The 144,179-nt window shown below is 37.6% G+C and overlaps 1 protein-coding gene across 1 annotated transcript; it reads left to right on the top strand.

Moving 5' to 3' along the window:
* Positions 1-31,891: 31,891 nt before the first annotated feature.
* On the top strand, positions 31,892-130,346 carry cntn3b (contactin 3b). The gene is made up of 22 exons (XM_020935816.2): positions 31,892-31,967; positions 41,273-41,408; positions 68,333-68,508; positions 78,865-78,963; positions 83,875-84,078; positions 86,706-86,808; positions 89,088-89,272; positions 89,783-89,919; positions 102,096-102,225; positions 104,015-104,165; positions 106,855-106,982; positions 111,019-111,194; positions 115,622-115,739; positions 117,489-117,647; positions 118,239-118,388; positions 119,126-119,196; positions 120,248-120,482; positions 121,854-121,963; positions 124,108-124,294; positions 126,724-126,836; positions 127,424-127,589; positions 130,255-130,346. Exons 1-22 carry the CDS (start codon positions 31,892-31,894, stop codon positions 130,344-130,346), a joined length of 3,102 nt encoding a protein of 1,033 aa, XP_020791475.1.
* Positions 130,347-144,179: the final 13,833 nt, after the last annotated feature.

The raw sequence follows: 144,179 nt of genomic DNA, 5'->3' as shown, positions 1-144,179 counted from the left end.
ATTAACAGATATCAGTCTTTTCTCACCAAAAAGCACAGTTAACTTATTACAAAATGGACCCAATTGTGTTATTTATCCTACAAGAAACTACTGAACAGCATTGTATGAATTAAAGTTCAGACACTAACGTCTCAGACCTACATCAGTCAGTAATTCCTAGTATTGATGCAGTATATTTCATGATTGTGATTGTGTACTGAATGGAATCTGAATGTTCTATAGTCAGACACAAATGTCTCCATAAGCACACAATGTTTCAGATATAACCAGTGTTGGGGAGTAACAGATTACATGTACTGGAGTTATGTAATCAGAGTACAAATTATGAGTAACTGTATTCAGTTACAGTTACTGTTTCAGTGAGTGGTAATTAGATTACAGTTACTTTGTTGAAATAAATGGATTACAGGGCGGTATTTTCCTGTTTTCACATTTTGGGCTACATCCCCCCCTTTTTTTTTTTTTTTTTTTCTCAGTAATTCCACTCATTGCTGGAAACTAAACCAGGTCTAAACTAGATCTAAACCAGGACTAAACCAGGAATAAACCAGGGCTAAACCAGGTCTAAATCAGGACTAAAAAGACTAAACCAGGTCTAAACCAGGACTAAACCAGGTCTAAACTAGATCCAAACCAGGTCTAAACCAGGGCTAAACCAGGTCTAAATCAGGACTAAACCAAGTCTAAATTAGAGCTAAAACTGGATCTAAACCAGGTCTAAACCAGGATTAAAACAGGACTAAATCATGCCGTGTGGATGTGTCTCCTCTTCTTCTATCAATAATATTTTTAAGTTGGTTCAGGAAAGTCTGGGCTTTTTATTTTCTTTTATCAGACAAAACATCTTAGGTTACGATTTCCTCGTTTTTGCTTCTCTACAGAAAATCAAGTAATCCAAAGTATTCAGATTACGTTTCTCACTTTAAGTCATTTAATGGATTACGTTACAAACCACATTTTGAGGTATGTAATCTGTAATCTGTAGGGGAATACATTTTAAAAGTCACCTTCCCAACACTGGATATAACTATATGGACGTCCTATATTATACCCAGAGTTGTGTTTTCTTTCATTCACTCACGTTCAATGCGCAAATCCTACATATTTAAGCTACAGGCCAACCCCTAGGAGTCGAGCAGGTGGCTCCAGTTACATAGTTCACATAGTTCACATAATTAATCTAAAGATCAATTTCTTGTTAAAAAGTCTAAGACCAACTGCTTCTTCTCAATTTGCATTAACACCTAAATTGGCTCCCAGGGGCTGCCGGCCTCACAGAGAATAGTATTAGTTTTCCTCACCACATGCTCCAATAAACATACTGGCTGTGTGTGCAATGTCCCAATCTGTTACTGAAGACCTCCGCCAACAACACATCTAGCGTAAGTTAAAACTCATTTGTCATCGCCTCAGTCGATTAAAACAATGGGGACAGAATTAAGATGTTATTAAATATCTTTTTTATTATAAAACCTGGAAGGGGTGTTGATTGGAACAGATTTTGTAAGATGTGTTAAACTGACAAAGATACTGACTTAAAGTTTGCTAGACAACTGTATCACTGCTTTATGTTTTATGAAGCTGAGCTATGTGGTCCATGCATGTTACTAAACTTAGACTTAAACAAACATTCCACATCCACAAGGGAAATTATTAGCTCACAATCCAATATAATATAATATAATAACAAAGAATAAACATATAAATGGTAATAATAACTTCAAAATAAGCAGCAAAAATAGCAAGAGACAGGTGTCAGATAAGGCATAACTGTAAACATGTATATGTACAAGTAAAAATTAAATATATAGAAATGTAGTACAGCAATATTAAATATATCTGGGCTATATACAAGAGGTGGGTAAGAGAGACAGTGCAAAGATGAAACAGTGATTGACATGACATTGGGACCTATGTAACAGATAACCTATCATAGGTTAGTATAAGGGTGAGTTGTTGTACAGTTGTATGGAGGATGGTATGAATGTAGTCCTGTATCTCTCACAGTTTGAGCAGAGCTGTAGGTGCTTGTTTGACAATGAGCTAAATATAAAAATCTTCTCTTCTGAAAGTGCGCAGTATTTTTAACTTTCCATGTTCCTTCCAGTTTATCTCGTTTTGAGAGGGCAACTCCAGTAAATGTGATGTAGGTTTATATAAAACTTGTGTACCACTGTGCCCTATGATCCACCCGGGTTGGATTAAAATTGTATGACCATGTTCTTGCTGAGTGTGGGCACATGTTGGTTCTATTGCCATACATAATTAATGACAATTAAGATGTTTGGTGTCATTTCACAGGTTTGTCTAACCTCATAATGGACTTTCTGAAGCTCTTTTAGGGTACCAGTAATGGGACTGTGTATTCCCAGTCCCAATCTGATGGTCAGTGAACAGATGGAGGTTCTACATCCCAGCAGCTTTCCTGCACAGCTGTGAAGGCACACACTATTTACTTTTGCCGCTTAGGCATTTAACTCTGGTTTAGTCTCCCAGAGTTCCAGTCCTGAAATTTAACATCCACAATGTACTAAACCATTTTTTATGAGATGTGACTTTCTAGTTTAAACTTTTTTGGACCTTTACCCATTCAGATACTATACTATATCCTTTTTTATTGAATTTCCTAATTGCTAGTGTGACTGAGGACTATTGCCAAAGTTTAAAACCTAGGAATACTTTTCATAATGCTTTTTTATTTTTTATCAGGCATGCAAAGTTGTTATTATATACTGCTCCTGTAGTAACAAACTAAAATCCAGCCACACAAGACAAAGCAATAGTACACATTCCCCAGTGATTTAATATACAACCTAAAGCAGGCTTCTTGTTTGCTTCCAGAGTTAATATAACACAGCTAGTGCACCCTTCACCTGCTGAATGGCTCCACTGTAAAGTGCACATCTCCTGAACTCAAGAATTGCATCACTTTTTACAGCCAAGATGAAGGATAACCTCATTGCAATGTGAAATAACCCATTTGTATAAATTTAACTGTAATCTGAACCGAGCCCATCTTTAGGGAGATTGACTAAGTTATCTGCATAGGAATAAATCACTTAAGAATCAAGTCAGAATCATGTATTTTCTTGTCTCAAGCTTTTTGACCATTGACACTGCTCACAAAATAGTTTCCCGATTGGTTCTCTCCCTGCAGTCCGGACCAAAGGGGCGCCAATAAAAGAGAGTACTATTTTGGCCAGTGGATGTTGTTCTGCGAGCTGTACATTTGGAGAACTGGCAGTAACAACAATCGAAACAGCGCTGTGTAAACTGGTAAGCCTCAAGCCTCAACAGCACTGGCTCCTCGCTCACTCAAAGCTCACTGACAGACTGCGCGGCGCTACTCTGAGTTTCTGATAAAATTCCACTGTCTTATAACCACACACAAAAATACAGAACCTTTTTCATACAACGTCATTTTTTTTGGTTGAATAAGTACATGGTTAGCCCCACTAATCACTCACATCATGTTTTACCAATAGTTCTAGATCATCCTTTTCTTACATATTTTTCTGGGGCAACATTTATTTCTATCGTGCACAGTGGCAGAGCATTGAGTTCTTTGCAGTTTTGTCCAGACAGTCCAGGCATGACTCCATACTGTATTGGATTGTTCACACAGAAACAGCCACTGCTGGGTTAATGCTGTATTTTCAATATTGTGCTGTATGTGTTCACTGATTGGAATGTCTATAATCTGTTTTGAGTGTCTTGTCCAACACAAATGCCTCCATAAGGACACCATATTTCTAATGTAATGTACAGAAAAGGACAAAACACAACTCCAGGTCTGTTTTTGAGGAGGTAACAACATTCTAACACGACTTAAAGCTCACAAAAGTCAGATTTGTGTAATATAGGACCTAAGTCATAGTCACGTATTGGACATAAAAATTCTGTAGCCTTAGATCTTTTCTCTACTGTTTTAAGTTATTATTTATCCTGATTTTGATTACATATTCCTATTCTCCCACTGTTCTTGGATTTTGCGGGACAAATACAGGTTCTCTTATCTCACAAACAGTAGTAGGGTGAATGAATCAGTATACATTATGAAACTTTCTTTCTTCTGACCAATTTTGAAATTATATATTTAGATATATTATGTGATCTATAATCTGTTTTGTGTGTCTTGTCCAACACAAATGCCTCCTTAACCACACAATCTTTCTAATGTCCGAGCACCAAAGTACATCTGTGACATGTTAGTGTCATATGAACCATCTCACACTCTGAGGAGCTCAGGGATCGGCCTCCTGCTGGTGTCCAGAGTCACGACTAAACATGGAGAGTCAGAGTTTCAGATTCATGCAGCTAAAACCTGGAACAGTCTGAACATGTGAGACAGACTCTTCTGTGACGCTGTTTAAATCCAGACTCAAAACATTTCTGTTTAACTGTGCAAATAACTGAAAGGTTTTCATTCCGCACTCTTCTCTCTAATTTATGTCTCTCTTTTTTAATTTTAATCTTTATGATTATTTATGTTTTGATTTGTTTTTATTATGATTTTAATGTATTTCTTATTCTGTAAAGCACTTTGAATTACTTTGTGTACGAATTGTGTTATACAAATAAACTTGCCTTGCCTAATGTAATGTACAGAAAAGGACAAAACACAACTCCAGGTCTGTTTTTGAGGAGGTAATAACATTCTTACTTAAAGCTCACAAGAAACAGATTTGTGTAATATAGGACCTTATTTATTTATTTATTTATTTATTTATTTATTATTTATTTATTTATTTATTTATTTATTTATTTATTTATTTATTTATTGGATCCCCATTAGTCTTTACTCAGGTAAAGACGATTCTTCCTGGGGTCCAAGTTGGCATAATTTACAATAAAATGTTCCATAATAATAACAAAAGTTCACACATAAGTTCATACAGTCCTGTTCCACAGTATACTGCACTACACAACACTACTACAATTAGAATATATCCAATAAATTACAATGCATGACTAGTGACTAGATATAATTCTGTACAATTTCCAATATATTTTTTTACATTTTCTTAAAATGTGATTCATGCTTGTGAAAATTTAAGGTTTGGGGGAGCATGTTCCAAAGCAATATCGCTCTGTACAGAACTGTTCTTTTTTTTTTTCTTTTTTTTTTTTTAGTCCTGGGCAGTGGAAGTATGTACTGTCCCCGTGAAGCTTGTCTTGTGATAACCATAAAGATTCCTTTGTCAGCTAGTCATAACCACATATTGTACATAATAGTTCTGTAGACTTACATCTTTTCTCTACTGTCTTAAGTTATTTATCCTGATTTTGATCACATATTCCTATTCTCCCACTGTTCTTGGATTTTGTGGGACAAGTTATATTTAGATATATTATGTGTTCACTGATTGGAATGTCTATAATCTGTTTTGTGTGTCTTGTCCAACACAAATGAGAGACAGGAGAGAGCAGAGGAGAACAGAATATTTCTAATGTAATGCACTGAAAAGGACTCAGATTATAAAGTTGTGTTTTCTTTCACTCAAACAAATCCTGCATATTTCAGCTGAGTTCTTTTCTCCAACAGAAAACACTCTGTTCCACCTTGTGATTACACATGAGTAAAACAGAAAGTACTCCACTGTGCTTTTAATTCCCATACAATTTTGCCAGAATAATTTGAACATTTTCAGCACTGGAATCGACAAACTCTACTGAACAAATGGTAAACGGTAGTAGCTGTTTACTTAAAAACTACCGCTTCATGTCATCACAAGGTGGAACAGAGCATGTTGAGCTTTGGAAATGTAACAGAGCAATAATAAAGGATTACTCAAACATGTATGAATGTAACAAAACACAACTCCAAGTATGCATATTCCTATTCTCCCACTGTTCTTGAGTTTTGACAAATGCAGGATTTCTTATCTAACAAACAGAAGTAGGGTGAATGAATCAGAAAACATTAGGAAACTTTCGTAATTTTATTTCATACTGTAGCTCTTTCCCCCTCAGTAACACAATCTAATGTCTATTAAAGGGATAGTTTGGGATTTTTGACATAAATCTGTATGTCATCCCCGTGAGCAGTGTCGTGCATCCACACTGACTTACCCCCCGACAGCGTCCGGTGAGCCGAGATACTGGCTGTTTTCGGTGCTGATGAAAGTAGTCCGGCAAGTTGACTGGGGACTGTATAATAAAGTGTTTTTCTTCTCTAAACAACATGTGTTCAAAAGAGTGATACATCTGCATCACAAAACCATCAACCTCAAAAAAGTCAGACCTCATAATTGCTTGGCACTATTTTCTTTCTGTTTGTATCACTACGCGCTGCCGCCAGGTGACAGCCACGCACGGATCCATCACTTTGTTCAGTTGTTCTGCAGTGTTTACATGCGCAGACCACCGCGACGCGAGAGAGCTAACGTGAGAGCTAGAGCCATAAGTATGTAAGCTTGTATAAGATACATAAGAATATATCTAAAAAATGGTGTGAACTCTTGATTATCCAGGCTGTAACAAGAAAAATCTGGCTGAATCTCCACACACATGTCACCGTTTTCCTGTCACAGACTTTGCGCTGAGGAAACTTTGGCTTCTTGCCTTAAGCTTCAACGTGGAAACCAAACCAGGTAAGAACGAAGAAATGCCGCTATGTTTACAAGAGAACAGACTCAAGAATCAGCTGTAACTCTGTGGGCAGTAAATCACTCAGTGTCATATCACCAGTGAAGCTTCTACAAAACCTAACTTTATAAGTCGACTGTTATTACTATTGTAAATGTCTCGTACACTGTTGGCAGCAGCTACGTGGACGTGTGGATGATTCCATGTTTCTATTAGTCGTCCATGCTTCAGTCACAGTGTAGACTCTATGTTCACTGTATACGAGTTTGTAAATGACGTGATGGTGATTGTCGCTCACTCGGTCTCTCACGGCTCCAGCTTCAACTTGTACCACTTCTCTGTCTCTTTTCTCTTCTCTCTCTGCCCGTTCTAACTCCATCTGGTGAATTTCAGCATCAGTATATTCGGGGTCATAAAGATCTCCCTTTGGCTTTGTGGTAAAGGCAAAGTCTTTATTGTCGGTGTCGTAATCAGACATGTTGTCACTAACATTCCAAGCAGTAAACAAAGTGAACCAGGTGCAGCTGTCACCTGGCGGCAGCGCGCAGTGATACGATGAGGTCTGACTTTTTTGAGGTTGATGGTTTTGTGATGCAAATGTATCACTCTTTTGAACACATGTTGTTTTGAGAAGAAAAACACTTTATTATACAGTCCCCAGCCAACTTGCCGGACTACTTTCATCAGCACCGAAAAAGGCCAGTATCTAGGCTCACCGGACGCTGTCGGGGGTAAGTCAGTGTGGATGCACGACACTGCTCACGGGGATGACATACAGATTTATGTCAAAAATCCCAAACTATCCTTTTAAGGCTGACCAATTGTGAAACTATAATAGTATAATTGGTATAGAAAATGGAAAAAGGTAAACATTTCAAATATTTTTCCACTGTGGAGTCGAGATTAGTGGTGGTCATCTGTCATTGGCTTTTGAATTTATTTTAGTTTGCATGTTTAACCCAACATATGGTCATATTTGAAACAACATCTGATTTCACTTCCAACTGCTACAATGTAAGCAGTGAGGCTGGCTGCATTTACATTCTCCAGTTCCCGTTCTTCAAATACATATTATATTCTAGTGGATTGGGGTCATGCTTGGCTTCTGCTTACAGTAAACATCTGCGCAGTAATGGAACACTATAGGGCAATGTTTGGAGGAGGCTAATAAAGAAGAATTTACTACCCACTCATTTGCATTTGGCTGTGTTCTCTTTAGGTAATTGCTAATTGCGTGCTGAGTCTGTTACTTGTTTGTTCTCAAAAGTGAAAGTGGTTCAAAAAAAAATAAGCATGCCAATCTGGTTTATGACATTTCCAAGCAATGCTTTCAAACCCAGCTGGCAAAACATTTAATAAGATTTTTTCAAACGTTCATGAGTGTTGACAGCTTCAAATTGTAAGTTTATGAATTGGGCAAGATAATGAGGGCCATTGAGGCTTGGGGTTGAATTCCCTTCCGTGGCTTGGAGCTAATAACAACTAACGAACACTTCCTGATTACAATAAAAACAATACCCTTATTTTACAATACACAATACAATTAAAATACCCTATTTGGTATGCTTATGTCTTATTGCAATGTGATGAAGTTATGTTACCGAGCTATAACACTTACTCATTGTCCACATTTGTAAATAGGTCATGTACTTTAATGTAGAAGAGGGGTGTGATTCAAACTTTTCTTCTTCCCACTCCTTTCTAGGCAATTATTGATTTATTGATTTTTTGTGGTTCTTTCTATTATTATGATTTCAATAATGTTACATGTTACATTGTATACGAATGTAAATTTCTTGCCCAAAATAAATACATCGGTAACACTTTAGAATAACTACACCTTATTTAGCCTTAATAAAGCATGAACAAAGACTTAATTAATAATGATTCACGCTTAGTAACTACTTAATTACTACCTGAATTAGCACTTAACTTGCACTTAATTCACCTGTGCTGTAAATAATTACTCAATACTTCTTAATTACTCATGAACTAACCATTTGCATGTTTACAAATGCATATTTAAGTTCACATTTGAACATTTATTAATGATTAGTAAGTTATGAGAGAATGATTTACTAACAATGCAATGCAATGATCATTCAGGCAGCTGTTTTCTGTTAGTTAAGTCTTTCTGAGAGTTTTTCTAAAGTGAAGACTAATTATGTTTTATTAAGCATTTGTTAAGGTTGGTCAAATTCCAGAGAAACAATAATGCATTACTAGTAAATCATTCTCTCATGGCTTATTAATCATTATGAGTAACTATTTACAGCACAGGCGAATTAAGTGCAAGTTAAGTGCTAATTCAGGTAGTAATTAAGTAGTTACTAAGCGTGAATCATTATTAATTAAGTCTTTGTTCATGCTTTATTAAGGCTAAATAAGGTGTAGTTAAAAAATAAAATAAATAAAATAAAATCCTTTCTATTTTGATGCAACTGACTTATTTTGCTCAAATACATGGGAACAAATTGGGTTACAGAACCTTTAAGAGACTGACATTTATTTTATTGATTTATTTATGTGACAGGGACAGTGCAGTCATACATAGTCACAGGCAGAGCAGCTGATGCGACACATAGAGTGTGTAGCTACTGCTCATTTTCATCTCCTGTTACCGACTGGGCTTTTACTACACTAAACAGATTAAAACAGTTTAAAAATACGATATTTAAACAACAATGTTTACATTCTACAGTGGGAATGATTGCTTTTTCAATGTCATTTATCAAAAGTAAAGGAATGTATAGTTAATTCTGCCTAGTTCCAAACAGAGGATCATCATCATAAAAAGTCTAGTTTATAGAGCACGCTCCATCTGGTCCATGTCTATCTCCCTCCTGTCTTATTTTCCATCTGTGCTCTACTTCTATACCACTTCATATTTGCTACATAATCCACAGCTGGTAGCCACTAATGACGGTGTAGATTGAGAAAATGATAAGTATCTCATTCATAGCATGTACACACATACCAACAAACATCAGTATCAATGGAGGCATAAAGGACACTGACTAACAAACTTCCATTTGCTCATGAAATGAAATTAAGTTTTAATGAACTGCTTCTGGTGTGTCTTTCACATAAACATCTGATATAGTGAGAGTATACAAACCCCACACATTGAATTGTTACATCAACAAAATCTGAGACATGAGTTGTTGTGATGGTGTTTCTATGACATAGCTCTTTAATGCAGGAAGAAAAGGTTTAAATAAGAAAACAGTTCAATGTTCATGAATATGAGAACCTGTATAATTTTTATGGAGCCATCTCTGAAACACATGATGTTGTACACAAGCAAAAGCTGGAATGATTCATAGATTTATTCACAATATGTTCTGTTCATGTTCAATTCAATTATGTCATAATTTCAGATAGAAAGAAGGAGTCTATTAACCAGGCTGATGCCACCTAGTTCCTCCGCTCAATTTCATTTCTCTCCAGCGACTAGGTCAGGAATCAGAATACACTACATGGTTTGAAAGAAGTTTCCCTGGAAGTTGTAGACCATGCACTGACCAGTCAGCGAAGAGCTGAGTCAACCCAAGTTGTGATAACAGACTGCGTACACTACTCCTTTGTCAAATACAAACTTCTCATTTTTTTTATTGCACCTTTAATTTGCAAGTTCACCTCGCAGAAACACCTATGATCGCTGACAGACATGTTCACTCTCTGCTTTGTTTGCTGTTGTGGTGCAATGACTTGGACACCACTGAGTGTTCCGGCGCATTACATACGTTACGACCAAGTTGCAGCGATTGGTTAAATAAAAAAAGTACCCACCTACAACCAAATCCTAATGCTGCAAGGTCAGACTGTTTCCACTAAGTGAAACTGGCTGATGAATCAGGCTAGGAGTCTGTAAAACTCTATAGGGGATTCATTTCTTGCATGAAATATCCAAATTCTACAAAAGCTCCACTCATTTGTCATAGCGATCATGGAATAAATTGCTTTCAAGTGACCAGATTCACGTCATTGGAGTTAATACTGGCAAGCTATTGTGGAAAAAAAAAAAAAAAAGGATTATTATTTATGCTTACAGGGAAGAGCCAATACCAGATAATACCACAGAATTGTAACCTATCCTCTACTAGGTCATTTATTTGTCTGAAATGTGCATGTTCTGTCTATGTTTGTGTAGATTTCCACATGATGCTCGGGTTTTCTCCTACAACAAAACATGGACAATAGGGCCAGGAACTGACTGTGCTTTATGTAGTGTCTATGCATGATGTCTGAAAGTTGACGATTCAAATCTCACTCTCTACATGCTCATCATTGGTAGAGCAAGAACCACTGTCCCAGGTTGATGCTGCGACACCAGCTCCCACAGATGAATGCCGTTATCATGTCCTTGGGCAAGACACTTAACCCACCTTGCCTCCACTGTCTGCTTACACATGTGAAGGAATGTGCTTGTGAATGTGTTGAGTGGTAGCTTGATGTAAAGTGCGTTGAGTGCCTTAAAGGTAGAAAAGCCCTATGTACACTACCATTTAAAAGTTTGGGGTCACCCAGACAATTTTGTGTTTTCCATGAAAAGTCAAACTTATTTACCACCATGAGTTGTAAAATGAATAGAAAATATAGTCAAGACATTGACAAGGTTAGAAATAATGATTTGTATTTGAAATAATACATTTTTCCATCAAACTTTGCTTTTGTTAAAGAATCCTCCATTTGCAGCATTTTCAGCATTACAGACTTTTGCCATTCTGGCTGTTCATTTGTTGAGGTAATCAGGAGAAATTTCTCCCCATGCTTCTAGAAGCCCATCCCACAAGTTGGATTGGCTGGATGGGCACTTCCTCCGTACCGTACGGTCAAGCTGCTCCCACAACAGCTCAATGGGGTTTAGATGTGGTGACTGCGCTGGCCACTTCATTACAGATAGAACACCACCTGCCTGCTTCTTCTCTACATTGTTCTTGCACAATTTGGAGGTGAGCTTTGGGTCATTGTCCTGTTGTAGGATGAAATTGGCTCCAATCAAGCTCTGTTCACAGGGTATGGCATGGCGTTGCAAAATGGAGTGATACCCTTCTTTATTCAAAATCCCCTTTTGCCCTGAACAAATCTCCCACCTCACCAGCACCAAAGCAAAGACCATCACGTTACCCCCACCATGTTTGACAGATGGAGTCAGACACTCTTCCAGCATCTTTTCAGTTGTTCTGCATCTCACAAATGTTCTTCTGTTGTGATCCAAACACCTCAAACTTCGATTTGTCCGTCCTTAACACTTTTTTCCAATTTTCCTCTGTCCAATGTCTGTGTTCTTTTCTCCATATTAATCTTTTTCTTGTATTGGTCAGTCTCAGATATGGGTTTTTCTTTGCCACTTTGCCAGCATCCCTGAGTCGCCTCTTCACTGTAGATGTTGACACTGGCATTTTGCAGGTACTATTTAATAAAGCTGCCAGTTGAGGACCTGTGAGGTGTCTATTTCTCAAACTATGGACTATAAATGTACTTATCTTTCTGCTTAGTTGTGCAGCGGGGCCTTCCGCTTCTCTTTCTACTCTGGTTAGAGCCTTTTTGTGCTGTTCTATGAAGGGAGTAGTACACACCGTTGTAGAAAATCTTCAGTTTCTTGGTAGTTTCTCACATGGAATAACCTTCATTTCTAATAACAAGAATAGACTGTTGAGTTTCACATGAAAGTTCTCTTTTTCTGGCCATTTTGAGCATTTAATCGACCCCACAAATGTGATGCTCCAGATACTCAACCCACTCAAAGGAAGGTGAGTTTTGTAGTTTTTTTAACCAGCTAAACTGTTTTCACCTGTCCTAACATGATTGCACAAGGGTTTTCTAGTCATCCATTAGCCTTCTGACGCAATGAGCAAACACATTGTACCATTAGAACACTGGAGTTGTTCTTCACACCATTTATGTCATGGAAAAACTGACATTTAATATGAGACTTGACTTTGACAAATTTGACAATTACTGGAAAACTTGGAGAATGTTTGTTGCCCCATTTAGATCCGGACTCGATGAAACCATTGTATTTTTATTTCTAACCGTGTATGTGTATATATGTGCGTATATGTATATATATCTATATATATGTATGTATGTATGTGTTTATATATGTGTCTGGGTGTATGTATGTATATATGCATATATATATTATTTTGTTTTATTATTATTATTATTTTATTTTTTTCTTGTTTTGTTATTATTAGTTTTAATATTACTAAGCTTTCTTCCTTTAGTTCAAGCTTGATAATTTCTATAATATAAATACAGTGACTGTTACTTTTAGAAAAGGAGAAAGGGGACTATAATTGAAATGCTGTGTCAATGTACGATATATATTGATCCTTTGTTTCTAATAAACTTTAATGAAAAAAAAAAAAAAGAACACTGGAGTGACAGTTGCTGGAAATGGTCCTCTATACACCTGTGTAGATATTGCAACAAAAAACAGACATTTGCAGCTAGAATAGTCATTTACCACATTAGGAATGTATAGAGTGTATTCCTGATTAGTTTAAAGTTATCTTCATTGAAAAAAAACAGTGCTTTTCTTTCAAAAATAAGGACATTTCTATGTGACCCCAAACTTTTGAACGGTAGTGTAAGTACATTTGCCATTTACAGTTATTACATGTTCTTTGCACTATATAATTTCACACAACTCTATTTTTTTTGTGAGTTTATACAATAAAAGTATCCTACAAAGAATTAAGTCAGAATATAATGCCCTCAGTCACAGATTTACTTTTGGTGGTGCATGAAAAACTCGATTGAGGAGACCTGCTGTAAAATTGATGAGATGCTGTGGATGCAAAACTGCCACCCTCTTCCTCATTTGACTGCACGGGTTGTAGCTAATGCAGCTCGTCATCTTCAGTGGCCCTGTGCGTGATAAGCTCATATCTCCACTGACCTTCATCTGTCATTTTAGTCCACACAACTCCCTCACCGGCGCGTCAGTCGCCCGTACCAACCCGCGTGACCTTAATTAATAGTTTCACCCCATCTGTATGTTCTATCAGTCATTCCAAAAAGCTCTTCTCCTGTGCCCACAAACATTAAATATTCATATCTCCTTTGTACCAGATAAAACTAACACCAATTACACATGAGGAGATAGGCAGATTTATATAGCGTGATGAGTGACAGTTGGTGAAACACTGGGCTGTCACAAAGCGTCCAAGCCTGTATAGCTATTTTTAATTTATTTTTTTAACAGTACAATGCTTCTTTCAAGGCTTCCCTAAACTTGAAAGAGAATAGATGGCACGTCACTTTTCAACAAGATCTATCTGCTAAGAACAAAATGTGACAATGGCCTCTTGACAACATGAGCGCTACAAACTGCTGGTGTGCATCACTCTGACACTTCTGCACTTCCACTTTTATAACATTTTTTTGACAAACAAAGAAATGTCTGTTCATCAAACCACCAATTATTAAGTAAGTAAGTAAGTTTTTATTTATATTAAGGTTTTGCATCTACATCACAAAAGCATGTGACTTGCTGTTTATGCCGCCATATTGGAGGTCAAACTATCTATCTGGACCAATGTGTAGTATTTGTATGCGATAAAATTAGAAGGGTATGCTGTACGTTTTTCACTTTCACGGGCATGAAATCTCCCTCTCAATTTCTACCGCTCAGGACAGCTATAGTTCTGATTTTGATCCTCATTCTACTTACCCAGGCTGTTATCAGGAACAGATGTAATGACTTGGTGATCACCAAAGATCTTACACATCCCACTACAAAATATTTATAAGCCTCTAACCCCTTGTACCTCTACAGTTCTCGGTTGGTGTAGGACGATGTAGAATGAATTAAGTAGTTATAAATATCTGGATATTGGAGGTTGGGCACAGAGCGAGCAGTAAGTAAGTCTTTATTTATATAACACTTCTTTTTTCTGTCCCCAAAGACACTTTACAGAGCATTATTCAGCATTATTCATTCATTCTGGTGATGGTAAACTACTATTGTAACCACAGCTGCCCTGGGGCACACTGACAGAAGCACGGCTGCCATGCCAATCAGCACCATCGGTCCTTCTGACCACCACCATCACTCACACACACACACCACTTTCATACTAGGCAATGTAGGTGAAGTGTCTTGCCTAAGGACACACAATGATTGAATTGATTGTATTTAATTGACCTTGACTATCAACTGTTCATGGACCTGGAGCATGTTTTGGGTTGATGGGGGAAACCGGAGCACCCAGAGGAAACCCATCCAGACACAGGGAGAAACATGTAAACTCCACACAGAAAGGCCCAGGGGACCGAACCCAGAACCTTCTTGCTGTGAGGCATGAGTGCTGGCCACTCAGCCACCGTGCCGCCTCACAATTAGGGATTAGGGATTAGTGTCGGAATTAGGGATCAGTTCCACAATCCAGAAGGACGACTTTAGCATTATATGTTTCTAATGACGACTGATCTAACGAGCTGGACATTTCTGACAGTTTTATGTTGTTTGCGCTCTTTAAAGTAGCCACAATTATATTGTAGTAACTGAATAACAACTTCCAGATCAACCCCAACCTTTACATCCAGTATGGCTGCCGAAATTTTAAGTCATGTGACTGCCACGTCACACGCAAATCCTTACTAGCACTTTTCACAGACATGTCACAAAGACGCTTTACAGATCATGATTCAAACGTATTCAGAGATTATTAAGACTTTTGTTTTTTAATATAACTAATTGATCTTAGGGTGAATGCAGTTCAGTTAGAATATACGGTTGTCTACATTCCCTAATTGCATTTTGTTTTGCATGGACCAGTACTCTACAACAAATTAATCAAACAACTTTAAATAGCCCATTATTCTACCCACTTTTAGTTTTTGTGCAATTGTATTTTTATAGTTAGTGGGAAAAAAAACTTAAAAACTGAAAAATAGACCAAATTAATCACAGGTTATTTTTGTGAGAGACCTGGTGAGCTGAGAAACCTGGTAAGCCAACACCAATGCGTCATTCTTCAACCATTCAACCGTATTTGGCAAAGACTTTAATGAAATGTAAGAAAATTCTTGCCGTGCTTCATCTTTTTTCCCCACAAACTGTTACGAGATTGAACATTGCACTTTGAACTTTAATCTTTGTAGCTTATTTATTTTACATTGTCACATGTTGTCTGTAATGATTGTCACTTAGAGCTTTTTGCACGTTTTTATTTATTTTTTCTCAATTTGTGTGTGTGTGTGTTCTGTTTAAACTACAAATGGCAAATAAACTAACCTAACCTAAAGGAATGCAGTATCCTCCAGTTAAAATACAGCCTACAGCCTTAAGACAGCTGTATAGCCTACTTTTGAGAATATAGGATTAAAGGTGGTAGAGAGGAATTTTTAAGGGAAAAGAAATACAGTGACAGTCCTTCCACCTTCCTCCTCCACAGCTCCTCAGTAGAAACATCTCCTCCCGCCTCTTCACTCTAGAAATCACATTTGTTTACATCCAGTGTGTGTTCAGAAGTACTGTTGAAGTGACCTGTCTAGAAATATTTTAGTGACCGACACGTCCGTTTTTAGACCCTTTGTCTGCTTCGTCGCCCCATCGCTGGAAGGAATCTTCAAGAATCACCTCAGTTTGTCTTCACTCCTTTTCTCCTTCTCTTCTTCTTTCGGCGACCTCAAAAACGGACTTTCTTTTACGGCGAACTGGTCGTGGATTCTCGTCCGCCGTCACGACAAACTTTGTGTGAATTGCGAGGAAGCTACAGCTTGAAAAAGCCTCTAAGAACTGCTGCATAAACCACGTAATCCCCACGCGCCGATGAGTCAGTTACACTAGAAACGTAGGGAGTTTGATTGACAACAAGAGGGGCCCGGTCAAGCAGAAGTAAACAACAAGGCCAAAAATTCAAGTTAATGCATCTGATATAAAAATGTATTGAACAGATACATATGTACTCTAGTTTATGAAACTGTTGACCTTTTTTCTGTACCATTTTTGGTTCTAAAGTTCCATACGTTTTAAACAGACCATGTATGAAACATGGAACAAAAATTATTTCCCAAATTTCAAAGACCTGCAAATCATGTCAATAAATGGATGTATTTCATCATATCTTGTGTTATTCCATCTTTGAACTGTTGATGAAGGTACATGATTCCCCCCCCCCCAAAAAAAGTATTTAAAATGATAAAAATTTGCTTGGAAGGACTGACATATTTTATAGAAATAGTTTCCTTTCATTTTGAAGTAATATTAAAGTATTGGGAAGAAAAAAGCGACAAATTATGTAAAATCCTGCACCTTCTACTTGTTTGTACAATTTTCCCTCCTGTTACTTTTCCCTCCGTTACCATGACCTTTCTTAATAAAAAATCTCATGAGTCAAAAAGTAAGAGGTTTTTCAAACCTAATCTTGTACCATTTGGTAGAAAACTATATGAAGCAAATATTCAAACCAGTTTGTTAAGGATATGTAAGTGAGAACCACTAGTTATCACTGTTTGGATTTATTGCCCAAAAAGTGCTGCATATTTCATTCCCTCCGTTACCGACATGAGTTTTTAAATTTTTTGTCAACAACTTGAAAGAATATCACAGGTTTAACTTGACCCTGTTGGAGTGTAACTCTTTCCTACATTCTGATACTTTACTTATTTCAATAGTCCCTCTAGTTTCTGAATAAGAAAAAAAAAATCTGCCCCTATTTCCCTCCGTTACCACTTGACTGGACCCAGAGGGAGCCTCGTTTTCTATTGGCTGATGTTTATTTGGCCTCACTACGTCCACAGTTGATAGATTTTCTTTCTTTTTTTTTTTTTTTTTTTTTTTTGGTCATCATAATAACAAGGCTGCTGCGTCTCTGTAATGGTATTTTAAACTTTCATTGACAATTGTAAACAAAAAAAAAAAAAAAAAAAAAAAAAAAAAAAAAAAAAAAATCCTCCATACAACCTTTAACGCGAGGCTCGCGTAAAACCAAAATACTTCAAATACAACTGATAATAACTTCATTCTTTTCAATCTTTCAATATTTCCACAAAAGTGTGAGACACGTACACGGATCCAAAAAGCTCAGTGAGTTGTGGTGAGCAGGTGCCTATAGGCTGGTGGCGCATTACACAGTGCGTGCACACGTCACCAGTGGGCGCTTGTGCCTTCTCTCCTCTCCCTCTCTCTGCAGCGCACAAAGCGAGCCCAGCAGCCGGAGGGATGTGCACTATGTGACTCTCCTCTCTCTCTCTCCCGCTCGTTTCCTACATCCTCTCCTTCTCTTTTTTGGCCGCGTCTCCCGGAGCGTACAACAGGAGCATCGCGTTACTCCAACTACGCGATAGTGGGATTTATTCGCTGAGGTTTTCTTTTTCTTGATCCCGTTTTGCACTTCTAGAATCACGGAAAAGACAAAGTAAAGAAGTGGATCACGCTAAACCTTTCCCTCGTGGTACTGAAGATGATTTCTGGACACTACTAGCTGCAGCGGCAACACGTCTCGTTCGTAACAGGATTACACTCAAGGCAGTTTGATGAAGAGGAAAAAACTGAACGAAACAAGTAAGTGTCCTAACCAACCACTTTTCATTATTTCATTCCATCTTCCATGCACCACGTTGCTAAACTTCAGCTTCATCCAAAGGGGTGGGGGGGTGGGGTGGGGGATATTAATCGCACACTGCACCGTTAACCTTGTCTCTTTTCTCTTACCGTAGTATTTCCCCAAACTGCTGGAACAGAATAGTATGTACTGTCCTGTACCGAGATGGGAACGACATGTGCACACGTTACTGATATAATGCATGAAAAAAAAAAAAGTCAAGATTTATTTTGATAACAATCACGTTTATCCTTATTATATTTTTCAGAAGACAGGATCTGTATTATGGCACGGTTCAATTCCATTTGTTCAACCCGAGATGCGCAAAAGTTACTCTCTAATTTGCAGGATGTAGTAACCCAATACGATGATTCAGTGCACTGCCCTGTGGAGAGGATGTGCGTATTTGCCCGTAGCCCTTGTTAAAACTGAACAGAGAGCGCGCAGAGCCGCCACTGCTGCTGATGACTGCGATTCCACAAACGCTTGAGATAGTCCTAGTGGGATTTCTACTGTTGGGGCTCATTTCCCTCTCATCTTGGGCGAACTCCATATGGTGCCGTTCCTCTGCGCAATCACACAGAGGGAGAAAGATGGATAGAGCGATAGAACGAGGAAGAAAAGTACTTTAGGAAGTTGTGCCCATTTGAATATCGTAGCTGCTCAATTAGTATTTGCATTTCTATCCCGGACTCTTTAGAGACATTGGAAAAAAAAAAAAAAAAAAACACTGAAGAAAAATAAACTGCCCCATCTTCAAAGCAGCGCCGTAGTCAGTTGGGATTGTCTCACTTTTCTCTTCTAGTCATGTTTATTTATAGGAAATGAGAGGTGAAACGTCTTTGAAGCGCGGAGGAACATTATAAAACAAGGCGAGCTCCTCTAGCTTGGACGAGTTTGCGTGTAGCACCGTTTTGCTTTTTGGAACACGCCTTTTGATTGAACCCTATAGTGGCAATTACTGCGCGTATAGAGGCGGGCTCGATTTTTTTTTGTTGTTTTTTTTTTTTTTTGCATTTGCTCGTGAAACGGTTTGAAGAGCGTAAAGAAACGGCGTCTCCAGTCCAGGCAGATCCAGTCCTTTGACCTCTAGGCGTGCGTCTGGGATGGTAAAAGCGACTCCGGAGGGCATAGCGTCTAGATGTTGATAGATAGTGTTGGGAAGGTTCCTTTTAAAATGTATTCCCCTACAGATTACAGATTACATACCCCATAATGTAGTTTGTAACGGAATCCATTAAATTACTTAAAGTGAGTAACGTAATCTGAATACTTTGGATTACTTGATATGTTCATGCTTTTTAAAACGACATGAATGTAGCGACCACATCCTGAAAGACAAATGATTTTTATATGAGATCACTGCTGCCTTCAATTATGTCCATCTACTGTTAGTGTCATATTGTTTAGACCTGGTTTAGTCCTGGTTTAGTGATGGTTTTAGACCTGGTTTTAGACTTGGTTTTAGTCCTAGTTTAGTTTTAGTTTAGTCCTGGTTTAGTCCTGCTTTTTAGACCTGGTTTAATCCTGGTTTAGTCTTGGTTTAGTCCTGGTTTAATCCTGGTTTTAGTCCTGGTTTAGTCCTGGTTTTAGATTTGGTTTAGTCCTGATTTAGCCCAAAATGTGAAAACAGGAAAATACTGCTCTGTAATCCATTTATTTCAACAAAGTAACTGTAATCCAATTACCTCTCACTGAAACAGTAACTGTAACTGAATACAGTTACTCATAATTTGTACTCTGATTACGTAACGGTGGTACATGTAATCTGTTACTCCCCAACACTGTTGATAGGAGACTCGCTGAAGCCCCTTTCTTTTTAAGTGCACTCACTCTTTTGCCCCGTATTAAGGACGCAGATATGTACACGGGCCGTTCTGCTCTTCTGGGGATTTACTTTTATGGTGGCTGAAAATACACAGAAAGCTGAGGCCAGATGTGGCAGGGAATTATCAGCTGTTATCAGTGCTGGGGAGAAACAGATTACATGTACCGGCATTATGTAATCAGAGTACAAATTATGAGTAATTGTATTCAGTTACAGTTACTGTTTCAGTGAGTGGTAATTCGGATTACAGTTATTTTGTTGAAATAAATGGATTACAGGGTGGTATTTTCCTGTTTTCACATTTTGGGCTAAACCAGGACTAAACCAGGTTTTAACCAGGACTAAACCAGGACTAAACAATATGAAACAGTAGGTGGACATAATTAAAGGTGATCTCATAGGAATAATTTCTCTATCAATAATATTTTTAATCTGGTTAAGGAGAGACTGGTCTTTTTATTGTCTTTAAACAAACAAAACATCTTAGTCTTTGTTTCTCTACAGTAAACAAAAGTCTGTTCATGGAGATTTGGGCTCAACAGACAATTTAAAGAGAACAAACAAGAATTTTCAGGATGTGTTATTACATTCATGTCGTTTTAAAAAGCATGACAACATCAAGTAATCCAAAGTATTCAGATTATGTTACTCACTTTAAGTAATTTAATTCATTCCATTACAAACTACATTTTGGTGTATGTAATCTGTAATCTGTAGGGGAATACATTTGAAAAGTCACCTTCCCAACACTGGCTGTTATCCCCGCTTGAACCTTACATTTTAAGCTACTTTTATGTATTTAACAAAAAAACAAACAATTGTGGTTGTGATTATGCTGTGATATAATACAAGTTATATATAAATGACTGAAATAAGATGCAATATCAAAGAATGTTCCAGTAAGGCATTGAAACTCATCTATCCTTATAGAGACAATTACGCCATTACGTCAAGTTAGTCAGCTCTATGGAGAGGTGACCCTACTGACCATAATTATTAATGTATGTACGATGAATTTAAAGCAATAAAACACTGGTAAAAAGAAAGAAATAAAAGAAAGAAAGATAGATAGATTAGTCTGAAATATTCCACAGTATGACATTTAACTTAGTCAATTATGGGTGTTTTAGCTGCTAGAAAAATATCCTGAAAACATTCATTCGTACAGGGTCAGGGTCTCCTCTTTATAGACCTGACCTGTAACTTGGCCCGGTGGTGTTAGTTGCTTGCTCCCATAATGATGTATAATTTTAATGACATACTGATGAATATTTCCCGCAAAGCAATACAATTTCCACGAAAGAGCGCAGGACCATTCACCGGAAAAGTTGTATGGCGCACCTTTAATGCGCAGTGTTGGGAAGGTGACTTTTAAAATGTATTCCCCGACAGATTACAGATTACATACCCCAAAATGTAGTTTGTAACGTAATCCATTAAATTACTTAAAGTGAGTAATGTAATCTGAATACTTTGGATTACTTGATTTACTGTAGAGAAGCAAAGAGGAGGAAATCATAACGTAAGATGTTTTGTCTGATAAAAGAAAATAAAAAGCCCAGACTTTACTGAACCAAATTAAAAATATTATTGATAGAAGACGAGGAGACATGGTCCACACAGCAGGATTTAGTCCTGTTAAATCCTGTTTGAGACATAGTTTAGACCTGGTTTTAGTCCTGGTTCAGTCTCGGTTTAGTCCTGGTTTAGTCCTGATTCAGTCTTGGTTTTGTCCTGATTTAGACCTGGTTTAGTCCTGATTTAGACCAGGTTTAGAACTGGTTTGGATCTGGTTTAGACCTGGTTAAGACCTGGTTTTAGTGTACGGCAATGAGTGGAATTACCGGAAGAAAAAAAAAAAAAAAAAAGGGGTATTGCCCAAAATGTGCAAACAGTAAAATACCTCTATGTAATCCATTTATTTCAACCAAGTAACTGTAATCCAATTACCACTCATTGAAACAGTAACTGTAACTGAATACAGTTACTCATAATTTGTACTCTGATTACGTAACTTGGGTACATGTAATCTGTTACTCCCCAACACTATTAATGCGTGATTGATACTAGTGATAATTGCATTGTACAGTATTTGTGTGGCTTAAAGATGCACTGCGTAACTTTTCTAGCGGAGGGTCGGCCGCCTGCTTGTCTCCACGGAAAAGTTATTGCTTTGTCTAAAATGTTGCGCAGTATAAATTAAACCATGAGGGAGAAAAGCAGGTTACAGCGCTACACTACAATACAGTTCAGATCTGTGGAGAGTCGCCCCTTTTCACATAAGGAATTATTGTATTTTTGAGCAAGCTTTAAAGTAAAAACAATACAAAGCTCGGGAAGTAACAAATAATATTCTTTCAAAGCCGCAGTGACCCGGTTATTAGAAATGTCAGCAACACATATCTCAATTTAATCACTGCTTCCCCTCTCTCCTGGGCACCGCCGTGATAAAGACGGACTTTTATGTAGGAAACATCAGCTGTTGAATGAAAAGCATTTTGACTTTATCACATCAGAGTGCCTGGCTGCTTATCATATTTCCCTATGCAATATCTGTTCAGTCTTATCCACCCAACATGACATGCCACTCATACCTGGGAAGTGGATGCCTTTATTATATTTCCACTGATATTGGAAAAAAATAAAAAATCCCAAGAGAATGTGACGTTTGAGCAGCTATTTCATGAATGCTAATGTAACAGCTGTTGGAAGTGACTTCAGCGAGTGTCTGTATGTCACTTTTTTGAACGGACAGCGCTTTATAGAAATTAGACATATTTGTTCTCCTTGAAATTGCTATTGGCGTCTGAGAATTATCGCTTCATTTTTTTGTATTATTATTATTATTATTATTATAATACTGCCTAATCACACTGCAATAAAAAAAGGGACAATAGACAGAGATAAAAGCTTTAAACCAGCTTAGGTTGTACGGCAAAGTAAAACTGAAGCACAATCACTTCCCATGTTAGTGCTTTATCAAAAACATATTCGAGAGCACTGCAGTGTTAGACTTTGGAATCTGGCCAGTGCCTCCATTATAATATTAATCGTATCCACGCTGTTCCCGTGTGTGTAACTAGAATAGATAGCACTCGGATATGCACTTTGGTTGTATTGTGTTAATTTAATGACAAGTCACGTACCAAATGTTCAGTTTACATGAATAATATAGTTTATTATACTAAACTTAAAGGTGCACTTGTCGTCACTTCTATAGTAGGACATTAAACTCATCTCATCGTGATTAGTACAATGTCGAATGTAGAATGTGTGTGTGTGGAAATGTTGGGCCTTGATACAGGGTGAAAGGGGTGCATGTGGCTGCGTGTCTGGTGCATGTTGTTTTTTAGAGTAGTATTTCAACACTATAACCCTAAGTAATATCTGTTTTAAATGATTTTTGGTCAGTTTATCTCCATACACTGAATCTGAATTTTAGTATTTCCCCCAGCCTGCTCTGGGATTACAGGTGTAAAGTAGCTTCCATGCTGTAACCTGGCACCAGCATCTTTCCTGTGACTTGTGTCTTGGTTAATGTAAGGCAAGGCAAGGCAAGTTTATTTGTATAGCACAATTCGTACACAAAGTAATTCAAAGTGCTTTACAGAATAAGAAATACATTAAAATCATAAAAAAAAACAAATCAAAACATAAATAATCATGAAGATTAAAATTAAAAAAGAGAAACATAAATTGGAGAGAAGCGTGCAGAATGAAAACCTTTCAGTTATATGCACAGTTAAACAGAAAGGTTTTGAGCCTGTAACAATGTAGTGTTGTGCATATAAAAAGCATTCCATACTGTACCGCATATCTCCAAGGAGACAAGCATGTGACGCCACCAAGGCAATTTTCAGGTCAGACACGTAGAGAAGAGGCCCCAAGCTAGAATGGATGTTTTTAAGTGCAATAAAAGCAGTAATTGTATACATACAGTATATACATGTTAAATGTTGTAAAGTTGAACATTCAAGGCAAAGCTATAACATCTCCATGAAGACAAGCAGGTGAGCAACTCCACTCTCCAGTGCAACTTTGAATTGTCTCTCTTCAGTTTCGATTTTTGGTGCAGGTTCTGTCATCCTCTTGTGTCCTTGGAAATGTTCATTTAATGTTAATAATAGACGTTTATACTACCCAAAAATGCCTTAACCCTCTCAGGCTCAAATTAATTTTTAGTATCAGGAAAAATCTTGAAAAAATTTGAAAATAAAAAAAATAAAAATAAAAAATTAATATTACAATCCTGACTTTTTTATCCTTTGTAAACAACAAAAGTACTTTGCACTTCTAGCAGGCAGTTTGTGTGTAGACATTCTTGCACAGTCTGCATCGTCCACGTTTATCAGCATGGATGGAAAAAAGGCTCCTGAGTAAAAAAAAAGCTCATAAAATATGGATTTGGAGTAAGTAGGTAATTGGAATTTAGCTGTTGCAAATCTGCAACGCCTGCCTGGAGAGGGTTAAAAGATATGTATTTTTATAGTGAAGGGGTCACCTCTCCATAGATCTAACCTGAAATTGATCATCAGTTCCAGTCACCATGGAGATAGATACATTTAGAACAGTTTATCTAGGGGTAGGACCAGAACACAAAGCATTTTCTGACTGGAAAAGACAAGGCCATGATTTGTAACTATAAGACATTAATATGGGTAATACTTTCATTCTGCTTCTGACTAAATCACACCACAGTTATAGGTGATAAACAAGGGTTACAGATAACACATTTGCTGGCACGGAGCATCTGCACATATTCAGATTGAGTTATTCCCTGGTGGCGAATTGTCAGTCTCTTCGCCTCTCATGAACACACTAGAAGATAGCAGCCATAAAGACAATAACACAGTAGAATTGCCCGTGACCCGCTCCTTCTGAATACATAATCACTGTGCTACTGCTGTCCTGTTTCGATAACATTCTCCCATCTGCATAAGGACATGTACGGACACCCATGTGAATCCACCTGGCTTTCACGTCCACACTTATATTAGATTTTGCAATTACTGTGCCCTCAGAGGGGAAATAGATGCATTTAACCACATCTCCAATCAATTATATGCCAAACAACGATGGCGCTAACCAAGAAGCCATCTCATTTAGCATGGGACCCGTTTAGCTGACGACTCCCATTAGCCACGGCGGAGGTGAGAGCGTGATGCCTCATTACATTTGGCACAGCAATCTCTCGCCGGTCGTCTCGCCAGGAAAAAGCCCAGAAGGAAACAGCCACCTATACCTTCAGAGAATTCATGTTTTTCAGTTGGTTTAACTGTGGCTTCAGTATGAATGATTTAAAGTTTACTGGCTGGGATGTGTAATTTGAAGACACAGATTTTAGATACATAGATATATAGATTATACTCTAAAAACACATAGAACGAGATATAAACCCCCAGCATACAGTATTCATCAACAGTGAGCAGTGAACAGCATGGGATAAAAGAGCTCTTAAAGTGCTCCATCCCACATTGAACAGAGAGGACATGGTAATGTCTGATGCTTCTCTGAGTAGCCAGAGTCACACGCAGGATCTTGGGCTATTCAGGACTTGCTGCTGTATGCGCAGTGAAATTTTAACCAATTTGAAGTGTAGAATTGCTCTCTAATTGGAGGCTAATTGTTTTCTAACTGTGAAACGGGGGCTTCTTCTGTGTTTCTTGGGGTCCTTTGCTATTTCAGTGATTGTTTATATAATCTAGATATGATTGTGAGTTATGGTATACTGCCTGAAAGCTGGGGATTGTGCTGTCGTCTTTACTTAGATCCAGTTTAGTCATAATTTAGTAAAAATATACAACCATATTTCAGTCTCGGTTAAGATTTGGTTTGGTCCAAATGTAGTTGTGAATTAGATCAAAGCAGGTGTATTAGGGCAGGACAATTTGACAATAAAAGTCTATTTTTTAACAGGTCCCTGTGAACATCTGCTGTTGTCATATTGTTATTCAGTAATTCTCTGTTTAACACAGCTCTAAAGATCAAACAGTTGCATCTTTCCACAACTCCTATCCATTTTTTTTTTTTTACGTTAAACCCACCATACTCCCAAAATTCCTATTGTGAAGTTTGTTCACTGACAAGGCAAGGATACTTATTCTGATTGTAATTCTACCACTCAGCCTCTGTCATGCTGTCTGTAAGTGATTGACAGATGGATTTAACCAATCACGAGAGCTGTCGACAGGGCATAATTTTGAGTGGAATCGTGACAAATTTTAATTTGCAATCTAAGTTCTGTCAAATCATAATATGAATTTACAGGCATACCGCCCACCCCTCACTGGTTTGCACACTGGGGCAACCTTTTTGAAAGCCAAATTATTTAAACTTTTTGTGCCACATTTCAAAGAAAGAATGGATCGGATAATATCTACAAAGTCAAGTCCAATTATAATATGGAGCATAACATATAACAACCCTGCATCCGATCTGTGTGTTCCCAATTATCTTTTTCAGAACAAAGCATCACGTCCTTTTACCCTCTAATCAGCAGCCCAACTTACCAACCTGCCATATGTGGGTGGATGTCAAAGACTTGGCTGGTAATGTTAATGCCACCAGCTAATGCAGGAGCAGATGCCAGCGCTTTTTGTGAACTGAAATATGTTCAGGTGCCTGTACAAAGAAACAAACAAGTTTATTTCTGTCTCCAAAATAACAGCAAGCGCACATCTCTGAGAACTAAAATTTACACACAAAAAAATGCATTTATTGTCTTGATGTGTGACTGGTGGAAGGGTCTTAACATGGGTCAGGACAGCCTAAGATTCAGACAGTACAGACAGTACACTGTATTGCTTTTATCCACTATTATGCCCAGATAGTATAACCTATACTGTCTGGCCTGGGAGATATGCCTCCAAGTTCTAATTACTTTTTTTTTTGTGCCTAGGTTGCAATTTTGATCATATCATGAGGAATCAAATTGATTATTTGCCCAAGTTCAGAAAAGAAGTAACTACACCCCTGAAGCATATAAAACAGTGAGACTATAGCTTTTCGATTATAAGGTTAGCACAGTTATAGAGTGTTGAGTCTTGGCCAAGAACCTGCAGCCCATCTCGAAAGCGCTTTTATTAAATTGTCAGACCTTCAGAAGAGGATTTGTTATGCTACTCCATGTGAAGCCTACAACTTTTAAATGTGTTTTGTGTACAGAGAAGGTGTGGAATTGAGTTGTCACTTTGATGTCCAGAAAAGCTCCAACTTTACACCCCACCTTCAGTGCTTTAAGATTATGGAATGCATGCAATGTTTTCCTTTTGAAATATTTGAAAGCATGTAATTAAATGTGATGGGTTTCTCACATGAGTATAAAAACTTCACTGCTAACTCTTTAATGACTATTGGCACTGGAAAAAATCTATAGGCGACATCAGTTCACACATATTCTCCCAAGTCTGTTTTTAGCTTACTTCTGTGACCATTCCCTTTCAAAGGAAAATGATCCACTACAAATGTTTTTGTTATTTCAAAGTAATTATTGTGGTACCTTACTTTATTTTTGTAAATGGGTACATTTACGTTTTTCTCCCATATATTATGTTGTAAAAGCAGCACTTTGTGACCACTGTGTGCATTCAGCATCTAAGCGTAAAACATTGTATCTGTCGCAAATAGGGCTGGGTATCATTAAGAAGTTGCCGATACGATACATACCTTGATACACAGGCCACGATACGATACATATCTCGATACAGTGCACTTTCGATTCAATATGATATATTTCAAATCGATTCAATACGGTTCAGTAAAAAAAAAGTCTAAATCGTGGCTGTGATACTAAAAGTCTTTGTCTTGTGCAAAGTTCATATGAAACACAAACATTTTAATCATCGAAACAGTAAAAACATCAAATGTGTTGAATAAATGAGTTTCCTTTCACTCCACAAGCAACAAAACTGTAGCTCTGTAACAAAATAATTTAGTAAAACACACCTAAAATACTCTTGGTGATATATCGATACAGTAGCCCTCGATATTGATACTGTATCATCACATTAAATGATACGATATATCGATATTGGGATATTTTTGCACACCCCTAATCGCAAACCCAGAAGAATGAGTGATGTTGCTATAACTGTTTGGGAGGAAAGCTTGTTGGCCGTGCAGTGTTCATCCACCCTGAGTTAAAGTCTCATATTTATATTAATTCAGTTGATATTGAAGCCGTCAGGAGCAGTAGGTGCAGCGCAGCGCCTGTTGACCCATGTCAAGATCTTGAGCTAGGCTTGGTCAGGACCACCTTAACTGCAGAATATGGGACATGTTTAGGGTTGATGGTGATAATTGTACCTAGACACAAGAAAAACAAACAAACAAAAAAAACCAAACATGTCAACTCTGCACAGAAGGAGTAAAAGATGGAACCTTCTTGCTGTGAGGCCAGCAGTCTAGAAGCAAAAAGACATACATATTTGCATTAAGATTGTGAAAAGGCTTAAAAATTCAATACTTATCGATACTAAAACTAGTATTAAAACTCGATTCTCATTTAAGCATGTAGAAAGTCACATTCACAGCAGAACAGAAATGAACCTTTCCTGAATAGCTTTAAAATGATTTTGAGCTGTATCAGAAAGTTTAAGATCACATTCAGTAGACCAGCATCAGCCTGTTGACGACCATGGACCATACCTGGACCACTGAGGGATTACGCAGATATAAATAAATAGTGCTTTGATTAGCATTGTGGTAGAGGCATAGGTATTGAGGATTGAGTCTGTTCCTTAGTATCGAAATCCATTTTAAAATATTAGTATCATGACTTCACTAATTTGAAGTATTAGACAGTTTTAGGCACAGCTGCAGTCCAGTTTGGGCTGGTATAATTTACAGTGTTAATGTGTAATGACAGGAGTGTTTATGCTGCTTTACACAATAACATTCAGCTTCTTTCCAGCATCCTTATGCCATTTTCTCCCACACAGTGAAAGCCTCCTGTGGTGGTATTTAGCTCTGTTTTAAGAATGCCAAAGATAGCCCTGGGTTAATCCGCACAACAGGGTGGAACTGTGGGATGGAGGGCCTGGGTTGAGTCTTAATCCTGAGCGCTGTATCACTTTCTCTCACTGTGATTTAGGTCAGGGCCTGTCCACTGCCACAGCAATTATAGTTCTCCTCACCATCTCCACATAAGAAAACTTTTAATGGCCTTTAAAGAGGTCTGTCAAAGGTTAGCTCTGTGTGTTTGACGCATTTGCAGATATATGTGTTTTTCATTATGGCACATTGTGATTCAGATGATGTATTAATCCCATCAGGGGTAACTAGTCTGAGCGGTGAAAACACATATGGACATACAACACACAGTGAAGCAGTTCTGAACAAAGAGGAGCTCAGAGGTCAATAGAGCATCCAATAATAGACATTACTTCTGCATAGGATTTATATTTATATATAAGACAGATGGCAGTAGGAATACAAGATTCAAAATACTTATTTGTGTCTGAATATGAATTTCTGAATATGAAATAATATAGCTACGGCGGCCTGAGGGCAATGAAGAAAACTCACTTTTTAAACTGACGGTGTGAAAAACATTTCTTTGTTTTTAATATTCTAATTTGCACTTAACTCTTCAAAATATCTATTTTGTGTGTGATAATTTACACTGTTATAAACTCGGGGTCTAGGGATGTGCCGATCTGATACCAGTATTGAATATTGATGCTGGTTGGAGATATTTGTTTGATTGATTGATTTTTATTTTGAGCTGACAGTAGTTAAATGTAATAAGACTATTAACTGGTTGGCCCAGAAAGTCTGTTCTGAAGTTACTTGGGGGATAAATAACAGCTACATAACACATTAGGATTAGTTGTCCTATTTTATTTTTAAGGGAATAAATGTTGTTATAAAGCCATAGTATCAGAATCGGTATCAGAAAAAGATGGATCGGTGCATTTCTAAACTCTTACTAAAGTAGGGAAAGACATCCAGACATGAGTTGACTGCTTGATTCATTGACAGTGTTGGGGAGTAACAGATTACATGTACCGGAGTTACGTAATCAGAGTACAAATTATGAGTAACTGTATTCAGTTACAGTTACTGTTTCAGTGGTAATTGGATTACAGTTACTTTGTTGCAATAAATGGATTACACAGTGGTATTTTCCTGTTTTCCTGTTTTCACATTTTGGGCTATATCCCCCCCTTTTTTTTTCTTCTTTTTTTCAGTAATTCCACTCATTGCCGGAAACTAAACTAGATCTAAACCAGGTCTAAACCAGGACTAAATCAAGACTAAAACAGGACTAAAACAGGACTAAAACAGGATTTAACAAGACTAAACCAGGTCTAAATGTTGCTGCGTGGACGTGTCTCCTCATCTTCTATCAATAATATTTTTAATACAGTTCAGTAAAGTCTGGGCTTTTTATTGTCTTTTGTCAGACAAAACAATTTATATGAAGATTTCCTCGTCTTTGCTTCTCTACAACAAATCAAGTAATCCAAAGTATTCAGATTACGTTACTCACTTTAAGTAATTTAAGGGATTATATTACAAACTACATTTTGGTGAGTGTAATCTGTAATCTGTAGGGGAATACATTTCAAAAGTAACCCTCCCAACACTGTTCATTGACAGTAACAAGATGGAGTGAGAAAAAAAATAAAAAAAAGGTTAATGCAATTATAGAACATAATTGTTTAGTAAATACAATACAGTTTACAGTAAACAAAACTACAGCTGTGCATTCCACAAGAAAATTCAAAAATGAGTTGATATGGCTTCAGTTTCACTTATTGAACAAAGGTATAAAATCATAATTAGTTCCGTCTAGTTTGGCTTTTGTTGTAGGGAGTATTACACCTCTGATGATACAGGCCAAGATAAGAAGGACTGAGCTGGCAGTGTGGAGCTAGCACAGCACAATTAATGAAACACCTTAGGACTTAGTTTGTATCTGTAATGAGTCATAGAGGTAACACTTTATAATAACTACACCTTATTTAGCCTTAATAAAGCATGAACAAAGACTTAATTAATAATGAACAAAGACTTAATTAATAATGATTCACGCTTAGTAAATGCTTAATAAATGATAATTCGTCTTCACTTTAGAAAAGCTCTCAAAAAGTCTTAACTAACAGATAACAGCTGCCTGAATGATCATTGCATTGTATTGTTAGTAAATCATTCTCTCATAGTTTACTAATGATTAATAAATGCTCAAATGGTTAGTCCATGAGTAATTAAGTATGAAATAATTATGAGTAACTATTTACAGCACAGGCAAATTAAGTGCTAATTAAGGTAGTAATTAAGTAGTCACTAAGTAGTTACTAAGCATGAATCATTATTAATTAAGTCTTTGTTCATTATTAATTAAGCCTTTGTTCATGCTTTATTAAGGCTAAATAAGGTGTAGTTATTATAAAGTGTTACCGAAAAACATCTCTGCAAATTTCCTGCCTAAACACCATACCAAGATCTAACTTGACCTTGATGTACATTTTTGGCTAGGCTGCAGCGCTCACCACTAGCACACTGAAGAAAAAAAAACAAAACAAAAACATTCAGATCTCCACCACTGTGTTCTTTAGTTTGCTTGTGGGCTGCATATTTGAGCTTGTTAGTTCGCTAGACAAACAGGCACACTGGTTTAACAGCTGTTTCTTCTCCTGTTCCACCTGAAAATATCATTGCTGCCTGAATCGCATCCCCAGGTTTTCGGCACGTCTGTTGCCATTCGCTTCCTTGCTCCCTCTCCGCTCTCACTTCATTTACAGTACCTCCAAAATAATAGTGTCCAATTATGTGCGCCTGGCATCCTAATCATGTTTTATGTTGTCAAATTCTTGTCGCATTTGGATCAAAATGTCATATTTTAATTACTTTCCATTTAGATTGAATTCGAGGGAGAGACTTCCATTTGCACGCAGTTGGAGGAGAGTCCATGAGCCCTTGGCAACTAAAGATGATGTTACCATGGAAACAAATTGTTCTGCTATCAATCACCGGATGCCTTGCAGGTAAGAAATCTGATTCCAGTGTAGTGTTCAGTGTTAACACAATTTCTGCTAATACTGTGTTGAATACTAATATGGATATTGACATGCAGGAATTGTCTAATGCTCTTATGCATATACAGTACAAAGTAGGGGGCTTGGATGTGAAGCCTCTGGGGGTAAAACTGGAACTTTTTAATATAAACAGGAAGCACACAAATGCACAAAATGGATGTGACTATAACCTTTGCCTTTATGTTATCAAATGGCTGTTCTCTTAATAAGGGAGAAACTCATAAGCCCCGATTTAAATATAAGCTCTTCATTTGCCTCTCAACGTCAACAGAACGATATTCCAGAGTCAGATTGTTGAATGCTGAGAGTTTGTTGCTGCATGTTTTAACATAATAGTGATTTCAAATATGCCCTTGTGCGTTCATTAAGGTTGGTATAGTGCGTACAAGCTGTATATCAATCTAGTTAAGAGGAGACATATGTGGAATGATGCTTTAATGAGGTGACACATACCACTTTAAAGGTACTCTTATCTTTGTTGAATGCAAGTCATGTAGTTTTATTGGAAGCTTGCAATAAAATATTAAACATGGTTTCTAATGTCAGTTTAAAAAGTCTATATTACGCAAAATTGACTTTTGTGAGCTTTAAACCATGGTATAATGTTGTTACCTCCCCAAAAACATACACACATGGTGTTGTGTTTTGTTTCATTCACACATGTCTGAGTAAAATGTTTTATTAGGCTGTCTCTGTTTCACAAGCTCTGTTCCATCTTGTGATGTCATGAAATAACAATAATAAATAAATGTTTATGAAAAGGTAGTATTTAAGTTAACAACACATTTTTACCTTTAGTTCAGTAGAGATTGGCCATTCCAGTGCTGAAATTCTAAATGAAACACAATGGAACACAATGTAGTTCTTGTTTGAGAGAAGAACCTAAATATGCAGTAATTTTTGTGTTAAATTTGCGTGAATGAAACAAAACACAACTCCAGGTATGTTGGTGATGAGCAGTGTTGGGAGTAACGCGTTATAAAAGTAACCAATTACTGTAACGCAGTAATGTAAGGCATTACAGGGATTGAATTGCATTTAACCTGGATTGAAGTGGTGGGTTTTTCTTCATAGAAATTTGCTAAAATCACTGCAATATCAGCAGCGGTGAAACGCCGGAGACACGGTCGGATAGACCTTCAGGTGACCGCGGGTGAAAGGACCAACACAGAACTCTACACTGTTTAGACCTGGTTTAGACCTGGGTCAGTTCTGGTTTAGACCTGGTTTACAGTCGTCCCTCGCTCTAACGCGCTTTCACCTTTCACGGTCTTGCTGTTTCGCTGATTTTTTTTGTGCAATTTTGCATGCCTTTTGTTTTTAGTGTATGAACACGTATTGCGTTCCTCCCGCTGCGTCCTGATCGGCTAAGGATTCCTGTCTCCTGTACAGTACAGAATGTGTTCAGCTGCCAAATTTAAATAAATGTTCAATCTGTAGCAGTGTGATTCTGAAGTGCTGTATGTTTGTAAGTTTTCTCCCTGACAAAATCCACAACATCGACGAAACGTTCTGCACTGACAAAGGCTCCTGCGCTCACACCCAAAAGACAGAGGACAATGTAACCATCACACAAAAAGTTGGACTTCTGGACACGTTGAAGGAAGGTAGAAGTTACGTGCTGTAGCAGAGTCTTGCACCGGGTCTTGTACCCGCAAATAGTTGCTGAAATCAGGACCACGAGCGCCCGCAGCAGGGTGTCCATAAAGCGCGATTGGGCGACAGACGCTCTTACCTCCATGAGGTGCAGAGCAAAGCTGGTTCTTTCTCCTGCAGTCTCCTTCGAGCCCGTCCTGACAGTGAGTCCTGTTTTAGTCCTAGTTCAGTTCTGGTTTAGTCCTGGTTTAGTTCTGGTTTAGTCCTGTTTTAGTTCTGGTTCAGTTCTGGTTTAGTCCTGGTTCAGTCCATATACAGCACAAAAGTTCAGCATCTTTGCAGTTATTTTGGTGAGAGTAACTTAAAGTAATGCAATAGTAATGCAATGTCTTACATTTTAAATGCAGTAATATTGTAATGTAACAAATTACTTTGAAATGACAGTAATAAGTCATAAATAACACATTACAGTTTTAAAGTCACTTGCTCAACAGTGGTGATGAGCAAACAACATTATAACAGATCAGAAAATATTGCAAACAAACAAACAAACTATTTTAACAAACAAAAATGTTAATACAAGTTGCAAAGACTATTCCTATTTCATTACAACAAAAGACCAGAAAACATGGTTCTACTGTTTACCACATTTTAAAAGCTAGTAGTGGAAAAGCCAGTGAGTCTATTTAATTAAAATCTATTTGATTATATTATATTTCAATTTGTAATATATTTTCAAATTATTTTAACAAGGAATTGCGCTTGCCACAACCACTCAACACAATCAGACAAAGTAATTGTCTTCGGCTACAACCTCCAATGGATATTTTTTAGAGGTATTAGATTGCCTTTTATTATGTGCAAATGAAATTGTTAATAATCCTTCACGGTTCGCTAATTACATCAATTTAGCAGTGATAAAATAAGAAAGAAAGCATCCAGGTTTTTTTACACTGTCTAGTCCACAGTGGTTTTGTAATGGCGAGGTGATTGCTGTTGCCGCTATCTCTTACTGTAGGTTATAGGTTAAAAATAGAATCTCATTCACGGTAAGCCCTCTGTGAAATCCAGAGTCCACAGCTCCGCGTCCAAATCACAGCAACGGTCCATCCATGTTGACCACAAAGGTTGCACTGATTGCGTCTCCGTCCTTCGGAGATCTCTGCCCCCTTATATATTCAGTCACTGCTGTCAGGGATGGCTTCTAGTCCCATCCCATTCCACCTTATATCCAGTTCTGATCCTTATCCGAGTGCAAGCATTGAATCCTATCTCATATTTTAGCTCAATTTCCCAGCCATCTTACCCCACCTGCCTTTGTTGTGGCTGCTTTGGGACGGGACCAAGACAAAACACAGACTCTTCAAACAATTGTTAAGCCTAGTTCAAATGACATTGTAAATCCCATTATTGTTATTCAAAGTGACTCGTGGGTAATTGACATCTCTGTACACGGTGGAACGGCGCCCAAGCAGGTTCACCTTCCACACACGGACAAGCGAAGTGTTGGAAGGGCGTTTTGTTTTTAACAGCTAAAAGGACTGGCTGCTAGTAAAGCATTGTGATTGTGCTCTTTAAAACACTTGACAATCACTATAGCGGACTGCAATCATGAGCAGATGAGGAAGGTTAAAGGGCCCAGATTATGTCGTTTTCTAATCTATGTTCTGTGTCAGTCTGTATATGTCATTACATACATACCTGGAGTTGTGTTTTGTTTTATTCACACATGGGTCTGGTCAAGTGGTAACGGAGGGAAACAGGGGCAGATTTTTGACATTCAAATGTCTCTTATTCAGAAACTAGAGGGACTATTGAAATAAGTAAAGTATCGGAATGTAGGAAAGAGTTACACTCCAACAGGGTCAAGTTAAACCTGTGATATTCTTTCAAGTTGTTGACAAAAAATTAAAAAACTCATGTCGGTAACGGAGGGAATGAAATATGCAGCACTTTTTGGGCAATAAATCCAAACAGTGATAACTAGTGGTTCTCACTTCCATATCCTTAACAAACTGGTTTGAATATTTGCTTCATATAGTTTTCTACCATATGGTACAAGATTAGGTTGAAAAACCTCTTACTTTTTGAGTCATGATTTTTTTTTTTATAAAGTATGTCAGTCCTTCCAAGCAAATTTTTATCATTTTAAATACTTTATTTTTTGAAAAATCCTGTCCCTTCATCAACAGTTCAAAGATGGAATAACACAAGATATGATGAAATACATCCATTTATTGACATGATTTGCAGGTCTTTGAAATTTGGGAAATAATTTTTGTTCCATGTTTCATACATGGTCTGTTTAAAACGTATGGAACTTTAGAACCAAAAATGGTATAGAAAAAAGGTCAACACATATTTCATAAACTAGAGTACATATGTATCTGTTGAATACATTTTTATAACAGATGCATTAACTTGAATTTTTGGCCTTGTTGTTTACGTCTGCTTGACCGGGCCCACATGTTTAACACACAAACCCATGCCTACACAACTCCAAGTACCGTATTTTCCGCACTATAGGGTGCGCTCAAAAGCCTCCAACCCCATCAAAAAAACGACTGAGCGCCCCTCAATCCAGAGCGCACCATACACGAATCCACTCGGGTGTCCCAGCACGACTTCAGTAAACACACACGGAGCAGACAGCGACCGCGCAGTGAAAAACACGTCACCCTCTCTATGTGCCACAATTGAACAAAGCCCAGAGTCACTGTGAATGCGTCAGACAAAGTCCCACTGATCCATCTAACTGTTGTGTTTCGTTTAATACGACTTATAGTCTGGTGTGGTTTATATGTGAAAAAAGTTTGAAAATAGATGACAATGACAGTGCACCTTATAATCCAGAGGGTAAATAGGGTATGTTTCTGATGATGTACAACATTATAACATGATGTAAAGCTCACAAGAGTCAGTTTATAGTCAAAATATAGGATCTTTAAGATGGTTTGAGACAGTGCATCATTGTCAAGAAGTCACATTAGAGAGAGTTATGTTGTCCAAGTGTGTTTACTGGTTCATTTAAACTATTTGTTAGTTGTGGTGGTGCTTTATGGATACACTTGGACAAGAATTCTTTTTATTCATTTGTTTATTCTGTTCATGACATTTTGCAGCCAAAGGAGGTAAATGTTCTCAAAAACTGGGGCTATTAACAATTTAGAGCAGCATTTGGTGAAGCAATGTTTTGATGCCACTATCAGATGCGAGAAAATATGCCTTGCTTTGTCAAATGTTAGCGGTTTGAGCAAAAACTCAATACAAGAGGTGCCTGTCAGGATAAATTGCAAGGACTGTGACACGAAGGGTCAAACCCAGGTGGTTTCCTGGTGTGACTCCTAAAATAAATGAAGCACTGAAAAGTGACTTAATCATGTAGTTAGTAAAACCTCTTTCATCTAATTTCACATTTTTTGGGTGAAGGAGGTCAAGTATTAAAGGGTCTGTATTACGCTGTTTTCTGATCCAAGTTATGATGTTTCCTTATCAAAAACATACCAGACATTGTGTTTGTTTTATTCACACAAACCCTTTTAAATCTCCATACACCTTCACTAAGACCATTTGAACATTTGAACTTTACTGAACTAAAGGTTAAAGGTAGGTATTACTAAATGACATTGCAAAGTGGAACAGAGCGTTTTGAACATTCAAGACGTAGACAGACTAATAATAAAGGGTTACTTAAATATGTGTGAATGAAACAAAACACAACTCCAGGTATGTTTTAGATGAGGTAACAGCATTCTAACATGGCTTAAAGCTCACATGAGTTCATTTTGCTTAATATATGACCTTTATAATACTTTAAAAACTGCTTAACGTAGGTTTAACAATGGATCAACTTGAGACTGTTTGAAATCATTTAACTCCACAATGACTTTTGAGAGTCGTGCTCACTTGCAGGCTTTCGATCTTAGTGTTTGCAAATGCAACTGCCATACTTCATTTATCCTCAGTGTTAGATATATATATTGTTGTTTCTTAGCTGAAATATAAAAAAAAAATAAAATAATCTAAATCAAAACACAAGTAATAAAAACACCAAAAATTAAACATGCTTTTACTTCTTTGTTTTTCAGCCTTTCCTTTTAGCATCAAAACCCCTCTGGTTTAGGAATAAGGAAATCATTTTAGTGTGCTTGTAAACTTGTTGTATGGCCTCCTAACATATAATTATTTGTAGTCCCTCATGTTAGCCACATGCTGCCTGCGTGTTAGCTGTAGGATTACTGTAATTACACCTTTTTGTCCGTCTGTTTCTGCCTTCATTTAGCTCCAGATTGTGTTCTTCTTCTGTCCTGTTTAGCAGTTTGCAGATGAAAAGCGCTTTAGAGTCTCTCTTTGTGTACAATGTCACAAAAGTTATATATTTACATCAGCTTTTTAAATCTATCAAATTTAAAAGAGAAAAAAAGTGACTGATGTAAAGTAATAGTTTTCCGACCAGCTGCGCTTTTACAATACTCTACAAAAACGTTTCCAACGGAGTGACAGGCGGATTAACCAATCAGACAAACGCATGATTTGTTTTGTCAAATGCAAACTTAGAGGAAGGATTGTATACTGTATATTTAGTGTTGCTGTGAACATAATTCATATATTACCTTTTAAATACTGCAAAAACGGTTGTTGTTCTTGTAAGGCTGGTGATCGAGGAAATCTCAGGGATTAATTAAGGTCCTTGACTTTCTGAGGTCAATCAATATTTGAGATGCATGTGTAAAATTACCTCAGCCCATTTGCAAAGGAATACAGGAATATCATATTTTCAGCTTTTTCATTTTTCAGCATTGTTGCACTGGACTAGAGAAGCGAATGTTACACCTGTCACGATAACTTATTTTGAAGTTTGATATAACGCTGAAGTAAATATAGACATAAACGTTAATAATGAAACTAATCTACTCGCCCGAGAGCAGATTTAAACCTCAAAAACTATTCTAAGTGTACAATATTGACAAAAAAACATGAGCTGCAATAAAGAAATAGCAGAATGAAACACCTTAGGACTTAGTTTGTATCTGTAATGAGTCATAGAGGTAACACTTTATAATAACCACACCTTATTTAGCCTTAATAAAGCATGAATAAAGACTTAATTAACAATGAACAAAGACTAATTAACAATGATTCATGCTTAGTAAATGCTTAATAAATCATAATTCGTCTTCACTTAACTTACTTAACAAGACTTAACTAACAGATAACAGCTGCCTGAATGATCATTGCATTGTATTATTAGTAAATCATTCTCTCATAGTTTACTAATCATTAATAAATGCTCAAATGGTTAGTTCATGAGTAATTAAGTATGAAATAATTATGAGCAGCACAGGAAAATTAAGTGCAAGTGCTAATTCAGGTAGTAATTAAGTAGTTACTAAGTGTGAATCATTATTAATTAAGCCTTTGTTCATTATTAATTAAGCCTTTGTTCATGCTTTATTAACGCTAAATAAGGTGTAGTTATTATAAAGTGTTACCGTCATAGAAGTTATTGATGCAAACTTTTACATCTTAAATCTTATCATATAACCAAAAAATAACCCAAATCTTCCTGGTAGTGCAAAGAAAAAGTAAAAAGAATAAATATTGACCCAAAAAAATTTAGTTCCAGCTTTCATATATTTAATGATAAGTCAATATAGTAATTATCATGACAGGCCAAGTATATATATATATATATATATATATATATATATATATATATATATATATATATATATATATATATATATATATATATATATAAATATGTATATATATTGCACAGTATGAGGTATGTCATGATGATAAATTGATTGGTCAAACATTACACCGAGGCTGAAATAACCACGCTTAAGTGCCACCGTGGCCAGTGTTGTGTTTCTCTCTCTGTTTCAAGTGTCTCCTGAAAATGCAGCCGTGCACAGTAAAAGTCCTTACAAAGAAGTGAGCGCCTAATGCCTTACAAAGTGGGATTTACTCAAGTATAATAATAGCAAATAAACCAGCATTTGTGGAGTGCCACTGTCCTTTGTATCCTATCAACACATTTCTCTCCTTATTCTTGGAGGCTAGGTCACCATAATATGTTTTCACATGCAATATAAAGCTACAACTGTAGAAAATATTGCGTTCAACAGTCACACAAACATTTAAGGCGACTTAATGTTTAATGTTGTTGATACTGCAAGGATAATGTGAGTAAATGATTTTCATAAAGTGCCCATCACAGTTAGATTACTCATTTTACTAAAACACAGTTGAGGTCATTATGTTTGAGATTTTTGCAAAAACACTCACACTCCATTTTCCACTTTTGGCCATTTATTAGGTTTAAAATTTTACTTCCTGTTTAAAAACTGTGACATCACACTCGGAAATACAACTGTTTCTTGCAAGACTCCTCTAGTGTACACAGAAATTATGATCTAACAAATACAAGCATAAAAAAACAACTTTATTTGGTTTAATTAATGTTTAAAGTATCAGAAAAAAAGTGATGAGTGTCAAGGTCATCAACATCTTTGAGAACTGTCTACTTCCTGTAATTTTCAACATATTTTTCAATGTATCAAATTCACAAATAACTTCCTGAATGGTATAAAACTATAATTTATATTTTCAATAGTTATAATCTCATCAAATTAAGTCAAAATGAGAGAATCATAATAATTTGTCACATGCATTTTAACTCCCTCTAGCAAAATTTACTGCAATAAATCATAGCAAAAAAGAAAACGTATACAATAAATTGAGTATATATTAAGGGTGTGCCAAAATATTGAAATATCAATATATCGTGTCTCTTAATATGATGACACAGTATCGATATCGTGGGCTGCTGTATCGATATATCGCCAAGAGCATTTTTTTGGTATATTTTACGAAATTATTTTGCTGCTTGTTTAGAGGAAGGAAACTCGTTTATGCGACACATTTGACATATTCACTTTTTTGATGATTAAAATGTTTGTGTTTCATATTCACTTTGCACAAGAAGTGGTTTAAAAAAGACTTTTAGTGTCACAGCCATAATTTAGACATTATTTTTTATTGAACCGTATCAAATCGATTTGAAATATATTGAATTGAAAGTGCAGTGTATCAAGATATGTATCGTACCGTGGCCTATGTATCGAGGTATGTATCGTATTGGCAACTTCTTAATGATACCCAGCCCTAGTATATATTTAGAGTAATATTGTTCATCTGTAATTTATAACCAATGCCATAGTTATTGTGAAACTCCTTAGTTATTCATCTACCAATATTGCAGCAAGATGTGTTTGAATTTCCACATTTACTCCAGTTTTATTAGTCCTACTTGATATGCATGTTATTCAATTTTTACATGTGGCCTACTGTTTTACTGCACAACATCTTTCTGGACAAAGCAGCACAGAGTGAGAACAAAATAGATATGTGCGTCCGTGTGTGTTTGTGGGGATGAAATAGTAGTGGGCTCAGAAGACAGCCTTTATATACTTGTGAAAAACTAATATCAACTGAGTGCCAGAAAGTTGCCACTGTTGAGTAAGATAAAGTGCTGGTCCATGCGCTGCTGGGGCTGTTGTTGCATTGCTCTAGTATTTTCTCCTTTAGGTCAAAGAGACGCATTTGTCTGCCTTGTTCTACCGTATACTTTTCTTCCTCTTCTTTTCCAGCCTGCACAGAGGATGTCATCTTTCAGGGGCCAAGATGGACGACCGAGCCGAGTGACCTCATTTTACCAATCAACTCGCCCAACCGCCAGGCCACAGTCACATGTCAGGCAGAAGGCAGCCCTCCTCCACACTACAGGTAAAGCGCCGCATCAAAGTATAGCTGGTCTTTTCACACTTCACTGAGGTGTCCACAACGCTTCTTCATCTGTCTGGCCGTAACTCCTTGTGAAACCCCATTGTTGTCACCGTGGAAATCAAAGCGTTTTCCAATAGAGCTGAAGGCCATTAATTCGGTGAAGTTTTCTGGACATAAGTGAGCGATTAGGGGCTATCCAGCAAAAGACTTGGCTTCAAAGTGCTTAATTGAGCATCCATTCTTAATTGAAAAAGCTTATCTGAGTTTGCCATTAGATATGAGGTATGGAGTCAGTGGGCCAAAAGCCGCTGTCGCCGTCGTTGTGCCTGATGAAAATGACAATTCACTCCGATGTGAGCGGGGTTAGCTTTATTAATGATAAGATTTAAGCCAGTGTGCAGCTAAAGCCGGTGATTTATAATATGCTGCAAGGATTAAGAAATCATTAGGAGCGAGGGGAAGATTGGAGTGGCTCATTTGCACTGCAGATCCTTTGATATCTTCTTGTTATTCCCTGAGCGGGGCAAGTCTGAAAATGGCAGCGTGCTTGGTAGATTGTGTTTCGGAGCTGGGTCAGCACCATGGTTAGGAGATATAAGCAAGCAGAGCAGAGGCAGGCGGGCTGTAACCTTGAGAGTGAAGAAAATGTATATAAAGGTGTAGTCTCAGCTAGGCTTGATCTGTCTACTAATATTCATTAGGACAGTTTTGAAAAAAAAGCAAAGTGTGATTATTACAATTGTGATAATGTTTGTATTATATGTTTAAAAAGTAAAAATCTGTTTAGAGACAACATTGACGTGAATCTAAAATATATTTTACATATTTTACATTTAAAAAACTGCATTAATGTAGAGATTTTTTATGGTAAATAGTCACATTTTTCTATAGCGCTTTTCCACCTTCAAGGCACTCAAAGCGCTTTACAATAAGAAACCACTCACCCATTCACACACACATTCACACACCAGTGTACACAGACACTCAGGGCGAGGTGGGTTAAGTGTCTTGCCCAAGGACACGCAACAGCATTCATCTGGAATCACACCTTCAGACCAGTGGAGGAACGCCCTACCAACTGAGCTACTGCCGCCCACATGTGCAAAAAAATAAAAAAAAGTTAAGACTGCATTCAAAACATTCAATTCAGTGTGAACTTTTTAAACATACTCTGGACCACATCAACATCGGAGAGAAGACTGAAATTAAAGACTGAAGGTCTAAACCACAGGGTTACGAGGTTTCTTTCATTTTTTCCTGTTCTTTTTTTCCATAAAAAGACTGGATAATTTGTTGTCGGCTGAAGATGTTTCAATCCCTAAATAATTGCAGCCTTTTCGATTTGATAATTGCTACGGTTCAAACTGCAATTTAGTTTCAATTGTGATTAATTGCGTAGATCCCTATTGTGGACCTTCTTTAATCACTGTTTTGTGTATCAGAAAATAACAGCGTGCTCGTATTCTGTGATAGATAGTGTTCCAGACCTGGCTCAGCACTGGGGTTAGTTGATGCGCAGCCAGCAGAGGCAGAGATGTAACCTTGTGAGTGGCATAGCTTTAAATGCTTACATCTCCTTTAATGCGCACTGAGACACACTCCAGCCTCTGCAGTGGGCGGTCTGGGCTTTTCTCTGTTTGTCTCCTCAGAGCAGCTGCACCTGAGCACTCCGCATGTCGGGTCTGTGGAGAGCAGAACATCTGTGATAGAGGCTGGGCGGGGGCTGTTGTCTGAAAAATGAGCCACAGCTGAGTGAGCCCCGGTGTTATGAAACAGTACAGGAGCATGCTCTCATTATCTACTCAAGTGAAACATGCTATCACAACAATCACATTTCATACAGTGAGTGAGTGGACCATCAGTGTTGGCTTTGCTCACGTTACAGGTCATCTAGAAATAACATTGATTTTAGACAGGACAGTCAAACCTCTTTACATTGATGGTCTAATGTTAAAAGTGCACTATGTGACTTTTTGGTTGGGGTCTGTCACCTGCTTGTTTCTATGGATATGGCATTACGCTGCTTGGAATGTTCAGCTCTACTAGGCCTGTAACGATAATCAATAAATCGATTAATCGTACGATAATTTTTAACGGGCTCGATAACTTTTCCAGCCAGAATTTTTAAATATTTTTTAATATATATAATTTTTTTCTATTTGCAGCTTGTTTGTTTTCCTCGCTCTCTCTCTCGCTCTTTCTCGCTCTCAAAGAGACTGAATGTTAGAAGGCTTCTATCACTCTGACTCCTCTCGTTTAACAAGCGGAATGACACTTTAATCAACGTGCGTGTGTGTTTATCAGCACAGTGGATGCGCGCATAGTCTGTGCGCTTTCTGCCGCTGTTTGTGCGGTGCGCTATCAACACAAGCTAGCGCCGCTATCAGAGTGACAAAACTGTTCATCTCCGTTCATCCCCAAAACAAGTCACGATGCTGAATCAACACTGGTGAGGGGGACACGTCTCAACAGCCACATGCGTCAAATACAGTGAGCGAAACCCAAACGACGAAGAAATGTCCCAAACCCCAACAGCCGATAAACCCAAACCCGAGCAACAGAACTAGCCCCGCCCCCGGGAGAACCTGAAATCCCGAAAACCGAACTGACACGACACCAGACAGGACAGAGGCTCCCTCGTAGTGGAATAACATCCTGTGTCACGGGTTCATACGAACATTTAAATGACCAAAAGGACGAGGCTCACAGCAGCAGCCACAGAGAGAGTGACTAAAATGACTAAACATTTTGTTACAGAGACTTAATGATCCATTTTATTTATTGCTTTGGTTGTATTTGGTTCTACAGTGGTTTATTCAGGTACATTTTTGTGAACAAGTCCTCGTTGTGAGCCAGACACATTAGACTAGTCCTGTGTTAAGTCTCTTTTATTTAGGCCTATTGTTTTTGTTTGTCTTACAGTTCCTGTGTTAAATGTTCTTTAGAAAGTCAAGTTTATTGATCTTTAAAAGGATGCATTTGCATTTTTATTCCATGGTCATTATATTAGTTGAAATTGGTCTCAAAATGTCAATATTATCGTTTATCGCAATAAATTCTTGGTCAATTAATTGTCCTGCAAAATTTGTTATCGTTACAGGCCTAAGCTCTACATAACATTTATTCAATTGCAGGTGGTTTTAATGCTCAAAAATACTCTCATTCTCACATTCTCATGGTGAACGGGGTTGCCTCTCCACAGATCTGACCGGTCACTTGGGCTGGTTTGGTCTTGGTCATGAAGGTGGACAGGTTTCAGTGTTTCCCGCAGAAATTGGGGGGTGGGGGGCTGGGCGCAGAGGGACGTAGTCAAGGCGGGGGTCCATACTGTGAAACACTCCAGACAAAACAATCATATCTCTCTTTGTCGGTCCCTCCACCAGAAAAAGTTACACAATGCAGCTTTAATATGGGCACATCCTTTGTTTGGGAATCACCTTTATAATTAGAAATTGTTGTAATCTGTTGGAATAGTCTCAGTTATTTACATTTTTTAATATTAGTAGTTTTATGATGTTGAATAGTTTAAGGAACACTATGTAACTTTTCAGGTGAAGGTGAAGGGTCTGCCATCTGCTTGTCTTCATAAATATATTATTTTGCCTAGTTAAGGCAAGGCAAGTTTATTTGTATAGCACAATAACCCACAAAAACATAAATAATCATAAAGATTAAAATAAAAATAAAAAAAGAGAGACATAAATTAGAGAGAAGAGTGCAGAATGAAAACCTTTCAGTCATATGCACAGTCAAACAGAAATGTTTTGAGCCTGGATTTAAACAGCGTCACAGAAGAGGCCTGTCCCTAGAATGTTCTACATTATGGCATTAAACATATTTATTTGCATGGAGACAAGCAGGCTTCACCACACCAAGCGGCCATGTTGCAGAACTATTGAAAGGCGAGCCCACTCACAATAAAAATGCAAATCATGGTATTCTTGAGCAATAAAAACACCCACAATTTAATACATGCAAGATTCTAATTTAATGCCATATACTCATTGACATGCCATCTCCATGGAGATGAGCAGGTGCAGGACACCCTGCCAAAACCAGGTGGCTAATATTACAGCAAGAGACTACAACAAGTTCACATCAAGGCACACACAATAAACTAAAACTAATTCTGCTACTATGACAACACACATCATCATTTCCTTTGTCAACCAGAGTATGAATGTGACAAAGAGTGTCACACAATCAACTCATTTTACAGTTTATAAAGGAAACAGAAAGTGCCTTGGTATGGAATTATAATGCTTTTTTTTTTTAATGATACATTTCCAGTTAACGTCTTTAATGGAGATTGCAGAATTGTTTTTTATAGATCTGACTAAAAACATTGTTATCAGTTATTTGGGTTATCCAGTTGGAATGGATTATGCAAGAACCTTGTGCCCATTTTACATTCTCAATCTCATTATTTCTTTATTGTCCTTCGATTAAAGGACAACTCCGCCTATCAAACTTTTCAAAAGATCTACATTTTTAACTATTCTATTCTATTCTATTTTTTGTGTTGTCCAGATATTACCTGTACCACACTGCATAAAACATGTATTTTACCCAGGGATCTCAGAAGGCTACAATAATACCCTCTCACTTTGATTCAATTTCACAGTTGTGCAGACACATAGACCCACATTAGCATTTCCCAGTGCTCTTTTGTTTTGTGGGCTCTTAAAGTGTATGGTTCTGCCTCTTTCTTTAGCACTTGGCAGCTGTAATGAACCTGCATCCTCCCCTGGTGACAGCTTTAAACATCAATCTCACCTTATTGTGGAGCATAAAACCTTTACAAAGGCAAGAGAATCACTTCAGACTAAAAAGGTGTGCATTTGTGCTCTCATTTCCACTTCTATCCACTATTGTTTTTCATTTGCAAGTTGAGATTGGTGCAGGGAGGAAGTAGGATGAGGGCTTTGATAGCAATCAAGTGTGCCAGTTGTTGGATGTTAATAATGTTAAGTTGAATAATAATACAGTGGTATGAATCTGGTAAAAATATCCTCTTGTGTGACTAGCATAGACTGTATAAAGAAGTGGACTAAACGAGTGTGATGTCACCCATAGTGTTCGGCTCCACTCAAATGCAGCTCGCGATGGGAACGGTTACAGGAGTGAATTTGGAGAGAGGTTACATCGGAATAGGATTTTTTTAACGGACAAAACCGCAAAAATAAAACACCAGGATCATGTAGAGCGGGTGAATACCAAAGGGTTAAAACCAAAATGACAAGGCTCACTGCAGCAGTTACAGACAGGACCCATATTATTCAAGTGTACATCAATGCGAGTCAGGGGCAGTATGAGCCTGAAGCGCCTGCATGTGAACTTTGGAACAGCTAGCAGTTTAGCGCTGTCCATTTATATATACAGTCTACGGTGACTAATCTTTTTTTTTTTTTTTTTTTTGGTTTAAGTGGGTTGGTTGAATGAATCACCCTTGTAATCTGGATTTTAAAGGTCTTATATTACGCAGAACTTCCTCTTGTGAGCTTCAAGCCATGTCATAATGCCGTTACCTCCTTCATTAACACATATTTGTGCAACCGTCCAAAACTCAAAATGCTCCCTTCCATCCTGTGTTGTCATGTGGTAGCTTTCAAGTTAACGGTCACCTTTTACATTTTATTTTGTGGAGAATGGAAATGGTTGAAATGATCCAAATGATTCAAGTGAAGGTGTACTGAGCTTAAAAACACAGTGGAGCACTTCCTGTATTACCACATGACATTGTAGTTTGAGGGAAGAACCCAGCCTAAACATGTATATAGCAAGTGTGAACGAAACAAAACAAAACTCCAGGTATGTTTTTGATGAAGGCCGGAGAATATACCAGCAAATAGGGATAGGGGGTAGGTGAACGCAGATGTTTTGTGATCACTCAGCTCTCAAATGCAGGACAATACAGTGTTGATCCAACATGCATGAATCAATCAAAATTAGGCCTGTAACGATAATCAACAAATCGATTAATCGTACGATAACTTCTAACGAGCTCGATAACTTTTCCAGCCATGATAAATTCTAGTTGCAGCTTGTTTGTTTTCCTCGCAAAAACAAGTCCTCCAAAACAAGTCACGATGCCGAATCAACACTGGTGAGCAGGACATGTATCAACAGCCACGTACGTCAAATGCAGCGAGTGCGCAAATGACGAGAAGAAATGTCTCAAACCCCAAGAGCCGACATAAACCCAAACCCGAGCGACAGAACTAGCAACTAGCCTAGTGTCTGGGAGAACCCGAAATCCCGAAACCGAACCGACACGACACCAGACAGGACAGAGGCTCCCTCATAGAGAAACAGCATCCTGTGTCGCAGGTTCATACGAACACTTCAAGACCAAAATGACGAGAGACGAGACACAATATTCCAATGTAAGTCAGTGACTAAAATCACTTTTAAGGACAATTTTGTTACAGAGACTTAATAATCCATTTTATTTATTGCTTTGGTCATGTTTGGTTCAGCAATGGTTTATTCAAGTGCATTTTTGTGAACAAGTCCTCTCTGTGAGCCAGACACATTAGACTAGTCCTGTGTTAAGTCTCTTTTATTTAGGCCTATTGTTTTTGTTTGTCTTACAGTTTCTGTGTTAAATGTTCTTTAGAAAGTCAAGGTTTATTGATCATTGAGAGGATGTATTTGCATTTTTATTCCATGGTCTTTATAATAGTTGAAATTGGTCTCAAAATGTCAATATTATCGTTTATATTAATATTATCGTTCAATAAATTCTCGGTCAATTAATCGTCCTGCAAAATTTGTTATCGTTACAGGCCTACCAACATACAACTTTGAAAAAGCTGTCATTAAGGGAGCAAAGTTAGAACATAGTTACATGTTGCCTTGTATGCCCTTTTAAACATTTCATGCTGATACATATTTAACTTTTAAAACATCCGTGGAGTTTTATTTTAGGCATTGCAATAGATGTGGCAACACGCAGTAGTCGTTTCACTCTTTCTGTGAGGAAAATTAGTTCTGATGGAGAGCTGTAAATAGTTCAGCTACACAGTCTAAGGGCCAACATTGTCAGTCCAACTGTGCATTTAAATTGAAGGGCAATTTCTTTTGGAAAATGAATCCAGCTTGTTGTCGCTACGAAAAATAACACTGAGATAAGAGTCGAATGCTAACAAGCTACCATTGTCACCTCTGTAAACAACACAGGTTATCAGGTCAATGCAGAAAGACGGACGCAAATAGAAACATGGCACTCTCCTAATATGTACATAAAATATAAGACAAGAAACTAGTCTTGTCACTACACTAAAATTTCAAACTTGATTATAATGCAAAGGAACAGACTCAATACTAGATACCAATTCTGATACCAATTCTGAAGATAATTAAAAACACTCTTTATTTACTTCCTTATATCTGTATAATCCCTCAGTTGTCCAGGTCTGTTCTGTAGTCGTTGATGGGTGTATCTGTGTGGTTTTATATTTGTTCTGATCAATCAAGATCATTCTAAAGCTATTCAGGAAAGGTTCATTTATGTCCTATGAATGTGCCTTTTTTTAGTAGTGATCCTTGCTCTACTATAGTATTTGATATTGTTATATGATTTTCTTGTGACAATCCAACAAGAAGCAGCTCCCATATGGAAAAACAAAACAAAACAAAATATAAGAATTTACCAGTGTCTTTGTAGTAAATCTTTATATAAGGTTAATATGTGTCATGTGTGGTTTTCTCCTGAAAGTCGCCCCCTTTTACATTTTTCTCATACAACTATATTATGAAAAACTAGTAAAGATAAAGTGAACATTTTGCATGACATTTACAGTTAATGTGCATGATAAACTACATTTTCTTTATATGTTCCATGTAATGTTTGTATTCTTTAATTATATGTTGTAGTTAAAAAAACAAAACAAAAAACAAAATCTGAGTCAGAAGGAGGATTTGAAGCCAGGTCTCCCATGTGAAAGTCCAGTGACTCACCAGTTGAGCAAACAAGCTACTAGTTATAGAGGGAACAATAGCAGATGCTGAGGACAGTTACAAGAACCTTGGTCTTCCACAAGTAAATGGTTCCTTAAAGAGGCAACAAGGAAAGCAGCTACAGGATTTTGCAGAGTAAAAATCTTTTCACAGCCTGATGTTTGTTCACTGTGATGTCAGTGGAAGAGTGTGTGTCTTATGTTTTTTAAGGTTGTAATGCAATATTTGTATTATTGTATTTACACACATGCTGCTAAACACACACACACGCACACACACAAACATGCACACACACACATATAAAACACACACACACAAACACACGCAAACACACACACACACTGTGATAATTTTCTTTCTCACTCTCATACACACACAACACATGACCTTTGTCCAACACTTGTGAGGATATTGTGTGTGGGATCAGTGTCATATTCAGCTCTTGCCTCTCCTAAAGAAGAGCAGTCTTGGTGCCCCAGTACTGAACAATTTCTGACCCATCTCAAATCTGCAGTTTTTGGCAAAGTCCTTGAAAAAGCTGTTTACCAACATCTTACGAACTTTCTCCAAATGAACAACTCCTTTGATGTTTTCCAGTCAGGTTTTAGAGCCTCCACAGCACTGCGACTGCTCTTATCAAGGTGACAAATGACATCCGCCTGAACACTGATGCAGGCAAAGTCTCAGTCTTGATCCTGTTAGATCTGAGTGCTGCTTTTGACACTGTCGATCATGGATCCTCTTACAGAGACTAGAGGACTGGGTGGGCATCTCTGGTACTGTACTAAACTGGTTCAAGTCCAATCTAGAAGACAGGAAGTATTTTGTTGAAATTGGAAACTGTGTCTCAGATCACATGGCCCTGACCTGTGGGGTGCCTCAGGGGTCAATCCTGGGCCCCCTGTTGTTCAATCTCTACATGCTGCCATTAGGCCAGTTAATAAGCAGCAATAATGTGTCCTACCACAATTATGCAGACGACACTCAGATCTACGTCTCTCTGGCAGCAGGAGACTATGGACCAGTGGAGACTCACTTGGTCATTGCATCCAACAGATCAGTGTGTGGATGCAAAACAACTTTCTCCAGCTAAACTCTGACAAGACTGAAGTCATAGTGTTTGGTCCACAGAAACAAAGGGACAGTGTCAGCAGTCACCTCCAGTCTCTCTCTCTAAAACCTTCAAATCAGGCAAGAAATCTAGGGGTAATAATGGACTCAGACTTGAACTTTAACAGCCACATCAAATCAATAACATCTGCAGCCTTTTACCATCTAAAAAACATAGCAAAAATCAAAGGTTTACTGTCTAAATCAGACTTGGAGAAACTTATCCATGCGTTTGTCTCCAGGAGGTTAGATACTGTAATGTTCTGCTCACTGGTCTCTCCAAACGAGCTGTGAGACGCTGCAGAACATCCAGAACATCCAGAACATCCAGAACGCTGCAGCTCGGGTCCTTACTTGAACTAGGAAGTACGAGCACATAAGTCCTGTGCTCAGGTCTCTGCACTGGCTCCTGTGCCTCAGAGAAGAGACTTTAAAGCAGCTCTGTTTGTACAAGTGTCTCCATGGCCGAGCACCAAAGTCCATCTGTGACATGTTAGTGTCATATGAACATCTCACACTCTGAGGAGCTCAGGGACCGGCCTCCTGCTGGTGCCCAGAGTCACGACTAAACAAGGGGAGTCAGAGTTTCAGGTTCATGCAGCTAAAACCTGGAACAGTCTGAACATGTGAGACAGACTCTTCTGTGACGCTGTTTAAATCCAGACTCTAAACATTTCTGTTTAACTGTGCAAATAACTGAAAGGTTTTCATTCCGCACTCTTCTCTCCAATTTATGTCTCTCTTTTTAAATTTTAATCTTCATGATTATTTATGTTTTGATTTGTTTTTATTATGATTTTAATGTATTTCTTATTCTGTAAAGCACTTTGAATTACTTTGTGTACGAATTGTGCTGTACAAATAAACTTGCCTTGCCTTGCCTTACATAGTTTTATATGTTTCATGCTGCACATATTTACCAAAGATCTTATAACTGTTTTCACTGTCATATACAAATCTTTTAAGATTCAGATAAAATATGTTCAAATGGTGTATGATTTGTCTATAACTTTTCCATATGGGCTGCAGCAGAATTAGCAGCCTGTTTGAAAGTAGCCTACTGGTTTCTCATCGTACACCCCAATCAAACTAATTTAGGTTAGTTTTAAAATAGATGGGCTTGTTTATGTACTTGTCCTTTTGGTGTTGCATCACTTTTTACGACACTGACTGACTTTGACTTTCCCAGGAAAAATAAAGACATTTGCATGCAAAGCTACTACCAAGTTATTTTTTACACTGGTTAATGTGAACACTGAAATTAGCTGTAAATGAGACTCTTTCTGAATGTCTGACTCTGACTTTCAATGCAGTGTGCAGGCTTGGCTTGGGACACACAAATGAACAGTTTGTGTAATTAGACATGCCAGGCTAGAGTATATTACATTCTGGCTGCCATGATTAATTCTGTCTTTGGTGTAGCTGTAAGTAGAAAAAAAAAAAAAAAAAACTTGCTTTAAAATGAATGAATAAAATGGACCACAGTAATTAATTCACCATTGGTTAACATTCCATCTGCTGCTAGGGCTCGGCCATATCATATTGCTGGTATTTTTTCTGATATGAAATTATGGACTATCTTGACCAATATCTAGGCCTGTCACGAAAAATACTATATCGACTTATCATTCAGTACATGATAGATGGAACAGTCATTTTTATGGGTCAATATTTATCATGAGCTAAGGAAAGTTAAATTGTGAACTTAGGCTATGTACAGACTGCAGCCTGAAGTGACCTAAATCTGATATTTTTGGCACCTATACTCTTGTATCTGATCTTTTAATGACAGTCTGAACGACACAGATCCAATTTTTTTCAAATGTGACCCAGGACACTTGGATATGTGCTCCTAAAACTGATACATATGGGTCCAGTCAAGTGGTAACGGAGGGAAACGGGCAGATTTTTGACATTCAAATGTCTCTTATTCAGAAACTAGAGGGACTATTGAAATAAGTAAAGTATCAGAATGTAGGAAAGAGTTACACTCCAACAGGGTAAAGTTAAACCTGTGATATTCTTTCAAGTTGTTGACAAAAAATTTTAAAACTCATGTCGGTAACGGAGGGAATGAAATATGCAGCACTTTTTGGGCAATAAATCCAAACAGTGAATAACTAGTGGTTCTCACTTCCATATCCTTAACAAACTGGTTTGAATATTTGCTTCATATAGTTTTCTACCATATGGTACAAGATTAGGTTGAAAAACCTCTTACTTTTTGGTAACGGAGGGAAAAGTAACGGAGGGAAAATTGTGCAAGCGAGTAGAAGGTGCATGATTTTACATCATTTGTCAACTTTTTTCTTCTGAATACTTTAATATTACTTCAAAATGAAAGGAAACTATTTCTATAAAATATGTCAGTCCTTCCAAGCTAATTTTTATCATTTTAAATACATAAAAAAAATAAATAAATCATGTACCTTCATCAACAGTTCAAAGATGGAATAACACAAGATATGATTAAATACATCCATTTATTTACATGATTTGCAGGTCTTTGAAATTTGGGAAGTCATTTTTGTTCCATGTTTCATACATGGTCTGTTTAAAACATATGGAACTTTAGAACCAAAAATGGTACAGAAAAAAGGTCAACAGTTTCATAAACTAGAGTACATATGTATCTGTTCAATACATTTTTATATCAGATGCATTAACTTGAATTTTTGGCCTTGTTGTTTACTTCTGCTTGACCGGGACCATATCCGATATTTTGACACTCGACTTCAGTCTGAACGGTCAGGTCACATTCATCCCACCTACACGTCAGGCTTGGAGTCTCGTCAATGAAGGGAAAGCAAGATTAGGGAGTTAATTAATATCGGGGGGATCGCTGTATTCAGGCCAAATTGGACGGGTCTTATCAAAACCGGGCGGTTTTTGAAATGATTGCTAAAGAAATGACCGAGTGCGACTACAGAGGGTCCTGCATCCAATGTCAACAAAAAAATAAAGAGCCTGCGAGCCAAATACAAGGAGGTTAAAGACTCAAACAAAGCGGCCGTGTTCGTGTAACCTGTCCATTTTACAAAGAACTGGACCGTATTTTGAGAGACAAGCCCAGCGTTTAGGCGACTTCTGTAAACAGTGAGCACGCTCGCTGCATGTGACATCGTCGCGTTCCTCCAATGTGCATGCGGGACACTTTTGGTGCGTTTGAAGTTCACACTGGAGATCACATACAAATCACATTTAATTGGAAATGTGAATAACCTCGCAGAAAAATATTGGATTTCACCGAAAAAATCCGAATTGAGCATTAAGCCCTGCAGTTTGAATGTAGCGTTAGATACAGATATTACATCACTCAGTATCTGCTGTTATATCAGCTATCGGCACCAAAGCCCGTTTTATCGGTATCATATCAGGTCCAAAAAAATCATATTGGTCAGGGCCTAATAGATATACTTAAGTGTTGCGTTCTGACATTTATTTATTGCTAATATATGCATTTTTAAAAATCATTTTGTACATTTTAAGGTCTTTTTAAATTACTCAAAATTGGGTCTTTGAGCTTTAAGCCACGCTAGAATGTCGTTACCTCATCAAAAAAACCTGGAGTTGTCTTTTGTTTCAGTCGCACATGTTTCAGTAATCCTACATTATTAGTCTGTTTACATCTCCAAAACTCAAAATGCTCTGTTCCACTTTGTGATGTCATGAAGCGGTAGTTTTCAAGTTAACAAAACAAACAAAACACAACTCCAGGTATGTTTGTAACACAGAAACAACTTTATAACACTGATCAGAAAATAGTGCAGTATGGGCCCTTTAAAGTAGTTTTTGAGGGATAATTCTGCTTTATGTTTTGGTTTCAATATTGCCCTTAATCGTCTATATTTACTTCAGCAATTCACATTACACTTGAACATTAGTTATCATGACAGGCCTACCAATATCCTCCACCAGAAAAGTAACATAGTGCACAGTTAAGTACTACGAATCTCTTGCCCTCATCAGTCAGTATATGATGCTCCCTGTGACACAGCGAATACAGCAGCAGCCATAACAGTAGTTGGGATGACAAATAGTTCGGCACGGAGGCGGAGTGCACCACGGGGCTACGAGCACTGTTTTATGAATACACCTGTCAGCGTGTTTACTATGAATCAGCTGTACCCTAGGATCAAGGGCACAGGCGTGATTGGGAAGAGGGGGAATAAAAAGCACAAGGGGTCGCCTCTCCTATCATATAATGGGGCTCCAGTAGATGTATGGCTCTGCAAAGACATTAAGTAAAGGTGCACAAGAACTGGGGAGAAGTGGATAGAGTTGTGTGGTTTGTTTAGGTTTAGAGAAGCAGAAGGCTGGATTTTAGATTGGATTGTACACAGTGCTTTTCTGAATGTTAAAAATCAAATCACAATTTTATAGCGGCACGGTGGCTGAGTGGCTAGCACGCATGCCTCACAGCAAGGAGGTTCTGGGCTGGATCCCCGGGTCGCCTGGGCCTTTCTGTGTGGAGTTTGTATGTTTCTCCCTGTGTCTGGATGGGTTTCCTCCAGGTGCTCTGGTTTCCCCCATCAACCCAAAACATGCTCCAGGTCTCCAAGAACAGTTGATAGTCAAAGTCAGTTAAATACAATCAAGTCATTGTGTGTCCTTAGGCAAGACACTTCACCCACATTGCCTAATATGGAAGTGGTGTGTGAGTGATGGTGATGGTCGGAGGGACCGATGGCGCTGATTGGTATGGCAGCTGTGCTTCTGTCAGTGTGCCCAAGGGCAGCTTACCATCACCAGGTATAGAGTGAATGAATAATGCTGTGTAAAGTGTCTTTGGGGACAGAAAATGTCTGTGAAAAGTGCTATATAAATAAAAACTTACTTACTATGTCACGATAACACATTTTGAAGCAGGATATATGGCTGAAAAAATTATAGACAATAATACTGGAACTAATTTATCTCACTGACACAATAACCCAAGAGCAGATTTAAACCACAAAAACTATTCCAAATCCACAGTATTGTTAAAAAATTATGCGCTGCAATACAGCAGAATGAAGTGTTAGTACTTCGTTTGTGTCTGTGATGACTCATAGAAGTAATGAATTCAGCCTTCTATGGCTCAAGTCTTTTCATATTGCCAAACAATAACCAAGGAAATGTACACTCAAAAAAGCATTAACAAACCCCCAAAAATGTTCTGTCACACACTGAACAATAAGTCAATATAGTAATTATCGTGACAGGCCTACAATTTCATACATTGTTAATTCCCTCCAGTCATATGCAGGGGGGTTAAAGCATTTGCTCACTGACAGAATGGAAATACAGTATTTAGAGCTGGGATCAAACCACCAGCCTTTGTGTTTAGGGCTGCACAATTATTTTGTTAATTGATTTTTCTTGGTGATTGTTTTTTTTTTTTTTTCTTTTCTTTTTTTTTTTCAAATTAATTCATACATTATTTTGATTGCAAAAGGCTTAAGTAAGATTGAAATTTGTATAAACATTAATTCAGATAAAACTAAAATTATACATACAAAGTATAATCAGTGTTGGGGAGTCACGGATTACATGTACCAGAGTTACGTAATCAGAGTACAAATTATGAGTAACTGTACTCAGTTACAGTTACCTTTTCAGTGAGTGGTAATTGGATTACAGTTACTTTGTTTAAATAAATGGATTACACGGCGGTATTTTCCTGTTTTTACATTTTGGGCTATATCCCTTCTTTTTTTCTTTTTCTTTTTTTCTTTTTTTTTATAACCAAGTCTAAACCAGGACTAATTCAGGATTGAACCAGGACTGAACCCAGGTCTAAACCAGGACTAAAACCAGGTCTAAACCAGGACTAAAACCAGGACTAAACCAGGACTAAAACCAGGACTAAAACCAGGACTAAACTAGATCTAAACCAGATCTAAACCAGGACTAAAACAGGATTAAACAGGACTAAACCATGTCGCGTGGACGTGTCTCTTCCTCTTCTGTCAATAATATTTTTAATACGGTTCAGTAAAGTCTGGGATTTTTATTTTCTTTTAGCAGACAAAACTTCTTATGTGAAGATTTCTGAGTCTTTGCTTCTCTACAGCAAATCAAATAATCCAAAGTATTCAGATTACATTATTCACTTTAAGTAATTTAATGGATTACGTTACAAACTACATTTTGGGGTATGTAATCTGTAATCTGTAGGGGATTACATTTTAAAAGTCACCTTCCCAACACTGAGTATAATTGACATAAAAACACACTTAATGTACATATTGCCTGTGTGCATATACTGCTCTGTCTTATTGCAGTACTTACCAAATTAGCTGATGTGTATAAAAGTAATCAATAAATTACTAAGTTATTGAACCCATATTTGTGTGTGCTATTCAATATTATTATGCAGCTAGGCAAGAAAAAATGTATTCTCTCTCATGATATGGTTTAATCTAGCATTCAATTGGTTTAAATAATTACCACAACTCAATAATGGCCCTCTATAGACAATTTCATTAGTGGCACAATGCAGCCATCTAAAAGATGTCCTGTCACCGTGTTCTCTGAATCACAACAAGTCACTCCAGTCAGAACAGAGACAATGTCCCTGATCTATTCTTCTCTCCTCCAAGTAATAGCTGAGACATATTTATGTGGATATGGCTCTTGTATTTGCCCACATGGCACTGAGCTGTCAATATACCCACTAATGCTCTGAGATTGTAAAAATCCACTCACACCTAAACTGGCAGTGAGGGGGCAGCAGCTTTGTGCCACATTTACATCAGATCCAAATGAGCTGCAATTTATTAAAAAGCAATAGGCACTGAGCATAACTGTGTAGAGAATTCTCAGGTCAGCAGTATAAATCTCATTATACAATGCTGCACTGTATATGACTGTGTTTTGAAATTGCAATGTGTAACTGGGGGAGGGTTATGCCACCTGCTTGTCTCTGTGCAGATGATATTGCTTTGCCTAGAAAGTTCCACAGTATGGCATTAAACCTGATTCCACATGAGACAGGCAGTGTCAAGTTAGTGGTCAGATCTCACTGTAAACGTGTGTGTTTCAATTTGAAATTCAATAGATAAAAAGTAAAATTGATAGTTTAAAGAGCCAATATTACGCTATTTTCTGATCTTAGTTATAATGTTGTTTCCTCATCACTAACACTAACTTGTTTGTGATAAACATAAACATATTCACACAAGCCCTGCATATTTAGGCTGATTTTTTTTTTCAAACAGAAAACTTTCTCTTCATCTGTGCGATGTCATCCTCAATCATCTAGGTAGAGTCCATGGCAAAGGAGAAATTCAATATGTCAACTGGACAAATGTTTATTTGGTCAAAGCTGCTTCTGAATCCTGAACTCCTTTGCCGTGATGTCATATTTTAATACAGAAAGTGCTCAGCTGTGTTTTTAAACTCCATACACCACTAGAATCTTGGAATTGTCAATGTCTACTGAACAAAAGGTAAAAGGAGCTGTTAACATGAAAACTAGCACTACATGACATCACAAGGTGGAACAGAGCATCTTGAGTTTTGGAAATTTTGAGCCAGACTTATAATAAAGCGTTACTCATACATGTGTGACTGAAACTAAACACAACTCCAGGTATGTTTTTGAGGAGGTGACAACATTCTAACATAGACTAAATCTCACAATTCTCAAATTTGTGTAATATAGGACCTTTAATACCATACTGTGGAACATTTAAGGCAAAGCAACAGCATACGCATGGAGACAAGCAGATAGCAGATGCAGCAGGGTCCGGTCAAGTGTTAACGGAGGGAAACAGGGTCAGATTTTTGACATTCAAATGTCTCTTATTCAGAAACTAGAGGGACTATTGAAATAAATAAAGTATCAGAATGTAGGAAAGAGTTACACTCCAACAGGGTCAAGTTAAACCTGTGATATTCTTTCAAGTTCAAGACAAAAAAATTTTAAAACTCATGTCGGTAACGGAGGGAATGAAATATGCAGTGCTTTTTGGGCAATAAATCCAAACAGTGATAACTAGTGGTTCTCACTTCCATATCCTTAACAAACTGGTTTGAATATTTGCTTCATATAGTTTTCTACCATATGGTACAAGATTAGGTTGAAAAACCTCTTACTTTTTGGTAACGGAGGGAAAATTGTGCAAACAAGTAGAAGGTGCATGATTTTACATCATTTGTGAACTTTTTTCTTCTGAATACTTTAATATTACTTCAAAATGAAAGGAAACTATTTCTATAAAATATGTCAGTCCTTCCAAGCTAATTTTTATCATTTTAAATATATATATTTTTTTTAAATCATGTACCTTCATCAACAGTTCAAAGATGGAATAACACAAGATATGATGAAATACATCCATTTATTGACATGATTTGCAGGTCTTTGAAATTTGGGAAATAATTTTTGTTCCATGTTTCATACATGGTCTGTTTAAAACATATGGAACTTTAGAACCAAAAATGGTACAGAAAAAAGGTCAACAGTTTCATAAACTAGAGTACATATGTATCTGTTCAATACATTTTTATATCAGATGCATTAACTTGAATTTTTGGCCTTGTTGTTTACTTCTGCTTGACCGGGCCCAGCAACAACAACACAAGAAAGTGCGCCTTTAAGTAGATGGTCAGGTGACATTTTATATGACATAGTTCTCTGACATAATGTTTTCATTTCATACAGAGTTTACAAAACTGTTGTGAAATTAAATTACCATCAGGGTTGTCCCGGTCATTGTGTACATCCATGTCTAATCAGGTCTGAGGGGACACTGCCATCCCTGTCTGTGTCTGGCCTCAAGCAAACGCCAGGTGAGCTACTGCAGCAGTACAATCCCCAGTCCATTTGATGAGGAAAGCTCATGCAAAATTGATGTGAACCTCAAGGTCAGTGGGAGTTCATTCAGAGCATGCTCAGCTCATCCTATGCGTGCAGCCAATCACACGCTCGTCCAACTGTGCTCGGACTACTGTAAATCCCCATCTGACTCAAAGATGTCGGGACAGCGCTGAAGAGGCTGGAATTATGATTTTAATTACGCAGTCACCCTTTGAGGAGCCATATGAATAGTCCTTTGTCATCTGTTAGTGCATATGACAGGTTAGACTACTAATTCACTAAATTGAAGTCAAAGAAGACACATTGTGCTTGAGAGTGCTACAGTTATAATCTATGACACTCATGGATCATTATGTTATCATTTGCATTTTAAATAACAATATTCAGCTATAATCAGTGTTGGGAAGGTTACTTTTCAAATGTATTCCCCTACAGATTACAGATTACATACACCAAAATGTAGTCTGTAACGGAATCCATTAAATTACTTAAAGTGAGTAACATAATCTGAATACTTTGGATTACTTGATGTTGTCATGCTTTTTAAAACTACATGAATGTAATAACACATCCTGAAAATTCTTGTTTGTTCTCTTCAAATTGTCTGTTGAGCCCAAATCTCCATGAACAGACTTTTGTTTTACTGTAGAGAAACAAAGACTAAGATGTTTTGTTTGTTTAAAGACAATAAAAAGACCAGTCTCTCCTTAACCAGATTAAAAATATTATTGATAGAGAAATTATTTCTATGAGATCACCTTTTAATTATGTCCACCTACTGTTGGGTGTCATATTGTTTTAGTCCTGATTTAATCCTGGTTTAGTCCTTGTTTAGTCCTGGTTTTAGTCCTGGTTTAGTCCTTGTTTAGTCCTGGTTTAGTCCTGGTTTAGTCCTTGTTTAGTCCTGGTTTAGTCCTGGTTTAATCCTGGTTTAGTCCTTGTTTAGTCCTGGTTTAGTCCTGGTTTAATCCTGGTTTAGTCCTTGTTTAGTCCTGGTTTAGTCCTGGTTTAGCCCAAAATGTGAAAACAGGAAAATACCGCCATGTAATGCATTTATTTCAGCAAAGTAACTGTAATCTGAATTACCACTCATTGAAACAGTAACTGTAACTGAATACAATTACTCATAATTTGTACTCTGATTACATAATGCAGGTACATGTAATCTGTTACTCCCCAACACTGGCTATAATGACGACGGGACCTGGTGTCACCATAAACACCGACACAACAAAGAGCCATGAAGTCGTGGTCCCTCCTACGGGATAGCTGCACATCACGGTAGCGAGGTGATTTATTTTTTCCATTTGTACCAAAATGACTACGCAACACTAACAAATCCTACACATAAGAAAAGAAAATTGGAGAACGAAATAAGTGCAGAGCAGTGGGCGTATGCCAGTGGCGGTGAAAACGAGGGTTGATTAGCAATATGTAGTATAAGAGATTCAAGATTGTTTACACAGGCACAAATCACTCCAAAATACAACTTCAGGAGAGTAAATGAGAAGGGAAAACAAAAGGTAGGTCTGTTTTAACACAATTATTTATCTGCATCCAGTTTTCCCAAGTATAGTTTTAGGTTGGACATGGGCAGAAGATTTGGTATAGTAGATCTGATTACTAGTACTATATTGTTTTATTATTACTACTAGGGATGGGCATGATTAATCGATTAATCGATAATTGATCATTAAGAATTTCATCGATTACGTTCATTTTAATCGACAAACCGAATGTAGGTTGCTGTGTGTAGTGTGACCAAACAGGTGTGTACATGTGTCTCTGCATCAGAAGGAACGAGACACAAACAGTGGGTCAGTCTGCAACGTACTGAAGCACAAATGTGGATTTAACAATGACTTGTACAAGAAATTCCACACTTTCTGTTGCGTTCTGGACAAGTGTGAGTCCATGTGCACAGTGTATAAAGCAGCACATATGTTTCTGTGTCCAGTGGGAAAAAGTTTTCACCAGGTGAGAGTCGCTCAATGTGGATGACGAGTCCCCACCTCCCTCCCCCCGTACGGTGTCCTGGTTTTGACAAACACAAATCTGGTCACACTAACCTGTATTCCACTGAGTCATGTCTTTTAATCCGACAGAAGTTGAACCACATCAGCGACACAAGAGCTGGAGTTTTATCTTCGCTTAGTTTATGCAAATTAGCGATGCGGTTTTAAGTTTGGTTTCTGTGAGAGTTGTGCAAAAGTGAATTAAACACATTCTAATGTCAAACGGGCTGATGTGGCTCTAGAGTGGTTACGGTTTATGTCGTAAATTTATTAGTTAGATTAGTAGTGGAGGTAGTAATAATAATGATGATCATTTTAATATAAAAACATTAATGATTAATCGATAATCGATCGTTAATTCTTCCGACGATCGATTAAGAAAATTTCATCGAATATATTTTGTTAAATGAATGTTTAAATCAGAAAAGTCTGTTCCTTGTGTGTAAATAGTCCCTGTATTTTTAAATATTTTTTTTTTCTCAGTGTTGGTGACATAGGTAGAAGTATTTCTTATTAGAGCTCAGTGCTATTTTCTGTATTTTTCTACTTTTCTCTTCAACTCCTTTTTTTTTTTTTTTTTCCCCCACAAACTGCCACAAACTGGTATAAAACTATGATTTACTACAGGCACTATCCCACTAAACCAAGTAGTAATAAAAATGTGAAAACCTGTCATATGCACTTTAACATTTCAGATTGATTAGAGGGGCTAGTATTAAAAAAGAATCTTTATAAAGGAAACAGCCCAAAGGAAAATACAGAAATATGTGTTTATGTCTTGTCAGTTCAGCGTACCGTTGCTTTTCTTTCACGCTGCTCCACCTTTTAGCCTTATAGATTTGCAATTTAATAACAGCAAAGGTACAAGGCAGATTTGTGTATAGAAAAAATACAATAAAATAAAATAAATAAAGAGTTACTGTAACCTAATACTCACAGCTTACTGCAAGAGGGAGATTTCATAATTACATCTTAAAGGTTGCATAGAGGATTTTCCAAGGAAGGAGAAATCCAGCGAATGTCTGTCCTTTTTCAAATGTTGCGCATGAGTGAAACCACCCCCCTCCCCCACAGCTCCTACGTAGAAACGCCTCCTCCCGCCTCCTCCTTACACCACAAACAGGTTTGGTTCTAGAAAACAAGTCCTCATCTCTGCACATGACTTGAAAACAACTAACTACAGTGTTGGTTAGGCAAGGTGGAGAAGTGAGGAGCGGGGGGAGGGGGTGCGCGGACATTTCGTGCGCGGAGAAGAAGTGAGGAGCAGGGAGAAGAGTGAAACGGGGAGCAGGGAGAGGAGCAGGAAGGGGTGCAGAGAGGGGTGCGCCGAGATTCCGTGTGAATGAACTTGCTACTACTACAACACGCAGCAGCAAGCGGACTCTTTCTTTGCATTAAAAATGACGTTTTCAGACACAGGATATCACATTCGTGTCCTGAAAAACGTTTGTCCAGCTCTTGGAAATAAAGTACGTTTTCATAATAAGCAGAAGTGACCTGTCCAGGAGTAATTTGTCGACCAGTGCGTCAGTCTTTAGACCCTTCGTCTGCTTCAGTCGTGCCATCGCTGGAATTAATCTACAAGAATCACCTTAGTTTGGCTTCGCTGCTTTTCCCCTTGTCTTCTTCTTTCAGCGACCTCAAAAACGGACTTTCTTTTGCGGCGAACTGCTCCTGGATTCTTGTCGCCACTGCAACAAACTTTGTGCAAACTGCGAGGAAGATATAGGTCAAAAAAGCCGCTAAGAACTGTTGCGTTGGTGGAGTAAACAGAGTCTGTGCGTCTTGCGTCTGTGGACTGCGTGACAGTCGTACGTAAACCACGTAACAGCAGCGCGCAGGCAAGTCAGTTACACTAGAAACGTAGGGAGTTTGATTGACAGCCTGTCAGCTCACAGATAACGAGGCAGTGTCGTTATCTATTGGCAAATGTTTAGCCCCACCACGTCCAGAGTTGATGAATTTTTATTCTCTTTTTTTGGTCATCATAATTACAAGGCTACTGCACCTCTATAATCTATCACTGACAATTTGAAACAAAAAAAAAATCCTCCATACAACCTTTAATATTTAAACAACTTAACAAACTGTTTATCTAAGCTTCCCAGGGTTTGAAAAGGCATTTACTTTTTTACATTCACTGTTGTCTCCACGTTTAGTATTTCAGAAAAGCTTTGTGTATGTGTAGGAGGAAGAGGTTAATGAAAGCATTTTTGTGTCTAGGAAACATATTTTGCGAGCACAATGATGAAAAGTTCTTTTAATTGGTGGAACAGAAAAAAAAAACTTCTGTCTCATCAACCCTTGTTTGACAAAAAACAGGAAAAGTAAAGGTCATATTCTAATTGTGTTTAAATTCTGTTTCAAAATTTGCTATGGATATTTTATCTTTTCTTTCAGTTTCTCTTGGAAGGTAGTTAGAATCTAAATTGTTTACTTGTTCAACACATAAAGCCTGTCCTGTATAGTGAAATTGTGTCATGTGCAGTTATTGACTCTTGGATAAATAATGCAGGCTACAAGTCACAGCTTTCTACTCTGTTACCTGCATCATATTAACGTCTGTTTTTTTTTTTGTTTTTTTTTCTTCTCTCTCTCTCGCTCGCTGCAGAAAGAGGAGTATTGATTTTATTTTTATCATTAGGTTTGTCATTTCGCAGGCTTGTCGCTAAGGAAACATGCACATGAAGCTACCATTGTGATATTTTTTAGCTTTTGTGAAAGATTATATTTGTTCACAAAAGATAAAGGTAGGTATTATATCAAATATCTGATTAGAAGCAAATGCTCTAAGGGAAAAACAAACGGTGTAATCCTTCATTCATCCAGGAGTCGTTCAGTGTAGACAAGGTTTCATCGGTGGTCATTTCCTTCTATCAGTTCTCACTTTTGTTACTTAAGTAGCAAAGATACTCAAGTAAAAATATCACATGGAAAAATCTACTGAAGAAAAAGTATTAAAATAAAGAGGTCTTATGAGACTTCAAATGTTGTGATTTTGATCAACATTTGTGCTAAATCAATTGTTTTTTTCTAGCTTTTTTATTTGTATATTTTTGTTTGCGCAAATGCATAAAAAAATAAATAAAAATCAGCTGGTCTCAAACTGTAATAAAAAATACTTCTACTTTTTAGTCCGGGTTAGAAATGTAGCGGAGTTGAAAGTGCAGATACAAGCTCTCAAATGTAGTAAAGTAAAAGTAAAAAAAGCATCCATTTTAAAATCTACTTAAGTCCAGATACCTCGGATTTATACTTAAATACAGTACTTTACTACTTTTACTTCATTACTTTTTACCACTGCTTTCTAACAATTGAAAATGGCTTCTGGATAGGAGCTGAAATTAGCAGGTCCAGAGTTCAGATGACCACTGAACTGAAGGGAAAAAAAAGAAAAGAAAAGAAAAACAGTTGTTGACCATAAACTGCCCTTGTAAATAATTCACCATTTACAATAACTGAAGAAACAAACTTTGACTCTTTGACCCCAGCACTTACACATTTTCTTATTTTTATTTCATCATGCACAATAATAATCCTCCGACAGTCAGGGGAGTAGACAGGCAAAGGGCTTTGTTGTCTCGGACCACATGGTTGTTCATTTATATTAGAGCGGGGGCCCATAAAAAGCGTCTTGCTCTGGGCCCCCAAATGTCTGCTGACGTGCCTGTGACAGTACATCAGTAATTGAACCGTAGCATTGACACAAACCATAAACACAACTCACTGTTATGTTTGTGGAGAGTGATTAATAACTGTCCAACCCCATGGGCTTATGCAACAGCCCGTCTCTGTCTCGTGACCTTTTGTTACAGCAGTCTCTCTACAGACGCAACAATCTGGAGGTGTCACACAGCAATATGTCACAAACACACAAGCAACCATCAGAAAGCACTCAGAGAAATGGGAGCCGCAAAGGGCATGCACTCTCCTCTTTAATGATTTTAATATTAGGAAATGGTGAGACATTTTCCATCTGCATGTAGATTAGGACACTTAATGCACCACTATGCAAATGTCTTTCTGATAGGGCTGCGCGGTATATCACTATTGGATCCAAAACACAATTTTAGTTTGTGCAATTATCAAATCGCAAAGGCTGCAGTTATGTAGGTAATAGAATGTCCTCTGCAAAGAACCTAAAATCCTTTCTGTAATTAATCCTCTACAAACTGAAATTTTGTGGGAATCTTGGATTGGTTTAGCATTTGATATTTCAGTCTTCTCTCTAATGTTAATTCTCAAGTGCATTTTTTAAAGAATGTACTCTGAGGATAATTCTACTTTTTAAACATAAATTGTAAATCTAATCACAATTAAATGTTTTTTTTTTTTGTTAAATCATGCTGCTCTAGTTTGCATTTTCTTGTGTACAAACGTGCGAGATGTGTTCAACTATAAAGAAGAGTTATTAACAATGGACCGTACAAAGATACAAGAGCCAATACGCTGGTTCAGATTAAGAGGTGGAGATGCAATGACAAGTTACAGTGCCAAGCTGAAATGACGATGGAGTGGAGAGAAATTGGATTCAATGTTAGAAAACTAGAAAACAGGTCATAAGAAGATAAGTGATGAACCAAATACAGACTATTGGGTCAGCTGTTGTTGGCTGCTGAAACGTGTCTTGCATGCATGATGGAACACAACATTTCGAGCAGCAGGATTGCAGGTCAAAGATGGTCATATTTTGGTAAATGAATATGATTCCACTCTTCACCTAGAGTAATGATGGGTCAGATCGCCACAAACCAGATCCTGCTAATAAAAATAGAGCGTAGTGAGTGGGTGGGGTAACAAATAGTGTAGTTATCGAGCATAAAACCATTACTTACAAAAGTTACAAAAAATAGGAGCTTTATTCCTTGAATGAATATTTCTTCATTTAAAGAGAGATGAAGAAACAGATCTTCCCACTGTGAAATAAACTCAGCTGCAGGGTTTCCTATCTAATACAAAAAAAAAAATGCAATTAAAAGGACTATAGTATGCTCATAATCATCTTGAAATTTAGAGCTCAGGATCCACAAGTTTATCCTGAGACTATGGTGGCACAAGCAATCCGTATTTGAATAATTTTATTAAGTACAATATATGGAGAAAAATGTGGCTTTTTGCTAGCCAGGCTGGCGCCACCTAGTGCCTCCGCTCAATTTCTCTCCAGCGACTAGTCAGGAATCAAAATATACAGGACAGTTCGCAAAAACCCCAGAAGTGCAAGTTTTGGCACCAGCCAATCAGCGAAGAGCCACACATGGGTCCGGTCAAGCAGAAGTAAAACAAGTCCAAAAATTCAATTTAATACATCTGATATAAAAATGTATTGAACAGATACATATGTACTCTAGTTTATGAAACTGTTGACCTTTTTTCTGTACCATTTTTGGTTCTAAAGTTCCATATGTTTTAAACAAAAAACTAAAATAACAAAAATGATTTCCCAAATTTCAAAGACCTGCAAATCATGTAAATAAATGGATGTATTTCATCATATCTTGTGTTATTCCATCTTTGAACTGTTGATGAAGGTTCATGATTTTTCAAAAATATTTTATAGAAATAGTTTCCTTTCATTTTGAAGTAATATTAAAGTATTCGGAAGAAAAAAGCTGACAAATGATGTAAAATCCTGCACCTTCTACTTGCTTGCAATTTTCCCTCCGTTACCATGACCTTTCTTAATAAAAAATCTCATGACTCAAAAAGTAAGAAGTTTTTCAACCTAATCTTGTACCATATGGTAGAAAACTATATGAAGCAAATATTCAAACCAGTTTGTTAAGGATATGGAAGTGAGAACCGCTAGTTATCACTGTTTGTATTTATTGCCCAAAAAGTGCTGCATATTTCATTCCCTCCGTTCCCGACATGAAATTTAATTTTTTGTCAACAACTTGAAAGAATATCACAGGTTTAACTTGACCCTGTTGGAGTGTAACTCTTTCCTACATTCTGATACTTTACTTATTTCAATAGTCCCTCTAGTTTCTGAATAAGAGACATTTGAATGTCAAAAATCTGCCCCTGTTTCCCTCCGTTACCACTTGACCGAACCCACATTCTGTGTTAGCGACAATTCCCAAGACTGAGGATTTAAAGCTGGAACAAAGAGAATGTTTGGTGAATTTCATCAAGAGGAAAGACGTTATTGCCCTTCTTCCTATGGGATTTGGGAAAAGCTTCATATACCAGTTTGCCCCGTTAGCGGCGCATTACATAAGTTACAACCAAATAGTAGCAATTGGTTAATTGATAAAAAGTACTCACCTACTGTTGAGCGAACGATTTCTTATGCTTCAAGGTCAGATGGTTTCCACAGAGTGAAACGGCTGATGAATCAGGCTAGCTTTTTGCCGCTGCTGAAAAAAAAAAAAAAAAATAAAAAAATATATATAATATATATATATATATATATATATATATATATATATATATATATATATATATATATATATATATATATATATATATACATAGATAAACATATAGAAGTAACTATTTTTTAAGACAGTACTACAGGTATAAAATATAACTCATTATTTTTTTTTATATATTTACCTTTTTTTTTTCAGATTTTCAGACTATGGGGTAAAAATTTGACTATGTGATTCCACCATATTCTTCTCTAATACTGCAAAACACTGTAGATAAACACTGCATGAATTTGCGTACACCAATTTGTGCAAAAAAGTCCCATCCTAATTTTACACAAAGTTTAAATATAGCAATTTGGCAAGAAAAAGGAGAACCAAGACAAAAATCAATGCCCTCCACCGCATTGCCCATGTGAATTTGGCCAAACTTATCAAAGATTTCATGCACATAACTGAACAAGAAAGCAAACGTCTTGTAAGTAGTTGGCCCGTTAGTAATCTCGAAGGCTGCTCTTTTCCCTTCTCTTCTGCATGATGTGGGTGGACTGTTCAAATCGATTCTCTGATAAATTGTGTGTGCGTGTGTGCGTGCGCGCGAGCGTGTGTGTGTGTCTCTCCACGGGGGCCGGGCCACTGATTGTGTTTGCGTTTCTCCAGATGGTCACTAAACGGAACGCTCATCGATCTGGGGAACGACTACCGGCGTCACATGTCTGGGGGCAACCTGATCATTAGCAACCTGGACAGGGACCAAGACACGGGGATTTACCAGTGCATCGCCTACAACACGTGGGGTACCATCGTCAGTCGCAGAGCCAGCCTGCAGTTTGCATGTAAGTCCTTGTAGTTTTCTGCCAGATTGTTTATTATGCTGCTCTGTAGGCCTATCACGATAAATATTATATTGTTTTAGTATTTATTGTAGTATAGTTATAACAATCATTTTTGGGCATCAATATTTATTCATTCAGGTTACGCTTCTTTTCTGTGATTAGATTTGGGCCACAGAAGGTTGAATTATGAACTTGTATATCTCATTATAGACACAAACTAACTACTTAAAGGGACAGTCCGGGAATGTTGGACATAGGACCTCATTTCTTAGTTAGCCAGAGTGTTGGAGACATGTGGAAACACTTTTGATAGGTATCTAGCGTAAGCGTGTTCTCTCAAAAATAACCACTGGAATCGATCGATTAAAATCAAAAGAATTTATTCCCTATTCAATACAATTCTAATACAGAGCTCTGGGTCAGATCGTTGTCCCTAACTGCCCATGGCTACAGAGGTCTTAAATCAGACAATCTGACTGCCTCTGAATACCTTAACCCAGATTTTTATAGACATCCATATGATTACGCAAATAATATGTTGAACAGGTAATGCCTTGAATCTTCCTTGGAGTTTCTCTGCATTCCTTTAGGTTCAGGGGGCTTGACAGCAGCCAAATGTAAATCACCAGTTTGTTTGGTTTCATACCAGGCCGAACCATCTCCACTGCTGCTGCTCTGCAATGAGTTTCCTTAAAAGGACACAACTTATATTTCTGCAAAAGATGACCTTAAAAGCATACATGTTTCACACAGTGGTACCTTTAAACATACATAAGATTTCAGTGGTTAAACAACTCAATTTGTAATAGTCAAACCAATATATAAATTCAATGTTTAATATGCACATGTGATGCACTCAAGAAACCCCACCACTTGGTACAGCCTTCACTTTAAAAAAAATATTCTATAGAGTCCTTGTATTTGCAGAAGTCGCTGGTGCTAGGCTAGTGCATGTCAATGGCCATAGTTAGCCTGCCACTAAAATCACTCCAAGGTCCACTCAAAGCTAATCTATTATTACTCCAGACTGTCAATGTATGTGTCTGTGTTGATAGAGTAATGTTTGAAATAAAACTAACTATGCATCGCATGAATCGTCACATGTTGAGGGACTATTTTCTCAGCAGCAGCGGAATTTCACTTTGCCGGTAAGATAGGTGCTAGGTGATATCAGTCCGCCACTGCCACGCTCGCTGCTGACATAAATCCTTCAGATGTAAGGCTGGTTTTACTTCTAAAATTATTCTGTCGACACAGACATTTACATCGACAGTCTGGTGTAATAATAGATTTGCATCGTGTGCTTTGTGGAGTAGGTAAGACTGTTTTTAGTGGCAGGCTAACTATAGGCCATTGACATGCGCTAGCCTAGCACCAGTGACATCCGGCAAATACAAGGACTGGATGAAATATTTTAAAAAAAAGTGTCTCCACACGTCTCCGAGACTCTGGCTCACTAGGAAATGAGGTCCTATGTCCAAAATTCCCGACTGTCCCTTTATGTGTTAGTCTAATATTATTGGAGCTTTTTTTTTAATATTGTACATTTAGAATATGATTTAGGGCAGGGGTGGGCAAAATTTCTGGCTCGCGGGCCACATACGGTCCTAAACTGAAGGGCCGGACAGAAGACAGGACATAACGTGTTAAGAGCTCAGATTCATTACATTCTTATTCACATTTATCTAGGACTTCAGACGCGCGCTACACGTTTATCACTGCTGTGAAAGATTCAGAACACAACACTGTTGAGACCTGTTCCACTGCACACCACGAGTGAACGTGTATCGTGAGCTCACCGTTTCCGAATATGACTGGTAACAGCTCAAAAACAAAACTCACGCCAAACAACCACAGATATACACCTGTGAGTGTGACTAAACTTGATTCCACACAATGCTGTACACATTAAAAGTTACAACTGAGCCTATAGGTGTCTCTGATTGATTTATACCAACTCAAACTGGAAGCAGTGCAGTCTTATATCTTAAGCACCAACTACTTCACTCATGGTCCGAATAACTCCTGTAAGAACACTTTCCCATAAAGCATTGCGGCCAACATAATACGCCGCAACTCAATGTATATATAGTGCGCCATCTACTGGGAAACGCTGGAAATGCATGACAAATAAAACATCAACAAGGTTTATTAATGTCATTTATTCCAGTTCGGCGGGCCGGATTAAAAGGTTTAAAGGGCCGCATACGGCCCCCGGGCCGTAGTTTGCCCACCCCTGATTTAGGGGATAATTCCACATTATGATTTGGTTTCAATATCAGCATTGTTCATCGACTAACTTTACTTCAACAGTATATCCCACTTCAAAATGTGTTATCGTGACAGGCCTACTTTTGTGGTTTAATAAGGTCCTCTCCAAATGTAATCTCCATACTGCCTTTTCACAATCATTGCATTAATCTATGTCTTCCACCTACATTATTGTATGTGTTAAGTGAGCAAGTAAATCAATTGTCTGTGAGCATTAGCTCTGTGCTATTTGTGTCTTGTTGGTGTTTCCAATCTAAGCCTTGTCATCCACTTTGATTATGTTACAATTAGCGATTCTTCAGACAGGAGAGTTTATTTACCTGCTTTATCTCTTTGGGTACTTTGGGTTGTGATGTGTCTTGTAGGCTGCTTTACTTTGCCAGACAGTAGGGGAAGATGACACCCCGTACTGTCTGGCATCTTCTCCAGTACTGCATCCCGTGTGTGTGATAAGGTGTATGCTCCCTCGTCACGGTTTACGCTTCTTGGACCTCGTTTGCGGATCTCGATGGCATCTCTAATCCAGCGGTAGTATTTGTAGCTTTTGGCACATATGACCCTGGCATTGTTCCCCCTACTGTCTGGCAAAACCAAGTAAAACGGCCTACAAGACATGTCGCTACATCATCATGTGACGCTTCTGAGGAAGAGTACAGAAAGTATCTTAAACATGTAAAGCAGGTAAACAAACTATTCTGTCTGACAAAAAGATTCGGTAGTTCTAAGTTTATAATTGCAATCAAAACTGCACATAGGCTTAGGGAATGTGCAATAATTAATAGAATACAAGAATGCAAGGGTTTGCCTGTTAAGAATAATTTAAAGGTCGTGTTGGTGCATCACTCGTGCTCACACTTGGTCTCATATTTACTTAGTTCTATGCTGATGTTTATGTGCTTATCTTATCTTATCTTAATTGAAGGCAGAATGACCATTACCAAATTGTAAGTTTATTATGTATTGCCCCGTGTTTTTCAATCCAAGAATCTCAGAAAATACAGGAAGAAATATTACCTTAATTTAAATTGGTTCACATTGTACTTTTTCTCAGTTGAATGGTTGCTGAGACGTTTAACATGGAAAATAGTCATTGACGAAAATGTCAAAACCAACAAAGAAGATGGGCAGAAAAATCCATCGATTTTCATTATAGCTTCAAATTACGTCAGTACTAAATAGCTTCAACCCGCACTACTTTCAGAGCAATACACTATTCCCTATTAATTTGACTGACAAGACAAACATTAATCGTACTTGTGGATTGATGAGATAAAACACCTCAGACACTTGGAGACACATACCGCATTAATCCAGGCAGGTGGGTGAAGTGTCTTGCACAATAACACAACAACATAATGTGACAGACCTGCCAACCTTTCTACCAAAGTCAATATTGCCCTTTGGTTATATGATTAGCACTCCTTCATTTTATAAGGCAGAACAGACGGAACGGGCAGGGCAATTGCTCCGCCATGAGCAATAATCCAGAGACAGACTCCCGCTACAATGTCAGCCTAGTGCTTACAAGACAGAAAATGTTGGAATGCAGCGCTCGGAGTGGGGTCTACCTTACACAGGCAGATAGCGCGGAGCCACCTATCTATCCTTGATCAAGCAGGCTCGCTGTATTGATCTTGCCCTGAGGATAGAGAGCCTTCCACTTCCTCTCAGGAGATGGACTGTCATTATCCCCGCAGCCCAGTAATGAATCTCACTTGTGGGGGTCCGTGCCGAGGAGCAGTGCCTCTTGACATTTATGGTCCAGTCTAATGCACGGTGAGGGAGGGAGGTGGACCAGATGACCATGGTTGATACGTTGTGCTTCGATGTAATGAGGCTCGCAAGCAAATGTAGTCACCGCTATCTGGAGCTGCCTGTCTCCCAAATGTCACAACCTGTAGGAATAGCCATCCGCTGGTCACATGACATGTTTGGCAACTAGCTGTCATGCAGGGGAGAGTGCTATCTCCGGCTGATATAGTATGTGTAACGTTACGTAATGCTGGCTCAGAAAGTACAAGCTGAAACCATATTGTGTATCATTTGTTATTGCTTTTTTACAGATCAATTCAAGATCTGGAAATTGGTTTCCATTAGCTTGCAGAGATGTTGGGAATTTTAATTAGAGATGCATTGATCCAGCTTTTACTTTTACTTTAGCTGTTAGTATCTGTCAATAGTCGATACCAATAACAACAGGACAGCTTGTAAATAAAAGATCCATTAAATTATCTGATTACTTTCACCATTCATATTCCCAATTGTGATATCACCTCTTCACTTTCTATGCTCTATTCATTCTATTTTTCTGGACCTAAGCTGATACCTGACCCTAATGGTTGTACCTGGCCGTTATAATGGTTGAATTGAATTTCTCAAAGCATGTTGCATAGAGTACTAAGCACTGAAAAGAGAGAAAAGATTTAATTGTTTTCAAAATATCTGACAGTTTCAAAGAGGCATTTCCACAAGTAATAAAATTGCTCAGACCAACTGCAGTGCATCTTGTAATACCCCGTCTCTGTAATCTCTGGCTGAGCTTGCACGGCAGAGGCAGTGCTTACGCAGAAATGGCCGCAGCTATATTGAGCTTTGCCCCTAGCTGTCCGTGTTACAATGTGTGGTCAGTTCACGCCAATGAAGCCCATTACTCTTCTTCTCTCAAGGATCCAGAGAAGAGGATGGCACAGTCTCCTACACTGAGCCATAGCCCCAGGAGTGGCCTACAATGAATCACTGTTGTACTGCAATGAAAACCAAGCAAATAGACTGGGGTTTTATTGATGAATATGGAAGCGAAATTTGTAGCATAAACATGAAAAATTTCTAAGTAAAGTAAAGTAAAGTAAAGCATGAAAAGGGGCTTCATAAATAGAGTCTTCTTGATAAAAAAACACTGCAGCATTGTCAAAAAAAAGCTGAAAAAAATTGAAAAGGTTTGTCAAATAACAAATGGTTTACAGATAGTGGAATTTGCAATTGAAGAGTTCATTTGCAAAAAGAAAGATAAGTGCCATTTGAAAAAAAGAAAAAAAAGTAATCAGAGGCTTATAGTTTACTTTTATTATTGTAGTATTTTCAAAAGCCAAATCTATTTTACCGCTATCAAAATATATGTCGTTCCATTCCTTCTTGATTAAATTAACTATACATTACTGCCATTGCTAAAGTCTCTAGAACAGTGATTCCCAAACCTTTGTTCTGGGGACCCATATTTTTAGTCGCAAACCTTCGTGACCCAAGTCAGTAGACATTAAATTTGTAAATCACAAAATAAAGGTGGGTTTGACCATTATTGAACATTAATGATGATATTTTATTGTTGACTGAGTGATCGTGTCTCTCTGAACAATTAGTATTACTCAAGTTTTAAACAATGAAAAACAGTATTTGAAGCAGCAATAAAAAGATCCATAAGTCACCTATTTGGACATGTAGCCCATTTCTTTTTCTTTTTCAACATTCAATTGAACCAGCAAAATAGGAACAAAATAGTCAATCAAATAATTAGGAAAAGATTTGAAATTATACAAAACATGTCTTTACTTCCAACATTTCTAATGAGATAGGTGGGCTTGTCTGCCTTTTTGTAGCGTGTTCCAGTCCGGGTGCAGGAGGAGAGTGCAACACGCAGATCAGGCGCAGCATTCAGTCTGTTTCTGTGCTTCTGTGCTGTGTTCATTTTTGTGAGCAGAGAAAATTCCAATTCACACACATATATGTAGTGAAAGGAATAAGCAAAGAAATACTGGCCCTACTGAGGACAGGATATTCCGACCAAATGCTGATCCAGAATGATGATAATATATTCTCGGACTCACTCACTCGCTCATGTGTTAGAACTGTATATTGCAGACCGGATCCGGCCCTCCAAGACCTTTAATGTGGCCCTCTGCTGATTTTCTACAAAAATATTTAAATTATATATTTTTTAAAAATATTGTATTTTCTGCGGTGCTTAGCATAGTAGCGTCTCCAGCGTCTCTGTACGTGGCCCCTCCCACCAGAGCAGCACAAATGAAGACTTGTCTCTTTCCAAACGCTCTTAAAGGACGATCGTTTTGACTGTTGACCGTGACAACCTCATCAGAAAAATGTCCAACATGAGAAAACTGGAGCCGAGTGCAGGATTTTACAACAAAAATTGACTTATTCCTAGTTACATACAATTACAATACATTAAAATACAGTTAAAACGCTGTTGACATAATTTTTTTCTTAAAGTTTCAGGTTGTTCATAATATTATAATATTTTGTAAAAGAAAGAGTTTGTCAATTAAAAAATATTTCTGTAATAGATTTGTGTTTCTCTGCACAAATATTTGAACTTATTGTTATTTTTGGGGTTTATATGACATGAGTTTTCTGATCCAGACACTTTGGGATCAAAGTCGGTTGGATACGACCCCTGGACCAAAATGAGTTTGACACTCCTGATCTAGATGATGGTAACAAAAAGAAAAACTCTTCAGTTACAGTATGTAAAACTGCAACAATATTGCTCAAATAGATTATGGGCATTTTCTAAGACAGCAATTTCCACAATTATTTGTGTGGGATTGGCAATGACATTGGCAATGAGTTTCATAACATACTTACTTAAAGCTGCACTGTGAACATTTTTTGGTGGAGGGTCCATCAAATGCTTTTCTCCATGGAAATGTTATTGTTTTCTGGAATGTTTCACAGTATGGCATTAAGCCTTTATAACTTTATGGAGACCCAAACAGACCAAGTTATAGGTCAGATCTGTGGAGAGGCGACCCTGCTGCCAGTCAGAATGCCTGTTTATTCTAGGTATTTTTGAGCAATAAAACCATGTGTAATTGAGTAAATGTAAGTTAGAGTTGTTTAATGTCACACTGTGGAACATTCCAGGCCAGAGCAACGACATCTTCACAGAAACATGCAGGTGACAGCCCCTCCACCAGAAAAGGTACACAATGCACCTTAAAAGGGATAAAGAAATGATGTGATCTAGATGCGTTCAGAGGTTTAACTGTTGTTCAGTTTGCAGCAGTAGGATTTTCCTGTGAACAGAATAGCAACATGGGCTCTGTGTATCTCCTCGGCCCGCTGTAATCAGAAGGACATCTCCTCTGGCTCTAATACATGTATGTGCCCTCTCCTCCGGTGGCCCTCTGCTGTGCCCCGTCCTGACATGGCTGCTTCCACTCCACTGCGGTCACGAGAGAGAGGCTCATTAATCTTAGCAACACTCTGTCCCACATTCTTCATAATCTCCCTCCTCCTAATTTCCCTTATCGGTCACAGCGACTTTCTTGTGTTGGTGTTTGGAGGGCTCTCTCCAGGCTGTTAGCCAGAGGGTGCAGACAGAGCAGCTATGGTACTGCAGCATCCGTCAGACAGTCCAGGACCACTTTATCATCCCAGGTTCGGCTTTTGTCTGCCAGCAACTGCTCATTCATTTGCAGTGGATAAATTGTGCTGAGGGTATTGATGGGGAGGCTAATGCTTTTAAGTTTGAGATTACAGCCGATTTAATAACGATGTTAGTTATTGCTGCTGGCACTGCAGACTGTCATTTGTCATGCACACTTCCCCCTGTTTGGGAGGTAGAATTTTCTCTCCAGTTTCGGCTTAATCCCTTCCTTTTGCAAAGCGGTTGTGTTGAAAAAGCATTAATCTATTTCATCAGCAACCTTTTGAAAGCAACCGGATGCTGTCAAGACGTGTCCCAGGGCGATCAATGATGACCTATTAAAATCTCAGAGCTCCAAATGTAACTTCAAAAGCCCGCCTCAGTGAATCGAGGAAGGAAAATGTCCCGTAGATTAAGATGCATCACCTCCACAACTTCTTCAGTCTCTTTCTATAACATGTATTATTTGGCTGTGCATTAGAAATTATGTTTAACTTGACTTAATTTAATGCATTACTATGTGATGCTTTATTTTATGGTTTGACTTCATGCAAAAAACATTTTGAACATTGCAGAACATAACTTTAAAGATGGCTGGATTTTCATAGGGCTTTTCCATGACATTGAAGTGCCACTATTCTGGAGGCTAAATACTACTGACATAAAAATAAAAAAAAGACTAGATTTTTATTTGTGTAAATTTTTTATTGTTTGATGAGTTTGCTCCCTCAGCGTATAAACCTTTCCCTAGAAACGTCAAACCAGCAAAATGTGTTATTTAAGTGTATATGGGTTCGGTCAAGTGGTAACAGAGGGAAACAGGGGCAGATTTTTGACATTCAAATGTCTCTTATTCAGAAACTAGAGGGACTATTGAAATAAGTAAAGTATCAGAATGTAGGAAAGAGTTACACTCCAACAGGGTCAAGTTAAACCTGTGATATTCTTTCAAGTTGTTGACAAAACATTTAAAAACTCATGTCGGTAACAGAGGGAATGAAATATGCAGCACTTTTTGGCCAATAAATCCAAACAGTGACAACTAGTGGTTCTCACTTCCATATCCTTAACAAACTGGTTTGAATATTTGCTTCATATAGTTTTCTACCATATGGTACAAGATTAGATTGAAAAACCTCTTACTTTTTGAGTCATGAGATTTTTTTTTATTAAGAAAGGTCATGGTAACGGAGGGAAAAGTAACAGAGGGAAAATTGTGCAAACAAGTAGAAGGTGCAGGATTTTACATCATTTGTCAACTTTTTTCTTCCAAATACTTTAATATTACTTCAAAATGAAAGGAAACTATTTCTATAAAATATGTCAGTCCTTCCAAGCAAATTTCTTTCATTTTAAATACTTTTTTTTTTTTGAAAAATCATGTACCTTCATCAACAGTTCAAAGATGGAATAACACAAGATATGATGAAATACATCCATTTATTGACATGATTTGCAGGTCTTTGAAATTTGGGAAATAATTTTTGTTCCATGTTTCATACATGGTCTGTTTAAAACATATGGAACTTTAGAACCAAAAATGGTACAGAAAAAAGGTCAACAGTTTCATAAACTAGAGTACATATGTATCTGTTCAATACATTTTTATATCAGATGCATTAACTTGAATTTTTGGCCTTGTTGTTTACTTCTGCTTGACCGGGTTCATATCTAAAGAGAACATTGTAACTTCAAAAGGCCATTTTCTCTGCATTTGTCACTCCTTAAAGAATTAATGTACAGAAAAATTGACTCTTATGAGCTTTAAGCCATGTTAGAATGTTCATCAAAAACATACCCAGAGTTGTGTGGGTTTTTTTTTTTTTTTTTTTTTTTTCCACAAATGTTTGAGTAATTCTTTATTATTAGTCTGTGTACACCAAAATGCTCCCTTCCACCTTGTGGTGTCATGTACTTTCTAAGTTAACATCTACCTTTTATCTTTAGTTTAGTAGAAATGGACAATTCCAGGGCTAAAAGCATTAAAATGATATTAAAGAAGGTATATGGAGTTTAAAAACAGTAGAGAATTTCCTGTATTACCACATGATGTCACAAGGTGGAATAGTGTGAGAGTGTTCTCAGTTTGATGGAAGAATACCGCCTAAATATGCAGGGTTTGTGTGTTCAACATTTGTCATGAAACAAAACACAACCCCAGGTATGTTTTAGATGATAATACAGATCAGATAGAAGAGTGTAATATGAGCCCTTTAAAGTAGCACCAGCATACTCCAAACTTTCTAGTCTGGTTCTTAACAAGGTTTTGACGAATTGTACAAAACAATTTGGATTTCTAAGATTAATTTCTTAATGTTTTAAGTCAAAGAAATTATGAATATATATATTAATATTTTGTCAATTTTCACTAAGATTTAGTTTAATCAAATACTAAATTGATAGATATATTTAAGTTCTTTTTTCTATTTATCCTATCCTGTATGCAGTATGTTTCACTATTACAATATATTTGTTCCTTCAGTATATGATTATGATGAAACAATTATTCAGGAAAAAAATAAAAATAAAGAAATAAATGTAAACTCAACTAAAGGCCCAATGCACTTGGTCTGGAAATATAATTCAAAACCTTCTTTCTGTGAGGCAAGATTGCTAACCTCGCTAAATTGATGGTATCCTTTTAGATTTGACTTTTCATAAACGTCGTTCTAACTTCATTTCTCATTACGTTCTCTCTTCAGACCTTGATGCTTTCAAAACCCAGATGGTGCGGAGTGCTGTGAATGTGCGTGAAGGCCAGGGAGTGGTCTTGCTTTGCGGACCACCTGCACACTCCGGAGGTAAGATGTCTACCTTGTGTATAATAAAGGACTTATGTATTCGTATTTGATTGCAATATTTCCTGTTTCTCATGGCAACATCTGATTGTAGAGTACTTCCCACTTCTTACCTAATCAGCTTGTTTCTATTTGCGTCTTTAATAATCACCTTTTGCATTATATATTCCATTCTGAACAAAAAAACACTTTCTCAGTTCTTTCTGTCTATCGTGATTGAAGCCGAGCATTCCTTAAGCTGACGAGCGTTGATAACATAAACACGAAGCTCCATCCATGCAAAATAGATGCTTTGATTTTGCACTGAAGAGGAGATGGAGATGTAGTGTTAGATTTAGTGCTAACAAAAGGCAGTGTGCAGATCGGGCTGCTGTGCATGTCTCAATAGCGCGCTCACAGGGACAACCAATTTTGCTCACAAGAGAAAGGTTTGCTTTGTACAGCCGCTCTATGGGATAATGGGTCAGTGCTGGGTGTGAAATGCAGTTTGACAGCTCTCCCCTTTTACACCGGCTTATACACTGCTGCCTGATGTAACTGGGCTGCTATTGTGATTTGCTATATTTTCAGAGGTGAGGGAAAGTATGATGCGTCAGGTTGAATTTGCCCTGTCTATATTCCTCCCTCAATCTTATCTGGAGTACATTTTGCAAGATATCGGCAGCAGTGTCCGTGTCAAGGCCAATAACATTCAAAGGAAAGGAAACTAAAATGTTGCAAAAGTAATATTTTTAGAGGTCAGCAAAGTGATTTCTAATACTGTGAAACTTTGAAAGAGATACTGAAATCAGACAACAGTACTTTGATCAGAAATGATTTAGAATGGAGTTTTGAAGAATGAATGAGTGCTGTTTGTCATTTGTGAATGGAATTCCAAAGGTATGTGTGTCCAGAAGATATTTTCAATTTATTGATTTAATTAAGTTGGCTCTGTAGTGTTGTCACAATCATAACATTCCAAACTTTTGATACTAAGAAAAATATTCTATACTTACCAATACCATTTTTTGAGACCACAACAATAGAATGTAAAGTTTCTTTAGTATTATCATATGCAGTTATTCCAGTACTCATATACTAGTACATAAATACATGCTAAAACTATTCAGGATAAGATAAATTAAATGAACAAGCCATATAGATCTGTCATTACTATAACATGGTATTGTTCAATATGTGAAAGCTTTGGGAGGCCAGTAATTATCACGTGTACATTTTCTTTGGAGTACTAGGAAGTTTTTAGAAATGTTTTTCACTATGATAAAATTAGTCATAAGTCATAATTTCACTGAGTTGTATTTCATTATATGACTCATTACAGATGTAATCTAACTACTAAAGTGTTTCGTTCTGCTGTTATAAACAATAGCAAATTTGCATTCACTTAGCGATCTAAACTCTAAAAGTCTAACACCCAGTAGAGCCCATATGGCCAAATAACAAAAGCCTCACCTTCACTTTAGTACACTCTCTCTGTTTAATCTCTAAAAGAGAAGCCAGTGTGTTTGTGTGTCAGTGGTTACAGGTGTGGCTGTCTGAACAGGACTGCACAGTGCACAGTGCCATGCATGTCTGCCTCCTGTTCCAGCAGCCTTTGCTGTACTGGAACAATGAGTTTACTTCAGAGAACAGTTTGTCAGTGCTCACAGGTGGGCCTGTCTGGAAGGAACTGTCTGTGTGCTTGTACTTGGCTTAATTAGCTTTTTGGCTTAATTAGTTTGGAGATCTCACTGTGACTTTAGCACATGTGTAAAGGAAATCAACCGCTGCATCAGGTCCATAAGCCGACAAACACCACATTATGTCTAACTTCTTTATTAGAGGCTCAACGATAAAAGACATCTATTTATTGTTATTATGTAAAGTAAATGAAACTGATTTCATCTCTTGCTACCTGCCTTTGGTTAGGGGTTATGTTGTAGGATATTTGTGCTGGAATTAATAACTCAAAAGTATCTTCAAAAAATAAAGGTCAGTTGTTTTCTCTCTGTTTATCAGCCCTGGCATTAGTCCAATACTTCTCATTCCAAACACAAAGATGTCCTCCGATCATTTCTCCCTACAAGATTACCCAGTTGAGACTGTCATTCCGACATTACAGCAGTCTAAAATAGATTGGCATTTTAAACTAATTATCCTTAAATACATTTAACCCAAGAAGGCGTATGTTTCACAGACAGGAGCAAAGGACTTGTAGAGTAAATGCATTAATATTACATTAATAATACAACTGCTAAACTCGTTTTTTATAATCAATAACAGTTGGCACCAACCCTTCAAAACATGTTTCATATAATAAATCCACAGTGTGTCACATTTTAGCCAAAAAACAGACTAAAATAAATGTGTCTGTGTGTTGTGTTTATAGCACTGTGCACACTTTCTCTGAGCAGGCTTGTATCTCCACAAACCTGACTCTTAATCAGCCTGGACGAGAGCCTCTTCCTGCTTGTTTCCATGGACATTTTGTTCCACTTACTATGATCTTTCCAAGAAATCATGCAGGTGACTTGTCACCTCTAAAAAGCACTGTACCTTTAAGCCTGATTCATGCACTTTTAGTATCAGAAAATTGTTAATAAAATGTAGTAAATGTAGTACTAAAATTTGACCGTAATATCACTTATGCCTTTAATATTCTCACCCCTTGGCAGGTTTTGCATTCAGCTTCATATTTAGCAACAACTCAGCAACCTGTCCCTTCTGGTGCCAGTTCTTCTGACTGGAACCACCATGGCGCTGCTACAAACTGAAGGATACTGACAGTAGAGTTGTGATTTAAAAGTCCACACTCAATCTGTTATGATACTGTGAAGAAGAGGTGTCATCTGAGGCAAACCTGAGCGTGAAGCGTGACCACTGACAACAGAGGAGGTGTCAGCTGTCCAGATGGCGCATGTTCCAAATTAAAACAGTATAATTAACGAACAACGCGCTTATTGCTAGTCAAATTATTTTCATGCAATCAGTCACATTTGTAGACAGGCTGTTTCAATGTTATCCAATATCCTTCATTTATCAATAGTCCTTAAATGGTGGCTTGGTTTGCAGAGCATATGTTTATTTTGGGAAACTTGATTATCTTGTATTATATCTTGTTCATGTTATAATCTAATTATCTCTAATAAATACATTTGTCCAGCCCCAGTACAGATATATTATATTAGCAGCTCTTAATGAATCAAGGTCAAAATATGTCAACTGTGTAGTCTGTGCATCTAATTAGAGAACATTTTATTGTCCAATAATCAGGAAGTGCTTGTTAGTATGCTAGTTGTTGCTGTTTTACTCTGCTCTAGTCTCTTAAGAGTCGTGAAAGGCTCAGATTCGTTGCAATGAATAATTAGGATGCTTGAAATGTATAAGGTAATTGAGGAATAACTTAAGACCACTGCAAGCCCTTTAAAATGAACTAGTTATGTTTAAGACAATAAAAAACTGCTCATTTCTGTTCACATGTTTGAATAATAAATGTCTTGGTTTTTTTTGGGGGGGGGGTAATATTTCTGAATGGCTAGAATTGAATTCTCATCTTGAGCACATGTGCTGTCAGAAGGTCTTGTTTTGTTGTACTAGGTAACAATTGCTTGGTTCAGCTCTATTATAGCTCATTTCAGCTGTATAGTTCACATGCTGACGGTGAACTCTGGCTTTTGCTTGGATAATCAGAAGAGATTGTGCATCCATGTAGCTGCACCTGGACCAAGGCCAAGGCCTCCAATGTGATTGGCTGTTGCTATGTGCACCTTTTCACTCCTAGACCATCTACATCTTCACCAGAGCAGCATTCAGAATAGTAGTGTGGCAGTTCTGATCATGACATGACTTACAAAACAGCACAGGCAACAATAGCAACTTTCCTGCTAGTTTCAATGTATATAATAGTTTGACTTTGTTTTATGTGCCACAATACTGAAATTTCAAACTCAATTTCAATACTTGGGAAAAGATTCAGTACTCAATACTGATACCACAATGATAATGAAAACATGTTAAATCATCTGAATGTAATTTTTGACTTAAAAAGTAGTACTTCATTTTATATTTCTGTGTGGCCTTATATGTGTACAATCCCACAGTCGTCCAGGTAGGTTCTGTAGTGGTATAGTATACTAGTCTATGTGATCTTATATTTTTTTGATACAACATAAGATCTAATGTTGTTCTGTAAAGGTTCATTTCTGTCCTGTGAATGTACTCGATGAGTATCTAGTTTTGATACCAGTTTTAATATTAGTTACTATCTGATTTTCAATACTTCTGAAAGCCCTACTTTGCTTTCACAAATAAATTGACTTAGTGTGCCAAATAAAGAACATTAATTAAAATACTTGCTGTAAGATTTGTAGCAGTATTTTTCTCGGAAATAAATAAATACATTTTTAAAAAGATCTAATTAAGAGCTCTACATCATCCAACTGATTATATGCCAGAATTACACTATGGCTTTAGTGTTCCAATGTTGTATATCAACTGGTTTACATAACCTCTGTAGCAGTTTGAATTGACCATAACTTAACCCCTCACTCAGAAATCCATCCATAAATTGAAACATAATCCCTATTTACTGCAATCTTGTTATTAATATAGTGCGTGTTTAAATAATCATATGATGTAAGCCCATGAGATGCTTGGGGAATTCAGAACGGCAGTGTCAGGGGAGGACCATTGACGCGCTCTAATGCATTTGTTTCGCTCTCTTTCCTGAAGTCCAGCCAGCTCTTCTGCACTGATAGCTGTTTCTTATGCCCACAGGAATCACAGATAAGTAAAAGAATATGGCTAGATATGCTAAAGTTTTAATACCACTACGGGATCTGTTCTTTTCAATCCATCTATCCCAGCCATCTATGCAAAAGTTAGAACTCAGCGTGTATCAGTCCTCTCACTATCTCCCACTATCGTTCCTTCCAGAGCTGACATTTGCTTGGATCTTCAACGAATACCCCTACTTTGTACAACAAGACAGCCGGCGCTTCATCTCCCAGGAGACGGGCAGCCTGTACATCGCCAAGGTGGAGCCGTCAGATGTGGGGAACTACACGTGCGTGGTCAACAACACAGTAACCAGAGAGAGGATGCTCAGCTCGCCCACTCCGCTGGTGCTCAGGAGTGATGGTAAAGTAACTCTTCTAAACCAGTATTCGTTTTGGTGATTTGGGTTACCAGAGCATATTATGTAGTGAGTTTAATACAGTACACGCGCCTGTTCACTTAAAGATGCATTGCGCAACTTTTCTGGTGGAAGGGCTGTCACCTGCTTGTCTCCATGGAGATGTTATTGCTTTTCCTGGAATGTTCCTTGGTCTAGCCTTTATTCACTACGTTTCTATTGCTCAAAAGTACAATAATTCTCTTTGAATAGGGTTGCCTCCACAGATCTGACCTGTAATGTTGCCTGTATATTTGTCTCCCTTGAGATAAATAAGTTTAGTGTTTACTGTGGATTTTTTTTGACAAAGCAATAACATGCCCATGAAGACAAGCATATATATATATATATATATATATATATATATATATATATATATATATATATATATATATATAAAATATAAAATCAAAATACACCAATTAACCAACACACTGACTCTTCTCTTTGAATCATTTTCATCATCTACTAGTGTACATCAGTACATCAGTTCTACACCAGGTTACTTTAAAAAAAATTAACTTTCTGGAGGTGTAATGTCTTCTGCATAATTCCATGGAAATAGAAAGAGATAGATATATGGTATTTGTCATACTATGGAATATTGTAGCTAACGGAACAGGAACAACAGGTTGTCTCCATGGAAACAGGCAGGATGAGGCCCTCCTCCAGACCAAATGAACATATGTTTCTGTTTTCAGCGCAATAAAAGCAAAAAGTTGTGCATTTGACTTTTAAAGCAAACTTCATCATCTTGCAAATTGTCTTTAATTTAAATGTGCATGTATATCTTGTATGTATCAGACTTCACTTATGACTCAACACTGTCAGTTTTTCTTTACAGTTTCAGCAGCGCAACAGCTCAGATTTCACTGTTTAAATCTACTAACAAGTGTGAATGAGACTATACTGTGGCTAGGGATGGGCATGATTAGTCGATTAATTGATAATTGATCATTAAGAATTTCATCGATTACGTTAATTTTAATCGACAAACTGAATGTAAGTTGCTGTGTGTAATGTGACCAAACAGGTGTGTACATGTGTCTCTGCATCAGAAGGAACGAGACACAAACAGTGGGTCAGTCTGCAACGTACTGAAGCACAAATGTGGATTTAACGATGATTTGTACAAGACACTTTTCGTTGCATTCGGGACAAGTGTGAGTCCATGTGCACAGTGTATAAAGCAGCACAGATGTTTCTGTGTCCAGTGGGAAAAAGTTTTAACAGGTGAGAGTCGCTCAATGTCGATGACGAGTCCCCACCTCCCTCCCCCCCGTACGGTGTCCTGGTTTTGACAAACGCAAATATGTTCACACTAACCTGTATTCACCTGAGTCATGTCTTTTAATCCAACAGAAGTTGAACCACATCAGCGACACAAGAGCTGTAGTTTTATCTTCGCTTAGTTTATGCAAATTAGCGATGCGGTTTTAAGTTTTGTTTCTGTGAGAGTTGTGCAAAACTGACTCTAGAGTGGTTACGGTTTATATGTCGTAAAGTTGAATTTATTTCTGCAGATTAGTAGTGCAGATAGTAATAATAATGATGATCATTTTAATATAAAAACATTAAGGATTAATCGATAATCGATCATTAATTCTTCCGACGATCGATTAAGAAAATTTCATGGAATGCCCATCCCTAACTGTGGCTGAAGCTTTGAGTGTGAATTTTCAGTGTAGACAATACCCAACATTTCTGCCAACCGAACCATGTATCATTTGAATAAAGCAATAACAACAGGCACCATGTGGTTTAAGAGACATTTTCCTTTTAGAATACAGAGCAATTTTTCCAGTGAGAAAAGTGCACTTTGAACATTCTTGTTTTTGTGCAGATCAGCAGCACAGATCGAGCATGCTAATAAACGCTATTCAGAAAGCTGAAAACCAAATGTTTGACCTCAATTTTGGTTAGTCACCTCTTTAAAAATGTTTGGCAATAAGAAATCCCAAATAAAAACATGTCCTTGAATTGATTTTCCTAAAAACTCACATGAATAGGACTGGCTCATCCCTTTTATACCCAAAATTGTGGATTCCACTCTCCAATTGCTGTAGTCCTTTCTTTGGTTTTGCCCTTTTGTGTAGGGCCAGTAATCCTTGAGTGAAGGCTTTTGACACCACCAACCAAAAAGTTCAAAATACCAAAAACGTATAATGCATTTTTTTGTCAACTCTGTTCAATAGTTTCCTTTTCTGTTAAATATACCTCACCTAGTGTAAATATTCACTTTACATAAAACGTAAATACAAACTTCTAATTGGACACTGTGAATGGCAGAAGTCTCCTCAGCCTAAAACCTCTAGCGTGATGAATATAAATAAAGTCATAAATGAAGTGAGAAGGCATAGGTGATAAATCTGCTCTGTGCAATCCTCCTTGATGAGCTGCCTGAATCTTTTATAAGCTCTTTGATTTCTAGTCTCCAGTCATGTCCCTGCAGTGGTCACAGATGCTGAGCGCTCATAAAGACTTGACCTCTTTGCTGCCGCGCTACCGGGCCTCTTTGATCCAACATGGCGCTAGACCATGCCGTTAATCATTTATGTCCAATCCCTGTTCATCTCTCTTCTGTCTTTTGTAGGCGTAATGGGAGAGTACGAACCCAAAATTGAAGTCCATTTTCCAGATTCGGTTCCTGCCGCAAAGGAATCTGTGGTCAAACTAGAGTGCTTCGCCTTGGGAAAGTGAGTCTGTAGTTTTGTTATATATTATTGTTATTTGATGTATGTTATTGCTTTCCATTCAAGGTTCTATATTAAGCAAAATTGACTCTTGTGAGCTTTACACCCTGTTAGAATGTTCCTCATCAAAAACATACCTGGAGCTGTTTTCTGTTTGAGAGAAGAATTCAGCCTAAATATGCAGGATTTGTGTGTTCAGCATGTTCGAACAAAACAAAACACAGCTCCAAGTATGTTTTTGATTTTTACAACATAGATCCAAAAATAGCATAATATAGACCCTTTAAAGCAGCGGTGTCCATCAATATCCTTGTAGGCGTGCAAATATAAGAAACAGCAACATCAAAAATGAAAAAAAAAAACAAGAAAGAAAAGAAAGAAATGCATTTGGCTATTTGCCCAAATATAATCTGAACATCCGTCACCTGAGTGTGCAGTACATTAATACTTTGTCACTGCTATATTAAACATGACAGAAATTGAGTGTCAAAATGAATTATTGGAGCTTCTGGTACTTTTGCACCAACACATATTCTAGCAAAATTAGTTTCTTAGCAATGTCCAAGGCCATATAAAACTTTTTGGCAGTATGACAGCAACGTTTTATCTCCAGAATGAACTTTGGTTATGGTTAGCACGAGATAATGTAAAACAACAAACATGTTTTCCAAATTCAGATGTTGAGTCTGACATTATTTATTGGTACAGGCAAAGTCAAAAAGTTAATATCGTTATAATAACGTGTAAGAGAGAAATGCACTTATATACACCAGCTCTACACAGTTATGTCAGTGGTCGACTTGTCAATGATTATGGTTTTGATTAGTCCATTAGTCAAACGGATATTTCTATTGTAGATTTATATTTTCAAATACATTATCGCCGTAGGTTGAAATATAGTGTATTTTTTTGTGGACAAGCACAAGTTGTTTGTTCTTTTTTGACATTTTCATTTACTAATGCCACTGTTTTTATGTACTGGCAGTGTTGGGGAGTAACAGATTACATGTACTGGAGTTACGTAATCAGAGTACAAATTATGAGTAACTGTATTCAGTTACAGTTACTGTTTCAGTGAGTGGTAATTGGATTACAGTTACTTAGTTAAAATAAATGGATTACAGGGCGGTATTTTCCTGTTTTCATATCTGGGCTAAACCAGGACTAAACCAGGACTAAACCAGGACTAAACCAGGTCTAAACCAGGTCTAAACCAGGACTAAACCAGGTCTAAACCAGGACTAAACCAGGTCTAAACCAGGTCTAAACCAGGACTAAACCAGGTCTAAAGCAGGTCTAAACCAGGACTAAACCAGGTCTAAACCAGGACTAAACCAGGTCTAAAGCAGGTCTAAACCAGGACTAAACCAGGTCTAAAGCAGGTCTAAACCAGGACTAAACCAGGTCTAAACCAGGTCTAAACCAAATCTAAACCAAGACTAAACCAAGACTAAACCAAGTCTACACCAGGTCTAAACCAGGTCTAAACCAGGTCTAAACCAGGTCTAAACCAGGACTAAACCAGGTCTAAAGCAGGTCTAAACCAGGACTAAACCAAATCTAAACCAAGACTAAACCAAGACTAAACCAAGTCTAAACCAGGACTAAACCGGGACTAAACCGGGATTTAACAGGACTAAACCATGCCGTGGGAACCATGTCTCCTCCTCTTCTATCAATAATATTTTTAATTTGGTTGAGTAAAGACTGGGCATTTTTATTTTCTTTTAGCAGACAAAACATCTTATGTGAAGATTTCTTCATCTTTGCTTCTCTACAGCAAATTAAGTAATCCAAAGTATTCAGATTACGTTACTCACCTAAAGTGACTTAATGGATTACGTTACAAACTACATTTTGGGGTATGTAATCTGTAATCTGTAGGGGAATACATTTTAAAAGTAACCTTCCCAACACTGTGTACTAAAATAGACAATTAAGATAGTCAAAATACAACATTGATCATTGTCATGAATAGTTAATAATCATTGCAGCCCTGGCGTACACTATCTCAACGTTGTACACTTTGTATGCTCATTCATGCATGAATATTCCTTTAAGGACACATGTAAACTCTGGATTACTGTGAAACAAGGAGAACAGCAGCAGCAGAAATCAAAGTAGCTCTGAGATGACAGTGATCACAGCCTGTCTAGCCCTAGAACAATACCTCGACAATACCTTAGCTTTAGCTCCTCTCCTGCTGCGTTTAATCACACTTTGATGGCTGCTAGTGACAGATGCCATCATGGGAATATTTTCTTTTCTTCTTTGCTTCACAGCCCTGTTCCAGAAATCAGCTGGAGGAGAACCAGCGGAGTTCCGTTCCCCAGCAAAGTCAAAATGAAAAACTCTAACGCAGTCCTCGAAATACCGAATTTTCAACAGGAAGACGCAGGGACCTATGAATGTGTGGCGGAGAATCGACGGGGGAAGAATGCAGCCAGGGGTCGCCTCTCATTTCATGGTTGGTTAAACAAAACCAATGCACTAATTTTCATATAGTAGGACACAAATAGACTTTATTTGACATAAATATTCTGTTTGGTTTGATCAATTAATTAACAAAAACTTGTAATAAAAAAAATATATATATACAAAAACTATGGGTATCTACTGTCATTCAGCACAGTAAGAGCAAGGAATTACCAGTCATAAAAAGTTAACAAGAAAATGAGTTAAACTGAAATTTTACAAGCAAATGATTCATTGCAATCCTGAAAATAGCCAAAGGAAAAACAATGAAGAGCTAGCTTTTAGTTTACTTTATCACACCGAAAATAAAACTCACCAAATTAATCATCTGGGTAGTACAGTAACTTTTTGTGACAAACAAAATTACCCATAATGGTTCTTTTTTGAAGTCAAACTTAAATTACTGCTTGTCTTCAGGAGCTGTGATAAGGCTGCACTAATCCACTCCGGCTGTAATTAAAAACACATGTCTAAAAAAGGTAATCCTCTCATTTGTGTGCAGCTAAACCTCACTGGCTCCAGACCATAGACGACACAGCGCTGTCCATCGAGCAGAACCTGTTTTGGGAGTGTAAGGCCACTGGAAAGCCCAAACCCTCCTACAGCTGGCTCAGGAACGGACAGCCACTTTCAGCAGAGGTACTCACTTCATTTGGTTGGGTGCTTTTCAGTTATATATGCAGTACTATTAAATGTCCTACATTACGCATACTTGACTCTTGTGAGGTTTTAGTCATGTTAGTCTGTCTTCATTTCCAAAGCTCAAAATGCTCTGTTCCACCTAGGCCTGTAACAATAACACATTTTGCAGGACGATTAATTGACCAAGAATTTATTGCAATAAACAATAATATTGACATTTTGAGACCAATTTCAATTAATATAATGACCATGGAATAAAAATGCAAATACATCCTCTCAATGATCAATAAACCTTACTTTCTAAAGAACATTTAACACAGGAACTGTAAGACAAACAAAAACAATAGGCCTGAATAAAAGAGACTTAACACAGGACTAGTCTAATGTGTCTGGCTGACAGCGAGGACTTGTTCACAAAAATGTACTTGAATAAACCACTGCTGAACCAAACATGACCAAAGCAATAAATAAAATGGATTATTAAGTCTCTGTAACAAAATTGTCCTTAAAGGTTGTATAGAGGATTTTCCAAGGAAGGAGAAATCCAGCGACTGTTTGTCCTTTTTCAAATGGTGCACATGCGTGAAACCACCCCCCCTCCCCTACAGCTCCTACGTAGAAACGTCTCCTCCCGCCTCCTCCTTACACCAGAAACAGGTTTGTTTACAGCCGCTGCACATGACTTGTAAACAACTAACTGCAGTGTTGGTTAGGCAAGACGGAGAAGTGAGGACAGGGGGGAGCGGGTGTGCGGACATTTCGTGCGCAGACAAGAAGTGAGGAGCAGGGAGAAGAGCGGAGCAGGGAGAGAGGAGAGGAGAGAGGAGAGGGGAGCGGGGTGCGCGGAGATTCCGTGCCCGGAGAAGTGAGGAGCAGGGGGAAGAGTGGAACGGGCAGTGGGGACAGGAGCAGGAAAGGGGTGCAGAAAAGGTTGCGTGGAGATTCCGTGCGAATGAACTAGCTACAACACGCAGCAGCAAGCGGACTCTTTCTTTGCCTTGAAAATTACGTTTTCAGACATAGGATATCGCTTTCGTGTCCTGAAAAACGTTTGTCTAGTTGTTGGAAATAAAGTACGTTTTCATAATAAGCAGAAGTTTCCTGTCCAGGAGTAATTTGTCGACCAGTGCGTCAGTCTTTAGACCCTTCGTCTGCTTCAGTCGCGCCATCGCTGGAATGAATCTTCAAGAATCACCTTAGTTTGGCTTCGCTGCTTTTCCCCTTGTCTTCTTCTTTCAGTGACCTCAAAAACGGATTTTCTTTTGCGGCGAACTGCTCCTGGATTCTTGTCTGCCATTGCAACAAACTTTGTGCAAACTGCGAGGAAGATATAGGTCAAAAAAGCCGCTAAGAACTGTTGCGTTGGTGGAGTAAACAGCGTCTGTGCGGCTTGCGTCTGTGGACTGTGTGACAGTCGTACGTAAACCACGTAACAGCAGCGTGCAGGCAAGTCAGTTACACTAGAAACGTAGGGAGTTTGATTGACAGCCTGTCAGCTCACAGATAACGAGGCAGTGTCGTTATCTATTGGCAAATGTTTAGCCCCACCACGTCCAGAGTTGATGAATTTTTATTCTCTTTTTTTTGGTCATCATAATTACAAGGCTACTGCACCTCTATAATCTATCATTGACAATTTGAAACAAAAAAAATCCTCCATACAACCTTTAAAAGTGATTTTGTCACTGACTTACATTGGAATATTGTGTCTCGTCTCTCTGTGGCTGCTGCTGTGGCCTCGTCATTTTGGTCTTGAAGTGTTCGTATGAACCCGCGACACAGGATGTTATTTCGCTATGAGGGAGCCTCTGTCCTGTCTGGTGTCGTGTCAGTTTGGTTTCAGGATTTCAGACTCCTCCCGGGCTCTAGGTTAGTTCTGTCGCTCGGGTTTGGGTTTATATCGCTGTTGGGGTTTGGGACATTTCTTTTCATCGTTTGCGTTTCACTCGCTGCATTTGACGCACATGGCTGTTGAGACGTGTCCCCCTCACCAGTGTTGATTCGGCATCGTGACTTATTTTAGCGATGAATGGAGATGAACAGTTTTGTCACTGACAGCGGCGCTAGCTTGTGTTGCTAGCGCACCGCACGAACAGTGGCTTTCTGCACTCGCAGAATTTGCACTTGCAGAAAGTGTGCAGACTATGTGCGCATCCACTGTGTTGATAAACACACGTTGGTTCAAGGGTCATTCCGCTTGTTAAACGAGAGGAGACAGAGAGTGATAGAATCTTCTAACATTCAGTCTCTTTGAGAGCGAGAAAGAGAGAGAGAGAGCGAGGAAAACAAACAAGCTGCAAATAGAATTTATCGTGGCTGGAAAAGTTATCGAGCTCGTTAAAAGTTATCGTACGATTTATTGATTATTGTTACAGGCCTAGTTCCACCTTTTGATGTCACGAAGCAGTAGTTTTCAAGTTTACAGTTACCTTTTGTTTAGTAAAGATTGGAGTTTTTTTGTTTGGGAGAACACAGTGTAAATATGCAGGGTTTGTGTGCTAAACGTGTTGATGAAACAAAACAAAACTCCAGATACATGTATCTTTCTGACAAAGAAGCAACACTATAACATAGATCAGAAAACAGTGTAATATGGGCCCTAATTCAATTTGATACACTTCATCCTCTTATCCTCCACTTCTTCCGACTATCTTCATGTCCGTCATATCTTCCTTCATGTCCATGCAGGGGCAGTAACTCAGCTGTTCAGTTATCTCAATTCTCAAACATAATTTAGTAGAACGGTCAAATCCACTGGCCCACAAGGTTGGTATGCAATTCCAACTTCCACAGATGAATACTGTTGCTGTGTCCTTGGGCAAGACTCTAAACTCACCTTGCCCTCAGTGTCTGCACACACTGGTGTATGAATGTGTGTGATTTGGTGAATGGTTCCTTGATGTAAAGTGCCTTGAAGGTAGAAAGGGTTTATTCTTCTGTTATTCCTTCAATAAAACCTGGTACTATGTTGTATGTTTCCGAGCTGGGGGCCACAGAATGTTCATTTTGGTGGTGTGTGTAAAACTCACAGGAGAGTAGAATGAGACAGAAAACTCAATTTGGCCCCAAAAAATTAATAAATGCTAGTTGTGCTATGAGGATGGTGATTTTGAATTTGATCCATTCTTGCTTGAGAATGCATTGTATGGAGTAAGAAAGCTTTCAGAAATATTTGTGTGCATAGGATAGAAATCTGTGCATATTTTGTAAATCCATGCACATTTGGCTGTTGTTGATCTTAAAATAAACATTCGTAAACTCTCGAATGAGTCCGGTCGTGTAACGTGTGTTGTGTGTATTTTATCAATCAGAATACGAATTGAAAAGTTACATCATCAAGAATTACAATCACGAAATGAAAATTTACATTATCACAGTACATAAAATTTATTAAGCTTTCTTCAGTACGAATACGAATTCACATACAGTCCTGGTTCAGTCCTGGTTCAGTCCTGGTTCAGTCCGTATGTGTCGCCAGTGTTGGGAAGGTGACTTTTAAAATGTATTCCCCTACACATTACAGATTACATACACCAGAATGTAGTTTGTAACATAATCCATTAAATTACTTAAAGTGAGTAACGTAATCTGAATACTTTGGATTACTTGATTTGCTGTAGAGAAGCAAAGACCAGAATATCGTAACATAAGATGTTTTGTCTGATAAAAGAAAATAAAAAGCCCAGACTTTACTGAACCAAATTAAAAATATTATTGATAGAAGAGGAGGAGACACGTCCACGTGGCATGATTTAGTCCTGTTAAATCCTGTTTGAGGCATGGTTTAGACCTGGTTTAGACCTGGTTAAGTCCTGGTTTAGACCTGGTTTAGTCTTGGTTTAGTCCTGGTTTAGTTCTGGTTTAGACCTGGTTAAGTCCTGGTTTAGAGCTGGTTTAGTCCTGGTTTAGACCTGGTTTAGTCCTGGTTTAGACCTGGTTTAGTCCTGGTTTAGTCCTGGTTTAGTCCTTGTTTAGTCTTGGTTTAGTCCTGGTTTAGTCCTGGTTTAGTCCTGGTTTAGTCTTGGTTTAGACCTGGTTTAGTCCTGGTTTAGTCTTGGTTTAGACCTGGTTTAGTCTTGGTTTAGTCCTGGTTTAAACCTGGTTTAGACCTGGTTAAGTCCTGCTTTAGACCTGATTTAGACCTGGTTTTAGACCTAGTTTACTTTCCGGCAATGAGTGGAATTACTGAAAAAAAAAAGAAAAAAAAAAAGAATAGCCCAAAATGTGAAAACCGGACAATACTTCTGTGTAATCCCATTTATTTCAACACAGTAACTATAATCCAGTTACCACTCACTGAAACAGTAACTGTAACCAAATACAGTTACTCATAATTTGTACTCTGATTACGTAACTCCGGTACATGTAATCTGTTACTCCCCAACACTGTGTGTCGCAAAAAGCCAGTGTTTCTTCTGCTCAATAAATAATGCCTGTTCTATGATGATGTATTTTTGACAGTAAAGTCGTGTCTATGAATTCCTGTTCGTACTGATGAAAGTGTAATCATAAATTTTCATTTCATGATTGTAATTCTTGATGTTGTAACTTTTCAATTTTTATTCTGATGGATAAAATACACACAATACATTTTATATACGACTGGACTCATTTGAGAGTTCATGAATATTTATTTTATGCTCAACTACAGCCAAATATGCACAGATTTCCCAAATATGCAGGGATCTCTATCCTACACCCACAAATATTTCTTGTCTTGTCTTATCCTTGCCTTGTCTTGTAACAGTACTTCAAGAGTAATACTTTGACATGAGGCTTCACCGCTCGTCTACCTTACAAAAGTGCTCTGTTGACGCCAAGTACAACAGTTGCTCACTTCTCATTTTATAACACACTTGTAATGTGTAGGCTTGCTCTAGCTTGTTTTTGTCCTCACGTTTGCCTCATTTGCATAAGAGAGTTGTACTAAATTAAATCTTGATGAAGCTAACACAGCCGGTTAAAGCTGCTAATTTGATAAAGACTGTCAGAAATTAAGTGAATTAAAAAACATTTTAAAACAGAATTACATCCTTACTAATGATTATAGCATCAAATCTGCACCGTGTAATTTACAGTTTGACTTACAAGGGACCATTTTGAAATGTCCTGACACTTAACCCGACACAAAATGATATGAAGACTAATTACGCACGTATAAGCACGTATGATCAAACTCCAGTATTAATTAATTCCAAGTACTTCTGTGTCACAGCAGTTTTATTTATACCACAACTGATGACATCCCAACCAGCAACAAATGAGCTACCACAATAAACAACAGGATATTAATGAGGAAAATACTCAAGTGTGAAAAAAAGTAGCTGGATGCGTTGACGCTACTGGTGTAAAAGACCCTTTGTTCCTTGTAATGGTTTCATTTACAATTTGGATTATCTTTGAATGTTTTATTTCTGTGCTAAAAATGCACGCCCTTGAGCACACATCATTGCCAAAGTTCAAAAGAACAATTAAAAATACATAATTACTGTTGGTAAAGTGATACTTACAGAATTAATTGTGTTTTAACACTGAATGCATCTGTTTCTCATTTTCCCCCTTGTAACATCTTAATAATATGACGTTGAGTTGAGACTTCATGTTTTTGTGAAAGTAACTAGTCTTAAAGTGCCCATATTAATCTATTTCCTGATCAAAAACAGACCTGGAGTTGTGTTTTGTTTCATTCACACATGTTTAACACACAAACCTGCTTATTTAGGCTGAGCTCTTCTCTCAAACAGAAAACACTCAGGTCCACCTTGTGATGTCATGTGGCATCCAGCGTGTTCTTAAACTCCATACACCTTCACTAGAATCATTAAGATGATTTCAGCCCTGGACTTACTTAGACTTAGACAAATGTTAATGATCCATAAGAGAAATTATTTGGACACAGTAGCTCACACCATTTGAACAAAAGGTAACTATTACCTTGACAACTACCGCTACATTGATTGATTAATTGATTGATTGATTGATTGATTGATTTCGGTCACAGGTATATTCTGACATTATTTCACAGATAGTCATACATGGACCGAAAAGGTGTAGGCTGAATCTTGAGCTCATTCTGCCTTTACCCTTTATTCCTCTATCAGAGCGCCACCTTGACACCAGTTCATCTTCATAAATACAGCAAGAGGAAACAAACAAATCAGTAACAGTACAACAAAGTACTACAGCACAAACTAATTATCATAATTCATGTATCTGCTCAGATTTAAACATTTAAACTTCTGGGCCCAGTCAAGCAGAAGTAAACACAAGGCCAAAAATTCAAGTTAATGCATCTGATATAAAAATGTATTGAACAGATACATATGTACTCTAGTTTATGAAACTGTTGACCTTTTTTCTGTACCATTTTTGGTTCTAAAGTTCCATATGTTTTAAACAGACCATGTATGAAACATGGAACAAAAATTATTTCCCAAATTTCAAAGACCTGCAAATCATGTCAATAAATGGATGTATTTCATCATATCTTGTGTTATTCCATCTTTGAACTGTTGATGAAGGTAAAAAAAATGTATTTAAAATAAAAAAATTTGCTTGGAAGGACTGACATATTTTATAGAAATAGTTTCCTTTCATTTTGAAGTAATATTAAAGTATTCAGAAGAAAAAAGCGACAAATGATGCAAAATCCTGCACCTTCAACTTGTTTGCACAATTTTTCCCTCCGTTACTTTTCCCTCCGTTACCATGACCTTTCTTAATAAAAAATCTCATGACTCAAAAAGTAAGAGGTTTTTCACCCTAATCTTGTACCATATGGTAGAAAACTATATGAAGCAAATATTCAAACCAGTTTGTTAAGGATATGGAAGTGAGAACCACTAGTTATCACTGTTTGGATTTATTGCCCAAAAAGTGCTGCATATTTCATTCCCTCCATTACCGACATGAGTTTTTTAATTTTTTTGTCAACAACTTGAAAGAATATCACAGGTTTAACTTGACCCTGTTGGAGTGTAACTCTTTCCTACATTCTGATACTTTACTTATTTCAATAGTCCCTCTAGTTTCTGAATAAGAGACATTTGAATGTCAAAAATCTGCCCCTGTTTCCCTCCGTTAACACTTGACCGGGCCCTTCTTTATAAACTGGAAGAGTGTGGTGCACAATTTTAGGTTTTCTGTACAGTTGTTCCAGAGCTCCACCCCTTTACCAGATATACAAAATTTCATAATTTTGTTTGTTCTGATTTTCTTTTTGATAAACATGGTTGTACCTCTGAGCTCATATTTGGCTATTTTGGATTTTAAACATATTCTGTAATGATTCTGACAAGAGACTGTTGTTTACTTTGAACATGATTTTAAAGTATAAAGGTCAACTAAATCATAAAGTTTCAGATTGGAAGACGGAACAGAGCATTTTCATCTTTGGATATGTAGACAGAGTAATAATTAAAGATTACTTAAACGTGTGAAGGAAACAAAACACAACTCCAGGGATGTTTTAGATGAGGTAACGACATTCTGACATGTAAAGCTCACACAAACCTCACAAGAGTCAGTTTTGCACAATGTGAATACTTTATAGTTGCAATATTATGTGAAAATATAAATACATCAAATCTACCAAAATCTGCAACACACATAATTAAAATTTGACGTTTTAGGTGCAAGCTGGTGTTCTAATTTCCATGTGCACAAAGTCCCAAGCACAGTCACATCAAATTGTCGGTTATCCTTTCCAACCATTATAACAGCAAAAGGCAGTAAGAGCCTTTAATTGTACGATTTGTTTCGGTTTCGTGATGTTGGATTGTGATATGAAAATGGGAAGGTTAAGGATAAGTACACTGTGTAATTAAAATGATTGCTATGACAACAATTCCACTGCAGGAGAGATTAGTTTAGCGAGGTGAGACTGGCACCAAGTTCTCATCTGTCGCCGTGCCTTTCTCAACACGACACCCAAACAAAACAAATGGATTTTTCATTCACTCACACTGTCAGTTTTGTTTTTTGTCAGTGCATACACAATACCAGTTAGCAATTTCCACCACTTTTTCCTCAAAGAACTTTATTACAACGAGGCTCTCCAATTTTCGCTTTTTTTAGGCCGAGCCCCGACAGGGCGTAGGGCCTATTGCTTCCGCTCAGCGGAGCGAATGGGAAGGACGTGCGCATGTCCGAATTGACAAGACGACATGCAACTATGTCCACGGTCGCCCCCGGCACGAACAGCAGTATCCCAGTAACCCACGCCCAAGGCCTGGCTCATATTTACTACTGCTAAAATGAATGGAAGTCAATGGAAGGCGATGGGTGACCTCAACGAGATGGCGAATGACGAGCGCCTCAGTGCCCGTCACTCACCAATGACCCCACGGTGACGTGGGGAAGGTCGAGAGCTTTCAAAAAACGTATAATATGTTGTTCTAATGTTTTTCGGATATATTGTTTTTTGCAAAATTATTATTATTATTATTTTATTTTTATTATTATTCTTCTGCTCTTTGAGCTCTAATTTGACCCCCTAAACACGTTCAAAAACTCACCAAACTTGGCACAATATTCAGAAGTGGCGAAAAATTCGATAAAATATAGGTTTCGTGCACAGGCATAAAAAAATGGCGACACAGCGCCACCTGGAAAACTCAAAAATTCTGGGTCTATGGGAGATGTCTCGGTCAACTTTGTCGTAGAGCCACGAAATTCGGTACACACATTCAACATGTGAAGACAAACAAAAAATATTATTATGGCCACGCCCCCTGACAAACCAGAAGGCGGCCATCTTGGATTGAAATTTGAGTCCGCATTTTCGCTGACGTTACGTTTGAACGTACTCCTCTGAAGGCGCTTCACCCACAGGCCTGAAAATCACCGTACATCATCTAGAGAAGTCGAACATCTAAAGTTAGCTGATTTTTTTTGATAACTGTCACGGTTTTCGTGCGGCGAGGCCGCAAAATTTGGTCAAAATTTCACCTAATTTCAAGGTGACATTATTTGCTCCTGTTCGCACAGACTTAGTCCGATCGTCTTGAAATTTGAATCACTAATGTGTGATCTCAGTCTGAATATAATACACTATAAAACATATGAAAAAACACTATAGCGCCCCCTACCATCGACATGAAACGTCAACATTATCAGATCTGCACCAAATTTGGAATTACATTCTATGCATATTTACGAGCAAAAAAGTACATTATGGACATGGCGAATTTTTCACTGTTGGCCAGCAGGGGCGCTCAAACTCCTCCCAAAAATATTTTAAAATATATTACACGCACATGCTTAGTCCCATCATGCTGAAATTTGAATCACTAATGTGTGATCTCAGTCTGAATATAATACACTATAAAAATGAAAAGTGAACACTATAGGCCCCCTACCATAGACATGAAAAGTCAACATAGTCAGATCTGCACCAAATTCGGGAATTAAATTATATGCATGATAACGAGCAAAAAATTATATTATGGACATGATACCATTTTCACTGTTGGCCAGCAGGGGCGCAAAAACTCAAAAATTTGGCGCCTATGGGAGACGTCCCCGTCATCTTGTCATAGAGCCACGAAATTCGTACACACATTCGTCATGTCAAGACAAACAAAAAATGTTATTATGGCCACGCCCCCTGACAAACCAGAAGGCGGCCATCTTGGATTGAAATTTGAGTCCGCATTTTCGCTGACGTTGCATTTGAACGAACTCCTCTGAAGGCGCTTCACCCACAGGGCTGAAAATCACCGTACATCATCTAGACAAGTGGAACATCTAAAGTTAGCTGATTTTTTTTGATAACTGTTACGGTTTACGTGCGGCGAAGCCGCAAAGTTTGGTCGAAATTTTGCCTAATTTCAAGGTGACATTTGCTCCTGTTCGCACAGACTTAGTCCCATCATGCTGAAATTTGAATCACTAATGTGTGATCTCAGTCTGAATATAATACACTATAAAACATATGAAAAGTGAACACTATAGCGCCCCCTACCATAGACATGAAACGTCAGATTTGTACCAAATTTGGGAATTCAATTCTATTAATGACTAGAAGAAAAAACATATATTACTGACATGGGAATTTTTCAAGGTTGGCCAGCAGGGGGCGCAAAGAACATCTAAAGGCGTACTATGTCATTTTGCTGTTTGCAGGCACAGAGTTTGCGGACACGGCGTTTAGGGTATGGTGTTGGCGGGGCGCACCATTTGTGGGCGCGGTGTTTGCGGGCGCGGTGGGCGAGGGCCGTTCGACGCCGCTTGCGGCTTTAATTATTCTTCTGCTCTTTAAACCCTAATTTGACCCCCTAAACACGTTCAAAAACTCACCAAACTTTGCCCAAAATTCAGAAGTGGCGAAAAATTCGATAAAATATAGGTTTCGTGCACGGGCATAAAAAAATGGCGACACAGCGCCACCTCGAAAAGTCAAAATACATTGCGCCTATGGGAGACGTCCCGACGTCAACTTTGTCGTAGAGCCACGAAATTCGGTACACACATTTGGCATGTCAAGACAAACAAAAAATATTATTATGGCCACGCCCCCTGACAAATCAGAAGGCGGCCATCTTGGATTGAAGTTTGAGTCCGCATTTTCGCTGACGTTGCGTTTGAACGAACTCCTCTGAAGGCGCTTCACCCACAGGCCTGAAAATCACCGTACATCATCTAGACAAGTGGAACATCTAAAGTTAGCTGATTTTTTTTGATAACTGTCACGGTTTACGTGTGGCGAAGCCTCAAAATTTGGTCAAAATTTTGCCTAATTTCAAGGTGACATTATTTGCTCCTGTTCCCACATACTTAGTCCGATCGTGCTGAAATTTGAATCACTAATGTGTGATCTCAGTCTGAATATAATACACTATAAAACATATGAAACGTGAACACTATAGCGCCCCCTACCGTATACATGAAATGTCAACATTGTCGGATCTGCACCAAATTTGGCAATTAAATTCTATATATGATTACGAGTAAAAAAGTATATTATGGCCATGTTAAAATTTTCACTGTTGGCCAGCAGGGGCGCAAATACTCAACAATTTTGCGCCTATGGGAGACGTCCCGGTCAACTTTGTTCTAGAGCCATGAAATTCGGTACACACATTCATCATGTCAAGACAAACAAAAAATGTTATTATGGCCACGCCCCCTGACAAACCAGAAGGCGGCCATCTTGGATTGAAAATTCAGTCCGCGTTTTCGCTGACGTTGCATTTGAACGAACTCCTCTGAAGGCGCTTCACCCACAGGCCTGAAAATCACCGTACATCATCTAGACAAGTGGAACATCTAAAGTTAGCTGATTTTTTTTGATAACTGTCACGGTTTACGTGCAGCGAAGCTGCAAAATATGGTCAAAGTTTTGGCGAATTTCAAAGTGACATTATTTGCTCCTGTTCGCACAGACTTAGTCCGATCGTGCTGAAATTTGAATCACTAATGTGTGATCTCAGTCTGAATATAATACACTATAAAACATATGAAAAGTGAACACTATAGCGCCCCCTACCATCGACATGAAACCTCAACATTATCAGATCTGCACCAAATTTGGGAATTAAATTCTATGCATAATTACGAGCAAAAAAGTAGATTATGAACATGGCGAATTTTTTACCGTTGGCCAGCAGGGGCGCTAAAACTCCTCCCAAAAATAGAAAAAAATATATTACACGCACATGCTTAGTCCCATCATGCTGAAATTTGAATCACTAATGTGTGATCTCAGTCCGAATATAATACACTATAAACCATATGAAAAGTGAACACTATAGCGCCCCCTACCATAGACATGAAATGTCAATATTGTCGGATCTGCACCAAATTTGGGAATTAAATTCTATTAATGAGTAGAAGAAAAAACATATATTGCTGACATGGGAATTTTTCAAGGTTGGCCAGTAGGGGGTGCAAAGAACATTTAAAGGCGCACTATGTCATTTGGCCATTTGCAGGCACAGAGTTTGCGGACACGGCGTTTACGGTATGGTGTTGGCGGGGCACACTATTTGCCGGCACGCTTGCGGCTTTTTTTTTTTTCTTTTTGTTGTTTCTTTTTTTTTTTTTTGTCCATTTCTCATTCCTCTCCCGCTGCCCTCCTCCCTTCATGGTGCACCCGTAATTGCTGCAGTGCCTTTGGACATAATAGACTGGCCTTGCGATGGATATGCCAAATGTTTGTGTCTCCTCCACAGGGTCAGCTGCAAATCGAAAACGGAGCACTTTCTATTACAGCGCTCAACCTGTCCGACTCGGGCATGTATCAGTGTGTGGCCGAAAACAAGCACGGCATTATCTATTCCAGCGCACAGCTAATGGTGCAAGGTAAGACGGACAAAACGTTTTAATAAATAATAAAAATGCATGTTAATGGTGCTCTGTGTAACGTTTGTAGAGGAGGATCCACCACCCGCTGTCTTCATGGAAATGTTATTGCTTTTCTAAGATGTTCCTCAGAATAAACTAAACCTACCAACCACAAAGGTTTCAGCACTACGCTACATTACAATTCAGATCTGTGGAGAGTCACCCCATTCACAGAAGAAGTTATTGTATTTTTGAGCAATAGAAACATCAGCAATGAATAAATGCCAGATTGAAATGTTTAAGGTCATAGCGTGCAACAGACATCTCCATGAAGACAAGCAGGTGGCTGATCCTCCACAAGAAAAGTTGTGCAGTGCATCTTTAAGAAAAACTGATCTATTGATTTTTTTTAAAAGGCCATATGTTAAGTCTAATAATATCAATAATATTATATGCATCTAACCACATTAGCCTTGGCTATAAATGTTACATATTATGTTATGTTATGTTATGTTATTATATTACATGTCTAATAATCTGGATGTGTGTGTTAGCATGCTAGTTGTTACTGTCTTTCTCATCACGATTAATCAACTAATCGTGACTTGTTAAGTATTAAAAATAATCAATTGTTATGTGGATTATACAAGCGCTACAATAAATACAAAAGTCATTATAACAAAGACATTATTAAATCAAAATGTCAAACATTAGCAAACATTTTCAGATTTTTCAATCATGTATTTTATCTGTTTTATAAATAATCTGTTTTATAGCCATAGTTCAACATTTATTTGATAAAAAATGATAATAGAAATAATCACTAGTTGACTAGTCAAAAAATGAACTATTGACTAGTCCACCAAAATTCATTAGTTGCAGACACATTAGTTTAGACATGAGTTCAATGTCTGGCTTTAATCTTGGCTTCTTTGTGCAGATGTTGATCAATAATAGTGGTCTTTCTATAAGTCTCCTTAGGGCTCTCATCTCTTGTGGTGTTTATAAGGACTTGGCCAGCAAAAAAGATCACATTTTATCATTTCATCACATTGATTGGGGAATGCATGTGTATAGCTTTGTGGCATTGTGCATTGGTTCCTTGTGTAGAAGGACTATTGATTAATTTGAAATGCTTCGACGGCTCTTACCAAACTCTCTAAATGAGAATTCAGGTGTGATTTATGCAATGACACTGAAGGTTCAAAAAGTCAATATAATATATGCCTGTACATGTAAACATTTCATAATCCAGCTGGTTAGTTTTAATGCAGTTATCTAAGTTCTTCAGTCAAAAAACAAACTGTTACTGTACTCAGAATGTTTTCAAGTACACCATGTTCTCTTGTTTGTTTTATTTTTTTGTTCCAAAAAACAAATAGTCTTCAGTCTATCTCAATTTCAAGGAGACAATTTGCAAACTGATGCAAATTTCCATCTCGCTGATGTTAATAGGCCAGATGAGTCATGTTAGTCAAATATATTTATTAATGGCTGGATACTATGTTCTTACACTGCACTTTCAATTTGCAACATATAAGCATAAGCATGCTTTGACTTTACCCAGGCTACTTGAGCTTAGTTTAGTGATCACTATATATATATATATATATATATATATATATATATATATATATATATATATATATATATATATATATTTGTGTCCTTTCATATTTGAGCACTGTGTTGTTATGCAATCATTGACACTACACTGAATGAACACTGAAGGAGTGCTAGTATTGGTGTGTATTGCTCTACAGTGCGTTTTGCGTTTAACACTTGTCTCTTGTCTCCCGCTGCGCAGCCTCGCCTCCCACTTTCTCCAAGAGCCCATTGAGGGCCCTGTTGAAAGCCCGCTCAGGCAGCACAGTCACTCTGGAATGCAAGCCCCAGGCCGCACCCCCGGCAATTAGCCTGTGGAAGAAAGGCAGTGAGATCCTGCAGCGGAGCGAGAGGTGGGACACGTCTCGGTGCATATTCCACATAGATTTCATTCACATTTGCAGCCACAGAACTGTTTGAATAGCACATTTGGCATTTGTGCACATGCATAAAGAGAAAGACTAATGAACATATTAAAAACGCAAGGCAGCACCCGCCGAGTAAGTGGCACATTACTAATACACAACAGTGGGAGGAAAATAGTTTGCTGTTCAGAGTGTAGAAAACCATGCAATTTGTCTTTTTTTTTTTTCCCAAAATGTGATGATGCTATTGTGGCTTACATTCTATTGTTTTGTTTTTTCAGGGGAGGGGGGGATCAGTAGATCAGAGTAAAAAAAACAACAACAGAAACACAAACAAACAAACAAACACAATATGTCATGACAAAACATGGCTATAATGTGAGTACATGAAATGCCTAAAGATATTTATGAATACAATATCATTGTTTTCCTGTTAAAATGGCCATTCAGTTAGTGCTGGAAATATGTGAATGGGCAGATCTGTTAGTAAAATATGCGAGATTACCTTGTGCAGCAGGATGAATTCTTGTAATATTTGCTCACACACAGAGCTCAATTCAGACTGCTCCAATTATCAGTCTAGCATCTGGCAGGTTGAATATTCCTTTTTTTTCATGAAATTTGTAAATAGCCTTGTACAATGTTGCCAGATGAGACTAAACAAAGTACAAAAAGATTGAATGCCTTATTTTACAGAACTGTCATGCTTTTTGTCAACCATGATTTCATAACCCACCTAACTATCCATGCAATGTATAAATTTTTTTACAAACATCAAAGAAACTCAGTTTGAGTGTTGGTCCCATATCCACTGTGTCTGCATGTAAAATGAAGAAGATATTTAAACTGTAAACAAATGCATTTTCCAGCAGCAGCTATTAGAAGTGTACTTAATAGTGAAATAAAATAGAGCTTGATTTGTTCACTAGCGCCTGCCGGCACAAAGGAGGCACGGAAAATTGAAAGAGCCATGACTCTGAGAAACAATATGCAGACACCTCAGACATGAGCAAACTGGAAGCACCTCTTCTAATGACAATATTGGAGCTTCATTGACTTGTTTGTCTTTCTTATTCTGATTTGAGTGATTTTGATTTGGACTATTTTTGATGTTGGATGCTTGGACAGTGGTTAGCCATGGCATTTCTCAGTGTTTACTTTGTGTTAAAAACAAAGAACACATATCCACACTGGGAACAGTGTGTTGCAGCAAAGCCATGCACATGGAGCAGATTTAATGTAGTTAGACCTCAGCCATCAGTCCTTGAAATGGCCTTCCACGATTTTAATTTCAAGGCACTTTGTTTACACACTCCACATAAGCTGGGATATTATTCCACAGTATTACATATAAAAAATAATAACACTGAATTGCAAGAAAGATTTGGTTTTGGTTTCAAATAAAGACGGTGAATAACCAATTTACAGTGCGGAAAGATGCACCAAAACTACTCTAGTCAAAAAATGAAGGAGAGGATGCCATAATTACTTTTACATTTATCACAGATTTAAATCAAATCTAATCAGTGAAAGTAGTAATACTGTAAACCATCCAAAATGCAAACAAATTTAACATTGCTTATATCTCGGAAACACAAATAAGTCTAAATGGTGGTTATTACTGTAGACTCGGAGCCGTCTCCCTGTTGGAGGTCAGAGTCTGCTGCTGTATGAAAGGGTTTAATGTGCTGGGCTTTTAGTAAACATTTAGAGAGCGCGAGGTGTTCCCAGCATGACACAGCTCCTCTCTGACCTCCACAATGCAAAGTCAGTATAATGCACATTTTATTTATTCATTGTGTTATGTGTGATGCTGTTTGTGAAATGTCCCATGGTTAGCCCCACTGATTAAGGCGATAGGTCAGCCTCTCTGCTCCCAGCCCGCTTAAAATGAAGTCGTGTTATGGACTGCTGCGCTAAATGCATTTATCACATGTTTTCTTTTTACTTTGCACATTAACCCTTTTTTTATGATTGGTGTTTCTTATTCTCTTCACACAAAACTAGAATTATGGATAACACGTAATAATATCCAGCCATTTTCTTCTGCTTAAATAGACCTTAATTAGCCTTAATAAAACATGAAGAGAGAGACTTACTTCATAATGAACACAAAGCTTATTAAGAGATTCACGCTTATCACCTAACCCTGGGTCTTAATTCTAACCAAATGGACAGATACAGTAGTAAAAAAACAATATGTGTAGCAGGATCAATTTTTGTGATATTTGTGAGTTAATAAAAGTTAATAAAGCCTGACAAGAATGAGTGGGACCAGCTGTTGAATATTTCTTGTTTCTTCTGGTGAATTCATTTTTAAGTCTGCGCAGAGCTACACATTGTATTCTTAATTATTAACGCAAGAATTTAAGGATCTGACTATTAATGGAAGGCAATAAAAGGTCCTCTACTGTAATAAGATACAAACTAATTAAAGGCAATTTCTTTTAAATGTTAACCTTAAAGTAACCTTCACTGTGATAAGATCTTATTTACTTAGTTTTGCTGCTTATTTATTTTATTTTTACTTTAACCTAATGATGGTCCTGATTTAAACTACACTTGTGCAGTATTTTCTTTGCCCAAATGGTGTTCTTGCTAGATTTGAAAGCCCTTTATTATTTATACATAGATTACAAGTATTATAATTCTGTATGTTTTTGTTTTGTTTGTTTAGAATCACACTGTTGCCCAATGGAACTCTGCAGATTGCCAATGTAACGAAGCAGGACGCAGGAAGCTACACGTGTATCGCAAAGAACCAGTTTGGAACGGCCAGCACAACAGGGAAGCTCATTATAACAGGTGAGTCCTTTAAACTACTCTGGTATTGTATTGTCTTGTATGTAGTAGTCAGTGTTGGGAAGGTGACTTTTAAAATGTATTCCCCTACAGATTACAGATTACATACCCCAAAATGTAGTTTGTAATGTAATCCATTAAATTACTTAAAGTGAGTAACGTTTTTTTTTTAAACTACATGAATGTAACAACCACATCCTGAAAATTCTTGTTTGTTCTCTTCAAATTGTCTGTTCAGTCCAAGTCTCCATGAACAGACTTTTGTTTGCTGTAAAGTAGCAAAGACCAGAATCTTAACATGAGATGTTTTGTCTGATAAAAGAAAATAAAAAGCCCAGACTTTACATAACCACATTCAAAATATTAATGATAGAGAAATAATTTTTATATGAGATCACTGCTGCCTTCAATTATGTCCACCTACTGTTAAGTGTCATGTTGTTTAGACCTGGTTTAGTCCTGGTTTAGATCTGGTTTAGATCTGGTTTAGACCTGGTTTAGATCTGGTTTAGATCTGGTTTAGACCTGGTTTGGACCTGGTTTAGTCCTGGTTTAGTCCCGGTTTCGTCCTGGTTTAGACCTGGTTTAGACATGGTTTAAATCTGGTTTAGACCTGGTTTAGACATGGTTTAGTCCTGGTTTAGTCCTGGTTAAGACCTGGTTTAGACCTGGTTTAGTCCTGGTTTACACCTGGTTTAAATCTGGTTTAATCCCGGTTTAGTCCCAGTTTAGACCTGGTTTAGATCTGGTTTAGTCCTTGTTTAGACCTGGTTTATCCTGGTTTAGCCCAAAATGTGAAAACAGGAAAATAACGCCATGTAATCCAAATATTTCAACAAAGTAACTGTAATCCAATTACCACTCATTGAAACAGTAACTGTAACTGAATACAGTTACTCATAATTTGTACTCTGATTACATAATGCAAGTACATGTAATCTGTTACTCCCCAACACAGTAGTAGTTGTAGTTTATCTTCTTCGGTCAATTAACATAATCGTGCATCATATAACAATGATTTAACAAAACAAAACAAAAAACAAAAAAAAACACAAAACAAAACTAATTATGCAGTTAGTACATATAAATAAAGTTACTCTGTAGACTGAAGTGGTTTAGGCTGAAGTTTAACACTTGTTTTGCCAAACCCTATTAACATATAGAACAGGATACGAGATGGCAGAACTATTTACAGAAAACAACGACAAAAAATCCTCTTTTATGAGAGCAGGAAAGAAAATGTCCTAAATGTTATAGTGTACACTTACACAATACAGAACACAATCCAAATATATGTTAATGTTCATACACACACACACACACACACACACACACACACAGACCCTGTACATGTTCATTTTTATACCTATTGGTTTATATTATACTCTTAAATATATAAGTATAATTGGGGGTTACAGTTAATCTGTAGATTTGATGGGGTGAAATATGATTTATTGTATTTCTCTATATTTCTCTATAATTTTAGTTTTATATTTTTTTAAATATGTAAATTGGTTTAGAGCCTTTTAAAGTTTCATCGAGACTATTCCACAGATGAACTCCTCTGATGGAGACAGCCACTTTTCAGGCTGCTCCTCACATGAGCTTTCTGAGTCTCGATCTTCTCACATTGTCCTCACTCTCTCTGAGTTTGAACATCTCTTGGATACTCTGAGGGAGCAGATTGTTATGTGCCTTAAACATGACAACTGCAGTATTTAGATCAATGAGATCATGTCATTTTAATGTATTTAGTTTAATAAACAGAGCATTTGTTGCGGCATAGTAATCAGCATTATTTATGATTCTAATAGCTTTCTTTTGCACTAAGAAAATTGACTTGATGTTTGTTTTATAATTATTCCCCCATATTTCCACACGTATGTACTGTTTATATAACTGCTGTATGTTGTAAACTCTCTAAAAAGTATAATTAGCCTGCTCTTAAAGGTCCTATATTACGCAAAATTGACTCTTGAGCTTTAAACCATGTCATAATGTTGTTACCTCATCAAAAACATACTCATAGTTGTGTTTTATTTCATTTACACATGTTTGAGTAATCCTTTATTATTAGTCTGTCAACAACTCCAAACCTCAAATGCTCACTGTATGATGTCATGAAGTGGTAGTTTTCAAATTATCACTTACCTTTTCCATTTAGTTTAGCAGAGACTGTCATTTTTTTGGGTCACCTTGTCACGATCTGCATGTAGATCAGCAGTATACAGTTCTGACGCAGGAGGTTTTTTGTTCTCGCTAAAACACACAGAAACAGACTGAAACTGTGCTACAAAAACGCAGACTTGCCCACCTATCGCTATGTTTTGTATAATTTCTAATCTTTTTGTAATTATTTTATTGACTATTTTGTTCCAGTATTGCTGGTTCAACTGAATGTTGAAAAAAAAGAAAAAAAGAAATGGGCTACATTTAATCCAAATAGGCGACTTATGGATACTTTTATTGCTGTTTTTCATTGTTTAAAACTTGAGTAATACTAATTGTTCAGAGAGACATGATCACTCAGTCAACAATAAAATATCTTCATTAATGTTCAATCATTTTATTTTGTGATTTATGAATAATGTCTATTGACTTGGGTCACTGAGGTTTGTGACTTTTATAATAAAACACACTGGAACACTTCCTGTATTACAACATGACATCACGAGGTGGAGCAGAGTGTGTTCTGTTTGAGAGAACAGAACTCAGCCTAAATATGACGGGGTTGTGTGTTAAACATGTGGGAATGAAACAAAACACAACTCCAGGTCTGTTTCTGTTTTTGATGAGGAAACAACATCAGGAAGTAGAGTAATATGTGCGCTTTAAATTAAACACTCACACACATACACAGCTGCTCTGAAGTCATCAAAGCTTTCTTGTTTTGATTTTGTGTGTTTGTTTTACCCAATTTGACTCTGTTTGAGTTTATTAGTGTACCTCCATTCTTCATAAATATAAGTCTTAATATAGTATGTCTGTGTCGTCCAGTATCCAGGGTGGAACATTCTAACATTATCATTATTATTAAAATATCACAGAAGAATAACACACTAAGTAAAACACCAGCTGGTTTTTCTAATATTTGAAACTGATTTCATTCAACTATGTTCTATTTAGTAGCAGCATCCGTCTTATTTCCATATTTGTACTTAATGACTAAACAGTTTGCAGTAATGTCCACTCTTGCTTTGTTGCATTTTGCACTGAGTAGCTTTTAAGCCCAAGCAAAAGAAAACACAGGAACATTATCTTTGATTTGTGTGTATATTTTGTGTGTAGTTTGTACATTGTCTGTGTTGTGTGTCCGTCTGACTTATTCTTTCTCATTAGCCCCCATTCGTTTGTGCACTGACAGCTCGGGCCATTTAACGTCACTTATTTAATTACTATGACCTTTCCCCATCGCACACCAAGTGATTCCAGCCCACAGTCACCACCGTCTACACTTAAACTGGTTATGTCATAAAGTAAATGATAGCTTGGGAATTAATTAATGACATACAGTAACTATAAGATCTCATGCCACAATATCTCACGAGGCAAAATTGCCACGAAATTGCACGTACAGAAACGTGAGCTTGTGAGATTTTGTGTTTATGTTTGGATTGTACCACAACATGCACCAAAATATTAAATCAAATACATATACAATGTGAGGTCAAATTTTATAAGTGAATTGCAAACTTTATATTTTAAAACTATGTTAAATTAAACTATCTTGTCCCATTTTCATGGACCAAATTCTCATTGAATTTTATTACAGTAAACAAAATAATAACATCTCCAACAAGATGAGCAAGTGGCCAGGAAGGTTACATAGTGCAGCTTTAAGTTACTGTGGGACTTAGGTAATAACGTGAAGCTCCTCATTACTGCACATGCACCATGGCTTCACTTGCGCCCCTGGTAGTTAGCAGGGAGTGGGATTAAGTTGGAGTGGGCTGAGGGTTACAGAGGTCAGCCCCGAGCTTAAGGTTCCTGTGGTGTGATGAATTAACATGCAAAGTGTGTTGGGTCTGGTCTGTTCCAGAGCCGACCAGGATCACCATGAGGCCCACTAACACAGAGATCATCGTTGGCGAGAGCATCGTGCTGCCGTGCCAGATCTCCTGTGATCCTGCATTGGACATCTCCTTCTCGTGGGCATTCAATGGGCAGCTCATCGACTTCCAACAAGACAGTGACCATTTTGAGCGCGTTGGCGGGGTGAGTCATCTCCAAACAATAAACTGTGCAGATTTGGTCGTGCATTCTGAGATTAATTGGGACACACTATGTAATGTGAGTTGGGATTCTCACATGCCCTAAGAAGATAAGGCTCACCCTTTTTGCAGCCTCAATTTAGAATTTTTCAAAGAAGCTGAAAGAAGTTTAAACGTAAACTGTATAATGAAAGTCACTACACGGTTAGAGAGTTTCCAAGTTTTTATAATGCAAATCTAAACAATATTGAGTTAATAATGACCATAGTTTTTTGGTGTAAAATCTAACCAAACTTAACCAGATACAAATTTCAGTAACCAATGTGCAACAAACAATATGTTACATTTCAAGATTTCCCCTTTACTTCATTATTAAACTAGTGGCCTTTAATCTCTCTGTGTTAATTAAAAGTATACACATTCAGAATAACATTCAGAAATCATGCACAGAAAAGTAATTGGCTGCTTTAACCAAGGGCAGCCCTGGCACAGCTAAATGTTTGAATTTCAAATGGCTCCTTTGAAATAATGATAAGTGATGAGTCTTTGTTAAATATTTGTAGTCAAACATTGAGAACTAAAATGTAGTTCATGTTACACGTCCAAGGTTAATGCTACTATGAATGCCATTCATGCATGAATCTGCCCAGTCTTTGAATAGTACGCCTATGTCAGACCTGTGTCTTCCTGCATGCAAATGGAGATGACTAATGACATTGAAATGTGAATATAATGAGCTATAGTATTAGTCTGTTATTGCTGTCCGCGGAGATTACCCAGCCCCTACTCAACAGCTTCTTATGAATTGATTAACATAATTAAAGCAAAACCACCTCATCACTTCCCATGTGCCAGGGCAGGTTGGCATCTTATAAATGTTGTGCGCTCGGACAGGCCAGGTGGTGTCTGCTGGCCAAGTTGTATGGAAAAAAAAAACTGGAGGGGACATGAAACCGTGAGCAAGGGGAGGTTGTAGCATGCTGTAAGGCTTTGGTTAAGTGGCATTTGTCCAGACTGTGTGGGCTCAGGTGCTTGGGACACATCCACAGGCAGACCACAGTCAGACCACAGTCAGCCGGGGCTATGATCACTGGGTCCTGATGAGATCTGCTCTGACTGCTGCAGCTCCAGGTCACTCTTTAGCTCCTCACAGGCTCACAGACTGTGTGACAGAAGGCTTGGCGGGTCTCAACCTGGAGACTAAATGTATCTGTGGGGGTAGAATTCAAATGCACCAAAACGTGCATTGAGATTCAGAATTGTTTATGTGATATAAATCTGCTCTTGTTATTGTGGCAGTGGCATAAACTAGTTTCAGTTTTCTGGTTTATCGTCTATATTTTCTTAAACAATATATTAAATAAATATGTTATTGTGACAGGCTTATGTTTTGATTGCACCTTTTTCAATGTTAGATGTGTGGCTTTATTTCTTTTTACTTTAGCAATTGGTATATCTGTTTTTTTTCTGCTGAATTTATTCCATAAGTGACCATTTCATGTACACAATACTTTATCAAAACAGTGACACCAATCACTGATTTGCCCAAAGCCTCATTTTAGTGAATTAAACAGTTTGTCATCTGCATTTACAATGGACAGAGTTAAAACACAAGTTGTCACTAAAGTGTTTTTTGTGTTTATATGGTGTCCTCATTTAATATGAAATGAAATGCTTTGATATTTGTGATGATAGCACATTTTCAGTGGTTAGTCTTGCGATTTGCCATTTAAAAATCTCAACACTGCAAAAATGAACCCCTTAAACGTTTCACACATTCATGGTTCTGTGGAGAGGATTGGTAAGCAATATTTTGTTCTGTGCAGAAATGTGCTATACAATTCTCAGCCTAATTGGATCTTGTTAGCCATCGGATCCCATCTGCCGTCACTCTCTCTCAGATGTTGAATATGATCCACTTTGAGATCCTGAGTGTATTTCATGTCACTGTTTCTGCTGCGGTGTGTTTGCCCCTCTGTAAGGAAGGAGATGAGGTTACTTTTCTGTTGCAGCAAAGCACAAAATGAATATGCCTAAATTTAATCTGGTTTTGGTATAATGCATTGTTATGCTTTAGAAAATGGAAAACAAAACAGCTGGCTTTTTGTTCATTGAAGAAAGGATTGCTAAATAGATTTAATTTTAATTATATTACTCCAAATATATCTGTTTGATAATCTCAGTTCAGTTCAATCAGTTGCTTTGATATACAGAAATTCTCCAGTAGCTCTTGTGTGGTTTCATGGGATATGTATTGTAAGCACACCTTTTACGCTGTTTAATTTAGCTGAGGATGAGAATGGTTAGCACTTCTGTTTCTAAAAAGAAAAAACACTGTGAAGTTGACACGTCACTGAATGATTTGCATGTTTTCTCAAAAGACCTGTTTGTTTTAGGTGAAGTAGTCGCCCCAAATTGAATGCATATAGGACTTTTCTGTGGGGGTGTTTGTCCGGTCAAGACCCAAAGTTCTTCCAATCTTATAAATGTTAAAGGATACAGGATACCCTTTTTTGAGCATGTAGCAGTTGTGTAGGCCAGGGATGGGTGATATCAGTTTCAGTATCAGTCTATATCAAATTTTTGGTGCTGCCCCATTCTCTCTGTTTTCTTTCTGAACAATGAGTTGAAATGGAAATAGAAAAGCATTGTAATGTAATGTGTAATATTGGATATCGGTATTGGCTCAAAAAATCAATATCTATATCCATATCCATATTTTAAAATGCATAGACAATCATAATGAAATATGGATTATAATAAAGAACAAATCCAAAAAAGAAATAAAGAATAATAAAGTATGTTCAAAAGGGAGTAGAAAGAAGGCAAAACTTATTTTGAAAAGTTAGAAGACAAACCCTCCTCAGCGTTATAAAATGTTAATCTCTGTATGTGCACATAGTATATTAATAATGTGTCCTTTAAAATGCAAGTGCCGAGGATTAGAGTGAAAAATTCAATATTAACATCCCTTTATCCCACTAAAATAAACATCTTTAAGCAGATTAGTGCAGATCCAGTGTTTGTGGCTGTGCTGTTGCCTTGCTCTTGGCCATCCCGCTCATTCTGCTTCTGTAAAATCATATTTGCACTTTTCACCCACAGTCCTGCTCCTGTCTTGCCGGAGCTTATGTTATTACTGAATAATTATGTGGGTGCTGCCAATTAGAGGCAGACTGTTTGTGCTGTGCTGCGATGTGGAGCTGGTGGCTGTTTGTTGGTGGCGGGTGGGCTCGCGCCGGAGGGACAGCCAACTGCAGTATCTGTGCGAGTACATCTGCCACGTCTGCTGCAGTCTTTGTAAAGAGGAACAGATCAGTGGCCTGGAGATGCTGCCATTGTGCAGAGTATAAGAATACACACAACGCTGTAGCTGAGAGCGAGACACACAAAAGACTAGAGTGGAGGAAACATGTTTAAGGATTTGAGAAAATACTATTGTGCAGTGGAGCTCACACTGACGGTTTGACTCCCACTGAGAGTTGCAGGTCTCATGGGAGGAGTGGAAGTCTACTGCAGCAAGACCTGATTTTGATACTAAAGGAGACATATTGTGCTTTAATTGATAGGCCCTGCTTCTTTATGGTTGCATTTCACTAAACTGAACTTGAATGTGTTTTTATAGTTTAAGTATGGCTGAAGAACATTAAGTATAAGTATACAAGTATAAATGTATGCACCGGAGTGTTAATTGTTTTAGTAAATGCAAATTGGTATAGCAGTAGTATAGTGAGTGGCAATATTTACTTATACTTCTGAACTACTGGTTAAAATCTCAAGTAAGTAAACTTACCATAATATTTCCCCTATAGGGATGGGCAATATGACCAGAGACGGTTAGGCTTTCAAACAAGGGAAGATTTACATCTACATGAAATTATCATATCCTAAGAAAATTACATTTATTTGTGGTATTTACGTATGAATTTTAATGTTTACAGTGTTAGTTGTTTAATTGCACAATAACTTTTTTTTGGATGTAAGAAAGCCATACTTGATTTCACAATTTTATAATTTTTCATAATATTGATTAATTAATTTGTTTGATTAACTGCCCTGCCCTAGTCTTTTGGTTTTGACTTAGACTCATGATTAAATGGTGTGATCCTGGTTTAAAAACAAACCTTTTCAGTCACCATTCAAACTCAAGATTTCAGTGTAGTTATAAACACAAGGTTTAGGAAACAGTACATTTTATGAAACTGAGTTACGCTGCTTCAGTATTACTGTAATTGGTGATGTATTTGATGGTAGCACACACTGTTTCATTTGTATGTATTTATACTGACCTATTGGCAGGGGGGTTATTTAGATCAGTATCTTGGAGAATCCATCACTGTGCAAACTCTCAGAAATATCCACATCACTGCCGCGAGTAACAAAAAGAAAAACTTAGCAGGTTGACTCACTGCGGGCCTGATCTCCTTTCAGAGCATATCAGGAGACCTGATGATTCGGAACATCCAGCTGAACCACGGGGGGAAGTACGTGTGCCTCATTGACACAGATGTTGACAGCCTGTCCACCTCTGCCATCCTGGTTGTCAAAGGTAGGAGAACTGTTTGATTTCATGGGCTCGTGCTGTGTGGACTGTATGAATAAAACAGAGAGGTGTCAGTGCCCTGCTCTGCCAGAGAAGTTACTCACATTTACAGAGAGAGCTCTTGCTGTCCTCCTGCAGGGAAAGTGGAGTCATATTCTTAGGGCTGTAGGTTCTTGTAGTCGATGGTCTCTTTTTTATTACTTTTTTATTAGTCAACTATTTTTTTATTATCTACGGGACAAAAACAGAAAGGAAAGAAATGGAGTAAGTTGAGCTGATAATTTGATTTGAGAGTGAAATTAAAATACAGTTAACTAGTAGTTGTTTTTATAAATAGTTGTTTTTGCCTGAACTCATATGAGATTCTTGTGAGTAGGAACGCACCGATCCAGCTTTCTCAGTTCCAATACTGATTCCGATATTATAACTTTAAGTATTTGCCGATATCCAATATCAACTGATACTAATGTACAGACTGAAAATATAATTTATTTCTTTTAAACTGTTTTTTATCTCTCAAGTAACTACAGTATACAACTTTTTATTAATAAAAAATAAATAAAAATAGTGCTGTCAGGTGATTTAAAAAATGGAGAGATTAATCTCTTTTTAATCTCACCTAAAAATTGCTGAGAAAAGCCTCAACTTGATGTATGTTCATTTAAATTCATTATTACATTATTGTGGTAGAAAAGACTGACATAGAACAAAAAAAAGTGACTTTATAGTCATTTATTGTTTAACAAACTTTAACAGATGCAGTCACTTACATTCCACAGTATCATCATTATTATTACTATTACTAATCTGCATAAATAAACTCAACTTTACAACAAATAAACCATAACCACTCTAGAGCCACATCAGCTGTTTGAAATTATAATGTGTTTAATTCAGATTTGCACAAGTCTCACAGAAACGAAACTTAAAGACCGCATGGCTCATTTGCATAAACTAAGTGAGAAAAAAATAAATAAAATGCTCTTGGGCACTGATGCGGTTCAGCTTCTGTGGGACTAATTAACAATTAACGTGATAATTTGACACCCCTAAAACAAATATGAGATTTTCTGGGCCAACTACACCCCATAAATTGTCAATCAATATGTCCAACAAAGATATTGACTGAACCAATACTTGGAAACTGATATCAGATCTTGAAATTGTTTCAGTATCAGCATCGATATGTGGTGCCAGTATAAGATCGGTGCATTCCTACTTGTGAGTTCAGTTTGCGTCAGATACACAGAGATACACAATAGTTTAGTTTTAATCTTTAGTTTAAAGATTCTACATCTAAGTCATCAGCTCATGTTTACATTAGGTGTCGGAGGAGCATGCACATGCACTGATGCTTGATAGTGTGGTTGATGAGGGAGTCATGTGCTTCCCAGTTTGTCTCTGGTGATTTACATTGGTATTCATGCCCTTAACAAAGTGTAATAGCTGTCCCAGGTGCTACACCAAGGCAATGTTTATCACAGAAAATGGCTGTAATTGGCTCATTTACACTTGGGCAAAATATCACGGAAAACATTTGAATAATGGTGCAGCGGACCAGACAATAGCACTAGCACAGAGCCTCATTTCTTTCTATTGAATTTGTTCTCTCCTCGTCTTGTAAATGATCCTAACTCACTTTGAATGAGAGAATAAAATACATCAAGGATAGGGCTTTAAAGAAATAGAATAGATGGTGCATATTCAGCAGCAAGGTGACATATCGGAAACTGTGTATTCTTGTGCTGCCCCTAGGTCCTCCTGGCCCTCCCGATAAAGTATCAGTGGAGGAGATCACGGACAGCACAGCCCAACTCTCCTGGACTGCAGGCAGAGACAACGGCAGTCCCATTACCGGCTACTCCATCCAGGCCCGCACCCCCTTCACTGTGGGCTGGCAGGCTGTCGATACAGGTAACACGCCAGTCAAGCAAAGTTTAAAGATTTTACAGCAAGTGTTGTCTAATCTTGTCTGCAGTCTGGTAGTTTTGTTTTAAAAATAAAGACTGTTTATTACTCTTACTCAAGCGAGGGCCGTTAAGCTCTGCCGATTTATTTTTTTAAAAATTTGGGGGCAGATTTAGTAAATTTTCCCTAAATTATGTGATTTAAATTGATTACAAATACCCCCTCAAGCCTTTAGTTTAACCTATAGAGAGAGTTGTTTATTGGCCAATTTATCGATCTATCTCTAACCCACACAATCAAACAGCCCAGTGCCCAATGAGTATACACTTGAAGACTCAAATATGATAACTGAACATAGATTTTCAAATACAAGATGAATGATACTGAACATGTTAGATCACACTAATTTGTCTGTAAGTAATAACCTACAATATAATACATAACATTTAGCCTTTTATTTTATATGTATATAACATACAAAGAACCGTCGTCATAGTTACCTTCTTATAGGTCAGGCGTTGTCATGACAGGTATGACATATCCTTCAGTCCTGTGGTGCCGTAGTATGTGTGACTCACTGTGCTGTCCCTGTCCCAGTGCCAGAGATCATCAACGGGAACATGCTGACAGCCACAGTGGTGGACCTGAACGCCTGGGTGGAGTATGAGTTCAGGGTGGTGGCCCGCAATGCTGTCGGACTAGGAGAGCCCAGCCCCCCCTCAGCCAAAACCAGGACAGAGGATGCAAGTACGCAGTGTTTAGGTTCTATTGCACTAACTAGAGCAAAGCTGGAAGTGGTATAGTCCATAAAGTCTATTGTTATTCAACCACTTGTTTTTCACTTTCTTAAAGCAGTGCTCCAATTACTGAAAAATATTTGTGTTATGAAGTAATATCTGCATAACATGTTTTTAGATTTGTGTATTAATAGGCTCCCCAGTTAAGCAGTACAATGCATTAGACCTGCTTATTATAATTTGACTTGGTGCAAAGCATTTATTCTCTTACTCTTTTAACAAACACAAAGGAGTCAGTATTCCTCTTAAAATTATAATACTTTCTCTTCAGTGGCTGAAAATTTTAATATAATAAAGGGGAATTTTCAAATCAGTGAAAATGGCTTTGAAATGGATGAAATAATTATTTTAAGAAGCCAGCCAAGCCAAGGCTTCATTAATATTCCGAGTTAAAATGTGTATTTTTTATTTTTTTTACTTTTGTCAGTTGGTGGTGGCTCATCTTTGTTACTATCTTATAGAGAAATAATCATGGGGTAGAAAAAGAAGGAAGTCTCCGAAATGATTATAATGCTGCTAGAAAACTATCACAATGCTTGTTTATGCACAGCCACATCAGTCTTTTAGATTTGGCTGTGTGGAGGGGTGGCAGTGTTAGCGTAGCTGCTGTGCTTGGGACTAACAGAGGTTTGTGGTTGGCTCTGTAAACTGCTTTGTAATTGCTCCCTTCTGGGCTCTGCCTCTCAGTTCCAGATACAGCTCCCACTGATGTCGGAGGTGGAGGCGGCACCAAGTCGGAATTAGTGATAACATGGGAGGTAAGTCATCTGTCACATTTTACTGCTGTCTCTATCGCCCAGTAATGGTTTTGCTTAATTGTGCAGAATTGAGCGGAGCAATTTTATGACCCACATTAGGGCGAGATACCTCTCTTTGCCTCGGCTCTGCAGCACGCTGCCATTTTTCAGGCCAAGTGCAGGGACAGAGAGCACTTATTCTCACAGTTCACCAACCACAGATACACACTACTCTGTATATGCACTTCATAGAGCCATAATCTGGCAAGCTCCAGGAGTGCTCCAATGCAAACATTTTACATTTACACCAGTGAGTCAGTATGAACCATCTGCTACATGTAAGCCCCACTATTTGTTATTATTTACTAATTGACACATTTAGAGTTATTGCTTACACACTATGTAATTGTAAATACCATATTATGCATATATGCGTTTTAAAACAGCACAAAGTGGCATGGTTATGCTCCTGGTGATAGATGAAATCCTCAGGGACTCCAGATGGAAACTAGCTATTTACCAGTAATTTTGTGCAGAACATCTCTGACACTCTATTCATGAAACTCTTTCCCTTTAATAAAATGCTCTATTATATACATATATATATATATTTAAGTCTGACATAACAAAACAATCTTACATTGATAAAACAACTTGCAATTAATCATACATGATTCATGAACATGGTGATTTAATTTTGTAAATGCTGCAATTTTTTGCATTTTTGGTGGTTCGGCTAACCTTCTATTTGTCCTGACACCTGCCCTTTAATAACAGCAGGAAGCCTCAACAATCAGTTTAAAAACAGCAGTAACTCAGCAGCTCAATTGCCAACCCAACAGCGGGCTCTTGCAGACAAGAGACTTCACCTAGTATGCTTGAGTGTGTGGTTGGTACTGATCAGACAAACTCTCAACACACTAACTTGGTGCAGCAGTACAGTACAACACAGATTCAATGCAGAGATATACATATATTTCCTTCATATTTGAGAATCCTGCTCAGACGGGCCTGCTTGTTTCTACGTCTGTATGCCTTTTAATATCACTATAGTTTTGTGTTTCACTCCCAGCCCGTACCAGAGGAGCTGCAGAATGGTGAAGGCTTTGGCTACATCATTGCCTTCAGACAGACGGGCACAGTCATGTGGACACGAGCTGTTCAATCCACACCTGGAGTCTCGCGCTACACCTTCCGCAATGACACCCTCCCCGCCTTCTCCCCATTTGATGTGAAAGTGGCAGCTTACAACAACCGCGGGGAGGGCCCATTCAGCTCCATTGCAACAGTATACTCAGCAGAAGAGGGTATGAACACTCCAAGATTATTTTATGTGTCTGTCTGTACTTCAAATAAAGATATAATACCAGATTTTGAATTAATAACATAGCAAATATATAACATGTATATGGCATATGTAATGCATATATAATGTTACAGTCTATTCACTTTTGCTTCAATCAAGAATACATTACATTTCTGATAAATCATCATCTTTAGATATAGTGATAAAAAACAACATTGCAGTTCTGCTTTACATGTACAGTAGTGTTGTAATAAGAATGTTGATATATAAGTAGTCTTGCTGAGTTTTTAGTTTTATTTAAATGTGCAATATGCAACTTTCTGGAGGTGCTACATCACCTGCTCAAGTCCATGGAAACAGAAAGTTCAAACCATACTTTGGAACATTCTCCGTGGAGATAGTCAAGCTTTATGTCACACTGTTAAATATTATAGCCAAAGGAACCATGTCCATGAAAGAAGCAGGAGGAGGCCTTCAGTTTCTGAGTGCAATAAAAAAAACAACCTGCTTTTCTTTTTGTCTTATTTTTTGGCTAAAAAGTTAAATATTGTGGCTTTAATTTCCCAGCATAATTATCCATCAGATTAACCTTTTTACACTTGGCTTTCCATTCTCCTCAAGACAATTGCAAAAAGAAAACATCCATCTTGGTAAATGGTCACATTTTTCTATAGCTCTTTTCCACCTTCAAGGCACTTTACAAAGCGCTTTACAACAAGGAACCACTCACCCATTCACACACCAGTGTACACAGACACTGTGGGCAAGGTGGGTTAAGTGTCTTGCCGAAGGACACAATGACAGCATTCATCTGTGGGAGCTGGAATCACACCAAACAACCTGTGGGTCAGTGGATCTGACTGCTCAACCTGTGATGTTTTATGTTGAGAGCTGGAATCAAACCACCAACCTTCAGATCTGAAATCTTGATCCAATTATGTATGAGCTCAATAAGTAAAGAGTCAAAACTCAAATCAAGATAATGATAATGCAAATATTGCATGTTTACGGTGTGACCAAGTGCTTAAATACTGTTTAATCTTTCGTTACAACTCTGACCTTGGATAGCGACGGTGGAATTAATGCATCTTGCACTTCTTCCCTCCTCAAGTCGGGAATGTCAACTGAATATTAGTTATCACGGCGCTAGATTACTGGAAATCCTAGCAGACACTTACCACACAGCGCTGTTAGGGAGGTATCCAGTTAATTGAATTTGCCGGGCAGATAGTCTTCCTCTATGTCACTCACTGATTCCATTAAAGCAAGAACTGGGGAAATAGCACTGCAGTGGAACTATGGGTGTATTTTGTGCTGTACTTGGTTATTGCTATTAGTAAGTGGGGTTTTCTCTGCTGCTCTATTTCTGTAGTCCCCAGTGTGGCTCCTAAGAGGGTCGTGGCTCGGAGTATGTCTGCCGTACAAATTGAAGTGGTCTGGGAAGCTTTGCACGCCCTCCCCGAAAGAGTGCTTGGATACGAGGTATGTATTGCACTGAAATATTCCTCTTCCATATCTGGATAATAGTGTATTTCCCATCGGGTTTAACTTATAGCCTTCTACTTAATTATACTACTTTACTACTTTTAAAGACAGTTATAATTTAGTTTTTATCCAAGTTCATATATTGCACCATTGCCTTTTATAGATCAGAACTTTTGTAGTCCAATTCCCGCTGGTGAGCATCTGGGTCACCATTATTGGTCTTCATCATACCAGTTACTCTTCTGAGAATTGAAATGAGTCGCGCTCTATAATCTATTTAGCTGACTCCTAATTCATTTTATAATTCCTTAGAGAATTATTTATTGAATATGAAAAGCCCCTAAAATTGCAAACAAGAGCTGGCCAAGATCCTAGTTTAATTGCAGACTTATTAGCCATTAGAGTCATGCAGCTGAATAGCACAAAAGCTGCTGCAACACAAGTTCCTGAAATTATTGATTATTCTTTCTATCTAAAAGTGCATTATAAAATGGTATACTTAAAGAGGGAGTGTAGAAAATGTTTCAGTGGCGGTCATCTGGACACTGTTTCTACATGTCCAGGGGATTCTACCATGCTATAACACTGTTCCCTCATCAAAAACATGCCTGTGGTTTTATATGTCACCCATGCATGTTTGAGTAATCTTGCTTACAGTTAGCATTCTGAGTCTACATCTCTTAAAAATATTCTGACTCATCACCACCTAAACCCCAGCAGGCTAAACTGAGCAAAATCGAATCATTTTGCTTTATATTCTTCTTTCATTTATACAGTACTTATTCTAAGATATAGTTTATTTATTAGTATGGATTGGTTGTTGGATGATTTCTCTGTTCAAAATCTCACTATTATGCATTACTAAATAACACTGTAACCTTACCGCTGGTTCAAGTTCTCTTTAAGTGTGTTTTTATAGCTCTAACACAAGCAGTGACCTCCAGCACAGCTAATGCACAGCAGAATAATCCTTTATGGAGCTCTTCTGTGCGCTCTCCCCTGGTGCTCTTTCAGTGGCTGTCACCTATGGCCCTGTGCTCACGGCTCACAGTTGCCATAGCACGGCCCACATTGTCCCTCTTTACAACATGGCTCCTTTTGCTATGCCTAAAGTGGATTCGAGCTCCTCACTCTCAATGGGCCACCAGTATTATAGATCAGCAGCTTTAATTAACACCATTCAGAACGAGTATATACTGCATTTTCTCATACTCCTCTGAATATTATGTTACACTGAAGTCATTTTGAGTTTTATCTTACACAGCACTAATTGAAAAACACATATAATGTGGTCATTTGAAAAGCAGAGCCTCCCCTAAGGGAGATGTTTTGATTGAATTATTCATCTACTTTTATATCATGTTATACCAGCTTTATTGACTCTTAAGATGTCCTACGGCTAGTTGCAAAAGTTTATTTACTAAGATTTCACCCCACTTGCATATGTAAACTCACAGTGCTTTGGATTCAGCAGTAGAGCAGTTTTTTGCTATGTAGAGGTGTTATCATAGTTATCACTTGAAAACTAAACATTGGTCAATACCTTATATAGGAGAGGTGGCATCAGAAAGCATACCAGACCTCAGTACTGTATACCGTATGCACCGAGACGTATGCACCAGTATGCACCGAGACTCAGTATGCACCGAGACTCAGTATGCACTGAGTATGTTATGAATAAATGGTGAACATACTGTATAGGAAGCTTTGCAGTGCTTCCATTTTACTAACTTTTTTTGCCAAAAGCTGAGCTTTATATCAGATTAAAACGGCAGGAGTTTGTTATTAAAAACACAATATCAAATATTCTTGTTCTTGAATTTGCAAAAAAAGGCATTTCCATTTGTCTTATAAGTAATAAAATTGTTTTCCAGCATGTTAAGCAGCATTTTTTTTCTTTATTTGGTTCAAGAAACTGCTTAATGCTACACAGAATTCTTAATAAACATAGATCATTATTTTTCATTTTATTCATAGTCATGGCAATATCTGTCTAAAATGACTTCATAAAAGAAAGCAGTCTTTAACTTCCTGTTTAAAACTGCAGAACTGATTCGCTGCTGCCCCTTATATGCAAGACATGTTTAAAGATTCATAAGCATCTCCAGCGCCGGCTGATTCAGTCTAACTTTCACCACCAGGTCGTTTACTGGGAAGATGACACCAAACCGGACACTATAGGCAAAGTGCGCCTGACAGGGAACTACAGCGCCACCAACCTGACGGGCCTGAGAGCAGACACTGCCTACTACATCTCTGTGGCAGCCTTCAACACAGCCGGCCCAGGCCCTCAGACTGCACCCATCAACAGCACCACCAAGAAGTCTCGTAAGTGTGTCCCCAGAGGCACCCACACACCCCCACACACCCCCACACACACCCACACACACCCACACGTACAGACACACTTAGAACGTACATCAGCTGTCATAAACAATGTGAGTCTGTTGTACCAATGATGGTTAAAGCAAGGCTCTGCTTTGGCTAGCAGCTCGTTAAATTTCATCTGACATGACTCCTTTCATTTTGATCTAAAAGAAGCAGGTCCCTGTTATAGTGACGAGGGTTTAAAAAGAAGTGATGTTAGAATGTAAAGGATTTCTCGCGTATTATATTCAGAGTACTTAGATTATTGTGTACAATTGTAGTGGCTGCATTGTGTTTGATAATGGCTTGTTCATGGGTTTCAGAATGATGCAACATTAGGACTGTTGCCATAGCGATTAACAATTTAAAACAGAGTAGTCTATCTTTTCAATGGTGAAATGTGCTCAAAATAGATGGAAGTTGAAAACCGTGAACAGGGAACATGGATTTTTGACCTCAGTGGAAAAGTTCAGCCAGTAATAATTTAGTACTGTGTTCTGTGTTTTACTGTTTGCCTCCTATTGACATTGAGAAGGAATACAGTGAACATAGAAAAATGATCATCAGCAAGGCCAAAAATTCAAGTTAATGCATCTGATATAAAAATGTATTGAACAGATACATATGTACTCTAGTTTATGAAACTGTTGACCTTTTTTCTGTACCATTTTTGGTTCTAAAGTTCCATATGTTTTAAACAGACCATGTATGAAACATGGAACAAAAATTATTTCCCAAATTTCAAAGACCTGCAAATCATGTCAATAAATGGATGTATTTCATCATATCTTGTGTTATTCCATCTCTGAACTGTTGATGAAGGTACATGATTTAAAAAAATAATAATAATATTTAAAATGATAAAAAATTTGCTTGGAAGGACTGACATATTTTATAGAAATAGTTTCCTTTCGTTTTGAAGTAATATTAAAGTATTCAGAAGAAAATTATTATGAAAAAATTATGCAAAAACATGCACTTTCTACTTGCTTGCACAATCCATTACTTTTCCCTCCGTTACCATGACCTTTCTTAATAAAAAATCTCATTAGTCAAAAAGTAAGAGGTTTTTCAACCTAATCTTGTACCATATGGTAGAAAACTATATGAAGCAAATATTCAAACCAGTTTGTTAAGGATATGTAAGTGAGAACCAAGAGTTATCACTGTTTGTATTTATTGCCCAAAAAGTGCTGCATATTTCATTCCCTCTGTTACCAACATTTTTTTAATTTTTTGTCAACAACTTGAAAGAATATCACAGGTTTAACTTGACCCTGTTGGAGTGTAACTCTTTCCTACATTCTGATACTTTACTTATTTCAATAGTTCCTCTAGTTTCTGAATAAGAGACATTTGAATGTCAAAAATCTGCCCCTGTTTCCCTCCGTTAACACTTGACCAGACCCATATATCCTTTCAAAGCTTACTCTCCTATGTTAGAATTAGCAGTTTAACTAAGTCCCTACAAATATTAGCAATTCAGCATTTGAGCCACTGCACAGTATGAACCAGCAGTGATGTGCAATTTAATATTTTCCTTTTTAAACATGAGAAAACTGTGACAACATGCATCTAGCTTTAATAACATCTTTAATTAAAGAACATTCCCAACTGAGTAATAATTCCCTATACTATATGTGGATGGGAGTCATTGTAAACTTGCAAAGTCTTTGCCAACTCAAAATTCCTTTCATGTGTTGTGTGTTGTAGAAAAAAACTTAAAGGTGCATTGTGTAACTTTTCTGGTGGAGGGTCTGTCAAATGCTTTTTCTTCATGGAGATGCTTGTATGTATGGTATTAAACTTTTCTGTTTTCATGGAGACCAAACCAGACCAAATTACAGGTCAGATCTGTGGAGAGTTAACCCCACTCACAGTCAGAATGCCTGTTTTGTATTTTTGTTTGTTTTTCTTTTAGGTATTTTTGAGCTATAAATCCACCTCTAATTGAATAAATGTAAGATAGAGCTGTTTAATGTAATACTATGAAACATTTCAGGGAGAGCAATAGCGTATCCATAGAAACAAGCATGTGATGGACCCCCAACCACATATAGCATACATACATACATAGTGTATCTTTAAAGGAGTGACAGGGTATTCTAAAACTGATTTATGTTTCAATCAACATAATGTTTTTAGCTTAGGTAGATTTGAATTACATGTGACCTTATTGATTGTGGCGTGTCTTCATGTTGTTACAGGATACTCGGTTTGGCTACATAAAAATATGATACAGTTACAGACATTTTATTTATATTCTGAATCTGTCCACATAGAGCAAAGGTCAAACTAAATGGTTTTGTGTCATTGATTTGATTAAATATGTGAAGTATTTATAAGAAAATATGTAATTTTCTAATTTCACTCTGCTAATGTCTATCTAGCCCCAGACCGGCCTCCGCTTAATATTCAGTGGACTATGGTTGGCTCCACACTCTCTCTGCACTGGGATCCGGTTGTTGCCACAGAGACGGAGTCAAAGGTCACGGGATACTTGGTGAGTTTACCATTAGGTCTCTCACTTGTTCACGAACATATTGACATTTTTCATGTAGCACTTTCAATCTTGCATCAGTAGTTACTCATTTAAATTAAAAATCCTGACTTGTTGATTTGACAGTTCCCATATGATTATGCATAAAAGCAGCAGGAATTTTTTTTAGGATTTTAATTGCAATCAGTGTATCAGACTAATGTGAATTGAGATCCGGATCCTCCAAGACCACTTTGCCCGTTTTTTTATTAACAGTTTTTTTTACCCACTAATGCACTAACACACATTTGATCTAAGAGGGCACATTCTTCATCCAAATGCACTTTAACAAGCAAAGAAAACTTGCAAAAAGTATAAATATGAGTTGGGAGTAAAATGGATGAGGTACACACATCAAACTATGGCCATATAAAGTTGTTTTGAAAGTTGCATATAAGGAGCAGCAAGGGCAGCTGTCGAGTAATGAGTCATGCTTATTGATTCATACATCCATAAATGCGTTCAGCGATCAACTAGTTTTCTACTTTCTGAAACTAATTCCAAGCAAAACGAACGTAATAACTCATTATAATATAAACACTTCACTTCAGGTGCTGTTGAAAAGACACCGCTACAATGACATGACCACGCTCTTGACCTCCAAAACCAGCGTGGAGCTCAGCCTGTCCTCCTCCGACAACTATCTCATCCAGATCAGGGCCGTGAGCGAGGGCGGCGAAGGAGCGGGCAGCGAACCAATCCACATCCACAAATTAAGTGAGTTTGCCATTCTCCGTGCTTGCATATCATTTCCTTTCTAGCTCTTGATGAATCCTAAGTGAGAACTCAATAAGTCCTCTAAAGAGCGTTTCATTTGGCTGGGGTGCATCCCTCTCAAGCCACGTGTAATAGACTTACCTCAGAGGAAAGCAACCTTTTTAGAAATGCGTGCGCAGTGTCATCCATCTCTGCCATTGGGTTATTATTCCTTGTTGACTGGCTGCACAGCGCCGCAGCATATAAAGCAGTTCTGTGCTCCCATCCAGCTGCCGGGCTAAACTGTGAGGCGGCTCAGTGCACACACCGCCATCTGATAGGAATTTTATCTCCTCCGCAAGCTTAAATGGCCTCTCCTGTTCAAGCCAGGATTAATGTTGGGAAATATCACTAAAACAATTTCTGGTCACTTGTCAGGAATACTTTTGATTCAAGGGATGCCAGTGCTTGTAAAGGTGACTGTAGTACTAGGCGTGTCATGATAAATACTATATGGAGGAGTACATAAACAATACATGAAACGTGGAACAATAACTTTTGGGGGTCAATATTTATTGGGTATTTTAATTTGCACTAGTGGGAAATTTGTGGTAATTTTTTTGGGGAACTATGATGAAATTTAAAGACGCAATGTGTGACTTTTCTGGTGGAGGGTCCGTCACCTGCTTGTCTCTATGGAGAAGTTAATACTTTGCCTAGAATTTTTCACAGTTTGACATTTCACTGATTTATTTCCGTGGAGACAACCATCAGGCTTACAATAAGAATGCATTTTTTCAAGGTTATAAGTGATAAAAAACACCTGTAATTGAATAAATGGGCTCGGTCAAGCAGAAGTAAACAACAAGGCCAAAAATTCAAGTTAATGCATCTGATATAAAAATGTATTGAACAGATACATATGTACTCTAGTTTATGAAACTGTTGACCTTTTTTCTGTACCATTTTTGGTTCTAAAGTTCCATATGTTTTAAACAGACCATGTATGAAACATGGAACAAAAATTATTTCCCAAATATCAAAGACCTGCAAATCATGTCAATAAATGGATGTATTTCATCATATCTTGTGTTATTCCATCTTTGAACTGTTGATGAAGGGACATGATTTTTCCAACAAAAAGTATTTAAAATGATAAAAATTTGCTTGGAAGGACTGACATATTTTATAGAAATGGTTTCCTTTCATTTTGAAGTAATATTAAAGTATTCAGAAGAAAAAAGTTGACAAATGATGTAAAATCCTGCACCTTCTACTTGTTTGTACAATTTTCCCTCTGTTACTTTTCCCTCCGTTACCATGACCTTTCTTCATAAAAAATCTCATGACTCAAAAAGTAAGAGGTTTTTCAACCTAATCTTGTACCATATGGTAGAAAACTATATGAAGCAAATATTCAAACCAGTTTGTTAAGGATATGGAAGTGAGAACCACTAGTTATCACTGTTTGGATTTATTGCCCAAAAAGTGCTGCATATTTCATTCCCTCCGTTACCAACATGAGTTTTTAAATTTTTTGTCAACAACTTGAAAGAATCTCACAGGTTTAACTTGACCCTGTTGGAGTGTAACTCTTTCCTACATTCTGATACTTTACTTATTTCAATAGTCCCTCTAGTTTCTGAATAAGAGACATTTGAATGTCAAAAATCTGCCCCTATTTCCCTCCGTTACCACGTGACCAGACCCAAATATAACATAGATCAGTTTAATGACGGACCTCACATCAGAAAAGTTAAATACTGAACCTTTACATAGTCGAGGTTTGAATTATCAGATCAATGACATGAAATGAACTGATGTTAATACGCTGATGTTGTGGAGAGCCTCAGAGCTATTGTGCGATGCCACTCAAGGTACTTACTGTTTCTTCTCAAATCTTTATTGTATGGGAAAGCATTGGTCCAAACAAGCACCATGGGATAACTACAATTCTATCCTAACATAGTTCCCTAGCATCCAATTAGTTGTAGCCGTTGGCATTTAGTGTAGCGTAAAAGCTTTTGTAGAACAGTTAAATATTGATTTTCCCCACTGACTGGATGAAGCACACAGCACATACTTCAAGTTTCCTTGGTATTATTCTATATTTCAAAGTTTGAATTATTTAGTATCCCCTATTCTATGTGGAAAAATGTGGTGTTTAATTAAAGCCACCACTTTAAATGGTTTTACTTTATAATATGCCATTATACTGCTCTTGATAGATTGGATTTATATTGTTAGAATTAGTGTAATTTACAACATATTACTGGCTACTCTATTAGTGGAACACTTAATGGTGCGGTTAAGGTCCATTAATTGTCATATTCATTTAAACATTAAATAAATGCATATTGTACAGAGGATTTACTTGATTTAGGCTTAACTAATGAGATGTTCTGATCTCTTATGAGTGGCATAAAATTATAAATCTTTACTTTTGATTAAATTACAATTTTATTCTTAAGCTTTGGTGTATGAGTTTCTGTAAATTGAAGTTTGGTCTGTTTTACTGACATTCTTTTTGTTGCATTTTTGTCTACCTCTTGTTTTAAGACCACACCGGGTTCAGTAGACATCCAAAAGTTACCTCTGCTTTCAAGACAGAACATTTATTTTCAACTTCCAGTCTCTTTCCACACTTGTTGTTGTTGAGTGTCTTCTCTTTTTCGATGTGCTGCAGGTATGGGCGCGCGGGGCTCCGGGTCGACCTGCCCTGGCCTGTGGTACCCTGGACTGGCTCTCATCAGCGCGCTGCTCTGCTCCCTCTGGTAATGTCCAATCAGACCCCTCCATGCTCTTGCTCTTCAGTTAGACAAGGCTCTTCTCACTGGACTGACACAAGGACCAGGCTGCACCGGACAAGCACGAACTGGACCATCAAATCAAGTCTGGATGATTTTGGTGTATGATTGTAGTTTTTTTTTTTTTTTAGATTTTTAGATTTTTATTTTTTTTTGGAAGAGTGCAACCATGCTTTACTCCTCCTGACTTAGACCGTATATCCATGCAGAAGCTATTGCCTCAAGTATCCATTGAAGTCATCTGATCTCTACCAAAGTTGTAAGAATGGCTGCTGCTTCATGTTTTTGACCCTTTAGGCATATGCTCTTTGACAAAAACATCACTGTAATTAGTAAGTTTGCTTGTTTTGTTTTTGGTGTTTCAGATCTAGTTGTGTGAGATGTGAGTTCATAGAGATGGGTCAATTTTGAACAATCCATCTCCGAGAACAGATTTTATTTTATTTTTTTTAAGTTAGTCATGAGAGCCAACACCAATATTTAGAGCCAAATTTAATGCTGCTCCTGGTGAGATTTGCTTAAAGTCCACACTAGCTGGAAAAATGTGCACAAAACCACCAGTTCCACATGAGAATAGACTTAAGAGAACATTTATTTGTCTCACAATGGGGAAATTCTACTGTTGCAATGAAAGATCAAGAACAGCAGGATGATGGGAAAAATGCTAAATCAAGATAAGTAAATATTAAAAATCCATGAAATAATAGACAAAATCAAACACAACAGTGTGTCGGTAGAATACAGATATAGGGATACAAAACAATTTCGTACAATACATGATGCTATGATTATGTACAGTACAGCATATGGGCAAGGATAGAAAGCAGGTAAAGATACTGTGAGACTGTTACGTACATTATGTACAGTAAGTAGCCATAACTATGTTTATTTACAGTACAGGTCTATAAAAGTAATATGGGCTCCCAGTTTACACTAAAGCGTAACAGCGCCTAAGCGCAGCAGCACAGCATATGAGCAGCATACACACAGGTATCGCTTTCCATTTGAACCAGTTGGACAGTTTACACAGGCAGTGTCATACGCGCATTCATCAGCCGTCATTATGCTACGTGGCGCTCAAAATAGGTTGGAGTTCTAATATTGCACTGTCAATGGAGCGTCTCTAGGCTTTTTAGCAGGGAAAAGACAGGAAATGGGCACACAGTATCAAAATAAACTTCCGATGCCCTTTCAAAATACATTCTCTAAAACCACTACAGTCACGCATCGCATCCAGAAGCTCGGTGAATGACTCGTGATGGACTATGGATATATAATATAATATAAAAACACTTTATGGCATCAGACAGCATCTTTACAAGATCAACTTCTGAAGGAAAAGGCGCATGGTGCAGACAACCAAAGTGAAGTGAGTAGTTTAATTAATGCGAGCACCGCAGATACGGTGGCTTGTTATCGCTGCAAAGCACCGTCTCTCTAGGTGTCAACTTTTGTGTTGTGATTTAAAATATAATTCATCCAATCAACAATAAATACATAAACAATGTAAAAAGTGTAGTGAGAATACATGAGAATACACAGAGGCTGGTGTCAGAGGAGCAGATGTGCTGCCTCTGGTGTAAATTGAAGCTTTTAAAAATACGCGCATATGCAGCTCTGCTGACGTTGCATGCTGCTGACACTCCTGATGTAAGTTTCGAGCAACTGTCAAATAGGACAGGTGAACAACTGAGAAAAAGAAATGGTTTTCAAATGTGAAAAGATTTGTGATTCAGGAATGTAGTATATATAATGTTGACAGAATAACACAAAAGATGATCGCCAAAATAAAATATGAAATATCATGAGAATTACACCATTTAGGAAGCATAAGAGCTAATTTTTCATGAACAACCAATTCAGAAGAATCAAATCCTTGATAAATCACTTACTAAAAATCAAAGTACTTCTATAGGTCTGTATAACAGCTGTGAAAAAACATACAACAGCTTACATAAGAAAAGCAAAGGGCATGCAGACATCTTACATGAGAAAGTATTGATTCTTCAGTTTACAATGACCCTATGCACTGTAAGTAATACGGCACGCAGTGTGGATATGACTCCATTCAAACAGGCTTCAAAACATCTCCACATCCATTTCTGAACTACTATTAATACCACACACTACGATTATCTCAATTTGTGCAGATTTTTGCCAAGAGAAGCACCTCGAGCATGCAGACAGTTTCACGGATTTGTCGAGTACATTAAGTCGGCATCTCAAATTGATCAACGGTGCCTCAGAGCCACTTATCTTTGCACATTGAAATAATATGAACCCTCAGCTGCTTAAGGCCCCTCCACAGTCTCTGGAAGGATCCTGGCATTTGGCTCTCTGTCTCACTCCTCTAAATAATAAATGCCTATCACAGCCTGGTTGCAGGAGGGAAAAAAATAGGATTGCAGAGAATAGAGACGTGTTACTGTGTCGGGCAGGTCCCCAGTGTAATGCTCCCGACTACAATTAGACGACCCCTGTTCTAGATACATAGATCATTTTACAGTGTGTACAGCGACCACCCACTCTCTGCTCCCATGACCAGATGGACCAGTGTACGTTGGATTACATGATGATAACAGTGCCTTCATCACTGCTTGGCTTCAAAGGTGGAGAGATGTTTTGATGTAAGGTGGAAGTTATTTTGTCTTTTTTTCTTTTTTCTTACATGTTTCTTTTCTTTTTGCAGTGGAAATACAACTTAAAGCTTCTGTCATACTGCATCTGCTATTTTGGTTGATACAAACGGCACACTATAAACCACCAAATCAAGAAATACTTCAGATTTTATGATCATATATTTTGAGAAGAGCCATAAAGGTGCACGATGTAACTTCTCTGGATTAGGGGTCCACTGCCTGCTTGTCTCCATGGAGATAGATAAGTTTCATGATGTACTGTTGAACCATAGACTGTATATATAAATAGTGTTGGGAAGGTTCCTTTTAAAATGTATTCCCCTACAGATTACAGATTACATACCCCAAAATGTAGTTTGTAATGTAATCCTTTAAATTACTTAAAGGGAGTAATGTAATCTGAATACTTTGGATTACTTGATATTGTCATGCTTTTTAAAACGACATGAATGTAGCGACCACATCCTGATAGAGAAATGATTTTTATATGAGATCACTGCTGCCTTCAATTATGTCCACCTACTGTTAGTGTCATATTGTTTAGACCTGGTTTAGTCCTGGTTTAGTCCTGGTTTAGTCCTGGTTTTAGACTTGGTTTTAGACCTGCTTTTAGACTTGGTTTTAGTCCTAGTTTAGTCCTGCTTTAGACCTGCTTTAATTCTGCTTTTAGACCTGGTTGAGTCCTGCTTTTAGACCTGGTTTAATCCTGGTTTAGTCTCGGTTTAGTCCTGGTTTAGTCTTGGTTTTAGACCTGGTTTAATCCTGGTTTAGTCTCGGTTTAGTCCTGGTTTAGTCTTGGTTTTAGACCTGGTTTAATCCTGGTTTAGCCTCAGTTTAGTCCTGGTTTTAGACTTGGTTTGGTCCTGGTTTAGTCTTGGTTTAGTCCTGGTTTAGTCCTGGTTTAGTCCTGGTTTAGTCCTGGTTTTAGTCCTGGTTTAATCCTGGTTTTAGTCCTGGTTTAGCTCAAAATGTGAAAACAGGAAAATACCGCCCTGTAATCCATTTATTTCAACAAAGTAACTGTAATCCAATTACCACTCACTGAAACAGTAGCTGTAACTGAATACAGTTACTCATAATTTGTACTCTGATTACGTAACTCCAGTACATGTAATCTGTTACTCCCCAACACTGTTTATGAATGTTCCAAATAGGAAGGGAGTGTCCAATTGACTTATTGAAAAACTGTCAGCCTCTCTCTGTAACTGCTGCAGTGAGCTTCATCATTTTGGTCTTAAAATGTTTGTTTTAAGCCGCTCTCGATCCTGGTGTTTTTATTTCACTATTTTGTCCATTAAATAAATTCCTATTCTTGATATGGCTCCAAATCCATCCCTGTAACTGCTAGGATCATGAGCCGAACACTCCCTTTGTCCACGTCTGTATACAGTCTTTGTGTTGAACCACTAAAAAGTTACATAATGCACCTTCAATCAACAGAGCTCGCTCCTATTGTAAATAACTGTGGGCAATCAGCTCTACTTTCTTTTGTAGTTTTGTTATGGCCTCAGTTCATTCTATGACAAGCTCAAAGAAACTCAGTCTGTCACAGATTGCATGAGACAAATTAGTCAAAAAGAGGACGATTGAAATGAACCCTGCTGTGACCAAAGTGTGCTGGTGCAGAACAGCAGCCCAATTAACATACAAGCAAATTAAGCTAATGAATTGTGCTTATTTTGCTCTAATTCCTCAGTCTGCTTTAAGACAGTTATAGGTGCTCCTGTGGGATAAGACGTACCTCATACCTAAATATCTAGGGACCATATTTGAAAAAAAATGTGAAAAAAGTTGAAATATACGAAACTGACCAGAGAGCTATACGAGGTGAGCTGCACAGACTTGACATCCCTAATTGCACAGTATGACAGACGCTTAAGCAAAAAAGAACCACATTTGGAAATCTGCATTGAATTAGTGTCCGTGACTGAAAGTTGGTGCCAGAATTTACGGTCTGTCATTATTAATGTATGACTCCAACCGCAGCATAATTTATGAGCTATTAAGGCATCAGAATAATTGATGCCAAGTGCTTTGACTGGAACCAGAGGCAAAAGGTACGGCGTTCATTTTGAAACCTTTACTGTCTAATGCACACTACAAAACTTTTGAGAACTACTTGTGGATGGAGCTTTCAAATCCATGCAAGTAGGACACCGGCCCCCCAGAACACTGCTTCACTTTACTGTGCCTTTTGCTGAATACAAGGCTGCGTAGACCCTCGTTTGCTTGGAGGCTGGCCTGGTCTGTATTTTTGCACTCCTTACCCCGCCCCAAAGTCAAGCAAAAGCACAAGAAACTGCTGCAAGGTGACGGAACAGGTACGTGGACCCTCGAGGCCTGGTTTAAAAATGACCCACATTACGGGTTTTTACCTGCTGCTCCCTGACTGATGATTAGACTGCGGCAGACCAGTCGATGGCATATTGATCCCTGTGCCCCATTATTTGGCGTGTCACACTTTGGCGGTGTGATTGACTGACAGCCGGGCTCAGACTCCTCCTGTTGTGTTGAAGTCAAAGACATTTTTGATGTACTCAGCAACTTCACTATAGGTTCAAGGCAAGACATCTTCAGCTGGCTCCAAAGGCTTACTTCCCTTTAGTTTTATAGGCGTTTTTGTTTGGTTTTTCAATAGTTTATTATGATGGAGTGTGCGCTTTGTCAATTTGAGGTGGTTCCATAACTGAAACTGAGAGTGAATTGTTTCAGTTTGTGAGTAGTATTGCTATAGTTCTGTGCCTGTGCTTACGCTCATGCAAAGAGCTAGAGGGAGTGTGTCACTTCAAACATATCTCCACTTGGTTTTGTGCTGTTTGCTGGTGACGAGTGTTTCTGCTGAGTTGTAAATAGCTTGCATATATTTTTGAAAGATGGCCATCAACAATGACCTTTTTGCTATAGTGTGTCCTCTGACCTTAATACTGCTGTATTAATCACTGATCTCTGTGAGATACTGACCTGTAGAATGGCATTTTCATATTGAAAAGTAACTGTTTTGTCTTGTATACTAAAATTGTGCATGTTAATCATTGTTTGTGGATTTGTGTTGAACTTTTCTAAAACTATATCTTAATAAAAAATGTTTATTCCAGCTTCCTGTTACGTTCTCATTTTCTCTCATTTGTGTTATCTTGTGAAGTTGTTGCTGGAGCAGATTCAAAATCCCTTTGGATTTTCACGTCATGTTCAGATCTATGGTATACTACCTATAGGGTAAACACACAGTGTACGTTTAGGCAACGTGGCAACGTATTTTACAATTCTGAACATTTAAACATCTAATGTTTGTGGTTTGTGGAGGCTTTATTTTCAAGAAAAAGTCAAAGTTGATACAAAATGACAAGTGATGCACTGAGTGGATTTTCACAGCTTAAATGGCATTGAAATACTTGCAGAACATCTGCCATCAAATCAAAATTCAAATGTGAGTGAGTCCACCCGCCAATTATTCATAAAGGCCAGGGTATGCAGTGTGCACTCTGTTCATGATTTAGGGTGTTGCTGCTGGTGGTGAATGGTGGCTGAGTCCATTATGTCAGGTTGATGTGACATATGTAAGAACTAAATGACATACTGCAAAGTGTAAAGTAGCGTTGAGTCCTTACACTGGGCTTGTGAATAATTCAGAAATCACTTGTGTGATTTTGCATGTGGCAAGTGACAGCACATGTGTAAATGAGGTATGTGCACTAACTTAGTGCTGGAGAAATGTGACCAGACACTTCATACATGCATAAGAAAAATGGTCCACATCCAGTATGTTTTAAAGCCAGGCTAACCGACTTTTTATATTTTTGTAAATGTAATGTTTGTGACAAAATGAGACAAATGAGAGAAAATTGTCTCCAACTAATAATAGAGTGTTTTGTTTTTTTTTGGTTTCTTTTTTATAATCTTATCATGTAGAGATGTATCTTGCTAAATGTAAAACTTTTTTGTGGAACTCAGGTGTAGGATTTGAAAAAAAGGGATGATCAGCCCATTATCTTTTTTGTAATATTCATTCAAAAGTGAAAAGATTTATTCACCATCATGTGAAGGCCATGTGGTGACCCAGCACAGACCACTCTGGCTTTCATGCTTCACCAGAGAAGGATTAATTTATTGTCCATGCAAATGATCATTAGAATATCCTCCTGCGATGAGAAATCCATTAAAGCTTTTATTTTTTTTTATTATTTTTTTTTTTTACTTCTTTTTGAGAACTGCACAAATGGTCTTAAATGTGCTAATAGGCTCGCCAGAAGAGAGAATCTTCATGAGAGTTTTTGAAATAGAAAAAGAAACAGACATAATTTTCAGTTTACGACACACAAAAAATAATGAGGGATATCTGGATCCACATCACAAATCTGTTCCGTGCAGATTTATGAGTGTAAAAAAAAGCAAATTTCATGAAAATGGATCTTGCGATGCTCTCTCTGATGTGTTTGGGTCCTCTGTGCCGTCTGGTCAATGCACTGCCTGCACTAACATTGCCTCAACCCTCCCAGGGACTACAGGCCTAAACGAACTCTTTCTGTTACAACCTGGTACAACGCATCTTTCCTTTTGGTCAGTGTTGCTTGTATACTGTCCTTCTATAAATAAAGAAACATACCAGTGCTCTTTAATAATGCTGCTAGAAAGTAAATATGCAGGGTTTTTACAACTACTACTGCCTCTACTAATACTTCTACTACTGCTTCATACTACACTACTACTACTACTACTACTACTACTACTACAAATGCTACTTCTATAACTACTTCTACAACCAAGGAGTGGTTGTACTGATACTGTGGACAACTATTATTACTACTACTACACTACTACAACTACTATTTCTACAATGACAACTACTACAACCACTAATATCTCTACTAATACTTCTACTACTGCTTCATACCACTATTACTAGTAGTACTACTAATACTACTACTACTTCTACAACAACTACTACTGCTACAGCTACTTCTGCAACCAAGTACTGGTTGTACTAATACTGCGTACAGCTATTAATACTACTACTAGGCTACTACTACACTACAACTACTATTTCTACAACAATAACTACTACAGCTATTACAACCTTTACTACTTGACTACAAAAAAACAAAAAGCACAAATCATTCTGCAAAGTTAAACATTTGGATGCACAGAATGACAAAGAACACTGAGCCATGCACTGCAGTGGATGTGAGAATGCCAACCAAAATATCTTGGAAAGGTTATATGTTAACTAGTTAATCAATAAATTGTTCTTGTACCTGATTAAAGTTTTTGGAATATTCTGTTTTATAAAAAAAAATCTCTTATCATTTTTATAAAGATTCATGTATGACAAAACAAACTAACAAACACGTGTCACTCCTCCAAGAAGAGAAAGCCTTTCATAAAATTCAATTGAGTCAATTAATGCTTTTCTATGAGCTCCACATTACACCACTGCTCACTAATTAGAATGGTGACTCTTTCTGCACACAACAAGGAATAGGACTCAAGAGAGAAGGTTGCAAATTAATCACAGTGTTATTAAGGACTGGGTTTGTGCCCGTAGTGGCCACAGCATTGTATGAGAGGGAGCGCTCCATTCATCAAACTGAGCACCAGGAAAAGGACTGGTTGTCACCTAGATCGGTGTCTACGTCATGGCAATGTAACTTTTTCAGCCCAACTTTAAAGTTTTCAGTCAAATGTGTATAAAGGCTGTGTTACTTTTGGGTCCGGTCAAGTGGTAACGGAGGGAAACAGGGCAGATTTTTGACATTCAAATGTCTCTTATTCAGAAACTAGAGGAACTATTGAAATAAGTAAAGTATCAGAATGTAGGAAAGAGTTACACTCCAACAGGGTCAAGTTAAACCTGTGATATTCTTTCAAGTTGTGGACAAAAATTTTAAAACTCATGTCGGTAACGGAGGGAATGAAATATGCAGCACTTTTTGTTCAATAAATACACAAACAGTGATAAACTCTTGGTTCTCACTTACATATCCTTAACAAACTGGTTTGAATCTTTGCTTCATATAGTTTTCTACCATATGGTACAAGATTAGGTTGAAAAAGGTTCTTATACTGTGCGCTGTGCCTGGCAATAAGTGTTGTTATTTCGCTTAGTGTGCTGTACTTGTTCTAAGGTGCTTGTTAAAACTTGAAGGTGCCAAAGGTTGCATTAAATTACAGCTCTTACACTAACACTACATTCTATATAACAGTGCGGTCGACCTGGCTCACACACTGAGCAGCTTTTGAAACTTCTTGTTTTCTGAGCTCAGTTTTTAACATTATATCATGGGACTTTAACCAACTCAGAAATGCAGCATTGCAGTTCACAGGACAGCAGTAAGAGACTGTGGATTGTGTGATTTCCATATCCATTAGTGACGGCCGAATGGAGCCTCATGAAGCATTGACACCTCAGTCGCAATATTGTCTCAAATGGTTCGACGTGTCTGAGGCCTCGGAGAAACACTGACCTCTAGTGGACAAATTTAACCACTTAAATTTAACCATTTAAATTTGGCGCGTAGGTGTCTCAGCATCGATGAACAGTGTTGGGAAGGTTACTTTTAAAATGTATTCCCCTACAGATTACAGATTACATACCCCAAAATGTAGTTTGTAACATATTCCATTAAATTACTTAAAGTGAATAACGTAATCTGAATACTTTGGATTACTTGATATTGTCATGTTTTTTAAAACTACATGAATGCAGCGACCACATCCTGAAAATTCTTGTTTGTTTTCTTTAAATTGTCTGTTGATCCCAAGTCTCCATGAACAGATTTTTGGTTGATTTTTTCTGGTCTTTACTTATTAACCGTATTACAAATATTATTGATAGAGAAATGATTTTTATATGAGATCACTGCTGCTTTAAAGTATGTCCACCTACTGTTAGTGTCATTTTTTTACACCTGGTTTAGTCCTGGTTTAGCCCAAAATGTGAAAACAGGAAAATACCGCCATGTAATCCATTTATTTCAACAAAGTAACTGTAATCTAATTACCACTCATGGAAACAGTAACTGAATACAGTTACTCATAATTTGTACTCTGATTACGTAACTCCGGTACATGTAATCTGTTACTCCCCAACACTGTCGATGAAGTATTGTTAGTGGAAGATGATACTTGTGTGCACAGCGACACAGTACCTAACAACAACAATAATAATGATGATTTAAAATAATATGTCAAGAGCAACATAAATAGCAGCTGTAAATAAGAAAATAGGTGTTACCTTGTTAGGTGGAATTAGATCAAAGTGATCCCAAACCATGGATCACTTTTTTCCACTTGTAGATGCCATCGAAAATGAAACAAATGCCAAAAGTCGCCAAAATCACCACTAACGTCACACAATACTCCTCACTACTCAACATGTTTAAGAAATATTAGTGCATCTTTTATACTGTAGCAGTTTAGCGCTTGTCAAACCACAGAAGTGCGCTGAACACTCTGAAGCACTCTGAACCAATCACAGAGCGGAACATTCGCTGAGGCAATGAAATGCTTCGATACACTGAAGCGATCGACACGCAGAGTGAAGCAGTAGGGGGAGGGGCCAACACTTCCACACTTTGGTCACGTGAGCGGCTGCTGCGAGACGAGTTCCGAGGCAGTGCTCTGGAGTGATTTGTTTCAGAAAGAACGAGACGTGCTCCAGAGCTCCGACTCATTTGCCCATCACTAGTATCCATGGAGACGGTGCAAGAGGCTAGGCATGCCAGCAAATGTAGTAGAAGACCTTCCAGAGGAAATACGCCGAGACCTTCCAGCGGAAATACTTTGAGGGAAACAACATAAGGGGCTGTTGGATTGTGTGAAATGAGCTGTTTGTTTTTCCCATATACATGGAGACTATGCAAGAGACTGGTTATAGCAACATTATAACATAGATCATAAAACCCTTTAAGTTCTTCAGGTAACACCTCAAGGATATGCAAGTGTTAGCCAATTAAATGCAAAAATCAGAATTAAAAGATGCATTTAAATGAAAGTGTTAAATGATTCACAATTACAACTATTATTTTAGCTGACAAATTCAAATTAATTAAAGCGTTTGAAATGCTAAAATAGATTGTTGTCGTTTTCTTTAATTAGAGATTGAGCGACACAAGGCTCCTTAACTGCAGATCCTAAAGCAGACAAATCCCTGATCGTTTGATCTTTCACTCACCTGTCAACTGCACTCGTCACAGTTCTAAAATGCTTGCCTGGGATCCAGAATATGCTCCAGAATACTTCTCCAGTATTTTGTGAAGATGTGAGTCTGGTCACCGCTGAATCTCACCGAGTTCAGATGGATATGATTGACAGATCCGTTCTGTCCTGATCCAAACACATGTAGCTGCTTACAAAAAAATAAAAATACAAAAAATGTATAAATAAATTGGGGAAAAAAGGAAAAAAAGGAAAAATATCACAGAGGACTGAAAAATATTACAGATTTATGAAGTGGGTGGTTAATGAGCTCCTTTGTTGTGCATGTGTCACTAAAATAAACAAATCTGACTGCATGGTCGTGTTTGAGCCTGGCTCATGGTGCTACAGAGAAAGTTGTGACTTGTGGTGGAACAACACAAAGTCAAAGTAGTAAAGTACTGTGCTAAAAGTATCTGTAATGTACTTAAGTAAATCTGAAAATGGATACTTTTTACTTTTACTTCACTACTTTCTACTCCACTACATTTTTGAACAAGAATGAAAAGCAACAGTATTTTTTTTTGTATAATTATTTTTGATCTGGGGAAAAGGCTATGGGTTATTCATTCATTTTTATCAAGGTCATAATTTGAGCAAACAAAACATATACAAATAAAAATGATATAATGGTTTCTGTTGAACAAAATTCAACACAAATCTTTATCAAAATAAATAGATTTGAAGCCTTATGATCTGTGTAAAATACTTTTCTTTTTACTCTTTATGTATATTGTTAAACAGGTATAATACTTTTACTTAAGAATAGGTGATACTATTACTTTTACCTGAGTATTTTTTGCCCCAGTATCAGTACTTTTATGTAAGTAACAAACAGTGTTGGGGAGTAACAGATTACATGTACCGGGATTATGTAATCAGAGTACAAATTATGAATAAATGTATTCAGTTACAGTTACTGTTTCAATGAGAGGTAATTGGATTACAGTTACTTTGTTGAAATAAATGGATTACAGGGCAGTATTTTCCTGTTTTCACATTTTGGGCTAAACCAGGACTAAAACCAGGATTAAACCAGGTCTAAAAGCAGGACTAAACTAAGACTAAACTAGGACTAAAACCAAGTCTAAAACCAGGTCTAAAACCAGGACTAAACCAGGACTAAACCAGGACTAAACCAGGACTAAACCAGGACTAAACCAGGTCTAAACAACATGACACTTAACAGTAGGTGGACATAATTGAAGGCAGCAGTGATCTCATATAAAAATCATTTCTCTATCAGGATGTGGTCGCTACATTCATGTCGTTTTAAAAAGCATGAACATATCAAGTAATCCAAAGTATTCAGATTACGTTACTCACTTTAAGTAATTTAATGGATTACGTTACAAACTACATTTTGGGGTATGTAATCTGTAATCTGTAGGGGAATACATTTTAAAAGGAACCTTCCCAACACTAGTAACAAAACTGAGTGCTGCTTCCACCACTGACTGTGACCAGACTGATATCTTTATTTAAAAAAAATAAAATAAAATAAGATAGAGATATCATTTTGGCCCAGGCAAATGAACCAACTCAAACATTATTTGAAGTGGGTACAGGATTTAGTTTTACACCTTGTCTGTGTTATTTATTTTTGCCTTGTAAACTATTTCAAGACCCTCGACAATATTTCATAACCTAGTGCCACCAGGAATTATAAAATATTCAAAATGTGCCTATGCCTATTAACTTAGCCTTGTAATCCTGTTGGCTAATCTCCGCGTTAAATGAAGCAGCAGACGTAGCGAGCGCGTATATTGCAGCTGTGTCAGAGGAAGTCATGTAAACAGTCTGCTGTGGCAGGCGTGAGCTCTGGAGTCACGCAGTGCAATTCTAACACCACGTTTAATTGAGCAGCTAGCGTAAAATTGTAGCCTGACAGATGACATGTGTTAATACGTCAGTTTTCTTTATGCGCTGCGATTTGTTCTCCCATACATAAGCCCGCGGCCAATTAAAAATGAATTTGTATTATGCAAAATACACATATGTGGCAACAGTGGCTTAAAGCTACATGCACTCTCATATGGAAAAGGTACAGACAAATCATACACCATTTGAACATGTTTTATCTGAATCTTACAAGATTTGTATATGACAGTGAAAACAGTTACAAGATCTTTGGTAAATATGTGCAGCATGAAACATATAAAACTTTGTAACCTACAAGGGCTGAATATGACACTAATCCCACACACAATCTCCTCACAAGTGTTGGACAGAGGTCATTTATTTCATAAAAAAACAAGTGAAATTAAACTTGATTGTTGTGTTGTGTGTGCATGGGGGTGTGGGGGTGTTTGTGTGTGTGTGTGTGTGTGTGTGTGTGAGCAGCATGGGGGTAAACACAGTAAGGCAAATATTGCATTACAACCTTAAAAAACATCTTCCACTGATATCACAGTGAACAAACATCAGGATGTAAAAATATTTTTACTCTGCAAAATCCTAATTATTACAAAGTTCTATATTGACTTGTAATATTCCAAAAAGCAGCTATACACTTATGTTTTTTTGTCACATGCCTCAACTGACAAGACGTCATATCACTTACAAATACCAAGGTACTTGTAACTGTCCTCAATATCTGCTGTTGTTCCTTCTAGAATCAGTAGTTAGTTTGCTCAATTGGTGAGTCACTGGATCCACATGGGAGGCCTGGGTTCAAATCCCCCTTCAGACTCTGATTGTTTTTTCTGCAACATATAATTAAAGAATATAAACATTACATGGAACATACAAAGAAAATGTAGTTTATCATGCACATTACCTGTAAATGTCATGCAAAATGTTCACTTTATCTTTACTAGTTTTTCATAATATAGTTGAATGAGAAAAACCACACATGACACATATAAACCTTATATAAAGATTTACTACAAAGACAGTGGTAAATTCTTATATTTTTTTTCAGTTTTTTTCCATATGGGCTAGAATGCCATTGCCATTAATACTGCTGAATT

The sequence above is a fragment of the Boleophthalmus pectinirostris genome, unplaced genomic scaffold (genome assembly GCF_026225935.1).
Source record: "Boleophthalmus pectinirostris isolate CB_2022bp ecotype Guang Dong unplaced genomic scaffold, ASM2622593v1 HiC_scaffold_3, whole genome shotgun sequence".
Taxonomy (NCBI): domain Eukaryota; kingdom Metazoa; phylum Chordata; class Actinopteri; order Gobiiformes; family Gobiidae; genus Boleophthalmus; species Boleophthalmus pectinirostris.
This window is presented reverse-complemented; position numbering and strand designations above follow the sequence as displayed.

Bases quoted from the DNA above. Each gene is read 5' to 3' on its own strand.
- cntn3b (XM_020935816.2), top strand. From the start codon at position 31,892: ATGAGCCCTTGGCAACTAAAGATGATGTTACCATGGAAACAAATTGTT. The intron at 89,273-89,782 runs GTTGGTTAAACA...ATTTGTGTGCAG, and splicing joins GGGTCGCCTCTCATTTCATG to CTAAACCTCACTGGCTCCAG. The intron at 124,295-126,723 runs GTAAGTGTGTCC...ATGTCTATCTAG, and splicing joins CAGCACCACCAAGAAGTCTC to CCCCAGACCGGCCTCCGCTT.